At 31.6% G+C, this 142,934-nt stretch overlaps 14 protein-coding genes, 2 long non-coding RNA genes and 1 pseudogene across 18 annotated transcripts; 7 read left to right on the forward strand and 10 right to left on the reverse strand.

Annotated features, from left to right (window-relative positions):
• Positions 1–4,469: 4,469 nt before the first annotated feature.
• Positions 4,470–11,846, reverse strand: LOC114408876 (myb-like protein I). Its single transcript, XM_028372073.1, has 3 exons — positions 11,491–11,846; positions 6,008–8,968; positions 4,470–4,792 (listed from the first exon to the last, which is right to left on the reverse strand). The coding sequence occupies exons 2-3, from the start codon at positions 7,147–7,149 to the stop codon at positions 4,744–4,746; spliced, it is 1,191 nt and encodes a 396-aa protein (XP_028227874.1). The 5' UTR covers positions 7,150–8,968; positions 11,491–11,846; the 3' UTR covers positions 4,470–4,743.
• A 12,347-nt stretch (positions 11,847–24,193) lies between these two features.
• LOC114408877 (uncharacterized acetyltransferase At3g50280-like) lies at positions 24,194–25,914 on the forward strand. Its single transcript, XM_028372074.1, has one exon. It carries the CDS (start codon positions 24,346–24,348, stop codon positions 25,726–25,728), a length of 1,383 nt encoding a protein of 460 aa, XP_028227875.1. The 5' UTR covers positions 24,194–24,345; the 3' UTR covers positions 25,729–25,914.
• A 3,581-nt stretch (positions 25,915–29,495) lies between these two features.
• Positions 29,496–31,866, reverse strand: LOC114408878 (F-box only protein 13-like). Its single transcript, XM_028372075.1, has 2 exons — positions 31,580–31,866; positions 29,496–30,990 (listed from the first exon to the last, which is right to left on the reverse strand). Exon 2 carries the CDS (start codon positions 30,977–30,979, stop codon positions 29,738–29,740), a length of 1,242 nt encoding a protein of 413 aa, XP_028227876.1. The 5' UTR covers positions 30,980–30,990; positions 31,580–31,866; the 3' UTR covers positions 29,496–29,737.
• A 3,676-nt stretch (positions 31,867–35,542) lies between these two features.
• On the reverse strand, positions 35,543–41,254 carry LOC114408879 (ubiquitin carboxyl-terminal hydrolase 18-like). Its single transcript, XM_028372077.1, has 11 exons — positions 40,561–41,254; positions 40,194–40,422; positions 39,625–39,713; positions 39,454–39,539; positions 39,208–39,370; positions 38,943–39,066; positions 38,485–38,642; positions 37,840–37,924; positions 37,349–37,561; positions 37,174–37,235; positions 35,543–36,524 (listed from the first exon to the last, which is right to left on the reverse strand). Exons 1-11 carry the CDS (start codon positions 40,797–40,799, stop codon positions 35,744–35,746), a joined length of 2,229 nt encoding a protein of 742 aa, XP_028227878.1. The 5' UTR covers positions 40,800–41,254; the 3' UTR covers positions 35,543–35,743.
• A 3,840-nt stretch (positions 41,255–45,094) lies between these two features.
• On the forward strand, positions 45,095–45,502 carry LOC114408326. The gene has a single exon (XM_028371350.1). It carries the CDS (start codon positions 45,095–45,097, stop codon positions 45,500–45,502), a length of 408 nt encoding a protein of 135 aa, XP_028227151.1.
• Positions 45,503–54,022: 8,520 nt separating this feature from the next.
• Positions 54,023–60,450, forward strand: LOC114408880 (histidine kinase 5-like). Of its 2 annotated transcripts, none has more exons than XM_028372079.1 (13): positions 54,023–54,422; positions 55,100–55,910; positions 56,082–56,138; positions 56,333–56,560; positions 56,717–56,810; positions 56,904–57,110; positions 57,302–57,432; positions 57,563–57,612; positions 57,816–58,180; positions 58,344–58,444; positions 58,518–59,231; positions 59,341–59,508; positions 60,150–60,450. In XM_028372079.1, exons 2-13 carry the CDS (start codon positions 55,188–55,190, stop codon positions 60,279–60,281), a joined length of 2,970 nt encoding a protein of 989 aa, XP_028227880.1. In that variant the 5' UTR covers positions 54,023–54,422; positions 55,100–55,187; the 3' UTR covers positions 60,282–60,450. The 2 variants fall into 2 exon arrangements, with proteins under 2 accessions (XP_028227880.1, XP_028227879.1); XM_028372078.1 differs by having other exon boundaries at positions 54,024–54,422; positions 58,341–58,444; positions 60,150–60,449.
• Positions 60,451–62,085: 1,635 nt separating this feature from the next.
• On the reverse strand, positions 62,086–63,989 carry LOC114408881 (ankyrin repeat-containing protein BDA1-like). Its single transcript, XM_028372080.1, has 2 exons — positions 63,314–63,989; positions 62,086–62,883 (listed from the first exon to the last, which is right to left on the reverse strand). The coding sequence occupies exons 1-2, from the start codon at positions 63,908–63,910 to the stop codon at positions 62,113–62,115; spliced, it is 1,368 nt and encodes a 455-aa protein (XP_028227881.1). The 5' UTR covers positions 63,911–63,989; the 3' UTR covers positions 62,086–62,112.
• Positions 63,990–64,846: 857 nt separating this feature from the next.
• On the reverse strand, positions 64,847–71,248 carry LOC114408882 (uncharacterized protein At1g32220, chloroplastic-like). The gene is made up of 10 exons (XM_028372081.1): positions 71,032–71,248; positions 70,496–70,613; positions 70,321–70,409; positions 70,100–70,155; positions 69,946–70,001; positions 69,291–69,384; positions 67,120–67,199; positions 66,221–66,263; positions 65,870–65,961; positions 64,847–65,378 (listed from the first exon to the last, which is right to left on the reverse strand). Exons 1-10 carry the CDS (start codon positions 71,085–71,087, stop codon positions 65,199–65,201), a joined length of 864 nt encoding a protein of 287 aa, XP_028227882.1. The 5' UTR covers positions 71,088–71,248; the 3' UTR covers positions 64,847–65,198.
• A 4,881-nt stretch (positions 71,249–76,129) lies between these two features.
• Positions 76,130–76,732, reverse strand: LOC114408076. Its single transcript, XR_003665802.1, has 2 exons — positions 76,585–76,732; positions 76,130–76,387 (listed from the first exon to the last, which is right to left on the reverse strand). It is a non-coding gene; the product is annotated as an uncharacterized LOC114408076 (long non-coding RNA).
• A 5,331-nt stretch (positions 76,733–82,063) lies between these two features.
• Positions 82,064–82,897, forward strand: LOC114408883 (protein GLUTAMINE DUMPER 5-like). The gene has a single exon (XM_028372082.1). The coding sequence runs from the start codon at positions 82,153–82,155 to the stop codon at positions 82,648–82,650; it is 498 nt and encodes a 165-aa protein (XP_028227883.1). The 5' UTR covers positions 82,064–82,152; the 3' UTR covers positions 82,651–82,897.
• A 6,746-nt stretch (positions 82,898–89,643) lies between these two features.
• Positions 89,644–91,049, forward strand: LOC114408884 (zinc finger protein CONSTANS-LIKE 4-like). Its single transcript, XM_028372083.1, has 2 exons — positions 89,644–90,339; positions 90,449–91,049. Exons 1-2 carry the CDS (start codon positions 89,716–89,718, stop codon positions 90,752–90,754), a joined length of 930 nt encoding a protein of 309 aa, XP_028227884.1. The 5' UTR covers positions 89,644–89,715; the 3' UTR covers positions 90,755–91,049.
• Positions 91,050–100,305: 9,256 nt separating this feature from the next.
• On the reverse strand, positions 100,306–105,053 carry LOC114408885 (probable protein phosphatase 2C 59). 2 transcript variants are annotated; one of them, XM_028372084.1, is made up of 9 exons: positions 104,900–105,053; positions 104,460–104,687; positions 103,929–104,056; positions 103,020–103,118; positions 102,755–102,913; positions 101,882–101,968; positions 101,694–101,785; positions 101,080–101,154; positions 100,306–100,869 (listed from the first exon to the last, which is right to left on the reverse strand). In XM_028372084.1, the coding sequence occupies exons 2-9, from the start codon at positions 104,540–104,542 to the stop codon at positions 100,654–100,656; spliced, it is 939 nt and encodes a 312-aa protein (XP_028227885.1). In that variant the 5' UTR covers positions 104,543–104,687; positions 104,900–105,053; the 3' UTR covers positions 100,306–100,653. The 2 variants fall into 2 exon arrangements, with proteins under 2 accessions (XP_028227885.1, XP_028227886.1); XM_028372085.1 differs by lacking the exon at positions 104,900–105,053 and adding an exon at positions 104,863–104,881.
• Positions 105,054–108,494: 3,441 nt separating this feature from the next.
• Positions 108,495–116,819, reverse strand: LOC114408887 (uncharacterized protein slr1919-like). Its single transcript, XM_028372086.1, has 14 exons — positions 116,492–116,819; positions 116,274–116,364; positions 115,930–116,176; positions 115,182–115,223; positions 114,502–114,573; positions 114,231–114,366; positions 113,921–114,078; positions 113,648–113,732; positions 112,499–112,662; positions 112,117–112,278; positions 110,851–111,000; positions 110,093–110,353; positions 109,115–109,387; positions 108,495–108,914 (listed from the first exon to the last, which is right to left on the reverse strand). The coding sequence occupies exons 1-14, from the start codon at positions 116,550–116,552 to the stop codon at positions 108,687–108,689; spliced, it is 2,130 nt and encodes a 709-aa protein (XP_028227887.1). The 5' UTR covers positions 116,553–116,819; the 3' UTR covers positions 108,495–108,686.
• Positions 116,820–119,494: 2,675 nt separating this feature from the next.
• LOC114408888 lies at positions 119,495–120,113 on the forward strand. Its single transcript, XR_003665950.1, has 2 exons — positions 119,495–119,717; positions 119,812–120,113. It is a non-coding gene; the product is annotated as an uncharacterized LOC114408888 (long non-coding RNA).
• Positions 120,114–130,052: 9,939 nt separating this feature from the next.
• On the forward strand, positions 130,053–132,216 carry LOC114408889 (protein ENHANCED DISEASE RESISTANCE 2-like). The gene is made up of 2 exons (XM_028372088.1): positions 130,053–131,625; positions 131,721–132,216. The coding sequence occupies exon 1, from the start codon at positions 130,163–130,165 to the stop codon at positions 131,012–131,014; it is 852 nt and encodes a 283-aa protein (XP_028227889.1). The 5' UTR covers positions 130,053–130,162; the 3' UTR covers positions 131,015–131,625; positions 131,721–132,216.
• Positions 132,217–133,157: 941 nt separating this feature from the next.
• LOC114408327 lies at positions 133,158–137,029 on the reverse strand (annotated as a pseudogene).
• Positions 137,030–138,143: 1,114 nt separating this feature from the next.
• On the reverse strand, positions 138,144–140,575 carry LOC114408891 (peroxidase 18-like). The gene is made up of 3 exons (XM_028372090.1): positions 140,208–140,575; positions 139,490–139,794; positions 138,144–138,626 (listed from the first exon to the last, which is right to left on the reverse strand). The coding sequence occupies exons 2-3, from the start codon at positions 139,500–139,502 to the stop codon at positions 138,310–138,312; spliced, it is 330 nt and encodes a 109-aa protein (XP_028227891.1). The 5' UTR covers positions 139,503–139,794; positions 140,208–140,575; the 3' UTR covers positions 138,144–138,309.
• Between the last annotated feature and the right edge of the window lie 2,359 nt (positions 140,576–142,934).

The following is a 142,934-nucleotide window of genomic DNA, read 5'->3' on the forward strand; positions in this document are numbered from 1 at the left end:
AATGAACCAACCCGATAGTACCATTTGTCATTTCTGTCAAAAATGGGAAAGGAGTATGAAGGCAATCCCCTCATTCTCTCATTCTCAGGGTTCTCTCTTCTCCTTTCTTCTCCCCTTCCTCTCTTCTCTTATTCTTTCTTCCTTCTTCTGTCTTCTTTGTTTTTTTTTTCCTTTCGTGATGTTGTTTCGTTCCATACTATCTTGCCGATGGGCATGGCCGCCCGCAAGTTTCCTGTAGATTGAATCACGCTTTTTCATTTGTTATTGTGTTTTGGTTTAGTTTTTGTTCACACGTTCCGTAGTCACCTACGATTGTCCTTTCGTCTTGTTTTGGTTGCGCCACCATGCCTCCATCACCGTCGTGTCACCACCGCCCCTATGGCGGTCTCGAATCGCCGGCCAGTGGCGTCGGGGGAAGGCGCACCACCCTTCGTGGTGGTTCCCCATGTCTCGCGCCGTTTTGGGATTTACGTCATCTAGGATTGTTTCAACCCCGATGCCTAAATGCAGGTTGGGTCAGGTCGCCCTGATACGTTCCAACCCAACCCTAAAAAAAACAACCATTGCGGCTTACACCTCCTTTTTAATACATGTACCTTTTTTCGTTTTGGGCCTAGCCCATTTTTCTGCGGTCTTTAATATGACAGAAAGGCTATTCACAACACATTTTTTCATGCATGCACTATTTTGTTTTGGGCCTAACCCATTTTTGCGAAGTCTGAAATAAAATGTACAATTACTATATACACCAACTTTTTCCACATATACACCATTTTCATTTTGGGCCTAACCCATTTTTTTGTGAAGTCTGAAATAAAATAAAATTTATGGTTACACTCCTTTATTTATATGTGCACTCCTACCACTTAGGATGATGACTAGGCCCGTCATGTCAGCACTCAGTCAGTGTTGACAAAGTTCAAGTCAACCATTTGACTTTAAAAAAAGGAAGATAAAATAAATTATAAATAATAGTGGATAGTTATTTATTCTATTTTATTTCTTTATAGTCTCTATCGTTTATTTTATTCTTCAATGTGTTTTTTTAATCATTATCTAGCTAGTTAGTTTAATTAATAATGCATTGTAAATATCTCATTATTCATTTTATTTTCCCTCATGTTTTAATTTCACATCCTTGATTACTAAGTGTACTCCCCACTTCTATTTTATCCCTTTCCATTTTCATTCTATTTATCTGATTTCGTAGCACTCTGTAAAATATTTTTTTATTTTTGCAAATCCGCATTAACATTCTTTAATACTCATTTATGTTTCGTGCACTCCATTCTGGGTGTATGACTTGCTTGGTGATATTTTAATAACGTGTGAGTAAATTTTGTGAATGACATGCTAGGTCTCCGACTTGTTTAAGTTCATAAAGTTTACTACAAAACTAAAGTCTTTTCCAAAAGGTAACATTCTCAAATAAATGATCACTCAAATATCTTTTTTTATGCACTTCATGTTGGGTCTCTGACTTGCTTGACAGTGTTTCGATAAAGTGTCATTAAATCTTGTGAATATCATGTTAAGTTTGCGACTTACTTGATTTTATAAAGTTTACCACAAAACCCAAAATCTTTCAAAATAAAATAAAATAAAATCAACTCAATACACAAACGTTTTTTCTACAAAGAACTACATAAGTTTGATTTCCTTATTGCACCTGAGGATACATAGAAGCGAGGGCAAATCCCTTGTCAACCCCAAAAAAAATAATCTAAAAATAGAATAAAATCTATTTTGTTTCTAAAAATAAAATTTTGATTTCCCTTTCTAAATAAAAAAATAATATAACAAAATATAATTCATGTTTTCTAGGGAAGATAAATAACTAAAAGTCATTTTATTTTTAGCACACTTGATTAAAGGTTATTATCTTCATGACGGATGCGTGGAGTACTAACACCTTCCCCGTATGTAAATGACTCCCGAATTATTTTTCTCAAATCGTAGATCATTCTTTATCTTTTTTTAATTTTTTCGATTTTTTTTTTAAATAAACGTTGACGGTGATTCCCAAGTTTTTTATTTTTTGGAAAACAAAAAAAAATATCCGAAGTCACTGTTGTTTCTTTTAAAGGGGTACCAATTAGTTTTATGTGATTTTCACACAATTTAAACTTCATACTTCATGAGTTCATCAATTCAACAATGGCGAACATCACTTCTAATCACTAAGAAAAAGAATAATTGCATTTCAACCAGAAATCATAATCCGATTATTAGAACCCAGTGCTATTTCTCTTAAAGCCTAAATGTTTCCAATTAGTTGCATTTGATTTTTACATGATTTAGACTTCTTATTTTATACAGTATCAGATAAGTACATCAATTCAAAAGTGACAGATACATGAACCAAAAAACATAACATTGGCGAGTATCGCTTCTCCGTTTTTGGAGGCGCTTCTGCTAAGTCCTGGGAAGGTGTACTTGGGAATATCACATTGTCATAAGTTTTGTAAAAATATTCTCATGAATAATTGATTTCCAAAAATATAAAACACACATGTTTATGTTATTTCTTATTTTCATATAAGAGATGGTATTTGCATTCTGATGAGAATGAAAGTTATTTTCTACAATAATTAGTCATCGCTACTTTTTTCTTCACATTTCTTATTTCACTTTTATTAAAAAAAATAATTAAATAATTTTTTTTCTAAAATTTCTAATGACAAGCAAACATGTTAATGAAAATAATATTGTCAAATCTTAACATTCCTAGGAATATAATTTCTGAAAATACAATTTTATAACTTGAAACAAACACCTCTTTTAAGTTTTAGGTAATTCAATACATTGATAACAAAAATTCTGTTGTAAAGGAATTAAAATTTTCTATCAGGATGGTGAAAAAATTGTTGTGAACATAAGGTAGTATTTATTCTTACATTCAAATTTCTTCAAAATGAATTGGATCACTATGCTTAGTTTTTAGTTATCAATCCACCTCCATATCTTGAACATATACGTTCACGTAACCACTGTCGGGTGACAGATTATTTGTGTTTCTGTTTAACTGTTTCCAATGTTATTAAGCATCAGAGAATTATAACAAATGAGATATGTGTAAGATAGCTAAATCAATTATTTTATCTTGTAATTTGGTTTATATCAAAGTAATTTGGTTTAGCATGCTGCTTTCTACAATGTCAATATGAATCTTTAATATGATGATCTAGTTCTAAAGAACTAAAACTGTTCCTTTCTTATCTTTTTATTGATTGAAGAAGAAAAATAAACTGATATTACGTGCATTATTTGTAAAAGAAGATGGTACATATATAGACACATGGCCAAACTAATATAGCAGTCATAACATATCATATCACTATTAACAGAAAAGCTAACTGAACACTAATGTGTAACTTGTCTCACTAATATTAATTATTCCCACCTTCGTACTTCATTGTTTCAGTATGAGAAACAATACAAATCGTGGTCATATATATGTTGATGTAAAAGGCATCCTTGTTCCAACTCAGCCTTGGTTGTTACACACGTGACTTTTAGTAATATTTTTTTGTTTTAGTCAAAATATTGTTAATTTTTTTTTGTTATTTAAAAAATATTGTTAACTATGAATAAATATTATTAATATATTTTCACAATACTTTATATAGTCTATGTCGTTAAAAATTGTAATAATTAATGAATCAATTATATAATTAAGAATTTTTCTTTTCTTTTCTTAGAAGTATTTTTTATTACTAAGTTTTAGATAATTTAATATGTTGATAACAAAAAATGTTATAAAAGGAATTAAAATACAAGTACCATTTTATGTTTTTAATACCAATTGAACAATTTAATTTAACTTTTTGTCTCCTATATATCATTTCCAACATCTTTAATTTTAACTTGACTTTGATTTTTTTTTTAAAAATAAATTATCAATAATTATTTATTATAAATCTAAAATATAATTTAATGTTAAATATTTATTTATGACAAATTATACATTTTAGTTGTATAAAAGATTTATTTGTTACAATGCACAAGCTAATTTTAAAATATTATTATAATGAGGATTGCTAATATACTTCACCCTTTTTTTAGTATTAATACTGACCACAAAATAATATTATATTTTTATTGTACATTCATATTTACAAAAATAAGTGAAGATGTCGGGTTTAAGAAACTTTTTTAATGACTTAAAATTTGAATTTTTAATTGTATAGACAGCTCAAAGATTAAATATGATGTGAACCGAGGTCATAAACTCCTTTGGAAAGCCTGTTTTTGTACAGCATTGTCTCGGTTGCTTTTGCCTTACTTTAGCTTTTCCTTTGTGTTATTTTCTTTACTTCCTTTTCGTTTGCTTTTGAAGATGGAGAAGACTTGTCCTAGTAGGGTAATAAAGCAAGTCTTACAATGACTAAAGAGATCTACCACGTCCACCGTTGTGTTCTTTTTTTTTTTTTTTTACTTTTTCTTCACTCGTAATTTAAAAAAGAGAATTACACATTGATATTGTTCAATATCTCAACATGCATTGTGATAACAGGAGCAATGGGAGCAAAAAATGTAGATCACTCATTGATGGTGCTTGCCTCTACTGATATTTTGCAAGCCCTTATTTATTATTCAAAAATAGATAAAAGCAGTGAAAAGGGGAGGGGGGTACTAAAATGATTACAATGATAGTGCCCGATAACCCCAATTACCGAAATAAATATAAAAATGGGAGCAGCACAGGATTGACTTAACGAAAACTATCTATCCTTGTAGTTGTCACGCTAACCAATCGTCATCCATACTTTCAATATCTCCAATATCCAAACTGTGTAGTAGCATAGTCAAGAAAAAAAGAAAAATGATTAGTATGAAGCATATATAGATTGGAATAATTGGATAGTCCAAGACCAAAAAGTCATTCACTATTTGGATGTACGCCGCCACAATTCATATAAGAATAATATATATATATATAGAGCATATCGTATGAAAAGAAGATAAATGAGAGAATTATATAACTAAAACATAGACAGTTAAAATTTAATATAATGTGATTATTTAAAAAATATGACTTTTTAAAATTAAATTTTAATCCTTCGTATAAGATGTTTCCTCTCATAAGATGTTTCCTATACCGATAAGCTATTATGGGTTAGTCAAACTAATACAACGTTTACAAGGAAAGCCCATAACTCGTCTAACATAATAGATAAATTCTTAGGAACGCCAGTTTATGATAAACACTAATAATATATGCACTGACACTATAACATGGTCCATGATGTGCATCAAGAATCCACTGGACCAAGCCTCACAAATTGACTGTTCCACTAGGCCTACAAGAAGCCCACAGAGAAGGAAGCATAATAACTTGACAGCGTTCACATGACCAAGAACAATTCATACACCAACACAAAACAGAAGATTGCCTTTACAGGTTTTACATAGGGCTGTAAAGCCCTCCAACTCTCCAAGCTACTCGAGTTTGGCTAAAGAAAGAACTATTTCAAAACAATCAATATCAGACTCGAACATGAATAGACTGACCAAAAAAAAACTACCAGGAATTTTGGCTCCAAAATGGTGCTCCATAAACACGTTTAGCAACTTCAACTTGAAGGATATTTGCTGTTTAATCATATTCCAGTTGAACTCAATCTAAAGTTCAGGCTGAGCCGACTAGATCACATCACAGTCTAAGTATCACTAGGTATTAGGATACTTAATGACTCCGTCAGATCCAAAAGAAGAAAGAGCAAAATGAAGTTATGTACAAAATTATCCTACCAAGAATTAAAATAACAGTAATAACTCATAAAAAAATAACAGCAAAATAGATCTTCTAATTCTGTAGGAGGAGAAAAGATTGAATCTTTGTGAGTAAAAAAAGTGAAACCTAATTAATTTCCCCCATTGTTTAAAAAACACACTCCAACAAACTGCAGATTGCCCAGTTCCTTTTCCTTAATAAGAGATACAACAAAAGTACTTCATAAACAAAATTCATTATAAAAAATATAGAAACTTATGTTCAACTTACCAAGGCAAGGAAGACTCTTGAAAATAATCCACCGAGCACTGCTCTAAGCAGCTATCGTTCGCATTCAACCAAGCTGGAAACTCCAGAAGCTGGTCAAAATTATTGTATGCAACATCTACAGTGTTGGCTTCAGGTGCCCTATGTTCCATGTTTTTCAAGTACTTGAACCAACAAGCTGATTTGACCAAATTCATGGTGTCATTCCATTCCATTTGATATTGCTCTCCTAATGATCTGATCTCTGCCATACCCTCATCGTCCATGGCTGTGTGTAAGCCTCCAGTGACCTGGGTTGCGGCATTGGATTCAATAGTATCCACCAATGAAGAAAGCCCCTCTCCCTGTGATATTCCAACAGAAGGAAGCTCCAGTGGAGCAGAAGATGAGGTTGCAGATGAGTAGGGGGAGGAGGAGGAGGATGAGTTATTGAGGTGAAGGGTAGCATCTAAGTTGTTGAAATCTTGTAAATTGAGATTCAATCCCAAAGTCTGATTTGGAAGTACGAAATTGGGGTTTTCAGCCATAAGGGGAGGTGGAGTAATTTGGGAAGCAGCAGGCCAGGTGTAAGAATTTGGAACCAAAGGAGGACGTTGGGATAAGCATGAATGGGATAAATCATCCATGTCCATGTAACTAGAAAAATTGGTTGTGCATGCTGGATAAATTCTAGGATTTCTCCTAGACTTAAATTTTCCATCTTGGTTAAAACTTGGGAACTGGGATGGCTGGAGTGATACTGATGGCCTTTGCTGCTGTTCTTGGGCTTGTTGCTGTTGCTGCTTCTGTTCACTTGCTTCTTTCATAGCTGCTCTGTGAAATTTCAAGGCAGTGACAATCTCCCTCCGAGCCTCAGCCATATTCAAAAGCCTTTCCTGATAAGGCCTACTGGTGTGGAGTCTCCTTCTAACTTGTTTTTTTTGTTGTTGGGGTTGTGAGGACTGCTGTGCCTGACGAGCATCTGCAACTTTGCCATGTTTTGTTGAATTTTGACCATGGGAAACACCACCGTTCACAACACAATTTTGGTCTTTTGGGTTCATGAAGTGTTTTGTTCTAGAGGTGGTTAGTTGTTTCACTAGGCCACGAATGCAAGCACCAGAGAGAGGAGGTTCTTCAAGCTTACTGAGCCTATCTAATTCCATTCCTTTTTTTTTAGCTTCTTACTTTAAAGAGGATAGACCTCATCTATGGGTGGCTAGGTATCAACTTCCCTCTAAAAAGATTTCAGAAAGGTGATAAGTTGGTGGAATCAAATGGGTCTTCTCCTACAATTCTGAGGGACAAAGTACACAATGCAGAGGCAGATAGTGATCCGAAGGAAGTCTTGGTCCTCCTGGATGGCCTCATGAGCGTTATAAATAGTTGGGGACAGCCTAGGGCCTTTAAAATATTTTGGACTTTAGTCTACAAAGAAATATTGGACTTTTCCTTGTTCAGGCAAACTACGTTTGTTACCAATTTATTACCTGCTTTAAATAAATTTTAAATGAATTTGTCTGTGTGTTGGTTTCACCATGCCATATCCTCAACAACAACACTAACTTGCTTCACTTCCGTGAATAGCTACATAGCTTTTTTCTTCTACACCACAAGGTCTTTCTAATAGCTTTCTATAGCATATCAACATAACAAATTGAGTTTTCACATTCCACTAGAAGATATGTTGGAAAAATTGTATAGTACAAAGAAAAATTACAGCACGAGAAAGACATAAACAGAGATATAAGAACCATAACCACAGAATATAACAATGTATATGGACAAATAAAGGCTCTTAAAAATGTAAGCCTTCCTTTTAACAAGATACACTAAAGAATAACATGATATTAACGTAGTTTTAGCTTCATTAATCTCAGAAACTATTGAAACATATCATGAAAAACTTTCAAAATAGATAGACACTAACATTTTCTAAAATCTTAAAATAAAACAAAACAATGTAAAAATGGAGATTCCTTATGCAACTTTTATTTTGAAAATATACATAGGGGGCATCTCAAATAAAAACCCTTTTTATTGTGAAAAATGAAAATTATAAGTTTGAGTCATATAACCATACATAAATGGTCAAGGTGAAAAGTTGGTAATCACATAACCACTTGAAAAAGTCATGTGCTTTTTTTCTTTTAATCTTTATCATTCAAATATTATCTAGTCTATATTTGTATTTCTCATTTCTCATAATAAGATTTCTTATTTGTTACATTCCTCCTTGTGTGTTTAAGCAGGACAACTTAAATATTAATTACTAATTACATAAGGTACTGATATCCTTTAAAAGAAACACAAGTAATGGCGAAACCTTCCCCAAAATATATGAGAGCCTATTTTTGAAAGAGCCTTGCACAAAAATCATGAGTTAGAAGCAATAATTGTGTTACATTAGCGAATCAACAATGTGTTGATGATAGTAATCTTATTGAGCATCATTGTCCAAACTCCAAATGAAAGCTTGGGCTGTATTAGCTTCAAACATAAATCAAGGTTCCAAACTCTTAGTGATTCATGGCAAGATGAGTTAATATTGTAAAAGGAAAAATGATTTTAATTCATTTCTCTCTATATAATGTCCTATGGAGAAGGTTTGATTGGTTTTCATCCCTATCTTTCCATTCATAAAGAAAGTGAAACTTCTAAGAAAGCTCAAACTTTTTGTGTAAATTTTTTTGGAGAAAAATTGACTGAGTTAGGACAAAATAGATATATTTTTAAAAAAACCAACTCTTTTAAATGCTTATGTTAGTAAGTAAAATTCTTTTCAACCACAATTTACTTTGTACTAAAATTTAGCATATTTGAAATAATAAGATGGTAGGGTTCAGATCTGCTACTATAAAATATGCAATATTTAGTATAGTAAATGATTTATTGACAACACAAATTTTGTAATACAAACCTTAACATGCCAAATTCAGCTTCCTTGCAGTTCTACTTTATTGAACAAAATACTGCACATTTTTACTGCAAAAAAGACAAATTCAATGTGGATAGTTGCATGCTATGTAACTGTGGCCAATAGATCCTTTATAGCATCAAATATTACATGCTTCTAAAACCAAGATCAACCCTCTCTCGACTACTTGATCATAAAGACTCTAATACCATATTCAAGATCAACCTTATAAAAAGCTGAAATGGTTAGGTGAAGAATCATGAACAAATTTATGATTTATATCTAACATATGGTATTTGTAGTAAGAATTAGAAATATCATACCTATGCAGAAAAGAAAATTATATAAATGAACTAGCATGGAAGAAGTTGGATTTGTGAATTATTTTGCAATAGTTATAGGCATGAATTATTCAATGTGACAATGTGTACCCTAAAACATATGCCAAGGAATATGAGAGAGATCTTCAGTACATGCCACAAGTGAACCACACAAGTGAACATGAGATCACACCCAACCCAAAGAAACTTTAAGACATTAGATTTGTGGGTCCTTCTTATATGTAAGAAGATCAACTTGCTCATTTCTACTCAATGTGGGACTTTTTCTCAATACTTTTCACTTCAACAATATATCCCTTAAGTGAGAGTCCCTTCCACATGATTGCTCCTTCCTAAGGAAAAGTTTCATAAACACAAGGGACATCTCCATCAACAGACCACAAGAAAACCACACAATTGAATTTGACACCACATCTAACCCAAAACCTTAAGACATTAGGTTTGTGGTTCTCTCTCTCTCACTCTCACTTACAAGTTTCCCAGCATGCCTATTACTAGCTAATGTGAAACTTCTTCAGTCACACTTGTTATTCCAAAAAAATATCCACTCTCATAATCAAACAATACAATCCTACCAAAAAACTTTTCAACCCAATTTAACTTTAGTAAGAATCATTATAGACATAATAAAATTTAATCATCAATCTAATTATTGTGACATTCCCATCTACATTAATATAAAAGTTTAAAAAAAATGAAAAATATAAAATACAGTTAAGAGTAATCAAATTATTGCGTCCAATACGGATAGATGTTTGACGTATTCAGTTACTGTCTTAAAGCTACCATTTTTCATGAAGACTGAAATGGAAGAGGATAGGCAAAGGCAGAGGGGTACTTATGGCATTGAACAATTATTGGTATTTTGGTACCTTGTCTGCAACTGCAAGTATTATGGGACCAAACTTCTAAAACGTCAGCAAGAGCCTAAGCAGAACAAGTGAAAAATCTTCATTACTGTTATAACTTTGCCTTATATTTTCTACATATTGCATGGCAGAAGGAGAGAAAGTCCAAATTTTCTGTTTAAACAAGTTGAATACCATCTGTTTATTCAGGGAACAGAGTACTTGGACAAACGCATAGTTTATTAAAGACAAAAACACTCCATCCCCATTTCCCTCCTCCTTTCAACTGTATCTATGTGTACTCTTCTAGCTAAGGTCAGCCTTTTCCTAGTAAGAATTTTCAGTTTCATTATTTTACCTAAAAATGACAGTGGCTTCTATATTTTTTCATTGTATCATTAGGCTAGTCAAAACGGATGTGAACAACCCACTTAAAAGGAAAAAATGAATAATTTTCATTGTTGATGAAAAAAAATCAACTGTAAAATAGTAAATATTATGTGTACATACATAACAAATCATGCATGTGTTAGAATATTAACTGTTAATTTCTTTTTTATCAAATAAGATTACTCACTTTCAAGTAGGTAAATCCGACCAATAAAACCCTAGGTAAGGAGAAATTAGTAGATTTCCTGGTTAATCTCCATATGATACATAATTGAGTTTTTTAATCTGGGAGAATAAGTTAATAAAACCCAGTTATGTGTCCAAGACTATGATAACCCCAACCCAACCATATAATAATTCCTCCTAGGTAAGAGTTATAGCTTGCTACATCTGTTAGTAGTATTAGTACATACTAAGCCTAAGCACCTAAATGCATTTATCAAATTGGGATACTTGCCAAGGAGGTCTAGCTCAATTGGTTGAGCAAAGGTGTGTGAATTGTTATAAATCCCCTGACACTCTCTTCGATTCCCGCAGTAAAAAAAATTGGGATACTTGATTTTTAAACATTCTTATTCCGGTCCAGCACCATGTAAGTGAACTTATGCTACACTAGACACTAACCACACTCCCGGATTAATAGTAAAAACCCGTAATTGGTCCAGAGTGGAGGCAGACACCTGAGAGACTAGTTGAAAATGCTATTGTCCTAAATAATAATGCAATGCAACTTCTGAACTCCGTCACAAGGAGGGGGCATGACATTTCACATAAAGACAATCATCATACAATACAAGTTGCAACAACTTCAACGGTACCATACAAACCATCCCACACGATAACCTTCATATATAAAATAATAATCACTTGCTGATGTAGGAAATTGTTATTTAGCTAAAATAAAAGTTACCAATCCTAACACTCGCTATATTATTAGAATAAAACATGAAATAGGTTTAAACGAATATAAAAGTGAAAATGGAAATGAGAAAGGGATAAGAGAAACATTACAGGCCTGTTCTGAGATTTGGATAACAGCAAAAAAAAAAGAAAAAAGGATGGCTGTGGGTTCGTGTGCTCTTGTTTTTTCAGTTGTGATCAGAGATAAAACCAAAGGAAAGGAAAGGAAAGGCAAGTAGGCAAGTTCAGCCAATCCCAGCACACACAGGTGCAGAGTAGATAGATAAAAAAGCCTTTTTTCACGAATCATACGCTCCCACTTTCCTTCTTCTCTCTTAACCTTCGATTCCATTCACATTTAATTTCACCTTCAGCACATCACCGCACGGCACTCCCCTCCAATCCTGCTATTTCCCCTTCGCCCCAACCCTCTTTTTATGTCAAAAAAGCATCTTTACTATTCTGATTTTTATTTGTTGCCCATAAAACAGTGCTATGCAAGCACTTATCTAGGCCCGTTTAGTGGTTCACATAAATTAATCTAGAATATTAGTTGATGAAAAATTAGCAAGCTTTTTTTATTTATTTTACTCTTTATAAAAAAATCATTGGTTTTTATTAAAATGAATCACTTTAAATTTTAGAGATATGAAAAAAAATTTACAAAAATCAAACTTAAAAAACATATTCATTTTGTAGGGAGCAAAAATATATTAAAATATAAATAAATAGTTTATTTAGTCACTAAACAAAACTATCCATTCATGGAAAATTTAATCCCTACATTTTTTTTAAATGGCCTATGTGGTGAATTGATTTGTTAGTATGTAGTATAGTTTTATGACCAGATATAAAATGCCATACTAAATATGAACAACTTTTTTAAAAAATGTTTTTTTAAAATCGTAAAATAATTTTTTTTAAAAATGGACTCTATGGTATGTTTTAAAAAATATAGAGAAAAAGCATAAATAACGGTATTTTTATTTGAATGGAGAAAAATGAAAAAAAAAAATCAATTTCATTTATCATTTTCTTTCTATTATGGCAAACACGGTCTTAATCTTCATTGTATTTAACACAAAAATTTAATCTATTAATTTTTTAAAAGAATTTTATTTTGTCTGAAAATCATCGGTTATACCTAAAAAAAAATTCTTAAATTAGACAATCCTATTTAGAGTTTCTCATAATAAGCAACCTTATTTAAAAGGTTAAATTATTATTTTTCAAAAAAATTATTTAATGAATGGAATTTGATCTTTTTATTTTAAAATATTCAATTACATCATTTATTTGTTAAAATAACTTTAATTTAATCTCACTTTTTTCGTAAACTCCTAATATTTTAAAAGAGAGAACAAATTTAATTTTAAAAATGAGATTAAGTTGAATCTATCCTTAAAAAATAAGATATTTAATTAAAACTTGTGAAAATAAAATATTCTAATTAAAAATTTAAAATATCAAATTGAATCTAACAAGAGAGATAGAAAAAAGTAATTTAATCTATTTTAATAATTATAGTATTGTACTAGGAGAAATATCAAGGGCGCTGGCTGATTCAGGGGTCATCCCGTGAGACCAAGTGCAGGTGGTGACGGAATTGATGTGATGTGATGATTCAAAATTGAATATTTAATTTTTTTAATGAGATATTTAAAGTTTTTTATTTGTTATTTAATTAATCTGTTTTGATTAGATTGCTCAATTTTAAGATAAAATTATACTTTTAATTGTGATTTTATATTCTAAGTTGTGATAAAATTTTAGATCATAATTAAAAGATTTAAGTGTTGAATTAATTATATCAATAATTTTTTATTTCTTTTTATTTTGATTTTACTGAAAATGATGCCACTGGTCATGCCACGTTGTCTACGGCTCCATACTCCAATCGGATTGAAGTTGCCACGTGGGAACGTCAGGAAAGGAATCACCACTCACCACAGGCCATGTCTTGAACTCTCATGTAGATACATACACTGAAATTAAACTATGGCATGTATTGATTTTTTATTTATTTATTGAATTGATGCACAATTTTAAAAAAAATCTTATTATTATTAATGGTAATAACTTATATAATATTATTAATAGTATGACGAAAATTTGCTTTAAGTTTACGAAATTTATATACAATATACTAATAATAAAAAAATACCAAAAAATCAGTCTGATAAAAGCTAAAAAAATGAATTACTAATACTTTTTACCGACCTACATTCGTAAAGTAAGTTGGGGTTGGTTTTCATGGAAAGAGAAATAAAAGGAGGGGAGGAAGAAAGATGAAGAAAATAAGGGGAGAGAAAAGGGGGAGAAGAGAAGAGAAATAAAAAAAAAAATAAAAAATGAACAAGAGTCAAGAGGAGGGGCGCCTACGATGATAATGCGTGACAAAAGTACATTTATAGTTTAACAACTGTCAGAAAAAATTCTTGCAGTTTTACATCGACCATTTCCATGGCCAATTTTGTTGTAGTGTCAAATAATCTAAAACTATCATAACTACATGGCAACTAATGGCAAGATACGCAAGTGTTTGAGGCAACAAGGGTTCAATGTATCATACTACAGCTCTAAGCATTTGGTCCTTTTTAATATTGTATATCTCCATGAGTTTATGTAATAAGATTAAAATGATGCAGCAAAAGTCAATGTCACTACAGGGAGTGTGTTCACACAAATTATTACTCTCATGCTACTTCATGTTATCCAAGAAAGACGCTTAAACTCTACAACCTCAAAACTCTGATTTTTATTTAGGGTAATAAGAATTAGTTGATGTAAGAGAATTTAAAAGAATTTCAAAAACCGCATAATAAAAGAAAAAAAAAGTTACATTATATTTCGTGCTGTTTCAACTTGGTCTAACAAACATGTCATTGTATCATATATGATATAACAAATTTTAAAGAATTGTGTACAACATTTTTTGACAGAAAAATGCAACTTTGTAATTTAATGAATAATATTGCATGGCATAATTCCTTCCACAATTTTATTTAAAGCACAGTTGGATATTAAATAGGTACATCCTCAAATCCAACATCATATTGCAAGGGGAAAATTCCTCCCCTAAATCTAATTCTTGTTCATCAAGGCATCAAGCTCCATAAATTTGATACAAACAATAGAGACTTGACATGGAAAAAAAATAACGTAAAAATAAAAAAAACGGTTAATTTAATAACACAAACAACTTAAATGTAAAAAATAAAAAAGAATCAATTTAAAGTTTTTAAATAATTAGAAAATATATTTTAAATGATAAATTATATGATTTAAAAAGTTAAAATATGATATAAAAAAAAACTGATCACGAAGAACGAAGACATGCAAAATATAAACTAAAGAACTCCTGAAAGTATATGGCCGCTGTTCTTAACCCTAATGAGGTAAGAAAAAGATGATGGGAGGGCAAAAATGAAAGGTCCCTTGAACTTGAACTCTGAAATAAAAAAGTGGTCTCCACTTGGGTTGGAGAAGGAGTAAATATACCAATTACTATAATTAATGGTGGTGTGATTATGTGATAGCTAGCAAGATTTAATAGTCATTTATGAATTGGAATGCAGAGGCACACACCATTTGTCTCCCTCAATTAACCGCCCAAATTGTTGGGTCACTTTCAACTATAAGTAGGCATGGTGGTGGGACCACTTATATGTGTTTTGTTTTAATCTGCAGCCACCTTTCCTTCTTCCAGCAGTATCCTCCTGCCGTGCAATGCCATTTGCTTTCATAATAATGATAATAATAAAAGGGAGTGGAGTCTCATTAGAGGAATGGTGTGAGAACAAGGTTCATTGACATTGATAGAGAGGTGTGACTGGGAGCTAAGTACCAAGTTGAAGGATCCTTTTCATATTTTTACACCAGTAATGATATACAAACATTATATATATTCTATTACTAAATGTAGAATAAGTATATTGGATGTCGATCTTTTCCTTCTTAGGCGATGGTTTTCAAATTAAATGGCAAGTTGCAACCGATCAAACTCTAGAAAAAACGATCTTTATGTGAAATATAAGCATTAAAGGTACTTTTGCATTCTTGATAGCTATTGATTTGATTTTTGATACCCCATCCTCTTCACATAAGGATATATATGATCGATAAGAACAACATATATATAGATGAGATGCAATGCAGCGCCGACTTTTTTTTTCCCTCGATATGTATTCTCCGTTATGGTTCTATGTACCAACAAATAATCTAAAAGAAAAACCTTGTGCACAGTTCATTTACGTCACAGTTATATTGTGGAGGCCAAAAGGTTGATAATTTGTGAAAGGAAAATGTCTTTTTAACAATAAAAACCAACAACAAAATATTGTATCTTTTGCCAAGAGGATGATAATTGACTTACGGTTCAGTTATTAGCATTTTGGTTTTTAACTAAACTGTTACACATTTTCAGATATCACTTATACAATAAATTGCCATGTATCATTTATGTATATACCAGCATATGTTACATAGACAGGTAGTATGTTACATAAACACGGGTATTAAGTTTAATTAACAAAATATTTTTTAACAGTAATTAAGACTAAAGTGATAAATAAATTATATTTTTAGGAATTTTTTTTAAATTTAATACTTTCAGATACCTAAATTATAATGAATTGTATTTTTAGGAATCAAAATGTTTGTTTATCTTTTTATAAATATACAATTTTTCCTCTTATATTCTATCCAATAAAACAAGGGGAAAAACTTATACTTTCCTTCCTTTTTTACTTTTTCTCATACCAAAACAACTAAAAAAGTTATTTCATTTTTTATTGTCTTTATTTACTTTCTCTTTCTTTCTTTTTTCTTTATTTTTTTTTTTTACTTTTCTTAATCAACCAAACATAGTGTTAAAGTCTAGAAATTTGTTAAAAACTTTTTTTTACATTGAAACGAGTACTCTTTTATCATATTATCATCTCTAATTAATACCCAAATCATTTATTTATATTAATTTAGGGTGTGTTTGGTTTGTATTTTTATTTTTTATTTTCATTTTCTGAAAATTGTTTTTATTTTTAAAAGATTAATTAGAATTCTGAAAACATATTTGATTTGACTTCTTGTTTTCTATTTTCAAAAAATAAAAACATTGAAAATACGTTTTCAAAAGGAAATGTATTTTTAGATTTACTTAAAATTATATTCCTTACCACCGCATTTTCATTTTAGTTAATATGAAGTTCCTGATTTCAACATAAAACACTAAAAACGATATTTTATTGTTTTTAGTTTTTGGTTCGTTTGGAAAAATATTTTCACTGAAAATGAAAACAGAAATCCAACCAAACACATTTCAGTCATCATTTTCTATTTTCAGTGAAAATAAAAACAGAAAACAACCAAACCAAACACTTCCTTAATTGTTTCGCTTTCGTTCATTAGTATGGAATTTATTATTTAATAGATAATAATAAGTTGTCTTCATATTAAAAAATGTTAACTTAAATTTTTAACGTTGATTTTTAGCATCTATAAATAATATTTTTTTTATCGTGAATAAAAAGTATTTATATTTTTAGATATATTTTATTACCATCTTATTACATCTTATTAATGTAATTAATATCTATTTATTTTGCTGATAACTAATTTATGACAGAAAAACTAATTGATCAAGGTAAAGTTTTCCAACCAATTATATATATATATATATATATATATATATATATATATATATATAAGATTTAAACTCAAGTTAATTTGTTTTAAAAAATCAAACATAATTTCATTCAAATCAGTGATATGTTAATATATTTTCAAATATTTAATTTAATGATTTTTTTCTAATAACAAATGGTTAAAGACATAATTTTTCTAATTTAGCATTAATTATTCTTTTGTCAATTTTATCTTCACTTTTCACCTAATTTTTTTTTATTAATTTATACATTTATTAAAATGCATAAAATTACACTCTTTTAAGATTTCTAAATATGTTTCTATATGATTTCCAATAAAAACTTTTATTTTTAAATTTCTTAACCAATGTTCTTAATAAGACCCTATTACAAAAGAAGAAATGAAAAAAAATACTACTGTAATAAGCATTCATTTAGTAAGTAAGACCCTATTATTGAAAGTAAAAATTATTGTACAGTACTTTTTTAACTAAAATTTATTAGCACCGTGAAAATAGAATATTTTTATAACTATTTAGTTAGCACCGTGAAAATTTATTGTACAGTACTTTTTAAATTAAAATTTAATTAAAAAGGAGTCTTTTTTTATTTCTACTACGTATACACTAAGACATTTTAGTAATTAAAAAGGAGTAGTACATAAATTTTGTTAAATTCTTGGAAATGATAATAATAATAATTAATGCACATGGGAAATACAAAGTTCATGCATTACACGAGAAAAGCGCATCACGCGTAAGTGACTAGATCGAAAGTTGCACTTAATTAATATAGTAGCCTAGGAAATAAATCTATTAAGAGACTATATGTATATGGATGGCATGCACAACCTTTAAACTAGTCCTACGTTCTCTTGGATAGCAAATTTTTTCGTTCTCTTAATTTGTATACTTATACTATTTCTTCCATATTTTCACGTCCCCTTTTAAATTTTCTTCCATGAAACCTTCCGCTAAGAAACTTGCCGACATGTTTGTTCAATTAATTCAAGTGAAGGAAGGTGCTATTGAACCAACGGACGGGGTCCTTAACATGCAACAATGTTTCCGATCACGAGGATGAGGATAAGCCGTTGTTCATCCCTGCTTCTGAGTCTAACCAGACCTTTCCTATTGTTATCACTAATCAGGGTACCTAGCTTGGAAAGGGAAGTTGCTGAATTCATGGAGAAACGTACAAGTGTTCCTTCTAATGAGGCTGAGAACCTGGTGCTCGCAAACCCTAGCCTCTGGTTATGAAGAAACATCTGAAGTCAAATATGACCATCATTGGGATCATCAGGGTTTTCAAAAGAGCTCCGAGAGGGCTCCTGAAAGACCCTGCTGATGATGGATCAGCAGGGAGCTTATTAGCTGGTCTTGGAATTAACGAGACACTACCGAGGGATACATTTTATAAACCGGAGATGAAGTTACTATGTTTATGATTGCAATTTCAGGGTTAAGAGATTTAACGTGGACTCACATGGCATAGTTTCCTGTGTAAAGTTGAATGAAGGTTCTTTAATTCCAAAAGGATGTTTTGTTTGCTGGGATTCTTCTCCATTTGATTAACGCAGGTATATTAATTGAATCTGAACCAGCAACGAATAATAATATTGTTGCAACCCAACCGATGAGAAGTCAGCTTTGGTTAGGCCAAATGATGGTAGGCTGTACTGAAAAGACTCACTAGGGTTGTCCTAAGAGTGGCACTACAAGCTTATCGTCAGGTTTTGGAGAGCCTCTCACGTATTGAATCTTTTTCAAACAGATAATGAGTTTAAGAATTTTGTTGTGAGTGTTTTCAGTGTATGTACTATTGATAAATTGGCTAGGATCGGGCAGACTATGGGTTGTGTCGTGACGAGGTTGCTGCTTTGTTGGGAGATGAATCAGCTAGCAAGGAAAACAAGGTGGGGGGTGTTCTGAGGGCCCTCAGAATGCTCTTTAAGCGGTGAGTGGTGAAGCCACGACAAGGAGTTGCTTGAGAATGGTTTAGGATGGGCAGCGTGGAAGTTGCACCTTGCTTTTGCAAACCATAATGCTAGTGGTGTTATGGATTTTCTCAAAGTGTGGTTAGAGTCTCCTTTCATATATCAAATTGGTCGTTTTTTTCTTACCCGTATTGTGTGATGATGGGTAGTTCGCCAAGGTTCAACATGTATGGAAATGAATTTGGAATGGGGAAAGGGGTGGCGGTTAGAAGTGGTTATGCCAACAAATTTGATGGGAAAGTGAAATCATACTCGGGCCATAAAGGAGGTGGAAGCATTGATTTGGAATTGTGCCTTTCTCCTGATACAATGAGCGCATTGGAATCAGATGAGGAGTTCATGAGTGCAGTTTGCTAATTTCCCCTGTACTCGACAGTGTTAAACTTGAACACCAACTAGGCAATAAATATTGAAACTTAAACTGAATTATGTATTTATATATTATTACTGATCTTGACATCTTGTAAATAAATTAAAAGGGTTTAAGTGGAGAATCGATACTTACCAATGATGGTAAGACTACTAACCGCAAGAAATCATTACTATTACTATAACGTAAAATGCATCCATCGTGTTCACTTTCCTCCCACTCTTAATCTTCTAATGAATGTTCAAGAGATCATTACAATTTACAAACATCTCTGTCTAGTAATACATGATCACTAGCTTGTATGAACAGGAGGGAGTTCGCAGGAGTTTCAACTTATATGGACATTTTTGTCATTGAAAGATCAATTAATTTGTACATAATTACATATGATAAATAACTTCAAATGTTTAAATCCTTGTTTTGTTTTGATAAAATAACGCCATCAAAGACTCTCACTATTTTAGGCACTTCCTTGTTTGGTTTTGATAAATCTCATGTTTGTATCTTATCAAACAGTTCAAGGGAAGAAAATAGGTATAACACATATAAGGAAGATGTTGATGTTTTGATTTCACCAAACTTTTCTCGCATGCAACATAAAGATCATTCATTTATTTTGCACTCCAGTTAACATCAACCTTCAAGAGCACTCACACCCTAATTCTTTAAATAGTAAGAGTTTATGTTTTGCAGTTAAACTTCAATCCCTTTAATAATTTACATATTTCTTCACTTGTTTCTTTGAAGTGAGATAAATATAATATCTCTATCAATATTTTTTGAGTCTAAAGATTTTTTCTGCAGTGGAGTAGAATACCATCCTCCCTAAGTTTTTATGTAAGAAAAATACAATTTTTTTTTCCGCATGATCAAAAGATTGCAATTGAATGTAACACGACTCATTAAAAAGATTCTAATACATTACATTATAAGGCATAGGTATGTTTTTTATCCTTTAAAATGTGATATTTTTAAAATTAATTTCTATTTTTTTAAAATTAGAAAATTATGTATTTTTATTCTCTATTATATGTATAAAGTTAAAATAATAAAATCAAATAAAAAAATTCACTTTTTAAAGGATAAAAAACATATTTAAATATAAGAAAAATTTATATTGATATAGCATTTGCAACGTGATGTGGGACAATACGAAACTATAGTATCAGTCAAAAGCTGTGACTCAAATTATGTTTCATTTTTTTATTTCTCTAATTAAGAAACATTATATGTTTAGAAAAAAAAATAAAAAAGATTATATGTCTATAAGATCGAAAAAAGTTTAAGTTGTTGTATAGATTGTATAGTTAATAAAAGTACTACATCCTAAATTATAGTTCAGTCAAAAACTTATTTTTTATTACATTTATTCAAATCATGATTTAGAGATTTCCTACTGAAGTCTAAACTTGTTAGAAGTAGAAATAGAGGGTGTCACTACTTACTAAAGTGAGATTTTTTTTTTATTTTATTTTACCGATATGTGTTTTTTTAATGGAAGAGAATAAACAACAGAATTTTTCAGATTCGTGTATGTGAAATTTTTGGCAGTCTATTGAGGCGGCTGCAGGACTGACTTTATGACATAATAGTTAAATTAAATAGAAGAACAGTGTATCTTAAAAAAAAAAAAAAAGATAGAAGAACAGTGATTGTACCCCACCGATACTTTCCATGTAATATGATGGAGAAATGCCATAATAAATTTATAACTTTGATGGCGCTATACTTTGTGATGACAAATCAGACAATGTTGGCATACCTAATGTATCATTTAATATTTATTACTTTTATTGACATCTTAGCAAGAAGAGTATACCACTCAGTTTTGAGTTTGAATGGTTAAAAAATAAATATTAAAAAGTCATAAAAACTTTCAAGAAGTTAATAATATTTAATGTATTCAAAATTTTTGAACAAATAATTTATCTACCGTTGAATAACAAATTTAACTATTTATTTATTTTTTAAAAAAGATAAGTTTTAAACTATTTTTCCCACTAAAACGTGTGTATTTTCATTTTATGAGATTTTTTTAAGTTCTTTTTTTGCTGATTTTTTTGAAGTTCTTACACAAAAGATATCGTTACTCAATTTTTAATAAATAACTAATAGAAAATATTATATTTTCTTTAATTTATCTTCATCAAAACGAAGACCCCTTTTAATTATTTAATTAGCGAAATCCAAACTATAAAGAAGGAAGACGCTAAAAGACGATTGAACACTCGACGAATTTGCTATTTTCAAATAAGTTTTTTTTTCTCATTTTAAATGTTTTAATAATTTAATTAAAATGAATTTATTATATAATTATTCAATTAAAGATTAATACATAGGCTAGAATTATTAATTTTTTATAATTATTTTAAAAACCATATTTAGAATAGTTTTTAATGTGTATAAAAACTTTTATTTTAATGAATACAAGTCTATAATTTTATTATCTAAATGTAAAAAAGTTATAATACATAAAATACTGCGTGTATACATATATTTTTTTTTTCAAATGTGTATTTTAAAAATACATTTCACGATTAAAAAGATACCTTTACTCTGCTCCACCTTAATGTTAACGTCACATTTTCCAAGAATTTACTACTGAATCTCAAAATGATAAACTAAACTCAATAAGAAACATTAGTAGCTCTTCCAAAAAAAAAAAAAACAATATTAGTAGTATTGCACAATCTGGATAACTTTTTTTTTGGGTATAATTTGGATAACTTTTTTTATGCATATAATTATAAAAGAGTATTTTGATCGATCACTAAGATTTTAAAATTCTTCCAAAAAATCTAGTAGCACTCATAAGAGTCATATCTCCTCCCAACAATAATTCTTTCATACCTTTTATGAGGCCTATAGTTGTAACTTTTAATATTATTTAACATAAAGCTGATCAAAACAATTTTATTAAAAAATAACTCCTTGAAAGCGTGTCTTTAATGTGAAAGCAAAATATTCTAAATTATATTCATTTTTTGGTGTTATTCTAATGGGCAGAGTTTAGTAGCAAATCTCCAAAACGCATTTGCTTTCTTCTCCTTCGAAATTATATTTTAAATATGACTTTAAAGATAATTATTATAAAAATATATCATAATTTATGATAACAGATCGACAATGTTCATACGTACGTAATGTATCATTTAATATTTCTTACCTCTATTAACATCTTACCAAGAAGATTAGATCAATCAGTTTTGAGTTTGAATGAATAAAATATAAATATTTCCTGTCAATATATCATTTTTTATATATGACAGAAATTCCATAAAAAAAATTCAAGAAGTTAATAATATTGAATGTATTCAAAATTCTTGAACAAATGAACAAATAACTAATCTACCGTCGTGTAACAAATTTAACTATTTTTTTTGAAAGAGATAAGTTTTAAAACTATTTTTTCTCATTTAAACATGCGTATTTTCATTTTATGACGTCTATTTTTTGAAGTTCTTTTTTTGCTGAAATTTTTTGAAGCTCTTACAATGAAAGATATCATTACTCAATTCTTATTAATTACTCTAACTAAAACAGCTAGTAATAGAAAATATTATATTCTCTTTAATTTATCTTCATTAAAACGAAGACCGATTTTAATTATTTAATTAGCGAAACCCAAACTATAAAGAAGGGAGATGCTAAAAGACGGGTGTGCGTTTGAACACTCGACGAATTTGCTATTTTCAATTACGTTTTCTTTTCTCATTTAAAAATGTTTTAATAATTTAATTAAAATGAATTTATTGTATAATTATTCAATCATATATTAATATATATGGCAGAATTATCAATTTTTTAATAATTATTTTAAAATCATATTTAGAATATTTTTTAATGTGTATAAAACTTTTTTTTTCTTGACAAAACAAAGCAATATATACAATCAGGGAGTAAAAGAGTCATACAAAGCGGGTACCAGAAGTACCCAAATACACACAACATAGTAACCATCATACTCGCCAAATAGCTCTGTTGCAAATATAACACGGGTTGTAGCCATAGAAACTTTACCCAGAGGCAACAAAAGCAATCTATAATCAACAAAAAATAACTCACCCCAGTATAAGACTCATTATCAATGTACCATATGTACTATATATGTAGCCAGTATGTATACTAGAATCCCTTGTACCCCAAAAAAACTATACAATATGCATAAAACTTGAACTTTATTTTAATGGATACAAGTTTAGTTTTGTTATCTAAATGCAAAAAAATTATAATACATATGATATTACATATATATATATATATATTAGTTTTTCATATGTGTATTTTAAAAATACATTTCAAGATTAAAAAGATACCTTTACTCTGCTCCACCTTAATGTTAATCAACGTCACATTTTCCAAGAGTTTACTAGTAAATCTCAAAATAATAAACTAAACTCAATAAGAAACATAAGTAGTTCTTAAAAAAAAAAACATTAGTAGTATTATATAATCTGGATAAATTTTATGAGGCCTATAATTGTAACTTTTAATATTATTTAACATAAAAGCACCCTCGATCATTAAAAAATAACTCCTTAAAAAGCACGATTTAAAATGTGAAAGCAAAATATTCTAAATTATATTCTTTATTTGGTGTGATTCTAAATTATATTGTAATGGGCAGAGTTTTGTAGCAAACTCAAAAACGCATTTGCTTTCTCCTCCCCCGGTCATTCTCTAATACCTTTCCGGTTTCCGCTATTTTAATAAGTACAAGTTTCCAAGTAAATCTCGAAAAGGCGTTTGCTTTTTTCTATTTAAGAGTTTCCGCTATTTTAATAAGTACAAGTTTCCAAGTAAATCTCGAAAAGGCGTTTGCTTTTTTCTATTTAAGAGTTTGCATATGTACATCCATACTATTTATTTGGTTCAGAGTTCCCAAAGAAAATTAATAATACTACATCTCTAAGCAGTCTGCAACACAAATCTAAATTGTCTGTGCCCCTATTTGCCTCATGACTACTACCCCTGTCGTTCAACGCATTTCAGAATGCTTCGTCAAACCACATGGTTTAACCCAAGTGTCAAACCAAATATGTCATTTAACACAATGGGATATTGTTATGTTGTCTAAGCACTATATCCAGAAGGGTCTACTCTTCAAGAAACCCACACCTCTTGTTGATCAACATGATTTCATAGAGAATCTCTTGGAGAAGCTCAAACACTCTCTTTCTCTCACTCTCTCCCATTTTTATCCTTTGGCTGGTCGCCTTGTCACCCAAAAATCCCAAGACCCTCCTTCTTATGCTGTTTCTGTTGATTCCAAAAACAGTGATGGAGCCAGATTCATCTATGCAACTCTGGATATGACCATATCTGACATCCTCTCTCCCGTTGACGTCCCACTCGTTGTTCAGTCATTGTTTGACCACCACAAAGCAGTCAACCATGATGGTCACACCATGCCCCTTTTGTCCATCCAAGTCACCGAAATAGTTGATGGTGTTTTCTTAGGTTGTTCCATGAATCACGCTGTCGGTGATGGCACCTCTTATTGGAATTTCTTCAATACATGGTCTCAGATCTTTCAAGCTCATGCTAAAGGGCACGACACTGATGTTCCCATTTCACACCAACCTATTCTCAGCCGCTGGTTTCCGAATGATTGTGCTCCACCAATAAATCTTCCTTTCAAACATCATGACGAGTTTATCAGCAGAATTGAAGCACCCTTGATGAGGGAGAGAGTCTTCCACTTCTCAGCAGAGTCTATTGCAAGACTGAAAGCAAAGGCCAACATGGAATCCGATACCACAAAAATCTCTTCATTCCAGTCACTATCAGCACTTGTTTGGAGATGCATAACTCGTGCATGTTCCCTACCTTATGAGCAAAGAACAAGTTGCAGGTTAACCGCAAACAATCGAACAAGAATGGAACCACCTTTGCCTCAGCAATACTTTGGAAACTCAGTAAGTAGGTTGAATGCACAAACAACAGTAGGGGAATTACTTGAGAACAATCTAGGATGGGCTGCATGGAAGTTGCACCTGGCTGTTACAAACCATAACGACAAAGTGGTTCTGCAATCACTCAAAAAGTGGTTACAGTGTCCTTTAATCTATCAAATTGGTCAGCCCATGGATCCGTACGATGTGTTGATAAGTAGCTCACCCAGGTTCAACATGTATGGAAATGAGTTTGGAATGGGGAAAGCTGTAGCAGTGAGAAGTGGTTATGCCAACAAATTTCATGGGAAAGTGACATCATACCCAGGTCGTGAAGGAGGGGGAAGCATCGATTTGGAAGTGGGCCTTTTGCCACATATAATGAGCGCTCTGGAATCTGATGAGGAGTTTATGAAGGTTGTTTCGGTTTCCAATCCCTTATGCTAGTTTGCTATTGTTCCCAGTGTTAGTAAAATAAAAATCATCTATTTTTAATATTGTAAGTGTTAGAGAATTTAGAATTAATGTTGTATGGTACAAATATGCAAGCATTTGATGCAGTAAGATTAAAGTAATGAAAATGATAGAATATGGGTTTGATGTATGGTATATCTTCAAGCATTTGATTCTTCAACATGGTGTATATCTAAGCTTTTATGCATAAAATAATGCAACTAGTTCCAAAGAGTACGACCATAAAACGTAAAGAGCAACACACATCACTACCATGTCAATGTCAATGTCATGATAGACATTGCTATCCAAGCGGGCTGGGTTTAGTTTGTTTGTTGGCCTTTGAAGGTTGCTTAATCATACTGCTTAACATGTTATGTATTCAGTTCATGATGTGTAGCCATTGTTTGCTATCAATCTATTACAATAGCCTTAGCTTGTGTTTGATAAGCCTATTATGGAGCTTATAAGCTCCTTTAATTTACTTATAAGCTACTTTGAATGATTTAATAAATAATTTTTAACATTTGTAATCGGGACAAATTTACTAACAATTAATTTATTGGGTTTAAGATATTTTTGTTAGCAATTTTTGGTCATATATATATCACATAATTAAATGAGTTAGGATCATTATATAATAGAGTGGTTTAATCAATATAAAAGTATGGCTAAGGACATATATGTCATGAAAGATTAATTGTGTAGATAACATCAGTAATATTATAATTTGTTGAGGGGCCAAATTATAATCATCAAATTTGGGATAATGATCCCCATTTGTAAGAGGAACGCTTAGTCTTCTAATCAATATTTCATCATCATTCCATTACGGTTAATCCAGGTACACTTTCACAATTAATTTTTATCATGATTTTGAGTATGGAAACAGAAAGGGGTTCTATTCATCTTTGTACAGTAATTTCTCTCTCTCTACATGAATGAATGGAAAACATGTGATAAAGATTGATGATTGCGTGTCATAATGAAATTAGATTGATTGATTGAATCTCATCATTTAGAATTGAATTCCAACAATTTTAATCTAAGACTAAGGAGACTAAGACAGTAGGGAAAAGATTGCATCTCATTTAAACACAATCGTTTGACAACAATGGGCAATTGAAAGGTTCCTTTTCTCATCTTCCTGTTCTTTCATATCTTTTTGTTGTTAGAGAAAGTTTGTTCTTGATTTTTTTTTTACAAAAAAATGTTCTTTGAATTCTTAATTTTTTTGGCCAACTAGTTCTCCAACTTTTGTAAATTGCGGTAGATTTTGGACAAAATCTGAACGCTTGAATTGAAGAATTGTGAATTTTAACATGATATAAGTTCTAGTATAGGATATGCCTTATCCTTATTGAAAAAAATAATATTTAGATTTAATTTTAATGTCTGAATTTTGAGAGCAGCCATAAACTTAAAGTGATCAATGAGTTAAGAGAGTTGTTATTGGTCCCAACACCATTGTTATAACGTTATTGTCCCCCTACCAAGTGGTTGTAACTTTTTCTTTTTCAAAAATGTCATTTTTCATGTAATCACATTTCCTTTGTGTATTCATTTTAACTTTAAAAGTCCAATGTAAACATGATTTTTCATACAAAATCTGAAAGAGAATCATGATTTTGCTTCAAATTTTATATGTGAAATCACGTTTTCATTGTGTATTTGTTTCAACTTTAAAAAAAATTGTGATTTTGTTGTATATTTCAACAAAGGTGAAGGGGGGAAGAGAGAGGGTGTGGTGATTTTGTATTGAGGGGTAAAACGGTATTTTCCATGGAATTTAAAGTTAATAGGGATCGATAGCAATTCTTGTAGGGGCAAATAGCAACTCCAATGACTTAAGTAGACCATTGACAAAATTGTGGGTTTTAGCCTTTTAGGGACATTGAGCTGAATGGAAGCCAGCTAAGCCCTTTCACAAAATGCCACAAATATTAAAAACAGCATACAAATACAGTGTCATTAAGTATTTGGCAAATGTGCACAAGGGGCAAGGGAAGAAAAACTGTCCGATTTGGGCGCTGTTACAAATACAATTATTAGAAGTTTAGCACCACCAAATGTTTATTTAAGTTTAAAGTAAATTTAAAGATTTTTTAAAATAAATAATTTATTAAGGTTATTATGATTTTACATAAAAGTTATCTAAATTTTTTGAGATTCGAAATAATTTATTAAACTATCTTCATCAATTTTATTTAACATTTTGTCAACAGGTAAAAGATTAATGACAAAGAGAATAACACATATTGGTGAATAAAATAAGAAAGACGAATAAATATTTTTTTATAAAAAGAGAGAAAATTATCATATTATGATGATGATTTTTGAAAAAATATTTAACTCTTTTAATGTTTTTTTTAAAAGGCAAAACATTTTATTAAACAGAAGAAATAGAATGAACACAAGAAGTGACCACCTAAAAAGTATTAACAAGAATCGGTACAACTGTAAAAGCAGCACCCCCAACCCAAAATAAACAACTTTCAGAAATTAGCAAAATTGAACCCGTCTGCACTAAATATATCAACCACTTAAAAAACTGAACAAGAAACATTCACTTGGATCTTCATGATGACATAATGACGGACAATCATTCCCCAACATCCAGCAAAAAGAAACCTTCATCTACTATATCAAACACGACACATGATGCAAATATTAATGGATCGATATTACTTATAAAAATTTGCTATTTTAAAAATAATACTATCAAGTATCAACAACTAAGCAACGTAGAGGAAATAACCATTGATAATTTTTATATATTATTCCTCTGTTTTAGGCACCATCTATTAAAAGATACCTGAGTGGATTGAATAAGTTAATGCATTCGTAGTACTATTTGCTTTGGGGATCAACGACCGATGACCCTTTCGGCTCAATGGTCGATAACCTGTCATGGTTTTATTCATGCATCAATGATTTAAGAAAAGAGGATTTTTATAAATTATTATTGACCTCAATTCCAAATATGAGAGTTTTTGACATACTAAATAATGAATAATACATTACTCTGATCATGTGGGCAGATTTGAAGCAGAAAATTTTCTTATGTCAAATAGATCTCAATCCGTTTTAATATTAGTTTTTTTTAAAATAAAAATTCATACATATTGTAAACCTCGTAATAATCAACAAAATTCTCCACTGTTCCTCGAATTCCACTGTTGTTCTCATCTCATGTTTTTATTGCCACCACCAATCCTTTTATGTTTTTATGAGGCTTCAATGTGTATTAGTGATGTGCAGGTCACTAACAAAGAACCCGAACCACCAATGAAGTCCATGATTGAGAATGAACTTCCACCATTTTTAACTTGAGTTGATTTGGAAATCATTACGCTCAATGAAGGAAGATACAATGGTAAAAAAACCTTAAGGATTCATAATGCAGGAAAGTAAAGTTTTGGGTCCGGTGCGAATGGCATAACTTCTTCCAATATAGTCATAAACTGTTGAAGCACATTGCATGGTATTTAACACAGGTAATCTTTTGTTTATTTTTTTCCAACAGATTTTAGTCACCGTATGAAATTTGGTTCCGTCTGGTTGCAACTACACTTTTTCTTTATCATTTTGAATCAACTCATAAAGTTCCAAATAAATGTATGCCACATATAGAGGAATACATAAAAGAGAAGCAAGCTTGCTTAGAGAACTAGCTGTTTTCCCATGTGAAGCAGGTACCCGTCAACTTCGTTCACTAACACATGCTTCACATCAGAGGTAAGGCCAACAGAAATGAAAAGTATCATAAACATGGTTATGCTGTGAAAGTAACATCACTGAAAACAATATACACCTAAATAATCAATGAAAATAAATATCTCAGTTAGCAATCAATCACATTGTTAGTTTCCATCTCTTCCACTAGCTAGCTATTTCGCTTTAACAATTAAAGTACAACTACAACTACAACTGATAGGAAAATTTGTGCTAAGGGAACTATAAAAGGATGGTAAATATCATCAAAGTCAAGGCCATTTTGTTGTCACACTGAAGCCTCAATCCGAGGCTCAAATGAAAGGGCAGACATAAAGTCTATGACTTCTCCATTTATGCAACATTTTGGAAATTCAACCCACTTGTTGGTCTCCAAATCACACACAACATAAGTGCATAGCTCAGGGGAGTTCAAGCATATGAAGATTTGGTTACCAGCACCAACACAGTTAATATCTGCCTTCTTCCCATACCACTCATGAGAATTTGCTGCAGGCATTGCTGCAATCTGATGCCACCCTCTACTAGCTTCATCATATTTCCACACCCTAAGAGTTGCAATTTCTAAGAATTCTGATAACAAAACAACCAGCATCTCCCCATTGCATTCCACAACATCAATGGAATACTCACTAAAAACAGGCAACAACCTGGGGTACTCAAAGAAGCACTTGCATGTCAAATTGCAAGCTACTACATTCCCTGAGGAGCTAAGAAAATAGACAATCTCTTGACCATCTTTGTTAGTAATAACAGATGAAAATTGCTTAGAGGGGCTTCTCTGCATGTTGCTCGCCACAACAAATCCAGCCTTGCTGAGGAAGTACACAACATTGTCATCAGTGGAATCATATTCAATGGAATTGTCTTCAGTCTTTCTCCTCAATGCTGTCTCACCCTCCCAACAGTTAGAACCTGAATTGTAGACTTTAAACAAGAGATTTGGAAGTTCACCAAAGACTAGCACAATTTTGAAGGAGAGTTGGTCTTTGGAACTTGTGCTCATCACAATGGCATTGAGTGGTTGGTTTTGTGAGGCAAATTGCAGTGGAGGGAGTTTTCTACAAGAACCTGTCACGGGGTTGGTTACAATGAAGTTTCCTGATGATTTACGGTAGCAAATCAAACCCCCGGATGCCGCAACTGGCACGCAATCTTGGTTAGATTCTTCTTGCAGAAGAGGGGGGTGATTTAGCCTCTTCCAAGTGCTTTCAGCAGAGTCAAGGATAACAGATTGGTTAAGGTTGGGAGCAACCATTAAAAACCAAGGATCCCTTGAGGGAATGTGAGAGCAGGCAAGCTTGAAACTGGCAGAAGCAGCTACTGATTTCCATCTTTTGCACACAGAATTCAGGCGAAAGAATGTGGAAGTTGGAAGCCATGAAAGTATCCTTTCAAAGAGATCTTCATTAAGGTCATCAAGAGAAAAGGTGTTGAAGAGTACACGTTCTCCATTTTCTGGTGATTTTCTCTTCAAGTTTACACTTACATGCTGATCATTACATTCCATTGTTGAACAATCTGTGGAGAAACACAAAGAAATCAGATGTTACCAAGCAATCAGCTTTTTTTCCATTTCCAAAGCCTACGGTACTAAATTACTAATCTCAGAAGCCAAAACAAAGGGAATGAAGATTTCCAAATCGAACCATATATATATATATATATATATATATATATATATATATATATATATATATATATATATATAAAATAAAAAAAGTGGCCTTGAATAAGTAATAATCTAAAAGGAATCTACTAGGCCAAAAATCAAGAACATCACGACCCTTTTGCTCCCCAAGCTCCTCCCTCCCCCACTCTAATGACAGTAATTTCAACATAACGATTGTTCAGCCTTGCTAGCAAAAATTGCAACTCTGCCGTGCTAGGAAAGAGTTATATAAATGTATGAGCCCATTAAAAAGAAACCTTTAAGTTTGAAAACACCCCTTCAATCAGTCAAATACCCTCCTTCACAGTGTTCTTTGAACTTAAAACAAAAAAACAATCATGCACCTTCACACCGGGACTAGAAGTAAATGGCAGTCAATAGGGCACACACATATTAAAAGGATGAACATAAGCAAGCAAGAAAGAAATAAAAGGGTACCTTGTATTGTAGAACTGAAAGTGTAGAGAGTACTGTGGATAGGAAAACAAGAGCGTGGCAGTGTTGCAGAATCAAGAGATAGAGATAGAGATGGGGTTGGGTTGGGTTGGGTTGGATTGGATTGGATTGGATTGGAGGGTGTTTTGAATTGATATTAAGATGGGAGATGGGGGAATTGAAAAAGGTCAAGGCAGCTGAAACAGTAGGAAGCTTCGTTCGTTGGAGTTGGATGGTTGACACTTAACACCACACCACACAACACAAACTCACACACGGGTCTCCTTAGTGTCAAATCTCTTGTGTTCTATTCTATGTAACTACGTGTATATATAATATATCAAATCGTTGACAAAATTTAGACGCATTTTCTTCTGTATTTATAATGTTATTTTTAACTTAGAATTGAAGTTTTTCTTTGGAAACTTTTGCAGTAAATTTACACCATTTTCAATCTAAATAATGTAGTATTATTAGATGTTAAAAGTTCATTATCAATTCATTCCATTAATATTATCTAATAGAACATAATATTAGTTGATTTTAAATAAATAAAAACAAAAATGTCACAATTAACTTGTAAATTTTAACATCTTCTCTTATATAAATTATTGAAGTAAAACTCTATACTTAATTAGAGAATAAAACCAAAAACACATCATCTTAAGAGATTTTTTCTATAATCAAAACATAAATATAGTATTGTAAGTACTACCAGTAGTGTAATTTTCCAATCAAAATTAAAAATTTACTTTATTGTGTGTTTGAACAACAGTTTATAATGCACATATCCTTTATTTTCAAGTAAAATTCTCAAATTGATGCAGAAGCCAGTATTGATAGGTTCAAAAATTGACCTCGCATATTCTTGAAAATCATTTCCAAACATGTTATTAATAATTCACATAATTCTTGAACAAATTAAAATGAGAAATTTTATTAAAAATCATGAGAGCACATTTTAAAATTATAGAAGAATACATTTTTACATATTCTAATAAAAACTTGTTTTATTTTCTAAATCATTGTGCTAAAAGAAATCATAAGTGGTTGTTGTACTTTTATAACTTCCTATAATAGTTTATGGTATTATGGTACATGAATATCAGTATAGTAGCAATTGAGAAGGGAAGTGGTTGACTAATGACTATACTCTCCAAGGAATCTAATTAGGCCTTGGATTCGGGGGGGTTAGAAAATGGAAACAGTGAGTAGAGAGCACACATGACATGACACAGACACAAACAAAAAACTGCTGGCACATGTAAACACTTTAATCGTCGCCACACACAGGGTGTGAGGCAGTGCCTAAAAGAAAGAGAAAGGGAGAGTAAACGAAAATTGTCAAAGGGGAAAGGGGAAGAGAGGGTGGTGGGTTTTGTTTTGTATGTGTGATTGGTTTGGTTTTTTGGCTCCCAAAGCAAAGCAAAAAAGCAAGTGGCAACCCTCTATTTCCGGTTCCTTTGGCTCCTCGTTAAGCGAATCTTTGTCTTCTTTTGCCTCTCATCGGACGGACCCTACTATGCTACTACAACTACTACAAGTCAATGCTCTTTGTCCAATGTAACCAGTTTCCATTATATTACATTAGTGGGGTGAAAAATATTGAAATACTATAATAAAAGCCGTTAATTGAGATCTTTTGCACCTCCTCGTGTGCTTTCATGCTCACACGCCCAAAGCCAGCAATGCACTTGTCTCGATTCCTCACATGATGCAACCTCATTTGTCTATTGCCCCTTTCTTTTTTCACCCCAATCAACATTCCAATAAAAAAAAATACAAAATCAATCACATCATTAGAAACAATATTAATATGTTAAAGTTAAAATTAAATCCTTTAAATAATATTTAAATTTGATCCTTAGAGAAAATAGTTTTTAATTAAATTTTATTTACTTTCTTACTAACTCCAAATTATTCAGATCATTTCTCCCTTAAGTTTTAATGAATCTAGAGTAACATTATACAAATAAGTCTTGTTGACATTAGTCTTTTTTTACATATAAATTGTCACTTTTAAAATCGGTGGGGTTGCCGTTTCTTTCGGTTCGTTTTATATGGTTGTAAAATACTCTTACTTAATGCTGTGCAAAATGAAAAAATAGTTACCATCAAGGACATTGCTATTATGGTAATAAGCTTTAACTTATTGATATTATGGTAATAAATAGAAATAAAAGCCTTCTCAGAATCAGAAACACGTTTCAGTTATTAGTCTCTTTCAATATCTTACAGAATTTATGTTACTTGTCTTTTTCGAAGTAAACTGAAATAACAGTGCATTGTCTTTCCGTCTTTTTCTTTTTGCAAATTATCTTTTGATGTAGAAAGATAGACTTTTATAGAAATTAATCAGGTATTCGTCATTTTCATCCGGAAGAGCTGGTAATAATCCATAAATGTCAAATATTTTATTAATTAATTAATGTATTTTTATATAATTCAAACGTAGTATATTATACTCTCTTAAAAAACATAGTATATTATAAATGAAACAGGGTAATATATATAAATTATAAAATAAAATAAAAACATCATCAGTATTTTTTTATAAAATTTGTTTTTTTGTGAAACAATGTTAATACTGATAATATGGATCATCCATACAGTGGACATATAAGAAGTGTTAGGAGTTTTTAGCAAGACCATTGGAACTGCAATTTCATGATGTGCATAGAGAAGGAAATGATAGTGTATGATGAACCACCTGGTGTCATAGGAGCTTCTTTGTGAAGATTTTGTAGGAGCTTCTTTTCTTCATTATAGTTTAATGTAATTGGCCCCGGCTTCCTTGCTAGCAAAAAAACAAATAATTTATGTCTTTGTAAGTTAATCCCTTCTCTTATAGAAATAAGTCAAATTACTCTGACAAACTATTTTTCTTTTATTTCAAAATTTATATTCCACACTCTTAAAAAGAAATAATTTTACCTTGAATTTGTTTTAAATTTAATATGAACAAAAATTTTAGAGCTGGTTTTTCTCTCTTTGTAATTCTCAGTATAATTAACAAGTAGTTTAAATAAAAATGAGTGAAAAATAAAATGAGAATAACCGTGTTTGGTTCAAGAGAAATAAGAAAGAAAGAAATAAATCAAAATATAATAAAAATAACTAGTGATTCTTATACATTTTTATTTCTCTTCTCTCTCATTCTTTCTATCAAACACTTTCACTTTTTTTTTTATTTCTTTCCTCTCCGTCTTATTTTTCTTTACCAGACAAAGGCTGAGTCATTATTTTTCAAACTTGATAAAATCTTTTAGTATATTTTTTGTGTGGAGAATATGTAATATTGTCATCATTTAACACATGTTTGTATGTTTTAAAAAATAAAAATATTGATTATGATCATTGTTTCCCTTTACACTAAAAACTATTTTTATTTATTTGAATCTCAACTTTAATTACAGTTATTTTTTATATTAATTACTTTTTATCAGAAATACAGTCACTTATATTTTTAATTTATTTTTCTAATTTTTTAATTCATAAATCTAAACTACCTATATTTTTATTGTTATTTATTTAAATGATTACAATTTTATTATGATTGTATTCTTTACTTTCTCTAACATTTTCAAATTGTACCTAGATTAGAAAATATTCATACATTCCTTAAAAAAAATGCAATATACGATAATTGCTAGCGGCACTGAAAACTAGAGAGAAAGAAAGCATGCTCTTAGGACAATATTCATAATTACTGTTAAAGGGTTTGCTTACATTAAATTAAACTCAAATATAAAATATTTCATCTATCAAAAAAGAAGATATTTGTAAAATTAAAAAATATAATGTAAATGTGCCTCAAGTCTAAAAAAAATCAATTCACTTTTAAAATTTAACAACTAAGTTTTTTGACAACTATTACCAATTGCCATTTTTTGGGGAGGACACGTGTTAAGAATTAGATTAGGGCCGCAAATTGCAAATAGAGGTTAAAGGGTAACATTGCGAAAATTTTGCTTGACTTGAGAGAAATCAAGAGTAAGGAGTTATATTCTCAATGATAAAATGAGATAATCCACGTAAAAATGATACAATAAGATCCAAGATTCCAGCAAATAATGAAACCCCAGACAAAAATCTCCCACCTCACCACTTTCTTCTCGATGATGGGATAATCAAATTGATATGAACAAATGACAAAAACAGCTGCACCTAAATTATTAACTTATTCCCTGATATTTCTACTCTCTTAACTCCATTTCCTTTGTCAACTTCAGCATTTTCAGAAGCCAATCTCTCCTTCAATTGATGCATTTTAGCTGAGGGTGTTTCAGTGGAAAAACAACCATCACCATCTTCCACTGGGACATCATCATATTTATTTGCACTGGCATATCCATTGCTATAATTTGCAAAGCCATTTGAAGTTACCTTGCATTTAACCACATCTTTATGGTCTGAATCTGAATCTTTCCTTGTGTTTCGATAATCCACTGAAACAGAAGAATCCTTATCAACACTAGAAAAGCCATCAGGCAAACATGAAGAAGGGCTTGACTTAGCCATATCACTATCATCTTGCTCTTCCATGCAGACTGAAATCTCTTCTAAAGAAGAAGAGCATGTCTTTGATCCGTTGGAATCTATATCCCCCGAATCTTTGACAGCTTCAGAATCATGCATATAAGATGATTCAACACCATTACAGAAAGACTCATTAGCAACATCAATAATGTCCACATCCTTGAACTGCTCTCTTTTAACTTCAGAGTTCATTTCGGTCAAAGACACATTTTCACAGCAAGAAACCTTCAACTCTAGACTACTGTCAAATGGAAAAGCCTCGCATCCTCCACTGTAAGTCTCAGTTTTCATATCTGAGAGGCATTCAGCTTGTTCAGTCGGGCCAGGAGGCACCTCCGATTTGATTGTTTGAACTTCTGCTGTCTCTGACGATTCAATACTTTGAAGTCCTGATGGTCGAGCATTAACCCTGTCCAGGAACAAATCAAGTAACATGGCTATTACCTCCATTAGAGAGTATTTGGCACAAACTATTGTGCACAAAAGCTAAATGTATTTGCCCTTGCTTTGACTATCGAAACCATTCTTTATCAGACCTCAGACAAAGATGGTATAAATAATCTCACAAGGAACTGGGCTATGGAACTACTTTAAACAAGCTTCCAAGATTGAAGACAGAAATCATGTAAGCAAAGAAAATGTCCAATCTTGTAAAACTAAACACACATGGGAAAGCAAAAGTATACACACAATCTCAAATCATGTAAGCAAACAAGTTAAAACAGAATGCATCACCAAAGCATAGCGGACAGGATTCCCATGTGAAATGTAATACAAGCAATAAGCCTAAGACAGATTGCACTGAAAAATTAAGCCTAATTCTAATCAAAAGAGAACTTAATTAAACCTAAAATGCTAAATGTCAAACAAAATAAGCATCCAAAACAGATATTATTATATTGAAAGAAAATTTAAATGACAGAAATCAGGCTAGCCTAAGTTCAAAGGGTATCTCATCATTTAGGCCCCCCCATGAAAGATAGGAGAGCACATATATTCTGGAATAATAATGTCTGAGTGAGAGCAGTCGCCTGTTTAACTCATGATTACAAGAATACCTGCTATACAACAGCATGTATGCACCCTGAGAAAGAACCTCTTCTAATTCCACACTCGAGACCTGAGAAATATAATTCAACCCAAATAAGAATACTTAAACTTCAAGTACACCAGAGAGTTAAGTAAACAAAAAAGAAAGGGTTCAAAGCTGCATGGAGACACAATGAAACTTACCTTCCAATCATCAATTCTATACCAGTTTCCACAGAAATCTTTGATGTAGCAGATGTAATGACCAAAAAATGAAGCATTCAGCATATCAATATGTACTACGACAGCATATAGCTTATAAATATCAGATCCATCTCCAACTTCACTCATGTAAGGACTAAGATCTAAAGTCTCAGGGAAAGTTACTCTCTTGTTAAGCTTTCCAAACCTCCCACTCTGCATGTTCACAATGCCCCAGAAAAATCATGAGAAAAGTTGACAAATTCAAAAAACATTCAAGTAGTATTCAATCCTTTATAAGTACTAGCAGGAAAAAGAAATAATGTAATCGTACAGTATGGTGCATAGTCATGGTAAACTAACACCCATACAATTTACACTCGAGGCACATTTCAAGAAGGCAAAATTAGAACAAATCATAAGAACTGATATTTATATTACTTAAAACATCTCTCAACAACTTGGCAAGATCATCCAGATCAAATTACTCAGACCTGAAATCTTTTCAAGGCAATTGTGAGAATATTTGGAGCTTGTTTCACTGTGAGACGTTTCCATGCCTTGACATAACCCTTGCACCTGCAAACAGCATAACTTAGTTAAGACAGAACCTGCCTGACACAAAAGCACATTATCAAATGCAAATATTTGAATTCTATATTTCATGACATAGCAACTTTTTACCATACAAGTTCCCTATATATAAATCACTTTCCAAATTTAGTGCCTTGGTCACAGAACACACACACATCAAAATGAAGATAAATAAATAACTAAGACACCTTTAAATAGGAAATAAATTGACTAAGAATTCTGGTATAAACAGGACAAAAGCAGCTGTTCAATTAATTTTAAAAGTATTTTTCAGTTAAGAAACACTAAGGTTATTTAAAGAATGAATTAGTAAGAGAAATTGTGTGTTAGGCTACACATTAGTTCTGTTATTTATTGATTGGTTTACAATCAATTAGACCATAATCTCAGCAGACCAAAAACTATTCTCTAGCCTAATAATCGATAACGGGTAATTATAATTTAATGAACACAAATATGGATGGTTGACTATATATTCTAACATTCATGTTAGTGTTAATAATTTATTTACAATAATTTTTACATATTTTTCCAAGAAAACTTACCCATCACATTTATACATATTATCCCCATGAAGCCACTCCTTGGCAGTAAATTGGTCTAGACATTCCTCCAAGGAAGCAGCATCTCCATGAATTTCAACAGTCAAGTCCATCATATTTTCATATTGATTTGAATTCTTCTCACATTCGGTGCAAATCACCTATTTTTTTTGAGGAGGAAAAAGAAGAACATGACAGATGGCAGTATCAGCAAGAATCACTATATTGCTATAATAATTCTAAACTATTATTCTTAGGGCCTCTTAGGATGGACTAACTTCTTCGGCTCATGAGATTGGAAGAGTAAACGCAGAAAGCATCATCTAATCATTTCATGCTGAGTTGCCAACAATACCATTTTGTCACTATGTTTCATTATTATGCACAAAATGGCAACAGACTAAAAAGGTGTCCATACTCAAACCAGAGAACTTCAATTATAGTCTGATTAGTCATCTAACCTCAGATTGAAGGTGGCCACCAAAAATGTGTTGGATAAGGGTTGTTTCCTGATTCCTAGGGGGGACAACTTTTTCTCCACCAAATTCATCAAGGCAAACAGATTGCATAGCATCAATGGAAAACCTGCAACAGCAATAAAATATTGGAGGGAGAAGAAACCTTTAGTGTCATACCAAATTAATTATAAGATAGACACCATTCCAAATAGTCGATGCAAATTTCACTATAGAAAGTCAAATAACATTGCTTCAACAACAAAGAAACCTCATGAACTCATGAGCATCCTCTTGTCTTCCATAACCCAGTGTGCCACTGATATTGGGCAAACGAGAGAGAATATTCATCGGAGAAAACGCCTGAGAACTTAGCCTTACTTTTTCAACATGGGTTTCAAATTCGCACAGAAAGCACCAATCATTATGGCAGCCTGAAAAGGCATATCTAACCAAGGTAAGTACAAGGAATAACCAAGGTCCACCAAGAATGAAAAGGTCTAATTTGTGACATTACATTCTCTGTGGTGACCCTTCTCCAATAGAAAGGCAATAAGTGGCCTTGTGAATGAGAGACATTGGAGAACCACATTCGCAAAGCAGCTGCACAAATTTGCAATGTAAGTTAAATTCCGCCAGAACCCTCTCATTGCAATCTATCAATGGTAGCATGCAATAAAAGGCAAACCTGTTTCCACAATTTAAGAGTCCACAAGGAGGAAATCCTGGTTTGTCCCAGTTAAACAATTTGACAAATTCGTCATAAGGAAAGAGAACCTGGAAAACCAAAAACAAACTATTTGGGCACAAAAGGCACTAAAATATATAAAGATTCAACTTGGTAGGGAATGTATCATGTAATTTTACCAATATATTCATAATTTTTTTTTAAAAAAAAAAGAGAGAGAGAAAAACTTTGGTGTTGTTAGTCTACTGTTTTGAATAACAGTTTTCTATTTTCTAAAATACAACAACAAACAGCCATCTCCTAAGCACTTGAACAAAGTACTTTAAAGATAACAGAAGAGAATGAGCAAACATCTCCTAGTTGTTTCAGTATTTTGGTTTCTAAAATACTTGGTTTGGAAACAATTTTTACAACTTAGTAATCAAAGAGGCCCTTACACGGAGATATAAGGTCGGTGTAGTGGTGAAGAGAGAAGGGAAGGGGGGAGAGGTTGTGGATTCGGATTCCCCCTTGAACAAAAACTAACAATACTAATAACTAACATTAGCCAATAAAAAACAGGCCCTTACACTTTTAGGCTGCTTGATAGTCCTGGATGTTCCACGACCGCATTCAGGAATGAGGGCAATTGAAGAAGTACATGTACTCCTATTCACAACAGCAGAAGAAGCCTTGAAAACTCGATTAGTGACTTCAGTTTGAGCCAAATTCATCATCACACTGGTGCTGCTGCCCTGAAACTCCTTGCATCTCACCTTATGCTCGGATTTCCAGTGCATCTGCTGGCATGCTTGTGAACTGAAAAACCAACCCAAAGTGTAAATTCTCCTTTCCATTCAGCTAAAAGAAACACAAACACACTGAACAAAAAACAAACAACACCATCAAATAAAAAAACTCGACAACAAAAACCAAAACAAACAAACATGGACGAACCAGTATCGAACGGATTTGCATCGCGAACACTTCTTGTTGGCGGGGTTGCGACAAACGGCGCAGAGAGAATGGTCCATGAGAAGGCCAGGAATAGCGTGAGCGTGGAAAGTGGCGTCAAGGTCGAAGTACTTGGAGGCGGTGTTCTTGAGAAGCGCGTGCAGTCCAATCGCCAAGACGAACGCGTAGAATACGAATTGGAGGATCCATTTGAGATCGGACACTCCTCCCGAGAGAAGCATCTACGAATACGATTATCCTTTCCGCGCTGATCCCACGCCTTTTCATTTTCATCTCTCCATAATAACCGAAAATCGATTAGGGCTTTCTGATTCTGCCTTCCTTCCTTCCTTCTTGTTAGAGTTAGTGATGTGTACTACGTTTAGTTTCCGTTGTTCTCTTCTTGTTCTTTAGTTTTCTAATTCTGAAACAGAACAAGTGGGAGGGATTAAGGAGAAGCGGTTTCTTTTTCTTTTTTTTGATGTAAATAAGGTTGGATTGGAGCATTTCACTTGTTTCTTGAGAGAGAAAGTTGAGTTAAGCAACCTCAATTTTTTCTTGGCCTTTTTATGTCGTTGTGAGTGACGTGCTCTGCCGTTTTCTGTTTTGTTTTGCCTGCTCTTTCAATCTTGCTTTTTCATTTTCCCTTTCTCGAAGCACAAGCAATTATTCGTTGCACATGGACGGTGCTTTCTGTTTGTTTGGATTAGTGCGTGTTTGGGTAGTACTCAATTTTAAAGGATATTCCACGTTTCAACATAAGCTTTCAATTATAGCTTTTACGTCTTTTAGCTTCTTAAGGTGATAATCTATGTTAGGAATGTGTTTCCAAGTACACTGTACGAATATTGTAATGTTGCAATATGTTTTACTAATTAACATTTAATTATATAACTTTTTAAATTAAGGAATTAGTTTTTAGAACATATTACTAATTACTTATTTTTTACATTGTAATTTGTAATCATCAATGTTAGTAAAATTTAAATATAGTACTGTGGTATTAATTTTATAATTTTCTTTTTTACAATCACAAGTCTCCTATGCCGAAAACATTTTTGATCGAATCAGATAAAAATATTATAGATGAAAAAAAAAACCTTAAATATTTTCAATATATTTAATTAAGGCGAAATAATTTCACATCAATTAATTCACATGTTATAATAAATATTTTAAATATTATATTTATAATAATTTTTAATTAATTCACAATACAAGGTATCAATATTAAACATTTAAAAAATAATGTATAACAAATTATTAGGTTTATATTTTAAATAATTTAATACATTTTTTAATGTAACAATTGGATTGATAAAATCTAACATTTATTAAATATTATTGAATTATTTTGTCAACATTTAATCATAAGTTATTATAGATGATAAATTTATTTCTTTTTATAATAATTATTTTAAAACTCATAATACCAATATTTTTAATCGATTGACTATGTAAGACTATTATACAGTACCCATATATAATTATTAAACTCTTTTATTTATATGAAAACTTCTCACATATTATGAGAATAAAAATAAAATAAAATATAATAAATTATTTTCTTAAAAATAAATAATACTATTCAAAAATTATTTTCATATTCTAATGTCCACACACCGGTAATGGAATTACCTTTTTGTGGATATAAATTTGATCCTTAAATTAATATTTATTAGTGAAGGATATGTAATTACCTTTTAACTACTCAAATGAGCCTTGAGGTTATACCGTGGTCTTGATGAGCCTTTCCAAATTCTAACTCACATAAACTCTTTATATATAAATATATAAAATAATGCAGTACTACTAGAAAAAATTAAACTTGTAAATAAATATGAAAACCATCACATTTTTTAATTCACGTTACTAAGGAAAAAATTTGTTGTCCTTAATGATAAGAGAGATGGGAGGAAAGGAAGATACTCCAAGTTCCAACTCCAAAGATTTGGTGTATGGAATCCACTAAACGTGAGTTTCCAAGGTTCCCTTGTGATTATGAATCTATTGCGAAGTCATCATTCACTCGTCTTTTCAAATCCTCATGTCATATAATGATACATCACCATCCATATTTTTAAACATCTAATCATTGTCATTTTTTTATCTCTCTTCTCTTATCATATGACATATTACATATATTTATTCATTTTTTTTTCTCATTTGGTTGTCATATAGCATATTGGATATTCATAAATAAATGAGATTATTTTCCATTTGTTTATTGTTTAGGTCGTCGTTGTGGTCTTTTCATAATTTTTTGGGCGTGAAGTTCTATAATTAATCAATTAAAGTGGTTTTTTTTCATAATTTTTTTCTTTTTTTATAATTGGGTGGGAGATGTTATCTCTCTAGAAAGGTTAGTCACCCAGTATTTTTTTTAATCTTTTTACTGATGCTTCTATTTACTATCCTTATGTTATTAGAGGAGCTTTCCCAGAGATTAGAAACCACAAGATGGATCGATTTTTGTAGAAAATTACAAATGAAGAAATCAGAAAAGCTTTCTTCTCTATGGGGAATTACAAAGCTCCTGGTGTGGATGGTTTCCAGTAAGTTTTCTATAAAAGACAGTGAGATGTGGTGGGGGTTTTCTTTTGTGACCTTTTTTGGAGTATTTTTGAAGACCCCGCTAAAAAATTAAATCCCTTAATGCTAACCTTATTTCACTCATCTCAAAGGTGGAATCTGTGGTAAACATGAAGCAGTTCGGGTTGATAAGTCTATGCAATGTATCTTACAAAACTGTGACAAAGATTTTATCTGCTAGACTTAGAAGGGTAATGAAGGAGCTTATTGATCCTTGTCAGTGCAGCTTTATCCCTAATAGGCAAAGCAGTGACAACACTATCATTGCACAAGAAGTGATCCATTCTATGAAGAATAAAAAGGGGCAACAAAGTTGGATGGCAATTAAAATAGATTTGGAAAAGGCCTATGACAAAATTAAATGGTGTTTTGTTATAGACACCCTGAAGGATATTGGCTTCTCGGACATCTTTGTTAACTTGGTAAGATTTTGTATTTCTACTCCCTCTTTTTCAGGTGCTTTGGAATGGTGAAGCCCTTGAAATGTTTCTCCCTCTAGAGGTATCCGACAAGGGGATTTCATTTCTCCTTACCTCTTTGTTTTATGCATTGAAAGACTTTTCCATTTAATCAATTATGAGGTGGAGCAGGGTCTATGGAAACCAATCCAACTATCAAGAAGTGGTCCGAAGATCTCTCACCTTTCTTTTGCATATGACCTCCTCCTATTTGCAGAAGCATCTTTGGATTAGGCAGAAGGTTTGAGCAACACCCTGTATATTTTCTGTAGAAGCTCAGGTCAAAAAGTGAGTGTGGATAAGACCAGAATATTTTTTTCTAAGAGTACTAGAGATCGAATTGCCAATAAGCTTGGTTATCAAAGGATGACGGATCTTGATTAGTACTTAGGTGTTCCCCTCCACCATGACAGAGTCTCAAAGCAAAACTACCAATTCTTGCTTGACAAAGTTAACAAAAGATTGAGTAATTGGAAAGCTTCCCAGTTATCCTTAGCAGGTAGAGTCACTTTCACCAAAGTTGTGATCTAAGCTTTACCTAATTATGTAATGCAGACTACCCTCCTCCCTGCTACAGCGTGTGAAGAGATTGACAAAAAAGTGTCGTGGTTTTGTGTGGGGCCATACTACAACCTCTACAAAAGTTCATTGGCACAATTGGGACTTAATATGTATCCCTAAATATAAAGGAGGTTTTGAGCTTTAGAAAGCATTTGTAATGAATCAAGCTATGTTGATGAAGGTTAGCTGGAATATGTGTACGAGACCCAACAATTTATGGGTCAGAATGATGCCTTCAAAGTATAAATGTGAGGATGACGTACTCCCTGTTATTGACCAGCATAGACAAGGGACAAATTTATGGCAAGGGATTGTAAAGAATTGGGAACATTTTAAGCCAAACTTAATTTGGAGGATTGGCAATGGTAGGCAAGTTCGGTTTCGGGAAGATTATTGGGTCCCAGGGGTTAGAAATCTCAAACATCATTGGATTATTCAAACCAATGTTAGGGAGAATATTCCAGTGTGCTTCTTTGTTAATGCAAATGATGACTGGAACTTGGATCGAATGACTAAAGAGATTCCTTTGAATATTGTTCAAATTATTAAGAGTTTGAGGCCCCCCTAGAGCTCAGCACACCATGATTATGTGGAGTGGGATAAGGTTGTTGATGGCAAGTTCTCAACGCTTTTTAAAGGAGTGTGGCATTGGGATGGGCCTGATCTCATAAAGTTCCATCTCTGGAAGATCTGTCAAGAAATTCTCCCTACAAATGCATTGAGAGTGCATCAGCATATGGCAATGGATGATAAGTGTCCCGTGTGTAATCTTCACCCAGAATCACTACATCATGCTCTTAGGGACTGCAAGTGGGTAAACAAAATATGGTTAGCCTTTAATGTTTTGCCTAATTCCTTGCTTTTCCAACAAGATGTGGGTAACTGGGTTGCTACAAACCTGGTTAAAACTCAGTCTGCATAATATAATGTGGAACACTGTTTTTGGTGTTATTTTGGACCGCTTATGGTGGAGGCGCAATGAATGGGTATTTCGCAATAAATTGAGGGACACTAATGCAGTGGTCATGAATGTTAAGAGCTTTCTTTGTGACTGGAATAACAACAAGAAGCTCCAGCAAAACCTTACTCCAGATTATATCAATGTCAGTATTGAGGAAGCAGAGCGGTGGAAAAGACCTTTGGAGGGATTTGCAAAAGTTAACTGTGATGGAGCACTTCATCATATAGCTGCTATAGCTTCGTGTGGTGCAGTGCTTCATAATGACGATGGTGTTTTCATGCAAGCGTACTCGAGGAGACTAGGACATTGCTCAATCTTAGAAGTTGAACTTTGGGCGATTTTTCATGGTCTAAATATGGTGGGGAACTATTAGGTAACAAACTTAATAGTTGAAACGGATAATGTGGAGGCTATTAAGTTGTTTGATAGTGGAAACTTTACGGGAAGTCAGTTTGCAGAACTGGTAGCTGAAATTGAGAAGAAGAAAGCTACTTTTCAAAAGTGCATTATGACTCATATTGTTAGAGAAGCAAATAGGTTGAGAAGAAGAAAGCTACTTTTGTATTATTTTATTTGTTGGTTTTTGGTTAGGTTTTTTTGTTGATTAATCTTATGGAGTTTTTGTTTTTTTTATTGTTATTATTTCTTGAACCTCAGTTGCTCCCAATTTAGAATTAACAAAAGAAATCACCAGCAAAGTAGGGATGAACTGATGAAATTAGAAGAAAAAAAAAAGATTTTTGCTATTATCAGAAAAAATTTAAAATGAAATAAAAAAAAACTGGTTAAATAAGTCTCCCTTTTCAGAGAACAAACCGGATACCTGAATAATAAATCACCTTTTAAATGAACAAGTCTACATTTTAAGTAAAATGTGTTGTTTAAAAAATTTATTTTTTTCTTCCCGTAAGTAACCTGTTATTGCATGTAATTTTGACTTCCTAACTGGTTGTGCATTTTCTAAGAGACTTCACCGTAGGCATCACCTCTTTTCTTTCTTTAGTTACTTTTCTTCCACTTCATTCATCGTGAGAGAAAAAAAAAAGGATGTTTTTTAATGAATACAAAGAGCATCTCATCACTTATTTGCTTTCAAGCTGAAAAGTGACTGTATTATGTTTTCAATTTTCATTTATAAACTTGTTGTAAAAATGTATATTTGTATTATTCCAGTGTAGGTGTAATTATTCTCTTTTCAATTACATATGTAAATTAAAAGAAATATACAGATAATTTTTAATTTTAAGTGGTATGGAAAACTTAATTATTTATATACGATCGAGGATTTGTTGTGATGCAGAGATGATATAGAAGAGGTAGGAAAAGAGATATCATTATTAACTTTTCATAGATTGGTGACTGCATTGCCTCTAGCTTTCAATATTATTTCATGGATTTTCCATAAATTTTAATTAATAAAATAATATTAAACTGTGTTTAAAAATATGGTGATAGTAGGTGAGTTAAATCAACCAAACCGATTGAATTTAATTTAGATTTGATTGAATTTGTTGAACTTTTTAACAAACGTGACCTAAAACAATTCAACCAAACTCAAGACCAATTAGTTCTTTAATTTTTGTTAACAAAAAGTAATATTTGTAAAAAATAAAATAGCATTTAAGAAAGCTTCAGTTTATATTATACATTTTTTAAATAAAATAAAAGTATAAGAAAAAAAAATTAAAATAAACTATGGTAATCAGATGAGTTTAGTTTACTAATTTAGAATACGTTTGAAAGAGCTAATAAAAAGCTTATTTTGAACTTATAAAAATAACATAATTTTCATAAGATTTATTTAATTTGTTTCAACAAGTTTCTTGGAGTAACTTATTAAAATAAAGCTTATTTTAGCTTATTCCAGTTGTATGATCAAATGTATAATATACTAAGTTTTTATGTGATAAAACCTATTAAATAAGCATGTAATTAAGTTATTTATCCAAACACTTATTATGAGCTTAAGAATGTACTGTTTGATACTCAATCTATTTTTTTTAAAGATATACTCAATCTAATAATAATTGAGTTACGCAACATTTTATTCAATAGGTTTAATGGTGTTTAGTATTTGAAAATGATAAATTTCGATTTTTCACATCAACTTTTAAAATATTGATTTTCCCCTATATTTTCAAAAGTACCTAAATTTCAGTCCTTGTACAAGGGAAAAGTGTTAGACTAAAGGATTGAAGTTTAGATATTTCCAAAAATATAAGGACGAAAACTATTAATTTTAAAAGTTAATTATAGGTCATGTTTAAATTAACTTCTTCGTAAACACTTATAAAAAAAAGAAATATAAAATGAAATAAGCTTCTTACTTAATAAGTTAAAATTAACTTATTATACAATTATATAAACTAATTTATAAAAAAAAATTGGTTTATTTTTTCTAAAAGTTAATTTTAATTTATACATAAATTAATTTTAACTTGTTAGAAAATCTTAACTCATTTTTTTTTCTTGTTCTACAAGTGTTTAACAAATATAACTAACCCAGTAGTTATACAAAAAGTGTAGCTATATATTAAGTGAATAGATCTGTCTCCTCCACGGCCTCACTCATTTGTTAACAGTTGCACCTACGCCTCTTTGTGACTTGTCTAATAAACTAATTGATGTATTTAAAGACAGCATTTGCAGATGCATTAGAAAAGAATAGAACATAAAATATGTGTTCTATTTACCTATTTAGTTTATAATAAAAAAATGCAATATATTTAATTTTACAAAAAAAATGAACTTAAAAAAAATAAAATATAACAATTTATTTAACTATATATTGTTATTGTTTCAAACTCTATCTAATTCGGTGAGTTTGCAAAAGAAATAGAAGACAAACATTTAAAAAATAAGTATTTTAGCTGATTTTTGCTATCCCATAATAATAAGGTGGATACTGAGGATGAATGACATAAAGATTTATCTAAGCTTCAAATGGCAGGTATTGTTTTGAAAATTCCAACAAGCTGTTATCTTCTGGGTGGACAGAAATGAAAATAATTAATAAGACAAACCTTACTCTCCAACTACTTAGATATAATTACTACCTAAATCTCTGATACGATTAGTTGTGATGATATCTAATTATTTATTGTGAGAGGAAATGATCCAATGTCTAGTTTATAATCCAAGCTAGAGGTAAGCTGTAATTATTTTTTATCCGGTCTTAAATTTTGACTGAATTAGATTCACACTCGTCTCAAATAGATTTCAACCAAGATATTTTGGCAAATGAAATTCGACATTGTTAATCATTTTGCTTCAATTTTGAAATGTAAGTTAATAATAATTAACTTTATTTTAACACGGGGATGGAAAATATTAGGAAAGGTATTTACCAGTTTTTATAGGTTTTAATAGTTTATTCAATCAAAATTAACAGCGTTTGAAGTATTGAATCTAGCCATACAAGTAATGAAAAAGAATTATTCCGAAAGAAAATAAAGAAAAATAATAATGAGGGAGAATGAAATGAATGAGAAAGGAGTGAATTCTTTTGTTCTGTTTGTTCTGGAACATCATCGTTGCATGCCTGTTTTGAGATTACAGACCATAATCAGGAAATTATTTCCTGCACTCCCATTTTCTTTCTACACCTATTCTAGAATGTAAAAAAATTACATTCCAGAATGTAAATTTTTACATTCCACAGTTACATTTGGGATTATGTGTTTCGGAAGCTTAAAAGATATGCAGGAAGTAAAATTGGAGCTGTACGAAGAAACTTCCTCAGCATCTACTATTGGACATTTTGTGAGACAAAACCTGGTATTATTGGACTTCCTGGGCCAGATGTTTTGCCATAGATAGTTTAGGCTCTTACTATTTATACCTCCAATTTTTCTAAGTAGACCCACGTTCCCCTTTCTACCTCTCAGTTACCCATTATGTCCTTTTTCTTAAAAAAGTACACCTCTTTTTGCTTTTGAGAAATGTATTTCTAGGATTACATATACATATTCCAAAAATGTATCTCCAAAATTATGATTTATAGTTATGGAGATATACTTTCAGAATAAGTATATATTTTCAATAAAATATCACTTAAGAATTAGGATAATTGATGAGAAATAAATAAAAAAATGATAAATATTTATCTTATACTCATATTTTTTAGTCTTATTTTTATCCTATCATTAATATTTTTTAAATCCTATCAAAAATCTTATTTTTATTTTCTTTATTATTTCTTAAACCTTAATTTTAAACTATCTTCACCATATATTCATTATATAATACTATGTTTTCATCATTATCATACAATATTTTTTGTTTTCTTTCATGTGACACTATATTTCAAGGTACGTTTATCACTAACTTCATATATTATATACCTTAATTACAAAACAAAGCTTTTGACAATGATTTCTTTCCTTTAACTGCGTTCATTCATTTTTTAATCTAAGCCCATGTCAACAATTTAGTGTCACATGAAGTTAGTGATGAACGTATTTTGAAACACATTGTCACATGAAGAAAAACGCAAAATATTGCATAATAATGATGAAAACACAATATTATATAATGAATATATGGTAAATATAATTTAAAATTAGGGTTAAAGAATAATAAAGATTAGATGAAAATAAAATTTTAGAAAGGATTTAAATAACATTAATGATAGGATAAAAATAAGACTAAGAAACATGGGTATAAAATAAGCATTTATCATTTTTTTTTATTTCTCGTCAACCATCTTAATTCTTAAGTGATATTTTATCGAAAAATATATATGTATTCCAGAAGTATATCTCTAGAACTATGAATCATAATTCTGGAGATACATTTCTAAAATAGGTATATGTAATTCTGGAAATATATTTCGAAAAACAAAAGGGGTGTACTTTTTTAAGAAAAAAATATAATGGATAATTGAGAGATAAAATGGGATATGGGGGTGTACTTAAAAAGCAGGGGTAGAAATAGGAAGAGCTGATGGTTTAAGTGCTTTGTGCTTAAGGACCCAAGAAAGAAATAGGAACTACTATTCTCACCTTGTATTAACACCTCGTTTTTTTAGTTTATGAATTAAAATATATTATAAAATTGTATTTCTATTTTGTAATGAATTTGCACCTTATAACAAAATTGAACACATATTTTTTGAATCAAAATACAAAATGGAATGACATTTTTATTATACATTTTGTCCAACAAAAATGTGTTATTGATGTGTTAATTTTTTACTAATAGTGATATAAATTATTTTTTAAAATGAATTAAGATACATTTTATCCTTTTTAATTGGAGTCATATCATATTTTTTTTATCATTTTCAATTAAAATTGAATTAATTACAATAAAAAATATTCTTTATAAAAGTAATTGAATTATTTATTATGCAAATTACCCTTATTAATAGTAATTGAAATAATTATGATATTAGTTTGAATTACAATTAATTCGATTATAATTAAAAAGGACAACTTATATGATCTTTAATTCTAAATTCAATTTAAAATTATTTATATTATAATTAATTCGATTATTATTAAGAAAAGATAACTTATATTATAATTAAATAATTAAAACACACACATATATTAATAAATTATATTATTTACTTCCTTGCACTAAATAATGGAATTCAGCACAAGTATATTATATACCTATATATATCCTCGTGATCTACAAGTAGTAGATTAAAGGCGTTCATATGGTAGCTACTACACTAACACTAGTCACCACTAGTGGAAGAAGCTTTCGACAAAATGCAGAATGATTCAATTTTAATGGCTGGCTTAATGTGAGATCATTCTTTGGGTTTAAAATACACCAAAACACAATCACTGCTCCTTTTCTTGTTTTTATTTATAGAAACGAACACTTTTCTCTAATGTTTACGCACAACAATGGAATTAGGGGACCATTGAGTGGATCCAATTTGTTTCCAGGTCTGAGCAAGCACAATCAGCTGTGGGAGCGAACTTTTTTCTGAATAAAGTGATTCAATATATAGGCTCTCTTTCATTTGAACTGACCTAAATTAATTATATGCATACGAAGAATATATTTGTTTTAGTAAGTGTTGTTTCATCTGAAGTAAAACAGTCACAAGAAAAAAATTTAAAATCAATCAAACTTTTTTTTATATATATAAATTATAATAAGCTTGTACGAGTATATCTTAACCTTAAGTTTGGGTCAAATTGCTTTCCCTCGCGCAGCTTGATTCCCAAAAACAAAATTAATTGGATTATTATTAAATCCAAATCATGGTTAAGTTCGTTCATGTGTATGGTCAATCTTTAGCTCCAAGTTGCAGTTATAATTGTTTTTGTACATATCGTGCCTTTTAAAACATAGGAAAAATATTGTGCCTTTTAAAGCATGGGAAAAACAGAATTAACTGAGAATGATATTAGCATTGTCCTATGTTTTGACAACGATAGACACAAGTCTGATCAATTATATGCGCTTTCATGCACAGGGTTAGGACAAAGGGAAAGTTTACTAGTTTATGCATGAAAAACCGGAGTGGTGTTTTCCACTACATATATGATATATTCATTAGGAATAATATAGTCTGTCTAAGATTCAACTTATGAAATTTGTGTTTTAAACAGCTCAGCCAAGTTTGATATGTGAAATAAATGATTTTTTTTTTAATTTGTATTTATTCTCTAGAAGTCAGCAAATAAACGGATCAGTACGCGGCTCAAATAATAATTTGGAAAAAAATATTTTTTTAAAAGTGAAAAATATGTAAAATTAGAAGAAAAATCTTCGTGGATTTGAATCCTTTCCATGCCCCTAATATCCATTAGTTTCTTCTCCAGCAAAATCTTCGTGTTAAGTTGTTATGTATAGTCTCTCGATTGGTACCAGGTAGCTAATCGTGACCATCTGCACGTTCCTATTGCAAATAAACAGTTATTTAATTGAATTTAATTTAAATATATTGATGCATTTTAATCATACACAATCATTTTATTAACTTTAATCATACTTATATTAAAAGTCAACATGATTCCAGATTAATTGACTGTAAAACTTAAACTCTTTTGAATTAAATACTTGATATAATGGAAATATAAGATTGATTTAATCATGAAGGGAGATGAGAGAGGAAAAGAAGTAATAAATTTGAATTATTTCATTAAGAAAAACTAACAACTGATATTTGTAAATAAAAAAAAAAAAAAACTGATCTAATGTTTAAGAAGGCCTCAAGACTTTCAAGTGAACCTAGCAAAAGTGGATGTAACTTGAGTTGGGGGGATATTCGGAAATTGATAAAAAAAAAAAAACACAAACTCTAATATAAAGTGATGAGTACTAATTTTTAGAATATGAGCCCAAAGCTATGTGTATATTTCGATTTTGTTTATAAGCTGTTTTAGCTACAAATTAATGCTTCCAAAGTTTGCACGACGGGTGTAGGTTTTGTTCCCGGGATTTGTGGATGATGCCTGGTCAGTTTAACAATACTTTGGCCCCATATACTTCTTCATAGAATCATTTGCCTGTCTCTATCGCATTATCTAACAGAAAACGAGCAAGTTGCTATTAAATTAGTGTTGTTAGATTGTTTGGTTTGCAATAAATTCAATTGTTGATGGCAAAATTAAGAAAAAGCCAGTCTCCAGCTTTTATTCATTTTATTTTAACTTGGAACTTAATGGGGATGACTAAAGAAATGTTTTATTTTTCATAGTATGCCAAATGCAAATAGCCATTCAGTTAAAATGAAATAAAATACAATAAAATAAATTTATCATTTCATTTTTTATTTAAATATTCTATTATAAAAATAATTTTTATTGAGGTTCTTATTAAAAATATTAGTTAACAAATTAATAATAATTTTTATTAACACTGCATTAAAACTATAATAAAAATGTAATAATAATAATAATATCTTTTCAATATTTTTTCAACCTTATCTCGTTGAGACATTGGTTAACATTTTAAATTATAAACTATATTCTATACGCATGTTATTAGTTTTTTGAAAAAAAGAGCCAAAGTGTTTTTTTTTTTTATAACAAAAGCAGCCTAAATTCCCAAACAAGAAATTCTACTAAACAAAATTCAAGCAGAGTCAACCAACAAACACAGAGACTAAGAAGTTTGACAAAAATTCTACAATCAACACTAATGTTTAAGCTGTGCTTAGCTAGTTCATTTGTCACCTGATTTGCTTTGTGATAGATATGCAAAAAGGATATACGATTGTTCTTGAGCCGACATGACTTCTAATATCTCTCACCACATTATAACAAAAATGTGTAGAAGCATCAAGCATACCCATCTAAAATTACAGCCAAAATTAGCACCCATGATAATCTCATTGGTATGATGACTAAGGCACTACTTCCTGTAGCTAAGTTTGAAAATTGTTTAGACTTGATTTGTGTTCACGGCTGAGTTTATTCCTTGGGCCTTTTTTTTTCTTTTTTCAATTTTTTTTTGTGATGATTGCTTTTGTTTTCTTACATTTTAGAAGTAATTTTAATTTAATTTATTTTGTAAAAAATAATTAATAAAAGGAAAATTTTATCTTAACCTTATAAAAAATCAAGATACACTTTTAAATTTTAATTTAAAACTTATAATAAGGATTTTAAGCAAAATTAATAGAAAGTAGAAATATATTTGACAGGACACTTCATATGTTAAAAAAAAGAATAAAAAATATATGTATAATAAAATTTATGATGATGTAATAAAAAAATAAAAAATATTGGTTTGATGTATGATTATTTTAATTAGAGGTGATGAAAAAAGTACATCCATTATGGGAAGCATCACCCACGTCACTTGGGAAATGGCGGGGAACAGCAACGGCTTCGTCTGGATTTTAAAAAACTCAGTGTCCCCATACACATCCATTTTCTCTCTCTACGGTTGAATCCATTTTTGGGGCGAGAGAAAAAGAAGAACAACATCACAAAATATTCTACTAGTATATGATTGCTTAATTAACACCTGAGACTTTGTTTTTTGCAGAGGAAAGAAAACTCTCGACCTTGAAAGGTAACATAGCATTGTTGCCTCACAAGACACAGGAAAGAAACACAACCACAATTAAGAAATCCAAACATTTCTCCATCATTTTGCACCCCCTATTGCACATACCTATCTGGAATTCCTTTTTTATCAATTTTCTTATTAAAGTTTGTTCCTTTGTACCTCACATATTTATAAACTCATGCTGTCCTCTCCATATGCTAATTACTCCTCTATCCTCTCTAGTGATCAGCTACTTTTCTTGTGATGCATTTGAATCCTCAGTGGAAGAGATTCTTCTCAGAGTTTGATTCTCCCATTTAATTTCTGAGGTGGGCTGCAAATGACCCTTCTTTTCTTTTTTGGATACAATGATGCAAATGATCTTTTAAACTTAGAGTTAGTTATTTTTATCCCTTTCATATCAATTTACTTTATCTGTCCTGGACACTGAGTTCTGTTATTCTATGTGTATTCCAATGCAGTTTGTCTGGAAAAACCATAAGTTCTTTTAAGAGAAGAAAATAACAAGGTAAAATGAATTGAATTTTTATAAATTAAAATTAATCTATGCATTCCATTTTTTTTGAAGAAGTTAGATGAAAGAACTTTTATATGAGTTAAGCATATAAGTTGATTTTAACTTACGAGATAAACTTAATTTATTGTAGCTTATGAGAGAAATTCAATTCATTTAGGATAATTTGTTTAAGCTTATTTGTTAAAATAAATGTTTATTTTAATGATATAAGCGCTTAAAAAAACAACTTTCTGTTTTTTCAATGTGTTTGTCTAAATTGCTTATGCTTAAAAAAATAATTTGAGTTATTTTAAGAAATAAATCTTCAATCTTCTTTTAAAAAAACTCTTCTTTTAAAGTTATTTTTTTAAAAGCTTAAGCAAACTCACTTTATCTTCTATCTTCTGTAAGTGCACATGGAGAAATTTATTCAACCAGCACTTTAGTACCTAACTTATGTGAGACTGATCTTCTCCTAACATATTGCAGTGCTTTGGCTTCCATCCGAATGTGCTGTTTGCAGGCTCTTATGATGCAAAAGGTCATAGTGATATATTAAACTTGGACTAGTACTTTCATGCTCCTCGAGATGGAGAATGATTGTATAAAGGACATGGACATTGAGGTCGTTCCTTCAATGTGGCCTGAAGATATTGGAATGGAGGTTGGGAAGCAATTTAACATAGAAAAGCCTGGAAGGGACCAAGACATGTTAGAGGAGGTTACAATCATAGAGGAGCCAACTATAGTTGATTTCAAGCGCCTCATGGAGCTTACAAATTTTACAGAAAAGGGCTCTTCTCAGTTGGCCTACCTAATGAAACAATGGGAGTACAAACAGGCCAATGTTGTGCGTCTCCTCAGGGAAGAACTTGACAATCTAAGCAAGCAAAGGCAGGATGTTGAGCTCAGGAAGTTGGAGATATTGGAAGAGCATCGATTCGAGGAAGAACGACATGGGGCAGATAAACGTCCAGTTTCTATATTGGATGATGTTTATGATGGTATATGGCAAGACATACCTTGCAGGAGAAGTGATGTTGTGGTTGAAAACAAGAGGAGTGAGATTGATGCTGAGTATGACACTGTCATGTGCTGGAAACAGCGAGCGTTGCATTCAGAGAAGCAGCTGGAGGCAAGTATCCAAAGAGAACAGATACTCGAAGAAAAGTTGCAAGAAAGAATAGCAAACATTGAAAGGCAGTCCTCACCTGTGGAAGAACTCTCCCAGATACTGAAGAGGGCAGATAATTTCTTGCATTTTATACTCCAAAATGCACCTATTGTTATTGGCCATCAGGTATATCACTGAGTATATTGAGTTTTTCTTGTAGAATAATCTTAGCATATTATATGACTTGAAATTGATAGTGAGATTTTGAGTACTCTTTTGACTTTTGAGTAGTAACAAGCATGTAGTTACTGCTTGCCATAGTGAGCTCTTTTAATCTGCTTGATATTTTTCTTCCAGGACAAAGAATTGCGCTATTGCTTTATCTATAATCATTTTCCAAGTTTACAAGAGGAGGTAATGATTGCTGTTGAAACTCTTGTTGCAAGCTATATGGTTAATGCTGCATCAATTTGTTTTATTCTAATTGTTTTCTATTAAAAGCTTCCGAAAACTCAGAAGAAGCTTGTTTCCTCTCTTTTAGTTCTTTTGCAAGGGATTTTTAAGCAAGCTGAAATATCTTAGCTCCTTAACTTATTCATCTTTTTCAGGACATCATCGGAAAAACCGATGTTGAAATATTCACGGGAGCTGGTGTTAAGGAAGCTCAAGAGTTTAAGAGAGAGGTTTTGGAAAAAGGATTACCTGCAAAAAGGGAAATCACTTTTGAGACAGAACTATTTGGGTCAAAGACATTTTTGATATATGTAGAACCTGTGTTTAGCAAAGCAGGGGAGACAATAGGAATAAATTACATGGGAATGGATATAACAGATCAGGTAAATGTTGTTGTCCTTTTTTTTTAACTGAGTCAAACGACGTCATGTGATTCATGTAGCTAATCTCAATTAGTTGGATAAGGTTTTGTTGTTATTGTTGTGGCCGTCGTACTTGCATTCATAAAGAGAATATCTATATTTCTTAATAAAATGCAGGTGAGAAAAAGAGAAAGGATGGCAAAGATTCGGGAAGAGATTGCTGTTCAGAAAGCCAAGGAAACAGAACTGAATAAAACCATTCACATTACAGGTTCAATCACTCAGTCAAATCTCATTTATCAAATTTACTTCAATTTGTTTTTACAGTAAGAAAGCTTATTATGTTTCCCTCCTCCTTTAATAGAGGAAACTATGCGAGCAAAACAAATGCTGGCAACAATGTCTCATGAGATAAGATCTCCATTGTCTGGGGTTGTTAGCATGGCTGAAATTCTTTCTAACACGAAACTCGATTGGGAGCAAAGACAACTCCTGGATGTCATGCTATCTTCTGGAGATTTGGTTCTTCAACTTATAAATGACATACTCGATCTTTCCAAGGTTGAGTCAGGTTGGAAATCTATCCTTGTTTTGTTTCTTACTAATGAGATATAACATGTGAATAATATAAAGAATAATGTTAATCATTTGGAGAGCAACTTGGAAGTTGCTTATGAATTATGATTAAGACAAAAAAGTTCTTTAGATTTTTCATTTTAGATGCCGATATTACACAATCTCCAAAATCCTGTTTCTATGTAGGAGTGATGAAATTGGAAGCTACAAAGTTCAGGCCAAGAGAGGTAGTCAGGCATGTACTCCAGATCGCTGCGGCCTCATTGCAAAAAATACTAACCTTAGAAGGACATGTAGCAGATGATGTGCCTATTGAGGTGGGGACTTAGTAATATTTGCATCCTATGCAGTCGCATATTTAGCATCGTTATTGTCCTTAAATACTGGAGAATGTCATCTGATTAGTGCTAACTATTTGCACTTCATCTGCTTCATGCATAACTGCAGGTCATTGGTGATGTTTTAAGAATGCGGCAAATTCTCACAAATTTAATTAGGTACTGAGCTTCACGTGATTGGCTAGTCTTATTTCCAATTAGTTTGTCACATAAATGATGCATTTTTTCATTTCCATTTATTCTTTTGAGGGAGCAGTGCTCTCTTCTGTACTTGGCTGCACATAATATATAACAGGAAAACAAAAAATTTAGAAAGAAAGTAGTTCTGTTGCTCAACATTTATTATTGCTAATATTTTGCAGCAATGCCATCAAGTTCACCCATGAAGGCAAAGTTGGAATAAATCTTTATGTTGTGTCAGAGCCTACTTTTGCAAAAGCAGAATGCATCCAAAAGATGACTTCAAGCCATTCAACTATTTCAGTGAATGGTGTAAAGGAAGAGAAATATCTCTCAAAACCTCAAAGTGACAGTGATAGAAATCTTCTTGATGGTTGTCAAAAACATGATGACCATCCCAGCCAAAACCATGCATTCCATGAAGAATGTAGATCTCCTGTCAAAAGTGAATGCTCAATGAATGGAGACACTGAGGAGCAACCTAATTCAGCTGAAACAACAGTGTGGATACGTTGTGATGTATATGACACAGGCATAGGAATACCAGGTATATACTATATAGTGAACTTCATCTTTTATTCATCACAACCCTGATCTCTATTCTTCTGTCTGTTTTAGAATTCTATTTTGCATTCACCAGTGTGATTTTTCTTACAGAAAAAAAGTACTCATCAGATGAATATTTTTTCCATGTTGTAATGCGACAGAAGATGCTATACCAACCTTGTTTAAAAGGTACATGCAAGTCAGTGCAGACCACACTCGAAAGTATGGTGGTACAGGGCTAGGACTAGCAATATGCAAACAACTGGTAAATTGAAAATCACATTTCATTTGTTTTCTTAACTAGCTAAATTGCTAATGTTTCTTTGCACTTGGAATAGGTTGAGTTGATGGGGGGTCAACTAACAGTTTCTAGCAAAGAACACTATGGTTCTACTTTCACTTTCATACTTCCATACAAGGTTTCAATCGCTTGTGATCATTCTGATGATCTGGATGAGCTCTCTGACGTGGAGAATAATGATGCTGCATCTGATGATACAATAGAGAGTTTCTTCCAATTCCAACCACGCACTTTGGGCTCTCTTTTCTCATCTAATGGATCTAGCAGGACACATAAGTTATTAACACACAAAATTGGCTACACCAGCTCACATAAGCTTGGTGGATTTTCTGAGAGTTTGTATTCATTCCCCTCCAATGATATCATGTCAAAAGGGACATGTTCAGCTGATGATGCATCTTCTGTGGTTGAGGTTCCAGAGATGTCTGAATCGGCTAGTTCATCTGGTCACAGCCAAAAAACTAAGTCAAATGGAGAAATGTCTGAAGCAAAGTCAAATGAACTACAACAAACAACATGTCAGGGTCATGGGAAGACAAACACAACTTTCCAATGCGTTACAAACAGCAGTGTATCTGAAGTAACCAAATCCACAATAATACCTAAGATCCTTCTTGTTGAAGATAACAAGATTAATGTCATGGTGACACAGTCCATGATGAAACAATTAGGCCATAGCATAGATGTTGTGAACAATGGAGTGGAAGCCGTACGTGCAGTTCAGCGTCACACTTATGACCTGATTCTGATGGTAATTTCTAGAGATCTCAGAATAGTATCTTGTGGCAATTTTGCCATACAAATCTAAGCTTGATATAAGTTTTACTATGTACTAATCATTTGCTGCTTGCACTTCGCAGGATGTCTGCATGCCAGTTATGAATGGTCTTCAGGCAACAAAACTGATTCGGACTTTTGAGGAAACAGGCAATTGGGATGCTGCAAGAAATGCTGGAATCGAGCAAAGTGTACAAGATCCAGATTGTGAATGTTCTGTACCATCTACAAAGCGGATCCCCATTGTTGCGGTACGTACTTACTACTTAGTCTCCTGTTTCCCTCTAGTGTGACTACTCTATCTAGACTAGAAGAACCCCGAACATGCATGTTAACTTCTATAAATATATCAGCAAAAGGATGGGTAGCAACACATTTTCTAGCATCCTCTTTACTGTTGGTTAGAATTTATTAACTCCAAAATCATGAGTTTGACTCATTAAATAAGAAATGTGACCAACAAAATTGTAATTTTTAATAAATTTCAGCGAATAGTAAAAAGTATGTTCAAAAGAGAGTACAAGTATCAGAGACTGTCTTGTACTTGTTTGTATTTCACTATTTCTCATTTCAGCAAATAACTTCTATGTGTAAGTTGTATATTCAAATAATTAAACAGGTATTAGACTATTATAAAATTATTTCCATCCTTTATAGTTTGTTCAGAAGCCTTGATTTTCCTGCTTGTACAATTTTTGCAAATAAGTTCCTTTGTGCTAAACTGCTAATTCAAATTCTGCTAGTAACCCAATAGCTGTTTTTGCTCAAAACTAATGCTAGCTAAACAATCTTTTGGCTGATTTCAATTTAATATTGAAATAATTTTCCTCTTCTTCAAAATTAATTTTTGAGAAGTAGATGATCATTGTCTAAATATCTCATCTTAATGCAGATGACAGCAAATGCTTTGTCAGAGAGTGCTGAAGAGTGTTTTGCAAATGGTATGGACTCGTTTGTGTCAAAACCTGTGGCATTCCAAAAACTGAAAGAATGTATTGAACAATACCTTGTAAATTTCAGCTAGTGTATAAAAGAAGACCATAAAGAATATATTAAAGCCTAGGAAAGTTTTGTAATGAATGCATAATGTTCTCCAACTTTGTTATTGCCTACCAGCTTAATTAGGTTGTATAGATCTACAATATTCTTTTCATCTCCTAAAAATTTTCTGTAGTTATGAAGGGAGTGCAGGAATCTCTTCTAATAATTATTAACTAGGTGCCTCGGATTATATAATGATTAGTTATTTGTATACTAATTACTAATATAAGAATGATATACAAAATTTAGGAGACATTTTTAAAAGTAAAAATGTTATTTTGGCCTATCATATAAATACGTAAGCTAAAAATGACAATACATATTTGATTAAGTTTATAAGAACATATAATCTTTTTATGAATATTTTTTAACTTATTTTAATAAATTTTATAGTGAAACTTATCAAACTTAATTACAACAATTTAACTTATTATCTTTAGTACTTCACGTATAAGCTAAGCTATTAAATATAACCGATAACTTAAATTTATTTAATTGACATTTATCATTAAAATAATTTATAATTTAATTTTTAAAAATTTAAAAATAAGAATTAAAAAGTATATTATTTTTTATTTTAATTTTCATAACTATTTTTTTATAATTAAACCATTTTTATATTTTACTTATATTTAAAATATTTGTGCAATACATAAAAGTTTAACATACTTTAAATTAAAGTATGTTCTATTGTACATTAATTAGAAAAATGATATTATTCTTTTTTTAGCTCCAATTTCTGCCTCTTAGCTCAAAGAATGGTATTATTCTTTATCTCTATATATTTTTCCAATAAGTATAATATCTTTTAGGCGAACACTATATTCTATTTATTTTTCTTCCTTCTCATTACCTGTCATTTAATTATGATTTTCAATTTAATTCTTAATATTTTTTTATTTTTTTATTTACACACTATATATATATATATATATATAATTATTACATTATATATTTGCTTTTTCTTTATTGTAAAATAAAGATAAAATACATACTGTATTATAAAATATACATTTTCTTGTTTTATTATTTTTAAAAATATTGTCTGAGTACTATACTGGCAAGGAAGAACAAGAAGACATAAGAAAGAAAAAAAAAATTATCTATTTACATGATACATTTTGACAGAACCCACTTAGATTCTCCTTTGTTTTATTTTGGATAGTATACCTGCATTTTCACAAGTTTCTTTATTTTATATTTGTTTATATTTGAACTTGAACTCAATTAATTAGTATAAATAAAATACTGTAATTCAATAGTTCAGAATTCTTTTATTCTTTAACTTTTTTTGTTAATAAGATTAAAGAATAAAAGATAAAAAAAAAATAGAAGCATACTACAAATCCATTTTCGAAACTTATCTTATATATCTCCTCACAAAAACTTCATTTTTTTGAAACTTTTTTAGACTAAAGGGTTCTTAAGAGCAGCTTCCCTTGCCTCAATCCCTATTAGTTAGTCGGGGACTGGTTCTTCCCTCGATATTACGCTCTCTTTTTTTTATTTCACGAGTGAATTTATCCGCTACTAGCTGTACAGGTCAAGGAAAGTGAAATTGCACCAACACTTCCAAGGGAGCTATTTTAATTGAAAAATTCCCTTAGGTCGTCACTAGGTTAAGGACGGACACTATGATTAACTTAAGTATAGTCCAAGTTGCAATCAATAATTAAAATCGAAGCTGACTCTTCCCAATGTGGTCCTTGCACATATCATTGTTAATTAACATCAATATTCATGAATAGCCAATAACATCCCCCAACTTGAATCTGTTAGAACAGTAGTAACAAAAATTTTCAATTTGGATATCATTACCATCTGTTTCCTCCTGAAAACTTGAACGTGTCTTTCTGTTTATGACCGTATCCTTTAAGTTTTTTGGCTAACCTAATGTATATCCAACTTCCCCAACAGTAAAATACTATAAATATGCATGGCATAACCACAGTGGCAGTGTTTAACCTGAGACTGGGTGATATCACCATCATGGAGAACACGTAGCACCCAGTAAAGATAGAAAGTGGGAAAGTCACTATAACGCTTATGCGCCCTCGTGGCATTAGCAAACATATCATCAAAATTGATAGATAAAAGGACAAGGTATTGAAGGACCAGAACCAGAAGAAGGTTTGCATTTTCATCACCACTTTTCCTACAATTTCTGGGGTTGCGTAGTCACGGGGATGCAATGATGCGCTAGTCTTCTTTGAGGTTGTGACCCTACTACCCTCACCTTGGTAAACTCCACCTGGGGGGCTAATTACTGCCCCGTATGTGCTTGTTACGAAGAGAATAGCAACCACCAACAAAGCATTGCGTGTGTCGATTGATATTCTCTTTCTGAGCCGAGTAACGAAGATTGCTATTCTCTCATTGAATGTGATTTTTGCTCTTAGCTCTTCTTCTAGGAGTGGAGCATTAGCTAGTGAGAAGCCACGTAAAGCTCCTCCTCTAACTAACTCATCTCTGATCTCTGCACTTTGAGCCGTAGTTTGATTAATCTCCACCATGTCCAACGCTGTTGAGTCCTCAAAATTCTTCGCATTTTTGTTTATGTTGCTGTCTATCAACAACCCAACTGCCTGTACAAAGAACATCAAAAGCACAACATTGAAATTAAACTATGGTTTTTTTGGTTCATATTAACCTATGATTAAATAAATTAACATTAGAATAAGCAAGATCTTGCATTTAAACATTGTGGACGAAAAAAAAAATATGACTAAAAAAAAAACTCACTAAAATTGGTCACTCAAATTTTTCAAAAAAAATTAATTATCAACAAAAATGAGATACGCTTTGCAACATATGATGGTAACATGAGAAAAATAAAGCTTATAGAAAGGGTCATTAAAGCTAATGTTGTAAACCCAAATGAACTCCATGATAAAGTCTTATAAAAACATTTTCTTCTTTGTTTTCCACAAGTCTTCTCTTTTGAGGCAATGAAAAAAGAAAAACGCCTTTTGTTCTTTTAAGTAAAACAAAAGAATTGAAGGATATGCCTCATGCCTGTGTGACGCCTTTGAGAACTGAAAGGTGAAGAACGGTGTTGCCTGCTTCATCTTGCCAATTTAAAACTCTTTTTTCCCGGTCCTGAGCATGTCTTTGGCAGTTTCTCTGAAGCCATCCAACCAAGACCTCCAAAGCCCGAAACTGATTATATTTCACAGCAATATGCAACGCAGTCTCACTTCGAACAGTCACATCTTCAATGGAACCAGGACAAGCCGACAAGAACTTGGCCACAAGATCAGTTCTCCCGGTTTGAGTTGCAATATGCAAAGGAGTGAGACCCTCCCTCCCTTTGACTCTAACAAGGTCTTTGTTGATGTCCACAAAGCGACACACCATTCTGTAATGCTTGTTCTGCAAAGCAAGGTGCATGGGGCTAAGGCCACACGGATTCAGCTTCCATGCAAATGAAGGCTTGAGTCTCATGATCTCAGTGGCGAAACTTGCATGGCCAGCAGCAGCTGCAACATGCAAAGGTGTATCAACAAATGGCATGAAATCTGTTTGCTCCAACACATATGGTTGCATCTGAATTAATTTGTAGAGCAAGTCTATGTCACCGACTTGCGCAGCTGAAATTAATGAGTCGTTCATGGTGATAATTTAAGCATAAAAGAAGGAAAAGAGAGGGTTGGTACGTATAGGGGAAAACTAGTGTTTTAATGGTCCTGTTATAGCAATTTGCGGTCACCCTGAACCATATATGGTCAACATGTACACCAACCACCACGATAGTTGTTCCTTGCTTTTTTATACATAATTAATTACTTATTCTCCTCAGCGTGTTTCTAAAGTTGTTTCTTTCTACTTTCTAAGGTTATCAACTTACCATTCTTTTTTCTTTCCTTTTCATTTAAATTTCTTTTCATTTTCCCGTACCTTAGTCAGCTGTCAAGGGTGAACCTTTCTTCTTCCTCGCTCCGGATGATATACAAGGAAATTGGCTGTTGACCTTTTTTGTTTTTTTGGAAGTCAATTTTCTTACAAATTAAAGTCTTTTATTTTGCTCCAGGCCTCCAGCCACACACACACACACACACACATATATATATATATATATATATGTATATACTGTCGTGTTCATAATGCCCGTCTCCAAAGACTTAGTACAGTGCCCTAATTATGCGAACGTAGAAGTTTGCTTGACTTGCAATTATCATAATTCTTACCTAGGAACAATTGAATTTAAGTTTATTAAAATTAAATATATATTTTTTTTTGCTTATGCATCTGTATGTACTTGTTCAATTCTAAGGTTAAGGTCTCCTGGAAAGAATGAGATTCAAGTCTTAATCATTTACTGATAGATTTGTTGAATCGATACTTAACAGGAAGAATTCTATTTGGAATTAGTCCAGTCTTGCTTTTTATTTGTTATTACTTTTTGGGTCCATGCTCTTCCAGTCAAATTTTATGAATCAGGAAACGCGGATCAATTTACCAATCAATTATTCCATTCCCAATCACTTTACCAAACGCAGTCTACTTTACTCAATGGACTCGGGCTAACCATAATATAATTACGACAACTTAACTCGAATGGAATTATATTATTTGCTTTGAAAATCACGTGATTTCACGAAACCATTGTTCACAATCTCTCTCCATCTTTCAAAAGAAATCAATTACACAACGAGCATTGGAACCCACCTAAGTGGTTAATTACATAAGGCGAAAGAAATCAGCCAAAAAGATTCTGATGTATTGAAGTTAAAAAATTGGAAAGGTAGATCTATGGCTACATGCTCGCACTTTCAGATTTTATTCTCTCAAGGATATGGAATGAAGAAATATTCTCAGTTTAACAATACTAAAACACAGATATTCAGAGGCAAATCGCCCCATATTAGATTTACCCAGAAAACAAAATATAGATAATTTTCTAGTTTGATTTATGCTGACTGTAACGTTGTATTCCATAAGCATCAATGATCCCCGGGGGAAAAACAGGATCAGTAGCAGCTCTAACAGCAACTTTTGCCACCGCAGTAACATTGACAGGAGGTGTCAATAGAGGCCCAACAAGTGGGATCTGGTTCAATGGTTTAGCAACTTGGAGAACCTACAAACACTCAAGTGAATTACAGTAAAAAGACATAGGAAACGACAATTTTTTTAAGCTGATATTCAGGACAAACTAATGCAACTTCAAGAATTAGACATTCAAACAAAAAACCAATAAAAGTAAAATGAGCTATATGCCATGAACGTATACCACAAAAAAACAAATACTCAAGAAAAGTCAGAACTTTGATGGCGAGGAAGACGAATTCAAACTTCAATTTCAGGACTCTTACACCCAAAACCAATCAATCAACTACTAAACAGCTTAGACAACCAAAATTGTTGAACATGAAAATTCCTAATCCCCTCTATAAACTAGTAATAAATATGAAGAATGAAAAGATGGGGAGACTTTTACAGATAAAGATATTGGCTTAGTCAGGTTATATACAAAAACTAATGTCAAGTCATCAAAGGAGCAAAGTTATTTGCACATCCTGATGGAAAAAAGTAATGTCAGTGTCATATTAGAGAATCACTTCAAATTACCATTTCCAATGGAGATCCAATTACACCAAGGGGTATCTTCATACTCCCAACACTTCGAGTACCATAAATAAATCCTGGCCTCAGAATTACTCCTGAAAAAAGCATGTAATAGTCAAATCATGTACGAGCATAATACTCCATAATTCCAAGCATCACGACTAACTTCACATTTTTCTCATTGTTAGATGAAAAATTTAACTTTCTTCTTCCCTTTTACTATAGAAACTTCTTTGCAATAGTTTGTAAAAAGAGAATAAAAAACTGGCGAGAATGAACAGTGTCACCTATTATCAACTAGCCTAGATTTAATTCAGACCTCCTCAGAAGCAATGCAAGAGACTCAATTCATACCTCCATATGGGAATCTGGTCAGGAGCTCTGTTTCAGAAGCTCTCTGCATCAATTAAGACACTATATATAAGAATTTCACGAGATTACAATAGAAAATATTTCAGCATCAAATTTACAATTTTTTTATTTCATAGAAGTAGAAGCATGTATACATGATAAAGATTGCAGCCCAAAGAGAGAGATTTCAGAATATCACAAGGACACAAACTAGTGACTGAAGAAGTTAAGTATCATTATTAGCAGTGACAAGAAGAAAACCAGCCAATCATTTAAATCAGTATGTATCTCTTTAAATGATCTGTTATATACAATGACTTGGACCCAACCCAGATTGAGGAAAGACCATGTCAGTGGCTTGTTCACTCAAAGAAAGAAAGGGATGGGTATTGCAGGAGATTGATCAGTAAGAACCATCAGGAGGTGAATCTTCCAGAATCAGGAGGCACAATCGCACATAGGACATAACAATTCTGTTAAGAGAGGAGCAAGAGAAGGAGAATCATTTAGAAAGGCTGGTTAGGAAGGCAGTCTTTATATAGGAAAATTTATTGATTTAGGGAGGTATAACCGTTTCTTTCAATTTTTAGCTAATTAGCTGGAGGCAAGAATTATATAACACATGATACTCTCCAAGGTATCTTATTCAGTACCAGTCTGTTGAAGAGAGAATTCCGGTTATAAGTTTTTCTGTTAATAGTAGACAATCAAGAAAGCAAATTGTTCTACATGGTAAACTGTAAATTTTAAAAGACTAACAAGATAAAACTATCAACAAGAGTTAATGTGCCCAAAAGATGTTAAAGTGTTGATACTTCTCCATCACATATTTCCTGGCAAAGTTCATCAACTAATGATTCATTCCTCAAAATATCCTCACAATAAAGAGTTGTACATATTACCTTTCCTTCATAATACCCCCGCAGTAAGTAATTTACTACACCAAAGTCAGCTGCAGAGATATAGACAAATCTTTTAACACCTGTGGGACCAAGGACAAATCATCCAACAGTAAGTGGCAGAGAACTCTACAGGAGGAAACGATCACTAATACATCACTGGACAACAAAATCAACTCCAGTTTGTTTTTTTTTTTTTCGAAAAAAAAATCGTGTAAACCAATTAACAGCAAAAAGTTTCCAATAATCAACTCCTTGGCTAAATATCACCCAATAATTTAGATGAGGAGACAAAATAAATTCATGTTTGAATTCATTCAACTAAACACCAGTTTCTGTCATTAGACTTGTTCCATATTTCACAAAACAACTGAAATAACATAGAAGAATAGTATCTGAATATTGCACTATTTCTTTGCCAGAGAGACAGAAATTTATAACTGAGCTCATACACATGACAAATAAGTGCTAGAGGCTTCACAAAACAGAAAACTTATAATTATATAATACAAAAAGGACAACAGTGTCTAACATATATTATCCTATTTCTAAGCCTTGTATGGCTTGACAACAGTCTTCTTCATTTGACCTGTTAAAACCAAGTATAGCAATTCCTGGATTAATTAAGTGTTAATTGCATGTATATAAAAACTAAACCTAAAGTTTTGGTCTGAATTGCTACACCAACACTTTCTAATAATAAGATGGACAATTGTGACAGCCACCCAAGAAATTTTCTTTCCCCCCACTGACAGTACCATCCATCCTTTTCCCATCAATCCTCTTTGCCACTGTTAGTTTATTTCTCATAACTTGTAGTAACTTTTTTTAATAGATTTATTGTCCTGTGTCAATCATTAGATGACAGGAGATATGTTTTAGTTCAGGACACAAAGCATTGACTCCTTTCATTACTTTTTCTCAGGGGTTCTCGAAATTATCCAAATAGAAGATTTGTGCAGTATTTGTACTTCTACGGCTGTAACTACCTCATGACTGTTTCTGGACAGGGGTGGCTAGTAATCTATCAGGGGGAAAAACACACTTATTGCTGCTGCTGCTAGCTTTTACACTGCCATAGTGACACAGGTAAGGAGATATTGAGCTGATATATTGACTCTGGTAAATAATAATCCCAAAAATTAACAAGTTTGCAGTATGAGTTTACAATTTGGCATTTCCATTTGTAAAATTTTGGGAGTATAGAATGCTTTTGGTAAGAAAATGTTTTATCATAGACACTTGTATAAATCTGTATCTTTGATTGCAATAAAGTGGATTAAACAGTTAACCCCTATATGTTTGTGGAAGACTAAATAATTATTTTAATGCAGCATACAAACATCTCCTAGACTCACATAGGGGAGAACTTGTGAATAGCAACACCACCAAGTATGAAGATATTCTGATCTCGACAAGCCTAACATTAGCACTCATATTTGTATTTTTTTTTAATCATTAAAAGGGATTTTATATTTTAGTGGATTTTTTTTTTTGGAAGGCAAACATATATATATATTATTAATAATATCAGATCAGTACCAGAAGTACTGATGAATTATACATAATTACATGACACTTAAAGTGTCGCCTCCCAACCAAAACAAACCCTCCAATAATCCCACTACAAAGGATAAAATATCCAACCCAATACAGATAGTCAATATACCCAGCCCATATCAACTAAAATAATCCACAAGGTTAGAAGACCATTGGTTGAAAGAAATACTGAAGTGTTTCTCTCTGGTCTTTAACCATGACCAATTGAGGAATAAAGCATCATCCATCACTTTAGATGGTTGAAAGTGATTGCCCTCGAAAACCAGCTGGTTTCTATGCTTCCATATAGAGTTAGTCAAAGCTACCCACCGTCCATATCGATGAGATTGATTTTGCCCTACGGCATAGCCCTCACAAAATATTTTAGTGGAAATTAAGTTGTCATTAACTGTACAACATTTTTTCCAAAAAAAACTTAAGCTTAGTCTTATCATTTGATCTATTCAACAAATCCCACCTAGTGGGATAAAGCTCGGTTGCTGTTATTGTAAGCTCAAAAAGAAAGATGAGTATGGGCATTGCCCTGCTACTCTAAGCAGTAGAACCAAAAAATAAGGATGGTAAGAATTGAAAAATTAGATTATCAAGAATAGATGTGTGAATTCCTCAATTACCTTGATCTGAAGCTGCTCTAATTGCATTGATGTTAGCAGTCCCATTAATTTTGTACATGTAAGAGTTGGAGCCAAAACCACCAACACATGAGATCTTAGAAAAGAAACACAAGTTAGCACAACAGGCCTATCATCACAAGGGGATAAATATTTACATATAATTATGTATCCTAAGCAACAAAGTTCAGACACATTAGGTCAGCTAGTGCCATGCATGCAGCATGCTTACTATGATTCTTTCAAGCCAAGTTATCTTGCAGTCAATCACAAACACTCCCTTTTTTCCCTTCCAATCTGTTAGCATCACGACTTTCAACCAAACTGTAAAATCATTCTCATCAACATTATCTAAATTCACCAGTGATAGAGGCAAGGCTCCAACCACCTTTACCTAGCTGACCCCAAGATGGGACATAAAAGTAACATATATTGCCACAGAAAACTGATCAAAGAATGGACCCTCACCAAGCAAGTTGTTTAAAATCTAAAGCAACATCTAGTAATAGCAAAAGAAACAAAAAAAAAAAAAAGTAAAAGCAACTTGGCTTTGGGTTTTCTCTTAGCTGCAAAATATTTACCGGGCATATAACAAACTAAAGGGAAACTTGCAACTAAATTTTTACCAGGCAATATAACAAGACAAGGGGAAACTTACAACAGCAGTGACCCCATTCAGAGCTTCTTTCAATGAATCAGTTGAAAGGAGATTCCCTAATTATTAGAAGACAGTTTAGATATATTAGACTATCATAATATCCCACAAAGACTTTGTCAACAAGAAAACGCCAAAAAAAAATAAAAATGCAGACCTTTATACCAAGCAACATTGGTAGCCCAGGAATCATGCAGGGATGACCTACCAGACCTGGGAGCAAAACACAGAGTGAATGACAATGCGGATACATTACAAGAAGAAAAGTGTTAAATAATAAATATGAAAAGCAGGTAACAATTAAGAGTTCCAATACATAAAGCATGATAGACAGATAGTTGTACAAATACAAAAAAAAAAAAAAAAAAAAAATCAAACCTGCTAAGACTCGCAACAGACAAATCACGGTCTAAGGCTTCTCTACAAATGTGTGATCCAACAAACCCATTCCCTCCCAACACAAGCAACTTCAATAACATTCAACACAAGTTATAGGTTAGAAAACGCATACACAAATGTTTCACATACAGTTATGTTGGTAGAAATAGAATACCTTTTCTGTTGGGAGTGGAGGCACATTTACAGTCTCTGCTTCTTCAACTTTGAATGGCCCATCAACTTTGTTAGAATCTGTGCAGAGATTTCTCCCGCTGATTGACACTACCGTGGCACTGCAACGCAAGAAAAATGGGAAAACACAATAAGTAATTTACAAATCATGAAGACAATCAACATGCAATTCAAAACACATTTGTATTGAACTTAACACTGTGAATTCCATAAATAAATAATTAAACTCATGACACACTTAGAATTTGCACCGACTACGCTCCATAGCATATCATGCGCAACATTGTTACTTTCATCAAGCTCAATTCCATTTCATTCATGTAGTTACCAAAAATCAAAACATATATATAAAAAAGTCATAATATATTTATATGAATATAAAATCAATATCAATATATTAACAACAAGTAAACGTCTCGAATTGAGTATAGAACGAAAAACGACACGATAACGGGACGGAACGTAACGGTTAAAATTAAAAAGAAAAAAGGAATAAAAGTGAGAAGAGAGAAAGCATACTTGAGCCTGGAAATGGAAGGCGTGGAATGGATCAAGCGCGAAATCACTGTCCTCATTTGATGATTCAATTGAGTTCTCTCTATTGAGCTTTCGAATTTTCTTTACGAGACGAAGCTTGTAGAGTTAGCATCGGGGAAAAAAGGAGGTGTGAGAAAGAGAGTCAAGTCACTCACTGGGAAGTGCAATGAGCGAGGGCAAAATCCTACACGTGGCACCTCTTCCCGCTGACACCTCTTCGCCCTATGTGTGGCTCTATTCCAACCTCAACCTCCCTCACCGGCCCGGTAATAATAGCATACTTTATTCTAAGAGAGCCACGTGACTTAGCCTTCGCCCAGAACACAGAATCCAACTTGGAATGGAAACCAGGCCCAACCAGGTAAGCCCAAGCCTGTTCCAACATTCTAGTGCCCTCGCAACCTTTTATTAAGCAATTACTAAACTAAATTAAACTGTTTTGAATCATAAAAAATAATTAATCTTTAAAAAATATATTTTTAAAATATATAATAATAATTAATACAAATATTATTTTAAAATTAAATAACTTATGCATGATAATGTAAAAATAATTATATTTTCATTTGATCCCAAGACTACCATACATAATATATTTATCGTGTTTTATAATAATTATATTAAAAGTGATATCAATTAATAGTTTTCAATTAATTGAAATTTTTCTTAAATCAGATTTTATATAGAATATTCACGACGAAGCCACAAATAAAGCTTAAAAGAATAATGTTGATCCTCCTCTCTCCAAACGCTAACCTTATCGTGTTGATAAGTCTAATTATATTATATGGTTCAAAATTTACAATAAGGTTCCAAGAGATTCATAGATCCTTATTTACATGCAGCATTGTTCATGGCCAGGCAATGTCAGAAGAAAACTCACTCTGATAACTTGCAGATTTGTTGCTTGAGCCAAGTTGACGCCTACAGAAATTCCAAATCAATTAATGCATACGATACGAGGTGGAATTTAGAGACTAATTCGTGCTGGAATTGACTAAAGTGAGTGCATGAGATGCCAAATTAAAGCTGTTACAAGTTGGAAATTGAACAAGCATGAATGATTGAAGAAATTATAAAATTAAGGAAGATAAAGAGGACTATGTACGTAGACGAATAATTAGATGCTGTGAAAAAGCTTTGTGCAGCTCAGCGTGCATTGTGTCTAAGAGGGAGACAACCAGAATATTGGATCCTTCAGGTGTGCCTGTTGGCGGACAGATATATATGAACATGAAACTTATAGCTGCTCATTCAGCTTGGAATTTTTCCAATTAACCTTATTTTAATTTTTGCCTTGGCTGATGCTATATATATATATATATTAGATACTTATTACACAATATACGTGTATGTGTATACGATTCATAAAGAAAAAAAAGTCTCAGGTTTAAGGATTATATATTGTGGAGTGATAAACCATTCACTAGTTAGAGAGACAAAGGGACTGTTACTTTTATAAAGTTTCTGAAAATGAAAAAGATAAAAAGTTAACTATAATTTGTTGCAGCGGCTGTTTCAGTCATCCCCAAGTATTTAATATAGTAATTCATTAAAAAATACATGGATGAACCTGAACTTGAAGTGCTAGTTACCTTATCCGTAATTATGGCGTACGTGCGAAAAATATAGTGATGATGTACGTCTCACATCCACCCAATACTTGTATTCCCTTAATTTTGCAGCGTTGCAACAGAAAATTCCTATTGCTTTTGACGCTAACTCCGGATTAAAACATAAGAAATTTCATAGTGCTATATATATCCACTTTTGACGCTGATATTAAAAATATATTCAATGTTCTAAATATCTAGGTCTAACTAATTATCATAAGAATACTGTCATTATTGAATGAGGTCACCATATAGTTATTAGATTACTACTGATCACGATCTGTTAATGATTAAGGTTGTGAATAGAAACGAAGATACTCATGACGTTTATGCCACTATAGATAAACAAACAGTTTTGGTTCAATTACAAGCCAAAGGAATGTTTTCAGAAGGTTGATCTGATCTTATCTCTCTATCTGTCATCATGCATATTGTTGGTTAAAATAAAATAAAAATGACACAACTAATTAGGGAACTAATTAAGCAAGCTGATTTCGTTTTGTACTGTGTAGCATTTCAGCATTAAAAATTCAGCATTTTTGTAACAGAGTTTTTGTACTAATTATCTTTCTCCTATTACCAGGTATCATACAAATTCAAATATCTTCAGAGTATTTGGAAATATCTAGAACCTTTTTTCATCGGACCACGTTCAATTTGGCTAGATATTGATGTAGTGGTTCTACCACTAGATATAGCTTGCTTAGTGGATTTTTCCCTTTTTCTTTTAGCTAGATAATATGGGGGCTTTCTTTTCTAGTGGTTAATGTGATAACGTCCCTTTCTAATTACGTGGACTTATGGTTAATGAGTGATTAAGAGCATAATCCAATAAAATAGCTCAAAAGAGAGAGATTTGAGGTGGATTAGCTCATAACAATGATTGAGTACATACACAAATTGAACCCATGAATCAGTACAAATAAAAGTGACTCTAAGAAATTGAAGAATCAAAGTTAGAGAGCATTCAATTTTCAACTCCGGGGGTGGGGCTATTATAGAATGGGTAAAGAATATATTTCGATTAATAAATGAAGCATCAAGGTGGACGTTACATGATGCCAATTGCCAAAGGCAAAAGTTGTTCATATTTTGTTCTCTTTATTTTTGGGCTACGTTTGCTATGTAAAAGACATTAATCAATCAAGGTAGATAGAATATGGAATCAGCTGCGTCACAAGGAGGTAAAGAATAATTGAGTCTTCTATAATAAAATCAAAATATTGAGGTTATGTGATTATATTTATATTCATATATGTTAAAAAATAAATCTTTGCTTAAACAAGTACATGTGTCAATATGCTGAAAAGACTCGACTACTGAATTCCATAATGAATTAAAGAAAGATTATGTTCTTTAGAGATAAGAAGAGGAAAATTGTCAACAGCATATTTTTGCCAGAAAAATTTTATATGCTGACATTAATCAGGGGGTAAGGAAACAAGCAACGATCCAATTGGAATAATAATAATAATAATAATAATAATAATAATAATAATAATAATAATAATAATAATATTGTAAGACATTTTATGGAAAAGACCGGTGGAAAAAGAAACATGGAAAACAAACGCGCGAGAGATTAAAAATTTTAAATTGAAAATAGAGATTTTCTAAGCTAATTAAGTATATTAAAGTAAAAAACAAATTAAAAGCTGGTTGTACGCGCAAGCAGAACATATGCTTCACGCTTCCAAATCTAAAAAGAAGTTATTTCTTTAATAAATCGGGAACTGATTAACAATATTCTGTTGATAAATAATCACTGGAATTATCTTAATTGGGAGGAACTATATGATTGTTTGTGCTAATTATAATGCAGAAATTGGAACTTCCTGTCTATTTTGGATCTAGCTAGATTCTTTTCTTTAAAAAAATTAACAATTTGATTTCACTTTTCTGATATGAAGAAGTGTATTTTAAAGGATCTGAAGTATAATTATAAGTTTATAACCCTACTGCAATATGAACAGTTGAGCTTTTGATAAATTACAAGCATATGTATAACTAATTATAAAGTTGTTATCTCTCGTTCGCGTTAATTTTCCAATCAATTAATATTCACAGCTGCATATATTTTAAAATGAAATTTCCTCAATTTTTTTAAAACACAAAAAAATACGTTTCCTTTCCTTATTTGGTATCTTTACAAAATGGACGGAAAGAAAAAATTGGTCGTGCTTTTTGCTTCTCTCCAAATTGAGAAGAAAAGGAGAGAGGTGTTTTATTATATTTAAAAGACAAGATTATCATTATTTTATATATTTTTATTAAAGATATTTAATAAATATTTTTTACTTTCACCTTCTCTCATATCAAACATTCTAAATAATCATCGTATTTTCTACTCCTTTTTTCCCTCCTCTTTTTTTTTTCATTTTCCTTCCTAAACCAAACAAACCATTAAAAATATTTCTGGTCCCCATAATTTTACAATTGTACAATTTTGATCATTGAAACAAAATTTGTTGTACATTTAATTAATATAATCCTTCTCATTTTAAGAAAGAAATAATTATTGTATCAATATTTTGTGCTTGTTCTCTAAGTAAACAAACAAAGCCAGCAGACATGCATTAACTCCTTGTACTTGCATGCATGTTCCACAAACATTTACAAGGTTGAAGAAGACGTATACCTCCTACCTAAAAATGATGCTACATGAAATGTGATGCAGGCTACCAAGACATGTTTGGTATTGGGTTATCTTTGAGATTTTTTAATCATTTATTTATAATAAATAAAACTAAATGTGTGTTTGGAAACAAAATATAATTTTAAAAATTATCTCAGTTATGTTTTTTATAAAATATACTTTTTTAAACCTCAGAATAAGATAACTTTAGTACATGTCTATGCCTATGTCCTATAAGCAAACAAGGACATTGAGGCTATTACGATACGTCCTTTGCATCCGTACGTTTGTTGTTGAGTTGGAGGATGATGAAAGTGCGAGACATATATATGGGGATATGCATCCCGGCCATTAGACATCAGCGACTTGCACTTGCTCTTCGTAAAAGCCTTCAATTAGTTTCTTTCTTTTTTTTTTTTCTCTTCCCCATTTACAACATATACAAGCATGTTTAGTTTAATGTCCCATGAATAAACATACATTTTCATGTACACTTTCTAAGAAATAAAATTACAGAATTTTTTATTCAATTGTTGTTTTGGGGAGCTCCCTAATAAATCAAACATGTACTATGTAATAATTATACTTTTTTTAATCAAGAGCCTATTTGATAGAGATGAAAGAAATAATATGAATGAAAACGAAAAGGATAAGTGAAAATAAATGAGAGAAAAAGAAAAAAAATTAAAGATGTTTTTAGTTGAAGAAAAAAATAATAAAAGAAATAGGATAATGAATTACATAATTTTTAAATTAAAATTATTTTCATCCACTCTTTTTTCTTAATTTTCTCACATAGCAAACACGGAGTTAGTAAAAAATTAGAGACTAATTCTTCCAAACTTCAATCCATTTAAGGAGTTAATTAACATCTTTCAACAACTGATGATACTCTTCATATATATTTAGATTTTGAAATGGCACCATTCATTGACAACATACTAAAGGAGTATGATTATTTGCAAACCATACCATCACTTTGATACTAAGTATACTTAGCATTGAAGAATATTCCTCCATGGTGGCACCAAGGCACAGCTCAGATAGTTGAACGGGATGAATGAAAATAGCTACAAAGTAGAGTCATGCCCTGTGACAAACAAGTGCAGGTGGCAATGGGGGTGGAGAGTGAGCATTACAAATAAGAATATGCTAATTTCTATTCGCAGATCTAAGTTGGGCAAAGACAAAATGCACACAAAATTCAAAACCATCCTTAATTAGCCCGTTTAATTTGACTCACGATGTGACATTGAAGATACCATTAACCAAAATAAATATACTTACATGTCCAATATCACGCCACCGCCACTGGACGAGAGTGAATGTGACTTCATTTTATCTATACCGTGTCTAAGAACAAAGAATAGTGGGACTCCACATACATAGACTAGACAAGATGAAAGTTTCGCACTTATATTCGATGGAGTTAAAGTAACAAACTCATTTATTTTATATTTTTGTCTGGTGATCTTTTACGGCCAAAGGGGCATACCTAGCCAAAATATGAAGGCAAAAGAAAAGAAAAAACTGACAAATATGAAATTTAGTCTAAACAAAAACAAATACAAGGGCTTACAGACATGATGGCTGCTTGTTCAATGAGTGCAGTAGTGCACAATTTGGGTCCATGGTGCCACTATGATATTATCTCTAACCCATGATTGCAATTAGGACTACAGCACCTGGGGCATTTACAAATATTCCCACTAACATTGGAGACGTACAAATTAAAGAGCAGCGGGCACAAAATTGTGCTGACCTTTTTTTTTCATATATATATAAAATAGGGTTAATTAACTTTTTTTGGTTCTGTATTACATATGGGTTTTCACTTTAAATTCTTTAAAAATATTTTGGTCGATTTTATCTTTCCTAAATTTATCTATTCAATTCTAATTTTTATCATTAACTTAGATCGAGTGATGACAAAGATATTCTTATAGATATAAAACTTCACGTGTCATGTGGATGATTATTGTTGACATAATAATTATGTGATAAATTTTTTAAAAATTATTTTTTACCCTTTTTAGTGGTTTTAAAACTATCAAAATTTTGTTTTCCCAATTTTTGTTTCAATCCCTAAAAAAAAGTTTAACTATTTTTAGTCGTTAAAAAATTGACCGTTTCTTTTGAGTTTAACGGTCTAAATTAACAGCCGAAACTAAAAACACAAAAATAGAGAAAATAGTAACCTAGAAGACCTAATAGTGTGTTGTAAGAAAATAGTATAATTTTTATTTGGATTTAAAATATCATATATTTAAATGATTTAATTAGATATCAACTTCAAAGAAATTTTAAAAGGATAGAAAATTTATACGAGATTTGTTTTCTTATAAAATGAAAGAATTTCAAATAACATTAGATTATTTTTTCCTTCCATAATCTCATGATTTGGTGTGATCTCTCTGTGTCTCTTTTGAATCTTTTATGGCATGTTTGATTGATACTAAAAAATTATCATACACGTACAATCACGATCTATTTGTCATTTCAAAAAATTATGATGAGTTTAATTCACCAGCAATTCAAACACACATTTAATCTTAGGTCCCGTGATCCTCTCTCACCTCTCTTTCTTCTTTTTTTTGGCACATCTCCCTACCTCTTCCTCTCTTGTGCATTGTTCTCTCCCAAACTTTGTCCCTATCTATTAACAAATTTACTTTTTTTTTTTCGTGATATGATACAAATTTATATTTTTATTAACAATAAAAAAACTGTTAAATTTATTTTTCCTTGTTAACGATATTTTATAATCGCATGAATAATATGTACATACTTAATGAGACATTGGTTTTAAATTTTTCTCTTTTTTGCATCAAACTTGTCCCCCCTTTTATGGAGACCATGGGAAGAACTAAATCTACCTCATGCGTATTATTGCGGTATTGTGGTTAACTTCAACAACCTATGACCAACTGAATTTCACGAGTGAAGAGTGAGAGCCGCTCTAAAGGAAAGCTTTTGAACTAGTCAGTCAACTTTGTACGATGGCAATATTTGACTTGATTTAAAAAAAAAAAAAGAACAAGATTATAAAATGACGACAAAAATAAAGAGAAAAAATATTATGAATTTAAATTTTTCATTAGTAAAATATTAATAACTGATAAAAAAATTAAGAAGAAAATAAATTCTTTCAAAAGAAAGGTGAAAATGGAAAATATAAAAATATTTATCTTTATTATATTTTTAAGGGAATTATTATCTTAAACGAACGAGTTGTCTACATGAAATTTAATTGTTTTCTTTCCTTTACATAAAACTTTTTTTTTTCTTTATCATGAGCCAGATATATAAAAGAATTTTTACTATTTGAACAGGAGAACAAACCTATGGCAGTCAGAAAAAATGTGTAAGAACTAAGGAGAAACTTTGATGCACATAGACGCAAACGCATATGCATTCACCATTGCAATTGTTACATATTTGACTTGGATATATTCTCGTGCATGTCTCATCATGTATACCCGAGCGATTGCATATCAAAACCAATGGGGAATTTGCAATGGAGCAATGTGCTATGCAGAGTGTCGAACCATCAATTGGGTGTTAATACATCACATGGGATAATTAATCCGAATATACTCCTCAAGCACATTCGTACGTGCAGCAAGAGGAAATGACAACCATTGGCACCTAGTCCTAAATTTCATCGTTACACTGAAACAAAGAGTGAATAATCAACAGTATGATGGGGGCTTTCCTGTGCTCAACAGTTCCAGCAATGGTAATATAATTGATAAAGACCCTTAAATTCATCATACAAAAAGATCAAATCAGAAATGCAAATGATGAAACTAAAGGAAAACCGCAGCAGCTTTGTTTCCACTTTGCCCACATTGCTTATTCTCTTTTATCCCTCGTTGATGATTGTGGCTACTTTCATTATACAAACGTCTCATCATACAGCACATAGTGCGCTTTCACTGTGGTGTTAGATGGCAACCCAAAAGCCAAAAAAACCCCACAATGGAAGGTGGCTCTCCTCAAATGGATAAGAGTTTCTTTTTTTCCTTCTATTTTTATGTTCGATAGAACTTGAAAAATATTACATCATCCCGCTAGAGATATGCCATTCTAGATGCATTATTTGTGGTCTAGTGGAGAAGATTAAATACTACCACGGTATCTATAAAGCAATATCATCAATTAATGTAGCTAATTATTCTCTTTAAACCCCACAATTTTAAAAATTAAAAAAAGTGCAAATCGTACTCTCCAAATGACATCATGCACCATGTCTCCATCAAACACAAACTTCTGTTGTAATGCATGTTCTCCTTCCTCCCTTTCTCTGTGTGCAAAGATAATTCCGAAGTTGCAATAACTAATAGAGCTTCAACAGAACAAGAATGTTCATCATATGATAAATACGGTACCGGACAAAAAAAAATTCCCTATCAATTAATTAGTTCATTCATACTCGTAACTCGTTAACACACAAGTTGCCAACTAGTGATTACTCGAATTTGAAATTCTTTTTCTTCCACCTCTCATCTCGTACATGTTTTATATTATTCAATTATTATTATATATGACCTTTACTTCTCTCAGTTCCCGATCTATGATTCAAGCTAAAGGTCCCCACTCTGCTGTCATGAGGAAACAACGACATTGATTCTGTGAACAGAAAGTCTACGACGACACTAAACAGAGGACGATCCTAAGATTTTGTAGCATATAATTTAGGAACCAAAGTCGACAATTTGAAGGGTTTGGTTAGTTTTCCATCAATGTGAACAGGTTAAAATATCCAAAGTAATCGGTTCGAATTAGTTATAGGTTACGGTAAGCATGGAATTTTCACAGTGGCAACGATCAATTGGTAAGGGAATTGATTGGCCTAAAGGCATAGAGGTGTCAAAGTGTAATTTTAATAAAGACTAAAATGTAATTCAAGTAGTTCAGCATATATTTAGAAAAAAATTAAGACTAAAATGTAATTTTAATCTGTTTATATTTTTTATTATTCATGATTTTGGAACCAAAGACATTTAGTCCTAATTTTAAAAGGCTGTAATTTTGGTTTCTCCGTCCAAATTAACATGTTTACTGTTAAAAATTAACGTTAATTTTGGTTTCCCCTCATTGTCTCTTGAACCTCTCCAAAAATGACTTTGCCGGAGACCAACCGGACCTCCTGCCGGAGTTCATCAAACAATCAGGCCAAAAGAAGAAGCAAAATTGGCTTTTCAAAATTTAACAACTTCCAAATTCCCAGATTCAGTTGGTTGGCTACTGATATCTTGAAAAGTTAGCGCATGCTTTGCTGCAGAAATGTTGGGTCAGAAACATCATAATGCACTCTTCTACAAACCATTGCTTCTCCCACAAATCACAAACCGCTACTCCCATCAAAATCCTTTCAATTCTTTAACGTGATTAACCACGTCGAAACAAAAACGACAAATACTTCTTCATAATGAGAGTATTGGAGGTGGAGAGAGAATATGAGATTCATGTTACATAAGTCGTTCCAAATATACCAAAAGTCTCGGGAACAAAACAAAAATAACGAATAGTAAAATTTTAATGTTAGTCAACGCGGTCAACATTTTAATTGGGATGGAGATTAAAATTTATTATTTTTTAAAATTAAAAAATCAAATATTTTAATTTTAAAATTAAGAGATCAAAATTACTATAAAGAGGGATTAAAATTATATTTTAGTCAAAAATAAACTCATAATGAACTCGGTGAGACTATTTTTTTTTTCAAAAAAAAAATGTTTTCTAAAATGAACCTTAAATTTAATTAAAAAGAAAAAATAAGATTTCATCTTAACAAATCTCACAATTTAAATTTTATAGTGAACAATAAATACTAAAATGAACCTTCATATTTAATTGAAAAGTAGTATCAAAATCATCTAAAAAATATACTTAAGTTTTCTTTAGATAAAAAATTCCCCTGTCCTTCCATTCTCAATTGCCGGGGTGAAAGAATCAGTCCCGACAGAGGGCCCCCAGTAGCATTTAAGTGCAAACTCTAAGCAAAACAGAAAACCCTCATGAACAAAACCATGTCTAGTACAAAAAAATCATTACATAATATCTCATGGCAGATTTTAGTGTACAGCAGCGCTAGATATATATATTTTCTACGGAATCGATCATAAAAAAAAATACTTCATATTTATTAGGAAAAAACAGTTAATTTTATTAAATTATCTTATTTTTAATTAAAAATATATATTTATATTTTTCATTGGAATTTGATCAAATATTTTAAAAAACTAACCTTAATAAATGAATAAATGAATGATATTTTAAAGATAATCTAGTTGAATAACACATAAATAATTAAAATTTATTTATACTTAAGAAAAAAAATTATTATTCATATTCGAGATTAAAGGAGTAAATTTGTATTATATATTTAAGATTTAAACTCAAAATTATTAGCTTAATTGAAATTGAAAACAACTAACTTAATCGAAACAAATTAGTAGCAGTTGATTCATATGTTAAGTGATATCTTTTGGAATTACATAATCGCAAACTATTATTATGTTTATTTATGATTTCAATTATAATTTTCATGTAACCATATAACTGAAAATATTTATAAGAAAAGTTAATAAAGTGTTTATGAGATGAAAATTGGTGAATAGCATAAAGAGTTTAAGATTGTAGTTCTCCTAAGACACCTGTGGCTGCTGCAACTCTTACCCTGCACGTTATATGTTGCAACAACAAAACAGGGCCAAGTCCGTGACACAAAACAGAAAGCCAATAACCCACTTTCCTTTCATTATAAATACCCCGCCACCCCACTTCTTCCCTTACAAGCTAACCTTCTTTCTCTCTTCTCTCAACACACACACACACACTAGAAACAAAATGAGAACCATCCCCACCACAACAACAACTCCAATAGCACCCGCAGCCACCACCATAAGTCCTTATTCTCAGCACTCGACGTGGCACTCTCCGGTTCCGTATCTGTTTGGAGGACTGGCTGCGATGCTCGGTCTCATAGCCTTTGCTCTCTTGATCTTAGCCTGCTCCTACTGGAAACTTTCCGGCCAGTTACTGAACGAAGAAAACGCCGAAAGGGACTTGGAAAGTGTTGCTGGTGAGAAACAGGGTGACTCTGCAAACAAGGACTCTGTTAAGGTGTACGAGGAGAAGATTCTCGTCATTATGGCCGGAGATGACAAACCCACATTCTTGGCCACCCCGAAAGCCTCCTCTGTTACTCGCTGTGTTCCCAACCATTTTGAGGAAAACCTCGAAAACCATGTGACTTCTGAGAAATTAGAGAAAAACCCTGTTCAACAACCTACGTCTCCGCAACCACAAGAAACAACGCAACAACAGAGCCTGCCACGACAATAAGTTGTCATTTGGTTTGTAAGTCTATGATTCTATCGTGGGCTAGATTTGAGAAACAGGGGAGCATCTTTCTTTGTTTCCTAGCATTCCCTCCCTCTTCTTTCTTTTCCTTGTTTGTTTGTATTCTATTGTTGTTCGGAAATTGTAAATTTAAACGAGATGAATTAGAATTTAAAAGAGCTGCCAGAGTCTTGTATTTGTTAATGCATCAGGCTGCGAATGGATCCCACAATTACAATGTTGTTTCCAATCCTACATATCATTTCGAAACTTTGCAGGGTGTGTAGTTTCCAATCAAACAATTACAATGTTTAGGTTATTTTATAAAGGAATAGAAAATAGTCTATAGACACTTGAGTGTTATTTGATATCTAGAATGAGAAAAAAAAATTATATAAATACTGAGATGATATCATGTAATAGAATAAAAAATATTAAAAATAAAAAAAATATGAATAAAGTGTATAAATATAAAAAATAATTTGCTAACATAATTTTGAATATTGTAAATGTGTATTTGAATGAATGTTTATAAGATTAACTTTGAATAAAAGTAACTTAAAAAATAATACTCGGTATAAATTTTTTAATTGATGTAAAAATGATCTAAAGTTATTTTAACTTAAAACATAAATTTCAAATTTTATTCTGACATGAAAATAAATATGTAAAAATATATTTAAAATTAATTCTACAACCATAAATCAAACTGTCAAGCGGTTGAATACACCTATAAATTATTGCACAATGGAGTTCATATTATTTAAACCAAAGATTATGCACATTTATTTTAAAATATTTTATTAAAATGAGGCTATTTTTGTCACATCACTCACAGTAATAAGTCACCTGACAACTTTAAATAAAAATGAAACATAAACATAATAAAATAAGGAAAAAATAAATGATATTATTTATTTCTTTATTTATGTTAATTTTTTGTGTTGTTTATTTATGGTACTGTTTATAAAGGTTTCAAAAAATAAAATAAAACACAAACTTAAATAAAATAAAATATAAAAATAAGTATTTGAAGTAAAAGCAAGAAGTGAAAAAATAAAAACAAAAAGAATAGGTGAATAATTTTGACCCAAGCAGGAAAGCAGCCTGTAGTTAAATTTTTCTACCTTTGATCAAAGTTTGAATCCAAAAATGCGAGAAAAAATAGTTTTGTATAATTTGTATGTAATATTATTATAATTACAAATCATCATATTTTTTTAAAATTTTTTATGATAATTATTATTATTATTATTTGATAGTCATATTGATGGTGATATCTAATTGATTGATAATTTACATTAGTGATGTGTGTATAAAAATTAAATTCAAAATACCTTCAAAAAAGAAAATTAAACTCAAAATATTTGTTCTTTCAGTTTTGTTTTTCATTTTTGCTTTGTCACCACAGTGACCGTTATCTATGACCTCTGACAAGAATATAAACGTACATTCATAGATTATCATGATCAGATTGAATGAAGTTATGCTGAAAAAATTTTAGCCCTTTGAGGGAAAATAAACTTCTTCAACCTTTATAAGACATGAACTGATCGATAAACAAATCTTTATAAGACATGTAGATATATGCCTTCTACCCACCTTCCATCTTTCACTTCTAATCGGATTGGGTGAATAAATACATCACAAAAAATGCATCCCTTCAACTTTTTGTTTTTTTATATGGAGAAAATGTACCCTTCTAAAGATAAATGGGAAAAGAAAGAAATACTGCAACAGTGCTTCTAATCCGTGGATTTGGCTAGCCTTTTCGACAACTTTTTCTTTATTTTCCATTAAAAGCATTTTGGATAAATTTTTCTAAAAGCACTTCTAGAAGAAAAAAATAAAAAAAAAATGAAATATATTTTTTTATAAGTTAAAATAATTTATTTATTAATTAATCATTAATTAATTTATGAATATCCTCTCATTTTTTAAATAAATTAGTTAATAATTAATTGATGGAAAACTTATTTCAATTTGTAAAAAAAATAATCTCTTTATTTTTTTTTCTTAAAATTATTTCTAAAGAAACTTATAAATAGGTCCTAATTGGCTAATGTTAGACTTCTTATTGGGCCGTGTTTATGCATGTAGTAATAAAGCAAGGATTAATTATAAAGATGAGATATATGGAGGATATAAACTGCGCGCTATGGGAATATGCTGGAGCATTGCACGTACTCTGGTAATATATATTAATATATATGCTGTTGCCTTATAATATAATATGGCTGGATGAAATGAAGGTAGGCGACATAGATGGCCATGGAATTATAAAAGTATGACATGACTTATAAACAACGGAAACGACGTTTTTATGCTTGAATTGTACCATAGTCACTAACAATTTTACTGAAAAGATTCGATACTATTGTCATTTGTCTCAAACTAAAGGCACGAGTCCAATCGGCTGCTAAATTTCACCTAATCAGCTTATTCGTATTTTATAGGATTAGAGCATTATAAAAATGTTTGCTTGTAACTTGGTGATGCATTCATGTTGTATAGCATTTTTGGTTAGGACAAATTACATGTTTTCTCTTCGTATAGGTTGAATTATAGTTAACTTCAATGTTTTTTTCTTTCCTTTTGGAATTTGTCAGTTTGGGTTCTTGTTTTGGTTTTAGGAGCAAGTATTAGTTTGCTTTAGAGCAAGAAAGTATGTGTCAGGAATCAATGGAAGCTTGGATGCAAGGAATTAAAATAAAATGAATAAAAGATGAACTTTTCGTGATAGGACAACAAGGTTCACGATCAACCTATAAATTTCCATCTGCTCCTGAACCAATATGCAATGCTTCTTGACACAAGACAACAAAGATCACAAGTAGTTCATGGATTCCCTGTTAACCATGAGTCAATTTACAACTTGTTCGAACACCACCAAACAACAAAATTATAAGCAACCCATAAAACAAAGTTTACTTGTGAAATGTCACCTGCGACAATTTTTTTAAATCAATTTTTATGTTTTTATTTTGTTGGGGTCTAGATTTATATTAGTCCATTGTTTGCATAAGACTTTTATGTTATGTCGATAGGAAGTGACATCTCTAGCCTTGGGGATGATCCTTCTCTTCTTTCGGATGCTCTTCTCTTATCTCTTTGATTTTGTTTTCCCTATGTTTGAGTGTTTTCTTTAGATTTTTTTTATAGACCGGGGGCTTAACCCTTGATTGGATAATGGATGTTTAATTGAATAATTTTGGTATTCTACTAAGTTCTGTTCTTGATTCTTTATTTATTGATTTTCTTCATGTGACGTAATTGATAACCATTTTTTATAACCTTGGATACTTAGGAAAGAAGGAAATAGTAAACTTAATCGTTGGAATCATGTGGAAGGAAACTTAAGCTTTAAATCACAAAAATATGTTTGATCCTCTAAAGATAAAATAAATTGGCAAAGAATGTAATGATCTAATTGAGCATAACTAACAGGAAAATAGATCGAGATCAAATGAATTGACAAAGTCAACCAATTAGAACACTTATGAATGGAAATTAATCCATTAGCAAATCAACGTGCGAACTCCAATTTAGGAAAGCTTTTTTAATTTCCGTTTAATTATTATTCCTGCATTATTGTTTCCTGTAGTCAATGGTGTAGTTAAAGGCAGTGTAGAAATTGCTTCCACGGACGTCACACAACAGAGACATCGGTGAAGGAGGAGTTGTGATCACATGTGGAGAGTCTATTATAAAAATATAAACCGTGATTAATCTAAAGGGTATTATAAATAGTGCACCATAGAGCATATGAGGTAGTGGTGCACCCTAGAAGCTGTCAGAAAATTATGGGAAGAAAGTGATACTTAAGTTTGGGTGGAATCGATGGCGTTGGATTGAGTATACTATAGATGGATTGGGAAGTAAAGAGAAAGTGGAGGAAACAAAAAATTGTGACAAAAGAAAAAGGTTCGTATGGCTTTAAGTCACTATTAGCTTTAGTCCACACTCGAGGTTCTTAGAGGTTCAACTAATTTATTATCCAAAATGACAATATAAATGGTGAGCCTATATACTTTCTGGACATTAATTGACCTAAAGTTCTGAAGCAGCTTTGCTTAAGCCCATCTCCAGGCTTTATAATTCTTAAGTTCTGTTTTAAGTTTATATTATAATAAAAAAAATATAAAAGGCTATGGGTAAGTTTTGGGGTAAAAAGAACTTTGTGATAAGTTTGTTTTTTAAATCTTTTGAACAAAGAATTCTATTATATTTTTCTTAAATAGTAATAATAATAATTGTTATTATTATTATATTTTCAAATCATTATATTTTTTTTTATACAATCTATCATTTTCTATAAAAGGTTAACATGATATATATAATTTGAAAATTGTGTGAAAATTCTGATTTTTTTTGTAACAATTATATAAGATAAAGTTAATATATTTTTTTGTTGCATGGTCTAGAAAATTAATACGACACATCATATAAAGTAACTTTTTTGCAGGTGTGTTTGTTGTTATGTTTCATTTTCAGATCCCCCACCCCTTTAAATTATATTTAACTAGCAATTATTTCAAACATTATAACTGTATTTTTTTAGTTTAAATAAAAATATAATAATTCAAATTTAAGAGAAATGAGCAAATATAGAAAAACTGAAGAAAATTAATTTCACATTGTAAATAGTCAATAAAATTTAAGGTTGAAAATAAAAGTAATCAAAATTGAGATATGAAAATTCAAAATTTTAACATAACAAATTTTAACATAAAAATTTGAAAATAATTAATAATTTATACTTTTATAAATATCAAACAAGAGGAAAATAATACAAATAAAGTTATATATAAAGAAAGACTTAAATATGTTTTAAGTCTCTTAAATACAATAGTATTTTATTTTAGTCTTTTAAATTAAAATTTATTTTTTTGAGTCCTCTAAAATTATAAAATACTTTTTTCAGTCCATCTTTCCAAGTAGATGACATATTAAATGTGTAATTTGTAGTAATTTTTTATCATCATAATTTGATTTTTAATTTAAATTTTAAAGCATGCCACAAATTAAAAAAAAAAATGCAACAATCACATTCATAAGTAACCTCGTTCTTCATACGCATTTCCTCAAACAACTCTCGTGCAAAATCTAACCTATACCACTTTGCATGCATAGCAACCTCATCCTTTGTGCTACAACAACTACATCAAGGTCCTCGGCGAGCGTCGGATTCTATGTTTCATGTCTTGCACCTTTTTTGTTTGTATAACTGTTTGATGTGAATGGCGGTGTGGGTTATTCAAGTTGGAATAACTTTCTTGATTTTTGGTCAATTACAGTGATTTATTACTGTAGAAGATTTTTAACTTCCGGCCAGTATCATATAGACTCTTTCATAGGTCCTGAAAAACTGAATAATTTATATTTTTAAATTAAAATGTTATCTTGATTGTGAATTTGGTATTTTCTGAATTTGATAACAAAAAAACAAGGCACTATTATTTTGTTTGAACGGGAATGAGGATTACAAAATGCCAATATTTTGATATGAGGAAAACTCAAGACATTTCATATTCTGCATTAGCTGCCACAATCATCTCTCTAGAATTAGTAATATGATATGTTAATACTTGTTAATTTTTGAACTATTATTTCTTTTCCACAATTTGTAGCTGCCACCCTCCTTTCCTCTTTTTCTTTTTAACATCATATCATATCGGGATTGTAAAAAGACTTCGAAATCTAAGAAAATTTAAAATCCCAACAATAAACCATCACAAATTATATAATCAATATGTACTTTGACACACTAATGTCAAATGTTAGTTGGAGAGAAGAATTAAAATAAACATTTTTCAAGTTTAAAAGACTAAAAGAAATAAATTTTAATTTGAGGGACTGAAAAATACATACCCCTAATTTAAAAAATTAAAAATATATTTAAGCTATATAAAAAATAGATGCAATAGAAAGTTTTAATGACATAAAGAGTGATATGATAATATAAAAGTTTATCATTAATTATTGATAACATGTAAACATAATTTAATTCATATTTCATAGTATTTTATTAAATTATTAAAAATATTTTTTATCAATACAACTAATTAACTTTTTAACACTAAAGTAATAAAGTGTTTGCTCTTGTGATTAATGATAAAAGGATAATTACATGTAAATAATTTAATATCACATATATTCCATTGACACATGGTATTTCCTTTATATGTATCTTATTATTGCATTATATTACCTAATAACCAATCGAAATCATGTATGTGATCAATCTAGCTATCCACATTTTTGTTTTGCTTTATGAGGCAGGGCTTAGCCGCTTGTTTCTTATTTCTTATATTTCTGGCAGCATTGGAAAAAAAAAACATATTTCTATCTCTCTTTTTTTTTCTCTTTCTCTTCTTTTATGACAAGTAACATAATGATGTCCATACATCATTTTTCACGATAAAATCATACTTTTGATATAAGAGAAAGAAAAAAAAACCAATTTATTTAACTCTAAAATGAAGATATATATTAACAGAAAGCATGTGCAACCTTAGTCTTGATTTTATCATAGGTAGGAAAGGTAAACCGTTTTTTAAACATACCCTAAAAGGTGACAGCAACTGCAACGCAAAATCAATGCACAATATGAAACCATTTTCTTTATTAGTAGATACCCCATCAAATCGGAGAGTATATTAATACGAAAACAAATAGTATATTTTTATTTTTGGTAGGTGGAAATAAATACTAGAAAATTATTTAGAGAATAAAAAGTACAAGGGAATGATAATAATATAAAGATGCCAAAAAGCTTTGGAGGAGGTGGCCCGATAATTGTGTCAGCCCCAGCCACAAGACATAAAGTGGGGTCCATTGGCATGGCACCGCACCATCCAAACTTCAAACCCAAAAGCCTCCATTACTGCACCATCGACTTGGCTAAGATTCATCCACGTGTCATCCTTCCATTGGTTCCTCTTCAGATCTCCCTGGCCCCACCAGATAGACTTGGACTTGTTTCAAGTAATCAGCCTTCTTTCTTTCATCGCTTCCACACCACACCCTATTCCCAAACAAAAACAACACATCACGGAGCCACCAACCATGGCTTCCAAGCTCTGCGACTCATGCAAATCCGCCACTGCTACCTTGTACTGCCGCCCTGACGCCGCGTTCCTCTGCGGCGCCTGCGATTCTAAGGTCCACGCCGCCAACAAGCTCGCGTCGCGCCACCCGCGCGTGGCGCTCTGCGAGGTGTGCGAGCAGGCCCCGGCGCACGTAACCTGCAAGGCTGATGCCGCCGCGCTCTGCCTTGCCTGCGACCGCGACATCCACTCCGCCAACCCCCTCGCCAGCCGCCACGAGCGCATCCCCGTCTCACCGTTCTTCGAGTCCGTACACTCCGTCAAGGCCTCCTCGCCGATCAACTTCCTAGATGACCACCGCTTCTTCTCCGACGCCGATGCTGACGTCAGCACCGAGGAGGCCGAGGCCGCCTCCTGGCTGCTTCCTAATCCGAAGACAGATCTAAATTCCTCTCAGTACTTGTTCTCCGAAACCGAGCCGGTTCCTTACATAGATCTGGATTATGCTGCCGTGGATCCTAAGGCGGAGCAGAAAAGCTCCGCCACCGCCGACGGCGTCGTTCCCGTGCAGAGCAACTTCGAGCCATTCGCCTACGGTTACAAGTACAATACCACTCTCTCACAGTCTCAGATGAGCCAGAGTGTAAGTCTTAAGAACGATCTCTCACTGTTGTTTACTTGTTTTCCTTTTTATTTTTTCGGAATCGATCAACGCTTAACCTAAATTTGTTTGTTCTTGTGATTTTTTTTAGGTATCGTCGTCGTCGATGGAGGTTGGAGTCGTGCCGGACGGGAACACAATGTCGGAGACATCGAACTGCAGCTACAGCAAGGTGCCTCCGGTGACGGTGACGGTGACGGCGCAGTTCTCGGCGGCGGATAGGGAGGCGAGAGTGTTGAGGTACAGGGAGAAGAGGAAGAACCGTAAGTTCGAGAAGACGATTCGTTACGCATCGAGAAAAGCATATGCGGAGGCGAGGCCAAGGATCAAAGGGAGGTTTGCGAAACGCACTGACCCGGACCCTCTGGCTGGATACGGCGTCGTTCCGTCGTGTTGATTTCGCTATGATGTTAATCATATATATCATTATATGAATATGAATGATGCTGTTGTTTTTGCTGTATATACACTATGCTCTTTTCTTTTTTGTTTGAATTATGCAATGTAAAGTTGCAAAAACACATTTGTGATAGATTTTGTAGTTTGTTGGATGTTTTTGGATGAATTTTGACAGCTTTTAGGGAACGATGCTAATAGCACCTCGTTTTCGGTTATGACTGCGTTCAGATCTAGCTTATGAAAGCCTGGCAATGTTGATGTTGGCATGACGTGATTAAGATATTTTTTAATCATAGATTATATTTAATCATATCTTTGATATTTGTAAACAGTATTAACCCTCACTGTAGACTGAGCTGTCCCGCGCTGTATGTTTGGTGAGTAAATATAGCAGAGGAGCGTATTTCGACTTTCGCGGCCTCATAAAGAGCATGCGTATGTTTAAGAACAAGATAAGTACATCAGTTTTTTTTTTGTAAGAATCAACAAATAAAATGTTTTTTTTGTATTGTATTAATGTTTATGAGTAATATCATCATGTAAAAAAAAAAATTTGAGTTATTTTTTATGAAGATATGTTTATACTATATATTTAAATACGCGAGTAATATTTTATGATATCATGTGATGAATTTTTTTGAGCTACTTTTTACATATTAAATTCTAAAATTATATCCAAAACATGTTTCGATATATTAGGGTTCTTTTTTAATCTGGCCACTCCAGTGATGCTTCCTTCTGTCCATTGAAACTAACTAGATACCGTATGCTTATTTATTCTTTAGTGAATCATTCAACTAACGGTCTGCAAAACAATAAATTCTTACTTTTCATTAAACGTGGCTTTGGAACATATTTTAGACTAATATGTTCTTCAAAGGTGTTCTTGAAAGCTATATTACCTATTGTCATTTTTATAGGAATCTTTTAATAAAATTGTTTATCTTATTCTTTTACTAGTAAAAAGTGTATTGAAAATAATGTGTCGGGAAATATTTGCACTTCTTACACATTTAAGTTATATTTGATTAAATATTACGGTTAATTTTTTTTATTAGCTGAAAATTTTGTTTAAATGTTTAGTAAATAATTTTAAAAAAAAATTTATGTGTAATAAAATTAGTTGAAAAATGAAAAATTAGTTTATTAAATTATAAGTATTTGACAAAACTAGTTGTATTGAGATAGTTGAAAAAGTGTAAAATGAAAGAAAAATAATAAAATCATGATTTATTTAAAAAGATAATTAAGAAATTGGATAAATATGTTGAGAATAAAAGTAAAAAAATATAAAAAAAATAGAGCTTAGAAGTTAGTTTTTTTTTTTTTAAAATATTACTCGTAGCACTTCAGAAAACGTCAAAAGCTATTGAAAAAAAGCTTGTGTACAGCAGTCAAACAAATTTTTTTAATTAGTAAAAAATTTAAAAATTAACTGAAATGTCTTGTCGAACACAACTTATTAGCTACTAGCATTTTTTGAAACGCTACTTGAAATAATATTTTTTAAAACATTAGCTTCTAGCTTTTGATATTTTTTTTTCATTTTTATCCTCAAATATAATTATCCAATTTTCTAGTTATCTTTTTTAAATAAATTATGATTTTGTTATTTTTTTTATCATTTTATACTTTTTAGCTAGTTCAATAGTTAGTTATGCGAACACTTATAATTTAATAAAATAATTTTTCAACTTTAAACTACTTTCAGTTAGTTTTGTCCAACATAACCTAATCATTGCTCTTAAAAGTCAAGAAATATACTATCCCTGTGTCCCATTATAATTGTTGCGTAAGAAAAAAATTTATTCCAAAATAATTGTCATTCTAATTTTTTAATGTAATATTAATTATCTTTTTTTCATTTATATCTCTTATAATGGTAGATAATAAAATCTATAAATATATTGATGATGATATAGGTTAATTTTATAAAATTACTATTCTCTTCCATTTTTTTCATGTGTAAAATAATCTAGAACCATAATTATCTTGGAATGAAAGGAGTACAATTTTTACCGAATAAAATGATATACTTTTTATTAAAAAATTATTTATAATCTCTAACGACTGTTGTAATAAAATTTAATAGTTGTTTTATGTAAAAATTATTAAGGAAGAATGTAAAAGGTATTTATTTGTATAAAATAAAAAGGAAAAGTTAAGAATTGATGGATAGTTATCCCACGAGTCCATCTAATTTTAATAGTCCATCTAATTTTAACAGCGTAATATGTCACCAGTTCAACTTTTTTTGTTTTGTTTTTTTAAGCTTATTTTACCACTTGTTATGTATATATACCAAAATCCTGCCCTTTATTAAGCTATATTTTAATCAAGTCTAACACTTTTCTTTCAAGTTATGCATGATAATTTATTCATTAGAATTTGTTTATTAGTGTGCATAAAAGTTGTTCATGTTAGAGAACACACCTTAAAGAGTTTTAACATTGGAGAGACCCAAAAAATCCAAGCAAGTTCTATTATGTGTTATCTAACATGATAGTGGGGGTATCACCCTTATATATGTTGTCCTTTAATAATCTCATAATCATTTCCACCTCTTATAGGGGATAGTGTATTGAGTTGTTTCACACGTATAAAAAGAGTGTCACTCTTTTGGATGCACCTTCACCAAATTTTAACAACACACACATTAATCACCACATGTCACTGTTTTTGCCTAACTAAATAACATGCGGTGGCGGATCCAAAATCCTGAGTTAGTGGGTGTAAATTATAAAAAATAAAATCAGTAGGTTCAATTATATAAATATAAATAAAATAAAATATAAAAATATAAGATTTTATTTACATATTTAGTGAATTTTAAAAAATGAGGGCTGAGTCCAACGTAGGTCCGCCACTACATGCAGTTGTACCATTTTGTTCTCTCTTGCATTCAAAATAACACGTTTCAGCACTCAAAATTTGGCACCCATAATATAAGAAACTCTTGCATTCTTATTCTCTCTTGTCCTACAACAAAATGCACACGCACACATACCTCACCACGGGTCAGACACACTATCGTGAATTCATTGACACATTTACACCAACAACCTCCTCACGTTGCGCCAAGGGCTAGGTCCCCCTGCGACACCACCAACACAAAGGATCGCTAGCTCAACTTTCATTTTCCTTTTTCTTTTTAGTTTTCATTTATTTTATTGCGGATTAAGATTAATTAGGTTAATAATTTAGTTGGGCTTGCTCCAGTAATAACGCTGAACATTTACTTGAGCTTGTGGGTCATTTAGTGGATGTGTTTAGGTCATTTTATTAGGTCTTATAGAATTCAAATTAAGCGGACTTTCGTCATTGTTAAGGTTAATCAAAGGTTTTGCTTAATTACTTTCATAAAAAAAATTGCAAAAAATGGAAAAGTAGAATATAAAAAGTGGATTTCTGATAGATTGTGTGGTGTGAGATTTTTTGGCTGATTTGATCGTGAAGTACCTTTACAGGTATCTTCACCATTACTCGTGCAAAATGGATTTGAGGAATTTAGATTGATCCCTCTCATTTCAAGACTATTCATATATGAATTTAGATTGTCGTATTAATTAGTAAAATTAGTGTAGCGTTTGAAACTCAAGAAAGTAAAGAGTTTGTGTCCAAGAAAATGAGACCATAATTATTAAACGTAAAAAGGGAAAGTTGGGCTGCATCGTGCTTTGATTTATTCCTTAAAATTTTAGATGTCTTAAAATTCAACCAAATCTCTCACTATTGGATTGCTTATTTCGAAATAAGCCTGGCATCTTCTAAATGCTACCAGAACGTTCTTCAAACTTCATGCAACTATGTTATTAATAAGAACTTTCCATTTTTTTCCTGTCACAAGAGATTCCCATAGCATTTGGTTTTTCAGGCAGAATAATAGAAAAGCCCAAGAGCCCAAAAGAATTTACTTGTTCCGAAGCAAAATGACCTTGTAAAGGACAATGCCATAATTGGAAAAGGACATGACTATTTTGTGCATGCAATTGCCATTGCATGAGGATAATAAATTGCTAGTGGTTTTGAAAGGAGAGGAGGAGAAAAGCTATAAGAATTTGCAACTTCCTAACCTTAAAAAGGAGAGTTCAAGAGAGGATTAGGAGTTAGCAAATCATGACAGAATATTGAAGAAGGGTAAAAGGAGAATGTTTAAACTAAACCAATAACATTGAGTGGTGGCGAATTCAAGAATTACAATTGTGTAAAAAGCTCAAGCGTACCATTGACTTCCTATGAGAAACAAAAGGAAAGAGGGAAAAAAAATCGGAAAGGTGAGAGAGTCAAACTGAAATTTCAGAACTAATGGTTATTAATTATGTTGAGCCTATGGGTTTGTCTGATGGGCTAGCTTTGTTATGGAATAAATCAAATGATCAATGAATGTGGAGGTTATTTTTTCTTGTTCCGTCGGCTAACTGCATTCAAGCAGGCCTATGTTTGATAATTGAACCATATATTCATTTATGGAAGTCCACATTTCAAAAATAAAAGGGTTTCTATGGGACGGAGTAGCTACTTAATTTTCAAACCGATAAGGAGATACCACAATTATTGTAACGAGAGAAATTCAGAGATATATATGTGTGAGATTGTATAATTCAAATGACTTAAAGAAATGAATTAATATTACATATATCAACAATTTTCACTAATTAAAACAAAAATCCATAGGATCCTAATTCCCGCGGTAGGAAATTTAATACATTTACTTAGTCCACTAATTATGACAGTTGGATGGACATCTTATCTCGTAAATCAAATTGAAGATATACATATAAAATTTAAACTGTATGATCCTCATCCAACTATATAAGCTACGCAGAGCAGGCGCATGGGTCATGAAAATAAAAGCTCATTTTTTATATTGACCGGCGCTTTAGCAAACAGGCTCTTGCTTATTACTAATTATACCCTCTTAATCCTATTTCTACACCCCTCTTCACTCACACTCATCCTCATTCTCACCTTCTTCTCCCTAAATCCTCCGTTTCTACATCCTCGTCACCACGCACAATAATAGCTTCTCCCTCATCACAAAGTTTGCCTCTCCCCTAGCTTGGTCGTCATTACCCTCCTCTCCGCCCTTATTGTCGGCTTTGGCACTACCTACGCTATGCCCTTCACAGTCGATCCCACACCTAAAGAAATTCAAAAAAACACAAAACAACCTCAACGTAGTGGAAAAGAGGAGCAAGAAGTAGTATTATTTCTTTTTGTTTCATGTTTTTCCCTTGTGTAATGCATCAAAAGAAATCCTAAGTCTAGATCGAAAAAGAAACAATGACGTCTCTTTCGATTTCAACCACCATCCGACCACCCACTCCCAACCATAACTCCGAACCCAAAACCAAGATGTTCTTCTCTCTCCAACCACTATCCTCCTCGACCGACCAACCTTTACAAAAGACTCTCCCTCACCCAACCCCTCCTCGAATTCGTTGGAACGAAGAAGTGACCTACGTTTAGAAACGGGGGAAAGAGGATGTAGGGAGAAGATGAAAACGAGGATGATGATGATGAGGAGGAGGATGAGTGTGAGTGAAGAGGGGGTGCAGAAACACGGCTAAAATGGTATAATTGGTAACAAAAAATTTAACGACAAGAAAAAGGTTAACTTAGCAAACAGAGAGATGTATTTAGCAAGAGCTCCGGCTCCATCCTCCAATTTTGCTATCAACACCAATTGGACCAAATTAAATTAGGGTGACCCGTATTCACCTCTACTTGTTAGCAAAATACATGCATATGTATATAACTAGTATAATTTATTAAATGGTGAAAAGTGGGTGCAACAAATCAATAGTTTGGATGAAAAAAAGAGAACAGTTCGATGGAGCGAATGAGACTAAACAAAGTAATTAATAACTTTGCAAACTCTAATCAATTTTAAAGAAACTTAATCAACCACGTGTAATAATTGACAATAATTGTAGGTCTAGCTAGCATACAAAATTGGGTATGAAATTGAAGTTTAAAATTGAAATAGGTCCTTAGATTTGTTATACGAATGTTTGGAAGTCCTTTTAGAATTGGAATCACAATTCTAATTTCCAATTTTCTAATTTCTAATCTCTACCTTTTAAATCACAACTTCTTACCTCACTATATATATGACCATTTAAAAACAATTATCCATTTTGTCTAAATTTCATTTATTTGGGACGGGAATAAAAACAATTTTTTTTTTTTTATCGATGTGAAGTTTTAGCCATTGTTTCAGCTAATTACAGAAAAATTAATCTCTTAGCTTTGATTTAATGTGCAAGTAAAACATATATACGAGCTTGAGTTTTTTTTTTCATTTGAGTTGTTTATTAAATGTTTATGCCGAACAAAAATATTTAGAAGCATGGCTTACTTAAGCACAAAGGTTATTTTAATAGGTAATTAAGTATTCAAAACGCTAAAAAGAAAAAGATTAGATAATTGTTACGCATTTTAAATAGTATGTGTTCTTAATCTTTTTCCAAAAAAGAAATGTTTTGATATTAGTTAGGAATACTTGGCTTGTATCCTAGTATTAATAAAAAAAGTCAAAGATATAAATAAATCAATTTAGATGATAATGTTAATAATTTATGCCTACTACCTAGCTTATTAAGTTGACTTAAAATTTATAATGGTTTTCCAGCTATTCAGAAAGTAATATGAAAATCATGACTTAATATAATATTCACTTTCTTGTCTAGTACATCACTTGATAAGCAAGGCATGAATACATGATACATTTTTTAGTATACATGAAAGTTGACATGCAAATTTATTCCTATTATAATTGCAAGTATTAAACCAAAAAAGGTAGAGAACTAATATATGTTCTACTCCATATAAAGCTTCGGATTGCCTTGTAATTTTGTTCATTAATTCATCCTTCAAAGCTCTCTATTAGCAAGTACTACTCTTGACTCACCTCTCCATGCATGTCTCTTTCCCCTTCCGCAACACGAAGATCAACATATTTTTTTTCTCTTTTTTTCTTGTTTGTTGCATTTTATTTTGCTTTGCATTACTTATTATCGTGGAGATGATGACAATGAAGATTACACTTTGGTTCTCTCTCGTGCGTAAGAGCATAAGTTGCTTTGTCGACGAAATGTTTTCTGAGTCCATCTCCTATCACTTCATTTCATGCATTTAAGCATATATATCCCTTTCAACTCGAAGTAAGTGACATTTTAATTCGTATTCTCTATTCGATGGAGTATGCTAATTCACACCTGAGCATATATATTCTCTTGTTGGATAGGATAACATGCGTACGTGTTATCACATGCGTACAATTTATTTTTCTTTTATTGAATGCCATATATTAAGTTCATTCTCTTTATTTCCTTATTTAACTAAATCCTAAGTCCAATCTTTAGCAATTTTTGGTGTGCAATGTTTAGCAATTTAAGAAAAGAATTTTCTTCTTAATTTGTTTCAAGTCGTTTTGTGATTCATGTTCTACGTCACGATATCCTTACAACATGCATGCTTACCATTATCTAAAGCAGCTTTATTAAAAGCAAGACAATCTATGATGCATAGACGCCATGAGTTTGACATGCACAGCACATTAACTTTCCGAACTTATGCCAGTTCAGGTGGAACTTTTTCTTTTTTTTAAACATTATAATCATCATTTTTAAAGAAAAAAAGGACATACATAAAAAAATTGATGCATGCATGATTTGTTAATGTTGGAGTGTAGGAGTTAATGAAAATTTGTAAATTCAGGCAGTCACTGATACACGTAATAGTCAGAGTTCTGCATCATCCTCCTACCAATGCTTCACGTATTCCCTCCAAGCTTTCTCTCTCTCTTTTTATTTTTTATTAATGATTAATGAGCCTTATTCTTATATATTCACAAATTAATGCTTAATTCACTTGACTCTTAGTTGCCAAAACAATCTAGAATGGTTATTATATATTACAGAGAAATCGAACAAAAATGGATCAGTCAGATGCACTCCATTGAATCTGCATGCAGCAAGTTTTGCGAAAAGAATCTTCCACAACAAACTCTTGAATGAAAATTCAAGAATATATACATATATTCGTGAACAAGTTCAGGATTCTAACTTCATTACCTCACTTTTCTTCATTATCCTCATTTCTGTTTGGAACAAAAGCATGCAGCAAAACTGTTCTTGGCAAGGAGACATGGCAACGATCATACTTTGATTGGAAATGTAGAAGTGACCGTTGTGTTAAACATTGGACGAGTTTAAGGAGGATATGCTTGACAAACAATGACATCCTGAGGAGTAGAGCTAGGTTGATGCAAATATGCTGTTATTCTCATTTATTCTTATGATATAACTCTATTTTGAATATTTTCCACTCCTACTGCTTATTATTCTCTGTTCTATCAGATTAAAATTGTAGAGTTTGAGTGGTTGAAAGGGAAAATGCACTTGTTTGAGCGATGTATTTGAAAGAGATTATTTACAATTTTATTATTTGGACTTATTTTGTAATACATAAGCATTTTTTTACTTAATTTTGTAATATAAGCATTAATTGTATAAATGTTTGAAAATTTTATTAAAATAGTTTACGATATATATGTGTATAACTTATTTTCAACTTATTTTAGTAAATTCTCCAAGTTAATTAATAAAAACAACTTACAATTTATATGAAGACAATTGAACAATATCTCTCCTTTAATTATAGAAACAACGCTTTATATGATATAAGTACTTAACATTTATTCAATAAATGTTTGTTCAATTAAAACCTTTCGTAATAATATTTTATTTTGCTTAGAGAGAGCCTACTGTAAAAGAAAACTACAACTGTGATAAAGCAAAGAATGCTTATAATCTAATAATGTTTATAATAAATAAAGTTATCGAGTTCCTTGAGCTAGCACCAAATGTTTCTTGGGGCCGAATTAATATAAATGCGTATCATGCTTCTTTCCTTCTATTCCTTGGTTTTTCATTCATTGACTTTCTATCAGCTTATGATTCAGTGTGCTTTGAAATTCCCCCATCATGATCAATAGTTTATCGTCTGCTTCAACTAAAATTTATATTTGAGTTATGCTTCGTAATAATGTTTGGTTCAGATTTCTCTAAAAAGAAAAAAAGAAAAAACAACAGAGAAAAACAAACACAGTTAATTCTTTTTTTCTCTTCTGTTTAGTTTAAGAGAAAGTGGAAAAACATAAAAAAAAAAAAAACTTCTAAATTTTTCTTTTCTTCTTTCCACTTTCAATTCAGTTTACATTTCGAAATTCTCTCCCTTCCCCCGTCACTTTATACCCAACCAAACGTAAGTGTTGGAATTTTCTTAAATGAATTCAACCATTAAACCCTTCTCGTGCCTTTCACACCTTCTCCCACTTTCTGATTCTCCCAGTCGTTGACTTGTTTCGTAAATCAGTCTTTGCCATCATAATCATTATAATTTATTTATTTTTTTGCCATGATTACATTACAAATCGTATATAATATTGTACACGACAAATGGACTCACATCTATATTTCACGTCCATCCAAATTCTAAAGTTAGTTTTAACATCACAAGCGGATAAACACAATTACACATAGCTTCAAGTGGGGGAAAAAAAATCAGTGTTCCTTATATTTATATATTACACTTAATACAAGCCACAATTCACAATAGACAAATAGTACTGAATAAACTAATAACCCTAAGGAAATTAAATGGACTAATAAAAGAACCATGTTTACATGCAGAGCAGGTGCAATGAGAACTCTGGTCACACTCCTTACATACATTTCCTAGCTAACAAATAATGAATAGTTTTATGCAAGAGGACCATAAATTCTTGCATGACGTAGTACAACACAACTACTAGATTGCTTATCAGGAACCCAACTATAAACCGATTTTTACCAAGTCTCAGCATCTTTTGGATCCACAACTCACCTATACCTATATATCACACAAACCTTCTACTGAAGGATTCTTACCCGCAGAGCTACTATTATGAGGATAAGCTACTAACTCTTTGGATCCACCTTGGTTCATCAAGAAACGAACAACAACACATGTGATATTGTCAGCACTACCTCTCTGATATGCTTCTTGCATCAGCCTCTTTGCTGCCTCCTCTGCATCCTCAATTGGCTTTATCATAGCAACAGCTTCCTGAAGAAAGCTTAAAAACTTAGGTGAGTAGGAAAAAGTAAGACTTCTTAGCAGTTGACTCTATTTGTTTTGTAACCTAAGTATTTTACAGATATATGAGTTTTCGTTTTGTTTTTATATCCTTTTTGCTCCATTTTGCTCCTACTTTTAGTGGTTATGATGAAGATGCGTTTTAGTCATCAATGAGAAGAAATGAACATCAGTACAAACCTCATTAGAGACAACATCCCATAGCCCGTCACTGGCCAGAATAAGAAACTCAAGGGAGCTGTCAACTTTTTCTTCCTGCAAAATGGCAAACATGCAACTTAAATATACAAATGAAAAAGAAAAGAAAAATAAGATTTAAGGGCACATCAATAAGAATATAGAGAAGATCAGTCAGAACAGGGGACATCACTGCTACAATTTGTTAATTGTTATACTACACATTGATCATGCGTGCCTTTGTGATTGTTTGCGCACATTGGTCTATCAGTGTTTGAAATTGTCACAACCTATGTCAGTGAAACAGTATGATGAAGCAGTGACTGCTCATTTTACAGAAAATTCAAGGTTCCAGAAACAGTGATAATCACAAACTCACGGTAGGAAGCTCAGTCTATATTGTCTATAGTATTCATTTCTCAAGTAAAATGTGCCTTTGACTCACTACTCACTTTTAATCAACATTTAAATATAAATCAGATTGCTTAATATCATCTTGTAAGCACACAATGTGAACTGTACACTTAACCATGCACCCTATATGAGCACAGGTTGAGATGAATCCATAACTATATAAGATATTCAAGAATGGACGTAACTAACCATAGTAGACATACCTGAATTTCTGGATCAGCAACAACATACTGCTTCAGGAGTCTATCACCAAATGCACGAGAAACAGCAAGAACACCTCCAACTCTCCAAGTTCCTGTATATGTAATGTTATCAACAGAGATAAACATTATATCTTTTTAGAATTAAATAAATAAAACTAAAGCTGACTATATGTTAATGATGACATTACCTGCCCACATAACAAAGCCTCCTGCTTCTTCAATCCTTTGCCTCTCATCAGTTTGGTCTGGTTTGTGATCTCGAGAAACAGCAATGGCTAGGGGAAACCACAATTGGAAGAATAATATTCAGTAAATATTAAACATAGGAAGGTTAAAACAACTACCTCATAGTAGATGCACAAGAACATGCCATGCATGCATACACCCATGCCGTTTTTATACTAGCATTACATTACATACTTAAAAACAAATGAATGCCCTTCATATTTTATCAATAATAAATTATATAAAGATAGCCATTTTACCAAAGACTCAAAAGGATAGACAAGAATTCTCAATAATGGTTTTAAAAAAAAAGGCTTAATTGTACCTTTGGTCTCCCAAGTATCACAATTGTGCAATTTTAATCTTTTAGTTTCAATTGTGCCAATTTGGTCCCACAGGTATCGCAAATGTAATTGTGCGATTTTAGTCCCTTAATTTAATAGACCAACATCCTTCTTTTAATATATATGAAATAAAATATATAAATGGAGGACTAAAATTGTACAATTGTGATAATTAGGAGACCCAATTGTCACAATTGGAACATGGGGGATTAAAATCGCACATTTGCGATGCCTGGAAGACCCAATTAGCACAATTGAAACCTTAGGAACTGAAATCACAGAATTGCAATATCTAAGGGATCAAAAGTGTAATTAAATCCTAAAAAAAGCATATCATATAAGCACATTTACACATATAAATTATACAATAAAAACTGTCAATAATCAAAATTCAATAACAACACAATTAATAATTAACAACACATGTCTAAAGATAAATAGATAGATGTATGCATGCATGCATGCATATATGTATAAAGCTTACACCCTTACCATTACCACCCCTGCATATAACAGCTCTGGAATCCCCAACATTTGCAACAAGCAAGCGGTCACCAACTAAAATAGCAGTGGAAGCAGTTGATCCTGCATCTCTGTTATGGCTATTTTCTGATTTCAGCAACTCAGTGTCAGTATGATTGTATGCATCAGCTGTGGAAAGAAAATTTTGGTAGGAAAAAAAGTTATTCTTTGGATTTAGCAAATCGGAGAACATCAGACATAAGGATCTGGAAGTGACAGGTAGGAGTCAACATACTTATTGCTGATTTGGTGTCAGAAATGAATTTTGGGTGACTGATCAAATTACTAAACAGGTTTTTCTTGACATACTCAGCAGCACGAGCACCACCATGACCTGGAAGGAGTTATAAACAAGAAACTTGCAGCTACTTCTATTTATCAAGAATAGGTTTAACCGATAGGAAATGATTCCTATAAGAATAAATTTTTATGGGGAAAAATATTTGATGGCAAACCAAAAAATAACTCTTAGCTTATAATTGTTCACATAGAGGAATAAAATGAAGGTTCTGAAGTTACAAATGAGAATACTACAAAGAGAAATTTGAGTTCAAAAGGAGGTTGAAGAATCTGGAAATTACACCCAAAGGAAGATTGTATATCATAAACCTTCAAAGAGATTTCCTTCATTGTGTGCAGAAAATAACACTACAGCCAAACAGACTAATCAAACCATCCACACAATAAGATTAACATGGGGTGAAAGGTGAGATGAGACCTCAACTGTAAAAAAATCTAAAAGTTCCTCCCCATGTATTTATGTATATTTGAGAAAACATCAACTGTAAACAAATCTAAAAGTTCCTCTCCATGTATTTTATGTATATTTGAGAAAACAGAAGCACAAAAGCTGGTAAGACTGAAAATGCAGGACAAAAATACACAAACTAGCAATCTATTATATAATATAAGTGCACAGGCACACAAGCATCTGCATATGACAGCAATAAGTTACATTGGAGACTTAGTTACTCAATATTTTAAGAAATGGAAAATCCAGAAAAGAAGCAGATTGATAATAAAAAATATATATAATACATATTAACAGGAGTAACATAGCATGAGTTCTACGTGCAATATTTTGGCATGTTTTCCAATCAGTGTACAACCTGGAGATGAAGAAGACAGGAAGGTATAAACATACCATCAAAAACTCCGAAAAGGCCAACAATTTCACCTTCAACACCATCAATTCTTGTCTCATAAAAATCTTCCATTGAAGATCTCTTGCCAGGAGAGCTAGCATACCCGTAGCTGAATTTTCCATTGTGACTATAAATACAAATCAAAACAAACTGTGTCACAATCATCTCATGCGGCCTCATTCTTTAGTTTTTGCTCACCGATATGATAACACAAGAGAAACAATCATCATATCTAGACCATACTAGTTTAACAAAGACCTAGTCAAAGAATTTTGTTGTACAATGAAATCATCACAATTCCAACACGTGTTTCATGAATCACAAATACAAAATCCATATAAATACAAGAATCACAAATAACGGAATTATGAAAATGAAAATGAATGTTACGACCAGCAAGTCTGAATAAAACTAACCAATAAATACTGGTATGTCTCAAATGCAAGAACATGAGAAAAACAAAAAACACACGAAAAGAAAAAAACAGTTCTTGATATAAAGAAAGACGGACTTTTGAGAAAGAATTTAACCTTAGACCCCCGCCGCTCACAATTGCATCATCTGCAACATGAACCTGGCTTGAAGATGACAAAACTGAATTGAGATAACCCATCTTACAACTACAATATCCTGGGTACCCAGATACTATTTCTTTGACCAAAATGAACAAACAACACCACTATTACGTATTCTTTCTTGCCAACGCTTCCAACTGATCATAACATTAGTTGGGTAATCACTCAGTTCCAACTTTTAACCTGCATAAATACAGAACACCCCAAGAAAGTTTATTAATTTCACGGGACTAAAACAGAATTTGCACAAAAAGACATAAACTTTGTACATAGATATTGCTATTGATAATACAGCTAAAGGCATAAAGATGCCGAATCCATGGTTGAACAAGATTGAATTCGGGAAGAATTATCTTACAAGAGAGAGGAGAGAGAAGAGGAGAGAGAGAGAGTACCTAAGAAAGGGAAGAGAAGAGAAATAATCTATGAGAGAGAGAGAGAGAGAGAGGGTATTGTATTCTGTTTGATTTTAGTTCAAGGAACTCACATCACACGGTTTGGTTTGTTCAACAATTTTAGATGTGCAACCATAATCAATTGCACAATTTTAGATGTTCAACAATAATAATATCATAGTCTTCTTGAAAATTAATTGTACATTTTACTTTGAATATTGGGTCAACAAGAATTAATGAGAGAAAGAAAAGTCAATTAGAAAAAAAGGGGAAATTATTTATTAATATTTTTTGGGTGATTCCTTGGAAGCTCAAAGGTTTTTTTGTTTGGTGATTGCATGAAATTAATGATTGATGGTGTACTAAGATTAGCGTTGCATACGCATCGCCCAAGGATGAGCAAAGCTTTCGGTGGGACCTAGTCAAATGCCAAAAATAAACACTGTTATCTCTCATCTACTCATCCATGTTCTGACACGTGTCACCTATGTGCTATGCATGCACAACCAAACACATGCCTTTAAGCCTGACATATGCCACATCTTAGGTAGTTGAGTTAATTTTTCATTTCTCTCTAATAAAGCAGAAAAGGTAAGATTGTTAAAAATCCAACTAATGGATCATTTCAAACACTAAATTCATTTAAAGAAAAATAAAAAAACCAATTAGATAAAAATATTTTAAAAATACTAACAACACTCTCTCTAACCCTTTTTTATAATTAAATAAAATTAATTAAAATTATTAATTCAGAAATAAAACCCATAAAAATGGATTTTTTTTATAAATTTGAGTTATTCATAAAGATTTTGCTTGAAAAAAAGTGTAAAAAAAGTATTGCTAACTTTATTCATTAAAAAAACATTTTTTAATCATAATTTGATTTAAATTTCAGTTCTTAATATAAAAATCAAACCAAACCCAACAACGTATTATAATTATTATTTTTAATTTCCACTCTTAAATCGCATTGTCAAAAATTATATCTCAATTTTGATAATGATAATATGTCAACTCATATATATTAGACATTTTTTAAACTATGTTAAATTATAAAATCATAATCCTAATAGTGCATGGCTAATTAACTATGAATGATTTATAATGTATCTTTTATTAATAAGAAGTTTAAAATTTAGTTGTTATCATGTATGATCTTTTGTAAATATTTTTTATAATTACGTAAATGTTATTTTTGAGAGTTAGTCACAACTCAATTAATAATTAAATTTTACATTTTGTCAATTCATCTCATTAGTTGTCAAATTACAAATAATTTTGAAAGTTATATAAAAATAATTTATAAAAAATAAAAAAACTGCTAAATAAATTCAAACTGAACCGCAAAAAGACTAATTTGGTTTAATTTAAATATGATATTATATTTAAACTAAATCACATGTTATTTTTATGTTTGATTCACTTAATTTTTGTCCAAAAACTTAATCAAACTCAATTGTGAACACTTCTATAAATAATTTTAGATTTTTTTCTCTCTCTCTCATATTTGTTTAGGCAATTATATTTTAGACACATTTAAAATTTATATGTGAATATTTCACTCGATGAAAATTCGTATCTTAATTCACTATGTTATAAAATACTAAATCCCTTCTATTAGATTCAATTCTTGTTATAACTTTCCTTGTTAATGTTTCCTAGATTTATGTTCTTCTTTATACCATTGAACTTGAATGAATATTGTTGTTGTTAGGATTTATATTCTCTGGCTTTGTTGTCGTTTAGTGTACGAGATTAATTTGGTGTTTGTCACTGCCTGCCTATGTACCTATTAAAAGATTTGGATTTTGATGGTTAAGAATTCTATAAGCAGAAACGTTGGAATCTTTGAGTTGAACGGATACCTTAGTAATTACTGCTTTGGCTAACTTAGTTTGACATTTTCCTACTTTGCATTTGATGATTGATAGAAAACTCGTATGTCATTAACTGCAAGTTGTTTCTTCTTCTTTAAATTTTCAAATGATTTAAGAACATGTTGGTAGCTTTATTTAAAAAACGCATGAACAAAATTGCAAGTCGGGGTGTAGGTATACATTTGTATATCATTGATAGCATTTGTACACTCTTAAAAGTTCGAGTTATTTATAACTTTAGTGCAAAAACATTATGTAGTACTTCACTCCCTATATATATATATATATACTGTAAAATTACCAAAATAGTATAACTGAATCTATTGAGAATTATCCACGGATTTATCATGAGATGAGATAAGTGACAAGCTAAAAATGTAACTTTGTATTGTTAAACATAAAAAGTACTGTCTTAAATCGTTATCAGTAAACATATCCCGTTTGACAATTTCAGAGTTTATCAAAACTCTAGAATTAAAAATAAAATAAAATAAAGGCATAGGAGTTTACAACTATTCTTAAACAAAATATCTCATTTGACATTTTCAGAATTTACCAACTTGAATTATCTTACTAGACTCTTTCAAAGCGAATTATTATTTTAAAAGAAAAAATACAAAATTTATAATTATCACTTAAAAATAATAAGCTATATTCTAATTTGTATTTTCTTACTTACGTACATATATTTTTTTATCATGATACGACTATAATTCTAGATTTTACAGTTTAAAATATCTCCTAAACGTATATGTATTTTATGCATTTTTTTTTTACGATGGCTTACTCTTTCCAATTAAGTAATGTTATTGCTAGTATTCACCAAAAAAAAAAAGCTATTGCTAGTTCTACACGTGTATTTTACTATATTTTGTTCCCAATATATTTGTCATACTCTAAATGTCCGGCATTCAATTCTCGACAAACAAAAGGGGTAAGAGGTGGGGCTTTCCAATCATCCACGTATAGTAATATATTTTAACCTTTTTTATTGGACACTTTATTACATTATAGGGTCAATCAATCCAATAAACTAATGAATTAGTGAAGTAATCGATCTAGATAACCCTCAAAATCGAACTATACAAGACCCGATCAATAACCAAATAAAAGTAATGGTTAAAATAATTAAACCTGGTATTTTTTTCCGACAGAATATAAGAAATACATATCCTTAGATTGAATGAGTATTTTTGTTATTGAAACATACTACTGTTTCAAATTCTTCCTAATTAGTATTAATACGAACTTTTATTATATTATTTCCCAAACTGTATTTTATTTAAATTAATATACGTTGTACATTAAGAATATTCAATTGATTTAACTCATTTCTCAATTATCAATTGAACTGTAACTTATTATTTATCGCATAAAATCCATAATGTATTTTTTATGCTAAGTCATAACTTTATCCAACTTTGTTTTTTATTTTACATTATTCTATAACAAAATATATCATATCATGAAATAGTAAAAAAAATTACTATCAATTTAATCATAATTCATCCCCGATCACTTTGTTTGGCAAAAACAAACTCATTTTAATATGAAAATTATAAACAGTTTATTAATACGTCATTTTTACAGTAATGAATCATAAATTTAAACAAAGGTGGTAAACGTAGCGAGCCGGTATAAAATAACCAAATTTCCGCAATTTCCCCACTTTGTTCAATGAAAAAACGAGTTGGGGAAAAAACGTCAACAACGCAAAATTACATAAAAAATTCTTGATTAACCTTTGAAAAATCTGAAAGATGTAAAAGTTGGGAAGCATGTATAACGAGTGTAGATGTAAAAAATGGAATCTTCATGCCAATGTAGAGGAAACCATTTCCCCATTTCTAAGCATCAAAAAAGCCATTCACCCATTTCTAATTCACTAGTGCAACGGCTATATTTCTACCTCAATTTGTAAATTTGTGAAGAAGTCTCGACAAATAGAGCCAACAAGCTACCTGTAATTTGTGACTAGAATGCAAAGCTAAAGCTGAAATAATGTCTAAAGCAAATTTATGAACCTCGGGCTTCCCTGCCATCCGAATAAGCATTGCTGTCCACTCCCCTGGCGCCAACTTCACCACCTCACATAAGTATTCAAAGCCTTTTCCAATCCTACTAAGGATAGCACGCTCCTGCAACGTACAAGACTCAAAAAAAACTCAGACAGAACAATAATTTATTTTTTAGATATTCGGAAAAAATTAAAACGAGGATTCTCCAAATTTTAATAAGGAAGCAAACCTCCATGGAAAGTGAGGAGCTTAGAAACTACTTATTCCCTAGAGATGTGCATACGCATATAGAATAGAATATATTTAACAAAAGAAAATACCTCAAATAGTAATGTCCTCTGGCCTTGAGGATTCTCATTTAATGCGCAATCAATCACTTCATCTTGCAGAAACACATCAGCTGCTTCTACTATATCCCGAAGAAGGAAAAGACGCACTCTAAGACCCTTGTCTGATAATATGAATAATAAAAGATCTTCAGTGGAATCAACAACAGCATGCATGTCAAATAATTTCCAAACAGAAGAACTTGAAAACTTTTCAGAACTAGGGTCTCCAGTTATCTCAGAAGCTTGTTCAGAGATTGCTGCTACCTGAAACAAGAATGACATCCATATCCATATTACCATTACATACAGTCCAAAGTTGTATAATAATTTTATCCACAAGAGTATTCAAATTTGAAGGCAGAAATGAAAAGGATCCACATTTGCATTTCTAAAAAAATTACTCGAAAGAATTACGCATTTGAACTCTAATAAAGCACATTTACTTCTAAGAAAAAACATAATTCCACCCATAAATTAATAGAGAAATGCCAGCAACTTACTCTATTTCCATTATTGGATGAAACAAAAATGGCATTAGTTAAATGATGCGTGTCTACTCCCTAATCCCTATTTAGTAAGTTCCATTCCCAGTTTAATGGGATCCACTCGTATTTCACCCATTATTAAAGAGGGTATTGGAAAGAGTGTGATGGAGTGTGCTGCTACTTGCTAGCATTTCTCAAACTAATAATGTAATTGTCCCTAGGCAGTAACTGTGAAACGATTCATATAGGGCCACAAGGTTCTAAACTTTCAAGTACCAGTGGACAAATAAAGTAGTCTATAAATTTATGTCAATGTTAAATAGCAAACAATTCTGTTTAATTGGAGACGTTATGACCCAAATGATACAGTTACCATTTGGTAACCTTGTGAATAACTTATCGGCTTATTTAAAGCAATACTGGAATGAACATATTCACATCACAATTTTGTATGGCCAGGTAGAAAAGCCAAGATAGATCATACCAAGCGTTCTAGACGATTCCACCTTATGGATCCATTGTTACGAATGAGAAGTTCCCTCAGAATTCTTCTCATATCAGGGCTTGGGTCTGCAATAAGTCTCCCAATGACAAAAGGATATGCACTCTGAATGACTTTAAAATCAGGATCCAGAGCTTTAGCTGTGCCTTCTAGTGATCCCAATGCTCTTATCACAAGAGCATAGTCTGGCGGAAGGGAGAAGTTAAATTCATACATGACATCATATAGTTGGTTCATAATTCCCTGAAATCCAAAGCAAGATTGAACTTTGAAATACAAAGTGCCATTATAACCAGTAATTGTGCTTCAGATAGGTATAAACACATATATCTTGTTGTAGAAGACATTAGCAGAAAATGAATCTATGAAATATTAACTTTAAAAAATAACTTGAAGCTTTGAAGCCCAACACCAAAACAAAAAAAAAGAATAAAACAAGCCAGAAAAAGGATGAAATGAGGATAAGATCAACTTAATCCCAAAGCATAGATTGCACCAAAGATTTATAATTTAGGCATTCCCATCTGGCAATAAGCACCAAAACAGTGCATAAATTGTGCACACTAGTGTTTCCCTCTGTAGTCACCCCCTCCCTCTAAGTGACATTTGAAAATGCTCAAAACTCTGCTTTGGGATAACTCAGGCTGATGACCAAAATATATTTTCAACACCAGTTACAGCTATTACATGGCCAAAGTTGATCCTTAAAAGTTAAAAGCAGTATAAAACACAAAGCAAACCTGAAAATCTTGAGATTCAGTGGTCCGATCAGCAAATGATGCTTGCAGCGCATCAGAAACTGAATGTATGTCAATCCCTTCAGGAATAAATCCCAAAGAAAGATAGTCATTTGCCAAGCTCAGAGAATCACGATTAACAAAGTGAACAATCTGAAAGAGAGAAAAACTTAGTACTAGACACACACAACAAAGGAAATTATGTATCTCCCCCATATATTGTAATATAATGAAGAGGAGAAACTTTAAAAGAAAAAAAAATTCAGACAATGCATGTACAGGAACATTTCATCCAAGAGAAACTGATGTCTGAATCCAATGAATGAAAGGATTTCTTATATTTCAGGATATCATATATATTAGCATCATAAAAAAAGTTCCCAGTAAATATGTAACGCATAGCATGACTCTGGAGTTAAGTCAGATCTTATGAGAGATCGTAAGAGATTTGCAAATGAAAGCAGTCAAAATCTAACACACCCTTTTGAGTTTTGACTCTTCTCCAGCAATACCAAAAATAGGAAGCTCATTCGCCAAGTTGGCATAAAGCATGCATATTAGATGTAAACCTTAAAATATAAGTGTATTACATCTTATGAAGAGAAAGAAATAATATGAGTCAAGCGCCAATTTATGTCATTGATTAGCCATTGACCCACGTATAAGAGAGAGGAAGCAAACATCAGAAAAAATGGGGTCAACAGAAGCAAAGACCTGTTGGTGTATGAGAGAAGAGAAAAAAAATGCACAAGACTGGAAATTTGATGAAAGGGAGCGGAGAAATAGTTGGGAGAGGGAAATGCCAAACAGACTGGACAGCTGCCAAGAGAAGACTGGGGGAGAGAATTGGAGAATGATAAGTTTAATGACGAGGAAAATCATATGTGGAAAGGGTTGGAACATGAGGGGGTATCTGAGAATTTAGGTAGTGAAGGTGGTGCTGGACATGGGAGGAGCAAGCACTATTGTTTATGTTCATCTTTTTCTTCCAGCTTTTTTCTAGTTTTCTCTTCTGTTGTTTTCTCTGTTTTGGCTATCATTTTTCTGCTTTATCAGAGTATATTCTCTTTGGTGTAAGGAGCTGAGCTTCATTCCTTTTGCTGAATATTATCCAGAATTTAGTTTCTGTCAGTTTAACATCTTTAATGCGATTTGAGCTTCTCAAACATATTTTTGGAATTAAGACATTGCCGTAAAATTTAGTGGAAATTAAAACTAGCCAATTTAAGTTACATCCTTTAAAATGAGTAATATCTAGACATTTCTCACCATTTGAATAAGTCCAATCCGGTAATGCCTCGGAATATCCCCCATCATTCCAAAGTCAAAATACGCAAGAGATCCATCATTTATTGCAACAAGGTTTCCTGGATGAGGATCAGCATGGAAATAACCAACCTCAAGCATTTGTCTCAAAGAGCAGTATAATCCCTACAAAGCCATAAGAAAGAGGCAATGGGGCATCAATTGACAGTGCTTAGCATCTCAAGTAATCATGCACTTAATATGTAGACAGATGATAACATAAATTAGCATTCAATACTATTACAAAAACATGAAAGCATACTAAGACACACAATGGCATAAAAGAGATATATCATACACGTAAACAGTTGAAGCTTGTGACCAACAAAACTTGTGTACTTTATACCTGGTCAATGAGTTCCCTTCGGTTCAAAGAAGCTTTATTCAAACCTGTTTCATCTGTAAGCTTAATTCCATCTATCCACTCCATAGTTAGCACAGTGGAGCATGTGTAATCCCAATATATTTTTGGAGCTTTGACGGAATTTGATTTTTTTTGCTTAACCCCACCTGCATATTTGTTGGTCTGTTCATTGCCACCTCTTGAAAAGAGTCACCAATTTAAATTGCATGCTAAAAAACTAAGCATTATTTCATCAAGTTAAGAGACAAAAATGTTTATAACTTAAGACATTACACACTGCCCTATCATTTGAGGAAATAATTATCAGCTCTCAACCAAAGTGAAATTTTATAATTCCAGGGGAAATGCCTTAAGTGACAACATACAACTGTTAAAAATAATGTAATTGTAGTAATAATGTAAATAGGATAGAATTGGTTAAGAGTAACAGTATATTCTTATGTGTAATTGAATTATCTTTGTAATTATACATAGTAACAATTTTATTTTTTAAACTTAGCCTATGATCTCATAGTCGATCCCAAGCCTAGGTCAAGGAGGAGAGTAGTTTTATGCCCTGAGTAGAGTATTCGGCCATGTCTTTGGCCACTTGTAAACTTTTTTAGTTTCAAACAATCGCTCAAAGAGTTGAGATTTGGGGAAGTTACACAAATAACACTTATTTGTGATAATCAGCCAGCATTTGCATACATATAGCCTCAAATCTGATATTCCATGAGTAGACCAAACATATTGAGATAGAATGTTTATTTTATTAGATAGAATGTTTATCCAGGGACATCACCATTAGCATTGTCAATTCAAACGATCAACTGGCAGATGTTTTCACCAAGGCATTCAGAGTTCCTTGGATTAGTTGTATATCTAGCAAGCAACTTGATGGGGAGTATATTTCTTGTAATTATGTTTAATTATCCTTGTACTTACAACACTTAAATATGTGTACTGCTGTGTAATAACACATAGTATTCATCATATGTCTCTCATTTTCTCTCTCTTAATATCATTAGATCAAAGCATTGAGCATTATCCAAAATTTGAATTCGGGATTAACAAACATGGTTGAATTATGGACATGCCACGTCAAAGAAAATAGCAACTAAACGATTTTGGTGCAGATGTTGAACTTACTTGCAGACCAACAGTAAAGAGAAGCAAAGCGCTCAGCATTTTTGCCCTCTAGGACATAATCAATTTCATCAAACATGTGCCTGACCTGTTGCATTAATCTACAATGACTAACACGTAAAGCAATTGTAATGTAAACTGAAATACAACAGTCCCTAATAGTCAGCTAGTATAATGATCATACACAAGTAAAATATTATATTTCTGAAAATGTTGGCTGAAAAATATGTCATACAAAGCAGACGAGAAATCTGCGCTCTGTATCAAGGAATTTACCATTTCATTTACTGCCACCAAAAGATCTTTTCGAGCCTTGGCAAACCGCTTTAATTGACCCCCAATCATATTGAATAACAAAGCATCAAGGGTCAATGAAAGTGACATACCAGGCCTCTGTACTTTTACAGCTACAAGCTCTCCAGAATGCAGGTGAGCTGCAACACTTGAAGCAACAAAAGTAAACACTTCAATCTTCCTCAAACATGTAGATATTATTCTAAAATTCCAAATTTAAGAACAAGAAACCAAGCAAATGTGAAATATTCAAATCAGAATAAAACTTAAGCTATTATTGTCGGCAACTCACCTTTATATACTTGCCCTAAGGATGCTGCTGCAATAGGTGCTGGGCTGATATCCTTAAAAATTTCATTAATAGGAACACCCAAATGGTTCTCAATAGATTTGATTGCAACATCAGTTGGAAACGGAGGTATTTGATCCTATAGCACGGAAAACAAAATTATAAGGTTTTATCAATACAATTTGACAGAAGACAAGAGCATAGCAATAGTCAATAGATGCACCTGCAGCATTTGATTACATGCACTGAAGTATAATGGAAGATGTCACTGTACCTGTAACTTGGCAAGTTCTTGGCAATATACTGTTGGTAATATGTCAGGCCGGGTGCTCAATGCCTGCCCAAGCTGTAAACATGAATGGATTAAGTCAAACATAAGAACTGTACTGATGATATATTTAATATATGTTAAATATTAATTATTGCTCCATTCAGTATATATAATGCCATAATGTCGATGCAGGAAAGAAGAAAATAAGAGAAACTTTTTTTATCTATAATTCTATATTCAATTGCTTTCACGAAAGAAAAAATGAAACCTCAAAAAATAAAAAATCTAATAACATAAAACACAAGTTACCTAGAGTAAGAGCATAAGAATTGGAAGCATGACTATTTCATTTCTATGGTAAAGGCAAAAGTGGATAAGGGAAACAATATATCTACAGTTAAAACAAATAATGGGCAAAATAAAGATTATGATCCAGGAAACGTATCAAAAGCCCTTGAAACAGTCATCAAGCTATTTCACAACAGAAACCAGAAAATTTTATTTTAGAGTAAGAGCAGAAGTTGCATGACTGTATGAGAAACAAAAAATAATGCTAACATAAAGTGCATATCTTAAACTAACCTCTGTATAGAACATTTATATAGTATAAAAAGAGTAACACAAAGAATGAATAGATGATGAAAGCAGAAACCAATAGGAAATAGCCTGTGAGAAAAACTTGCCTTAATGTAGAAAGGACCCAAGCGTATTAGAGTTTCACGAAACTGCAAAAAATTGCATATATATCACTGTTCATTCGAGCAGTTTTCCCTAACAATTATAACAAAACGAATCCACATTTTCTACTGCCGGAAGAACTGTTAATGGAAGAATTTAAGTGGTTTGGTATTTGTTATGATGCTCAAATACACAGTTCACATTTGAAAGAACTTTACATACAAAATGAGTAAAAAGACTTCTTTTATATTGCCAATCCCCTCATAGAATGAAGTTACACATGGCTACAATTTTCATTTAAAAAATTGCAACAACGGTCAAATTGATTGATATTCTTTGTTTTCAATGAAATCCATCAGGTATCAAAGGAACAAAAGGTCAGACAGTTAATGGTAAAACAAAAAATCTTTTATCTCAAAATGACCAACTATCTAATCATTAATGATATGTTTTTATCCATGTAGTTTGTGCTTTTTCAATTTTAGTCCCTTTAGGATTCCATTTTTTTTATTTTTAGTCCCTGTAAGTTCAGGCTTACCGGGACCAAAATTGAAAAAACCCTTCAACCCTCCATTCCAACCACCAAGCCAACCTTATAACTCCTGAACTTTTTTCTTCAATGACTAATTCTTTGTCAAATAAATGATAAATTAAACAAATTAACCTAACGCCCCAAACCAAAAGTAGCGTCTTCATTCCCCAAGTGTATCTGCAAAAGAATATGAAAAGCATTGACAAAAGATAATATGTTACCTTAACTGCTCGTTTTCCCATGTCTTGAACGAATAATTGCCATATCATTAGCCTTAACACATGAAATGAAATAATTGTTGCCCTGTACAAAGCCAAAAAGGGGCCAAATCGGTAGATAGCATTGAAACTCTTAGAGCTATAAGTTCCAAGAGCATGCCCGAATTTACTTTCCAGTGATTCCCTCCTCATCCTCGCATACTCAGCAGAGGGCGTTTCGCCATGCACGCTGGTGAAACCAGTTGAATATCTGCACCAGCATCCACGACGAACAAACAATAAATGAATATCATAAAACATGAAACGGACCAAAATTCGATTTCATATTAATCGGATCATCAACTCACGAATTGCGGTGCCATAAGAAAGACGAGCAACGGTAATCCAACGGCACGCATTTGCGTAAGATAATTTCAGTGAAACATTCGTGATGTAAATCTGCAAGAAGAAGAAAAAAAATATCACTGCAATAGTAGTACAATAAACTAAGCGCCATTCAATTCTAAAGTTAAATTGAATAGAAATGGGAAAATTTGTAGGGTGTAGTGATCAGAGGAAACAGTACGTGCGGACTTGAGAATGGCAGCGCGATGACGGAAGAGAGCGGCGGAGGCATTCCTCGTCATTGATATGTAGGGCAAGCAAGTTCAGTGGAAAGCATGGGAAAACGGTGAACACCAATTGTTTGAGAAAATGCATAGCTGCTGCGACCAATAAGTCATGGGTTTGATTCGATGTGTAGCAGCAGCGGTGAGTGAGTGACTTTCTTGCGAAGCTGAATGCAGAGGAAAGTGCCACGTCTGGTGTTAAGTACGCAAGGCACTTGACAGTTGGCACCGAACCACCTCTTGGGATTGGATTAACCCTTTACGACCTGGGCAGTTTGTTCGTTTTCACTTTCATCAATGATACAAATATATATATTACCATATCATAAATCATATAATTCTTTTTTCTTTCCCTCCAAGTATATTAAAGCCTAATAATATTCATAAAACATTTTCCTTTCACCTTTCATGGCCCTAATGCCAAATGGAACCCTCTGCAAGTGCCTATTGAATAAATTCCTTCTTTACACCTTAGTTTATTTTTTTATAACTAGTTCATATTTACTTTTTAATTAAAAAAATTATGATCATTTTATCACTAAAATTTGAACCCTTAATCACTTAGTTAAAAAATATAAATTATTATCATTTATGTCAATTGTTGTTGGTTTAATAAATAACATAATATGAGCTCACTTTCTAAATTTGTTTAAGTTTTAATATTTATACACTGATAATATATAATATAACATAATTTTATATTATCATTTAATTTTAAATTATCATTTGAATTGTTTTAAAATAATTTTTAAAAATTAATAAATTTATCATATATAATAAGTTATGATTGGATAATTATTTAAAAATTTTTACTATCAATATATAACTATTTTTCTCAATTTTTTATATTATAATTTAAGTATAGATTGTTACTTACAGTAAACTTGTCACTTTTATAATTATTTAAAATATTATGTTAAAAATCATTTTCTGAATTAAATTTGTACACTGACAATGTATATGTTCTAATGGAAAAATAAAGTAGTATTAGAATTTAAGATATAAAAACTTCTAAATTTATAAAAAAAAATAAAAATAAGAGTTTGAAACTTGAATAAAGAAAATAATGATTTACAATTGCAATTTTTTTAATAGTAAGAAGGGTGTTTTTTTCCATAAACTTTTTTCAATACACCCTTTCTTATTTATTATAAATTTTGCAGTTTCACTAGTTTGGAATCAAATATAATTAATAAAAAAATTCATATATCTAGTAACATTTACATATAATATAATCAAGTGATTGGACATAAGTGATCAATATACTAAAATTAAAATTAAATAATTTGGATATTATTCGGATTTATTATTGACAGAAATAATTTTTATTTAGTCTTTACTTACTTCTTAATCAAATTTTAGATTAGTCAATCTCTCTTTCTCTTGATGAACTTGAAGATTAAAGACAAACAAAATATAAAATGAGTTTGTGTCTAATTCAATAACAAAAATTAACTTATGAAGATTATTTCTAATTTATATATTTTACGTTGACACTATTTATTACCAATGTAAAAATTAATTTTTTCCTAATACATCTCTTAAGCTCAATACTTTTAGATTTAATATGTAAATGACCCATTTAATACATCTAAAATAAGTCCTAATATCATCTTAAATTTATTCTTAAAATTAATTGACTTAAGTCAACTTGTTTAATAAATATATAAGTTACATCAACAAGAATTGAGATTCTACATGTGAAGCTTTACAAAGATGGATTATAACCTACTAGAAAATAAATAAATATAGTATAAATTGAAAATTAGAACAAAATTCTTTTCTAAGATGAAGGAACTAAATTTATCTATTTTGAAAAGACGGCATCTACACTGGTCCAAGAGGTACCATTTTTTTAAGCCATTAGATCAATCTCGTGCCTACATTATTACAATACACCATCAACACCTTACAATTTCTCAATCATCCTCTTTCACTTTCCTGTCCACACTTTCGCTAACGCCGACAGACACGTCGCTGCTGAACCTGCAACAGGTAAACCCTTGCCGGCGACACTTTATCACACAAGCAATTTAGAATCATGATTCCAACAATATCACACACATGAAACCTAACACCTCAAAATTCACCACCAATCTAAACCTTGCAATTGCAACAAAGACACATAAATCAGTTGCATCAAACAAAGCAATCCCGATCGGTTTGGACGCAATTACATTCATGTGAAACCTAGCGAGTGAAAGCATAAAGAACGAACAAGACTAGATGAGGAGTGCAAAGGGGATAATAATCACAAGCAGAACGACAACGACGTAAATGTGTATTCGTAGGCGAGGGTTCTGATCAAGATCTGCGTGGAATTGATGAGCTCGAGCATGAGAAGTCGCATCCAGCAACGGAGCCGACGCCGGAGAGGAGCTTGCCGACACAAAGGGTGGTGCGGTTGACATGCGCAAAGACTTGTTCGACAGCGGCAGGTAGTGGAGGAAGAGGTGATGCGAGAGAGGCCAATGGCTGCTTGAGAGCAAGGGCGACGAGGTTCTTGGCGGTGTGGCAGACGCCGTATCAGAGTTGAGGCGAGGATTCACTATCACGTCTAAGGTCGTGATGCGGTGACTCAACGGGATGGGGCTGCTGGGGAGAGTGAGGAGTTTGGCGACGCAACTATGGGTTGCCGGTGGCAGTGAAAGTGTGGACGTGAGAGGAAAAAAAGAGGGTTGAGAAATTATATGGTATTGATGGCCTACTGTCATAAGGTAGACACAAAATTAATCCAATGGTGCACCATCAACCACCTATAAAGTTGGTCAGGTGGCCCACGTTAGATGTAATTTTTTATTTATTTATAAAAATAAAAAATAACATTAAAAAAGATTTATAATAACTCACTTAATTTTATTTAATTAACTAAATTAAATCCGTTGAAAACATAAATAATTTTGAAATTGATGAATTAAAATTATAATATACGGCATATATGTAACATCAAATCCCTAGTTATTAGTATATCATTGTAGTTCTGAGGGGTTCATTTGGGGTTATGTTGGAAAAGAAGGGAAAGGGTAAACACTATTTGGTGCAATCCTCACTGTTTCGCTTCTTTGCGTTTTGGAATTTCAGTGTGGAATGGCGCGCGAACAACACACGCCGACGCGACCGTGGATCCAGGATGCAGTGCCTTTGTTAGTGGTTCTTCTAATAGCAGCTCATGTCCTAGCTATGGTGATTTTTCTCTCAACTCATCCCTCTCAATTTCAAAGAACAAAATCCCTTATCTCTATGTCTAACCACTCTATGTTCATTCGATTCACTGCAGATATATTGGATTTATAGATTAGCCACCCAGAAACAGGTGCAGCATAGGAGAAAGACTCACTGAAGGAGGAGAAGGTTCATTGGTGAACCCTAATTTACCTCCTACGAAATATTTAGCAGCTATAAAATGTCCTTAATCTTGGTTTTATAGGCCTTGTTTGATAACGATCAAAGCATTTACAATTTTAATTAGTGCAAATGGATTCAATTCATACGCATAGCGTTGGTTAATCACATGATTTTTTGTGGTCTCTTTTAGAGCTTGCTTTGAATTTAGTAAGTGTATTGGTTTTTTTATTTTTATTTTCCGTTCCTGTGTGAGGTATACCTCTGCGTTTTGATATCTCAGAAACAAATAAATTAACAAAAAATAGTATTTTTTTTTTTACTGAGTAAATTACTCTTTGACGAAGATTAGTTTTTTTTTTTTTAATCTACCAAATGGTTAACTAAAATGATTTCCTGTAATTGTTATTTCTTGCTCGGCCTCTTCATAATTTTACAGCACCTATAGGGATAGTGCGAGCATGTTGGGAGCAGTGAAATGATTATCTGGTTCCATATTCAGCAGCTGATCCTTTGTTTTTTTTTTTTTTTTGCATGAATGTGTATTGTTTAATGATAGGAAGCATGCGTGATGGAATGGGAAATCCCAGACTATAGGCAGGGCATAGTACCATAGTTATACCATTAGATGGATATGAACATGTTTGAAATAAGGTTCAATGTTGTTTATAAAACTTGCAACTATAGCTGAGTGTGACTCGAGTAATGTTTTGGGTATGCTAAACATTTTTCTGATAAAAGAGGAAAAATATATTGGAGAGATTAATGAAAGAGTAGATTTGTTGAGGATGGACATTGTCTATCTTTCTCTTGTTAAAGTATTGAAGGTTCCTTACTTGCTTTATTCCCTGTAATTTGTGTGCACCCTGAATTTTAAGCATTTGATTTTCGCGAGTGTTTCAATTCGAGTACTGTTAGAGGTTGTACGCCTCCATGTGATTCCAAAGGTAATGAAAAGTATTTTGATTTGGTTTCTTTAATGTGAGAATGAGTACTTCAATTCTCTAGAGTGCTTAATCTTCGCTTACTTTAGAGGAACCAAATCCCTCAAAATAATTAACGTTGAATACAGTCAAGCTAAGTTTTGAAGTTACAGATTTCGTTAGAGAAATGTTTCCTCAAAATATCTAGGCGCTTAACCCTCACCTCATTCATTTTTGTGGCATTCGCAATCTACAGTACAGCGTTTTCAGTTTTCAAGGAACCTACTTTCGAAAGGAAGCCAAAATCAAAACGCAACTAGTTCCAGTAAAAGGAGCTGTTATTGGATATGTTATTGCCCAACATGCACATGTTGAATGTATTTTCAACTCCATGTATTTGGCTTGCATCTTATTTTGTGTATATTATAGTCGGTCACATTCGTGCAATAGGCAAATATAGCAAAGTATAGCATCATTCAGATGCAATCAGATGATGGATAATTGAAAATGGATCTTGCCATTAAAGTCTAAGTCTAGTGGCTAAGTTACAATCCACGTTACTATTGTCAAAGATTTCTTAGATAGTTTTTAAGTGTCCTTATATATAAGATTGTATTGTAAGGGAATATGAGAAAACGATTTCTTTATGGTATAATTGTCCCTTATAATCTTGGGTGTCGTAAAAGTACATTATATTTTTTTATAGAAATGTTTTTCATACATTTTCTTTCTAACCTTCATTGAAATTTATTGAAATTCATTAATTTTAGAGAGTTTTACTTCTCATTTAATGATTTTTTTTTCTAATTTAAATACAGGAGCCACCAAAAAAATAATGTTTTTGATAACTGTGAAATATGAGCTAATTTGATAGTCAATTTTGACTAATAAATGAGTGTAATTTCTTTACTTTATCATTGTTTTTAAGGAAATAATAAAGAAATTAACATCTTTGTAATTTTTTATTAGCAGAGAATTCAAAAAAAGAAGATTTCAAGTGTTTTAGAGGAAAATTTGATGTAAAAAGGGAAAAAAAAGACCTTGAAGAAAAGTTGAAAGAATTGGGCAGTTCGTTTAGTGCACAGTGCAGGCTTGGCCCGCACTGTAGGCTTAGCGTGCACTGCAGGCTTAGTGCGCACTATAAGCTTAGCGTGCACTGCAAGTTTAGTGCGTAGAAAGCCTACAACGAAGCCCAAATCTGCGCTTAGTGCGAATTTAACGAGAAAATTAAGCTACCTGGAGCCAGGAAGCAGAAATGAAAGACACACCGAATCTTAGAGCTTTCTAGTGAAAAAATCCAAAGTCTGAGTTTGTCCCTTAGGGGAAACCTCTCTTTTCTTAGTCATTTCCTATTTTTCTTACTACTAGTCATCCAACCCCTTCTTATATTAGTCTCTCAAGTGTAAAGTCTCTCATGGCTATGAGAGGCTAAACCCCCTTTGTTGGAGTCTAGTAGTAAATGCCCTTGTAATGTAATTCTTCTTATCTATTAATGCAATTTCAAATTCTATTGTCTCTTTTTTACTTTTCATCTCTGTTGTGTGGTTTGACCATCCATGCATCTGTTTTTAAGAATTATACATTGAGAAATGGTAATGTCTAAAGAACCGGGAAAGGGCATCTCAATATTGCATTACTAAGTAAGGATATAGTGGCTTTGTTGTGCCTCTGCATACATCTTCATACTTAATGTTGTTTATGGTTCAATCTTTGCAAAGAGATTTGTGAAAGAGAATACATAAATTAAGTTCTTCATTGCGAGGGAGCATATTAGTAGGTGTGGGTGAAAATTGGGAAAACAGTTCATAGAGAAAAACATTAATATTACATCAAGGGTAGATAGACATGTTAGGCCTCAACATTTGTTGGACAAATGACATCAGTTATCTTAAGAATGAGGGGTTGAATTAAGATGCAAAAACTATTCCCCAATTAAAATTTCACTCTCTCTTTTTGGATTAACAATGCACTCTTAATATGAATTACTCAAAAGACAATTCAAAATAAACTTCTTTAAAGAAAAAGATAAATAACAATAAATAAAAAAAGTTTAAGGGAAGAGAGAAATACAAACTTGATTTATACTGGTGCGGCCACTTCTCGTGCCTACATCCGGTCCTCAAACAACTCACTTGAGATTTTTCACTCTCTTTGTAAAACTTCTTTTACAAAGTCTAAACCACACAAGGATAACCCTTCCCTTGTGTTCAAGAATCCTTACAACTTAAGAGACCATCGGTCTCTTAAACAATTTCCTTTGAATAAGAAGAAGAAGAAGTTTCTCTCTTTAAGAGAAAAATATTATAATTGAAGATTAATCAAGATTTCTTATTGAATTGCAAGTGTTAGACCAAGGAATCCTTTTTGAGATGATAAGACATTTCAGTTCAGAAAAATTCTGTAAGCAATTTCGTAACCCAAGTTATCTATATAGGCCTTTGATGACCATTCAAAAATCTCTTGAACAGATGTGACTCTTGGGAGTTATTTTTGAAAATTCCTTATTGGTAATCGATTACCAAAATAGTGTAATCAATTACAGAGTTATTTTTCTGAAGAGTTGTAACTCTTCACATTTGGAATTTGAATTTTAACTCTAGTAATCGATTACATACACTTTATAATCGATTACAGACTTTAAAATTTAAATTCAAATTTCTAAAGTCTGTTTTAAAACATTCAAAACTTCTGGTAATCGATTACAAGCCTTGTGTAATCGATTACAAGCTTTCAAAAATATTAAAAACATTTTAAAACATTCTAGTAAGCATTTTGGCCACTAGTAATCGATTACAGTTACTGGTAATCGATTACCAGAGAGTAAATATCTCTTTTAAAAGCTTTGGAGAAAAACCTTTGGCCATAACTTATGCATCATCAATTTGGAAACTTCTTTTTAAGACTCTAAAGACTAACTTCATCATTTATCTTGGATTTCTTGGAGTCTTGATTTGGATCAAACTTGAGAAACGCGTTTCTTTAGCATCATCAAAACATCATGATATCTTTGCTTCTAAAACATTATCACATCTTGACTTTATCTTTTCATTTAAATTATTGTTTATTTTTCTTGTTATCTTTTTCTTTTCCCTTTTACCCTTAATTTTCACACTTATAAATCATTTTCTCTTCTACTTCTTCTTTTTACAAATTGAGTATTTAAAGCAAGTACAAACAAAATTCTTTGTGAACTTGATACTCAGTATTTTAATCTTTATTATTTGTGATAAAATTGATACACTTATTAATCTGTTAACAATTTTTAATTAATTTCGATCAATTATAAATAGAGTGTCGGAGAGAGATTGTAAGAGGGAGTGCCCTTAGCCATACTCTATTTTGGATTTTGTAGATTTGAAGAATATAGACTAAGTTGTATGTGATACCTTCAGAGTTTGGCTTGAGCTCGTGATTGTAGACTATTAATAAAATTTAATTGATTTAAAGTGAGCATGTATAAATTACTAAATATGTAATTTCAATTGTTGAAGAAAAATTTAATGGTTAGTATTTTAACGCAACCATAATTTATTATGTAGAGCACATAATATTAAATATTAATCTCTCATGAATATTATGTCATCTTTCATGAATACTATGTCATCTTGATCTGGAGTCTCTTATTTCTTTTCTCTATGTATGGTAAGAATATAATAAATATGTGAGAAATATGGTGAATAAAAATAGGAAAGATAACCAATAGGTGCGGGATTGTTTCCTGTAGAGTCCCGAGTTTGACATTTAGAAATATAGTTACGTTAAATAGTGAGAGGAAAATTTTTGTTACTTATAATAGTGCTATCATATTCAAATAAAATTGTCTGAAATAAGTAAAAAAATATAATAAAAATAAATGTGTTTGATTTAAAAGTAATAAAGGATAAATATAAAAAAATAAATAAATGAATAAAAATATGTAAGAAATAAAGTATAAATAATCAATAAATCTCACATCCTTTTATTTATCTCTTCTGTGATTTCTCTTTAACCAAACATACATATATATTTTTGCAGCCATTGCTTTACTCTCTATTCTCTATCTTATTTCCCTTTCGCTGGAAAAAGGGTTAGAGATTTTGTTTTGGTAAAATTAGTTTTTATGTAACTAATTACTCAGTTTCACGTTAACCTAAGGATACAGAATAAAAAAAAAAAAACTCCATTAAAAAAATCACGCGTTGTGGTTGATAAAATAATCACTTAATAACTTAATTGTATTTCTGAGAGTATTACATTCAGTATTTATATTTGAGACATATTCCTCTATATCTACAAGTTTCATCCAAATTAAGCATGATGGGTTGATACAGCTAAACAATTTTAGAGATGTTTATTCCCTCAACTTAAATGTTTTTTTTTTGTAAATTTCTAACTATATTATAAGTTAAACCAAAAAAAATTTATCCTTTACTGTATACTTTTTTAAAAAACATGCATAATAAATTATGCTTAAATTTAATATTGATAAAGTTTTTTAATTTTGTTTCAGAATCATGTTTAAATCATTTTTTTTATAAAAATAAAATGTTTAACCCATTATATTTTTCTTAAACCCAATATTTATATATGTGTGCGGAAAAACAATTTGAAGAAATATGTACGTTTTTAGAAATAATTTGATATGTAAGATATTTTAAAAAATGTTAGAAAGGCCATGATGAACGATGGTTGCATGAAAAAAGAAAACAAAAAGAAGCATAGACAAAGAAACTTTCCGTAATGACGTCATGCTTAGCTGGTTGGTTTGTCCATGGGACATGGGAGAGTCAAGGGTGGATGGCGGCACGAGTGAAGTGCCACGTGGTCTAAAATATTCTGATCAACGGTTAGGCTTGTTGCTTTCAATATTTTAGACATTAGATCTTGTTATTAAGATATTAGTTAAAAAAAATTAAAAATATTGTAAAATTTATAAAAAAAAATTAAAAATATCATGAATAATATAATTTTTTAATTCTTAATAAAAATATTTTTGTTTTAAGTTTCTTAATAAATACTCTTGTTTATGCTTAACATTTGTCTTACATATTTTAGATGTTTTATTTATGTACTCTCCATCCTCTATCCTTTATCCTTTATCCTTTCTCTTCATACGTGTCGCTGTCTTAGTGAGTCACACAATTGAAATTCTCCCATTCAATTTAAATTACTTTGCTATGAGATACTATCCATGGACTTATCATGAAACTACAACATTCAGTGGGTGTTTGTTTTGAAAGATGGAAATAATTTGTGAAGATAAAAATGAGTTAAGGTTATTTGTTACAGACATATAGGTGAGAAATAAATTTGAAATTTCTATTTGTATTATTTTTTATTTATTTTTACTCTTATCTTTATCTTTCTTATCATTTCTTTTTTTTTTTCCATTCAAATATATATGCTTTTTATTTTATTTCTCACCTATTTCTACTCTTTTATTTTATTTCTATCTATTCTATTTCTTTTGTCTATACCAAACACAGCCTTAGAATGAAAAATAAAAATGCTTGTCATTTAGGATGTGTTTGATATTGAGGAATGGAAAAAGATGAAAAAGAATGAAAGTATTGGGGATGAAAAGGAAAGGAAGAGAGGAAAAAGAGAATATTAAGTTAGATTATTAGGTTGATATGAAAGATGGTGGAAAAGAGATTAAAGATTTAAATTAAAGTAATTTGGTAAATAAGGAAAAGAAAAAAAAAATAAATGAAAGAAGTAATTTTTGTAAAAAAAAAACAATAACAAAGTGACTTATAGTGTAATGCATGCTCCAATTAATTAAGTACGATAGATTAAATTACAGTGGTGTAATCTTGATAATTATTATATCATTTTTATAATTTAATATAAAATGTGATTTTTATTAATTCAACTGTTAAATTATATTTATATATATCAAAATCATTTGTATCAAATTTTGTTTAAATTAAACAACTACAATAAAAAGGTAATCAAATTATTTATATTTTAATATATTTTTAAAATATTTATATTATGTCAATTTTAATTATAACAAATGATTTTAAATTAATATGAAATTTTATATATATTATTTATGTGAAAGAAACTTTTATTCCAATAATAAATTTTAAGAAAATATTACACAATTCAAAGTTATAAAATGATAAAATAATTATTAAAGTTACATACATAATTTAATCTTCTTTTGACTACTGAGATATCATAAAACTTTTATTATTCAAGGCAAAAGTCAAATTTATCAAAGGTTATAACCTTTTTTTTTAGGTTCAACTTGTTAGTTTGATGAATTTGCCTAAGGAGTCAATTTAAGCATGATATATATATTACTATTTTTTTTTCAATTTTTAGCTAATTATACTAAATAAACATTAAAATATTTTTATTTTGCCCATATTTCAAAATATTAATATATTTTTCACTAAGTGGAGATACACGATAAGTATAAAAATTCAATTAATCATTCAATTGTAATGTCATCAATTAACTATTAGAATTTGGAAAGATAATTCAAATTTATAAAAAAATGTGATGCTAACAAAAAAAAATTATATGTAAAAAATAATGCATGAATAATTATTATAGAAAAAAAAACAAATACTGAATTGCTGAATGTTCGTATTTGCCATTAGATAACGTAGACTTCCACAACTGAACGAACGGACGAACCTGGTGCATGAATGAGAATCTAACTGCTTTATCATTAGTTTAAGTTAGCTTGTGACTTGGAAGTATATATATATATTATCACATTAATATTTTTTAAAAATTGGTATAACCAGAAAAAAATATAGAAAAACCCATAGTTAGACACATTTTTAACAACTAATAAAACAAAAAAAAATCAGATTATGAAGTAAATGTAAATTTGATATTCTTTCTGTTTTTTTTTTAACTTTCTTCTTTTTTTTTGCAAAATTGCATTGAAAATTAAAATATATCTATGATATATTGTAATTCTAATTTAGAAAATATAATTTGAATTTCAAAATAATTATCCGTTTATGCATCTTAGGCACTTCATAAAATCAAATTTCTTTGAAAAACTTGACTTACATAAACATTAATAAATAACATCAATATTATATATTAAGGAAATAATTTTAAAGAATTTTTTATTTTAATTTACTGTCCTTATAATTCCTTTATTTAAATCATGTGTTTGTTTTAATAATTTAAATTAAATAATTCTTTTATTATATTATTTGTGTACGTGATTAGGCTTTTTTTTATCATAAAAAAGAATTATTAATAATATTTTTGACACATTTTAATATTGGTTAAAATTTATTATAAAAAAATTGTTGGCTTTATTTTTTTTATTTAAGACGTTCTAGTCATAATCTATATCTTTATCTTTAAAAAAAACCTATATCTTTAATTTAGCAAAAAAATCAGAAAGAAGATTATAAAAAACTGAAAGAATATCAAATTTAATTTTATTTGATAATCTTATTTTTTATTTATTATATTTTATTAGTTATAAAATTCTTATTAATTGTGTTAAAAATGATGTGTTAGATCTGTGTCATACGTAGTGTAAGAGTTTCTCAAATTTTATAGAGGAAAAAAGATAGTTTGAAATATGTAGGAATAAGATGCGACCAGAATCCACGTGCAAAGGAGCAAAAGAATGAAATAATTAATAATGTGAATTATGTATATTGCTGATCGCTGCACCAAATTAGTAATGCTTTGTGGAGTAATATTTTTTTAGGGAAATCATGGAGTCTTTTTTTTTTTTTACAAAAGGCGTCAAGTGGATTATAACATAACTTTAATAACCTGATCAATGATTAAACCAAAAAGAATAAAGGCAAAAAAAAAAAACAATGAACAAAAACTCAATTTTCAAAAATTGAAAAGAACAATTTTAGATTCCGATTAAATAAGGTTTGAAAAAAAAAAGTTAATATAAACCATTTAAAAATTAATTAAAGTTAAGATTTTAATGTAAAAGCAAATTTAATTTATAAAACCTCAATGCAAAATGAGATTTAATTTTTTAAAATATATAAACTATTTGTTAAATTACAATGAAGTTGCTTTCTACAAGAAAAAATGCATAATAGAAAAGATAGTCACATTTAATAATGAGAACTTAAATTTATAATATAGGAACTGTTTTTTTACACGGAGAAAGGCAAAATAAAAAAACACATTAAACCAGTAAAGTCCAACACATTTGAGTTTTGTAAGTATATTATCATTTATTTCATTATTAAGATGGAAAAAATTTTGTTTAGAGAAACAAAATCAACTTTAATGATGTCTAAATCTCGAAACAAATTAATTTTTTATTATTAGTCACAGGATGTCTGCGATACAAGAAAAATAACACATTAAAATAATACTTTAAAAACATTAATATATTTATTAAATATTTCATATCCATTCTTTGATTTTCAGTAACAAATTTCTCAAATATTTGCACAATTTTATAAGAAAAGAAAAGTCAAACTCTCTCATAAAAAAAGTAAAAAGAAAATGCAGAAATAATTAATAATAGTAATTCTATGAATGATGCCAACAATATATACTACATACATTGAAAATCACTTAATATATACCCAAAAAATGGAAACCCACTTGGATCAGTAAAGACACCCACCAACAAATAAAGAAAAGTTTAGTTAATAGGGTGACAAATTATAGCAGGGAAAGATGAAAAATCTAAAAAATATAAAAAATTAGTTATGTTGATTATTTTATTATTAGGATTTAATATTTAATGATTAATTTAATAATAAAGTATAGTTTTTGAAGATTAATTTAATATTAAATTATAAAATGTACACATTAATTTTTCATTAAATTACATGCATAATTAATTTGTTATATTTTTTTACATATTCAGATATTAAATTTAAAATTATGATTTTTCAAACATGAATTTATTAGAGCCTCTTAATTTTAAGGATAAATTTGGTTATTTATAATAAAAAATTAGAAAAAAAAGGATGAAACCCTTCTATTCATGATTTTAAATTTAATAGTAATTAAGACACTATTAACAGAGAATATTTATTAAAAATAGATTAAAAAAAACTATGGTAAGAATATTATATTTATGATGTTTTTAATTCTGCTTAATACGTATACCTAATATGAATTTCTTTTCAGAAGTTGAAAACGTCACTTGTATAATCAGCGTGATAGTGGTGATAGTCGAAAGAAGGAAAAAGCATTGCGTTTATTCCGTGTAGCCTTTCTCGTAGATTCCAGGAAAAGCGAGGCTATTTTCGGTATTTCCGCATTTTCTTCTTAAACAACAAATAAAAGGAGCAAGCAACACTAGCATTAATTGTGTTCTGTTCAGTGTAACTAAACACAAACCCCAAAAACCAAAATCACAACTCCCAAAGCAAAAACCCAAATCCCAAATGATAGTAGTAACATGAGATGACAGACGACCGCGTGCATCCAATCCCAAACCTAGCTATGTCTCCGGCCACCGCCCACTGGACCTCTGACGCCATCCACGGCGGACCCCTCCGTCGTGTCGACCTCGACTCCGGCACCAACGGCTGGGCCTCCCCTCCCGGTGACCTCTTCCTCCTCCGCTCCCCCAATTATTTCACCAAACGCCAGAAATCACCCGCCGGCGACTACCTCCTCTCCCCCTCCGGTATGGACTGGCTCAAATCCCAATCCAAACTCGACAACGTCCTCTCCCGGCCCGACAACCGCATGGCCCAGGCCCTCCGCCAGGCCCAGGCCCAAGGCAAATCCCTCAAAAGCTTCATCTTCGCAGTCAACCTTCAAGTCCCTGGAAAAGAACATCACAGCGCGGTCTTCTACTTCTCAACCGACGAACCGATAACCTCCGGTTCGCTCCTCTCCCGGTTCATCGAGGGCGACGACGCGTTCCGAAACCAGCGGTTCAAGCTCGTGAACCGGATCGTGAAGGGTCCATGGATCGTGAAAAAGGCTGTGGGGAATTACAGCGCTTGCTTATTGGGAAAGGCGCTGACGTGCAACTATCACAGAGGACCAAACTACTTCGAGATTGACGTGGACATTGGGAGCAGCGCCATCGCCAACGCTATCCTGCGCCTCGCGCTGGGGTATGTTACCAGCGTCACCATCGATATGGGGTTTGTTGTGGAGGCGCAGAGCGAGGAGGAGCTGCCGGAGAGGCTCATCGGAGCGGTTAGGGTTTGCCAGATGGAGATGTCCGCCGCCACCGTCGTCGATGCCCCCAACGCGCCGCGCGGTAACAAGGTCAATCACCTAAGCGGTAACGACGAGTAACTAATTGAAAAATAATAACAATGAGTTTTTTTTTTGTTTTACATAAAAATTACTATTTAGATTACTTAATTTGATTTCACCAACTGCTTGGTCCTCGTTCTTGGTGTAATTTTAGGCTTTTTTTTTTCGGGGAGTAATAAATATTCACTCAATTCGGTCCATTGGAATTATTGTTATTATTTTTTGTTTTGTGTGAGTTTTTTTTACCCTCCCCGTACATCAAGAGAGAAAAAGATGACGACTAATTTAGAATTTAACAAGAAGATAAACTCAAAAACTACTAAAATAATTTAATTTTAACTTTAACGTAGTAATCATGTTTTGTTTGTGTTTAGAAAATTGGAAGTGGGGAAGGGCTAAGAAGGTTGTTGGCATTATTAGTGCATTGTGATTGTGCACGTTGGTGTTTATGACATTTATTTAGAGGATAGGTTTGGTCGGTGAATCTTTTGGGTTGGTGGGCATCTAGGCTAGTGAAGAAATGTGGTGGATGTGAATGGAACCGCACATGGTGTGGAAAAGTTGCATTAAACGCAACACTCTATTGCTTTCAAGGGTTGAAATGAAAACCGCAACGCATGTTGGACATTCTCTAGTGGACAAAGATGCTGGTAAGATATACTCTCTTTTATTAGTTAAGTTTTACTGAAAAAGACTAATATTTTGTGAGACTCACTGTTATTTGTTGTGCTCTTTAATTGAATAGAAAAAGAAATTTGATTGAAGAAAATTGTGGTTCTGTATTGACCAATAAATACTACAATGGAGCGGGCGATTTGGTTTTATTATGATTCATAACTCCTCCGAAGTCCAAATCATTGATAAACAAAGGTTGTTAATTTTGAGAATCAAACCGCAAATAGAACGTACCTTTTGCGTCGTTTTAAGATACTTCTATTCTATTGGACGGTAACATTGAGAGATGCTCTACGATTATGGGACAGCTATGATGATGATTAATATTTTATTCTTCCTCCACTGTCTTCTTGTTCTGAATATAGGCTTTATTAGAGCTTTTGGTTTTTAATCTCAAGAGCCGGATGTGAAGTTCTGTCACAGAATAGTACTAATAATTAATATAAAAATGTGTTAGGTTAACAGTCTCGTTTGGTTATAGCTTTAATCAGGATTATCTTGCGTGTGCCATTCATTCATTTTTTGTATTTTTCCTATTTAATACTACTATGTATGATCAAGATCAATAATGACCGTTTGTCTCTTTATCTGCCGTTTTTCAGTGCCTAAGATGTTTTCTTTTTCTTTTTGGTCACTGTCCAAAATGTTTCCAAATAAGCTATTCTGTGAATAAGGTGAAGCCCCTGGCCCCTGCAATTGACTTAGTTTAAGGGCTCAAAACGTTGTAGAAAAATGAAGACTACATGGTTAAAAAAGAAAAAAAAAATAGTATACGAGTTTAAGTTATTTCGGAGTAGAAAAGTATTTTTTATTTCAATTTCAACGTAGGTTGAAATCAACATGTCCTTAGAGTAAAATTTCATTTTCTCGGAACTTTTTTTAACTGGCAAGCTATATCCAAGAGTCATACCTGGTTGCGTAGCACATGGTTAGACTTAGCCAATCTGATTCTATTTTAATCACTTCTTATTTATTTATTATTTCCCAAGAACAACAATTGGTATTTGAATATCAACGTAATCAAATTCAAAGCAAGTTGTTACCTCAGGATGAGGAAAAGCGACACTGGAAAAACAATCCAGTTGGGCGCCCAATATCTTAACGCCGATTTTTCTGAAACTTCAAAACAGCTATTCAATTACACTTGCTCTTCTTAGAGGAAAAAAAAAAGTAGAGTAACACTATTTCTCCCGAATAAATTCTCCAATATTTTTCAATTACTTGAAAAAATAAATAAAAAATAACAACTTAATATATTCTTGTAAACTTGAAACCAATCAATAATACTATCCTCTTAATTGCCTCGGGTTCAGGACTTTGGGTTAAATATCTTCTATGCTCTAACTATATTTCACATATGTCATGTGTATGCTTGGCAAACCGGTTATCTGCCATCTAATTGTTCTTTTCCTCCGTTTGCTACTTGCTCAAATTCACCATTTTAACATGCCAATTATATTTTACAACAGTATACTTTTTTTTTTTTTTTACTTTTTCTGATGGCTATTTGGACAATATGTACACAGTTTATTTTTGATGCATAACTTCTTTACAAACAAATAATTCTTTAACATAATTTGCCGGCGAACGGGTATTATAATATATAATGCGGTAGTATGATGGAAATGTGATGTGTACAATGAAATGATGCTAATAATTCACTCACTCATTCATAGGAACGACCTCTTCCATGAAATCAATCACTTGTTCGGTTTCAATTCCCTTGGCCTCATATTCCTCCTCTTCATCACTAGCTTCTGTCTCTTTAGCTTCTCTTGTTCATGCAATCTCTTCCATTCTTCTTTAACATCCTCCTCTTGTTTCTATCCTGCTCCCTTAACAGCATTGAAACATCTTGGTCCTCTGCCTCATACTTCTTGCTATACTTCTTCAAGTTCTTACTCATCTCCTCCTCTTTCTCAGGACTCAGTGGTGACGGTGGCCTTGGCCGCCACAAAAACTGTCATTAGAAGCCGAAGGAGAATATGTCATTCCTGAATATACACAATCTCAGAGAAAAAAAATTATCACATGACATAAATAGAACAACTACCAGAACTAGCATATTGAAAATGGTCATTTTTAGACCTCACCAATGATTTACCAATACATAAAATCGTAAAAAGTAAGTAAAAACTATTCAATTCAAACATAGCATGCACCATGGAGAAAGGTTAGTATACCTATTCCCTTCTTAAAACAGAAGTCTCAGTTGTTCCAATTGTTTAACAAGTTACTGAATATGACCCTACAATTGCATTGCATGCATGTCATTAACATGTAATTTAAAAACATAGTCAGACAGCTTAGAGCCAAAGTTGATGGAGGAAGTACCTGAAAGAAATTATCCTTTAAAAACATATATTGAACCCATTTTCCATTTCATGAACTGAAGTCACCCAAGTTGCAGAGAAAGATTGAACAATAAATCTCAAAAAATTATCAAGTAGTTCATAGTTCTGATTAATCTCTACGACAAGTACTCAAATTTTTTAATTTAAAATACAAAATTAATAACATTCGACTACATATCATGTGAAGATCTGCATGTCATTTACCTTCCGGTAGGATCCCATTCAACACTGGTCGCCATAAAATGCTCGGCCATGGCCATAGTTTCAAGCTCATCCACATTATAAAATTCAAGTTGTCCATTTAAGCCTTTCAACCCTGCAAGTACTACAAAGCAACCAACATGTGACCAAAAAAAGGAATTTGCTTGCTTGCCCTTGAGAGTAGTGAGCTTTGACACTCAAGTAAAAACTGGCACCATCACCATGAATCACTGCAAACCTATGTCCCTTTGGCTCTCAGGCAAATGCAATGGTCTTGCCATTTTTATTCTCAAGCTCCAACACTTTTATGGGCATGTCTCGCTCTTTTATACGAAAAAGCTCAAAGCCCGTATATGTGCTTTTCTTGGTTTTTGTATATCGATCAACCTTAACAGCAAGGTACTCTCCATTGCTTTGCCAGTGCATCTTGTAATCACTAACACTAAAAAGATTCTTCTGTCTGAGTTCCTCTTTACTGGGGATCTGAACCAAACTCACCTGTAATACATAATATATATATATATATATATAAAACAGTGCTCCAACATTGCATAAATTAATAAAATGCACTTACACTAGCAGGTTGGTTTTCACCACACAAATCAGGAACAAAAAGTGAAAGGATTGGATCAGTTGGTGACCAGCTGAAATCCATTACACTCTCAAACTTTCAGGACTTCTTGTCAATGAGAGAAAATGTCTTTGTCTCATATACAGAGATCATGTTTTTACCGAGTCTAGCAAAGTATTTGTCACCATTTCCTCCACCCCATCTGAAAAAACAATAATAACATCCCTCCACTAAGCCAATAACACATGAGCAAAATCATAAGAAAATAATTGTTGTAATTGATTGATTAAATTAACCATCATCATTATCTAGGCCAGAGAAAAATCAAAGAAAAACCTGAAAATGGGCCATGAAACTCCTCCTGTGACACCTCCAGTAGCAAAATCATCAGCACTTCCATTGAAATTTCTCATTATTTTCCCAGTTCTCACGTCAAAAATATTTAGCACAACCCTCTAAAGAGTAAACTGAATTCAGAAATAATGCCAAAGAATCAATGGGAAAAAAGTTAATCTGAAGAAGTGAATGGTTACATTTGCATCTCCAGTATTACTTGGTTCATGGCTACTATAAGTTACCAAATATTTCTCACCGGGTGAAAAATCAATAAATTTAACCTGCAGTCGATATATCTCCAACACTAAGTAATGAGAACCTAGAGCATATCAAACAATGCATGACCAAAAATTAAGCTGGGGATGAGCATAACGCATTATAGGATTGAATGCCGTGGCAGCTCCCCAAACCTTTACTCCTTGCCTATGTACCGTGGCCAAGTATGTCCCCAGTGGAGACCATAGTACAAAACTTTCATTCCAAAGCAGCACATGTAAACACATTAAACACCAAGCGATGAAGCATGCAAAATATATATGATGGGGAAATTATTAACGAAATATGGGAGGACAAAAGGTTTCACTCACGACATGAAGTTATAAACCAGGTCAGGTTTCAAATGTCTTTCATCATCACATAACCTCAGTATCAGAACCAGCATGAATCACAAATTGGTCTCGGGCTTTTGGGTCAGTCATCCAATATTGAAGATTTTCCTGTCACAGTTCCAATTGCAAAGTTGAGAGAAATATGTACTTGTCATACATTCTTAATCGGAGAACACTGCATGAAATATTATGGTCAATTCTAAACCACGTAGTATAGCATATAAAATGAGTAAGGAAAGCAGAATGGAAAACACTACAGAGAAAAGAGAAAAAAAGATTTTGTTTCTTGATTAAACTGTTATAACTATTGATAATCGATTAAACGCAATACCACAGGTTTATACGGATTGGTTTCAGGTGGAGTGATTGGAGTCCACTCAAGAACCTGTCAAAGTCATTTAACATATTCACATAACAGATATGAGAGCGATCCAACCTGTATCCACGAGTCTTCTCTTTAGCAAGCCCAGCTTCCTACAATGACACACAAATGAGTCATGGAGTTAAAAAAAGACATTTCATCTTGCAGAAATAATTTTCATTAGTAACTCAGTAAGTATTATTATTAGTCACATTAATAGTTAGTGACCTGAGGTGTATTATACTCAATAAAGCAATAACCCAAGGTTTTGTCAGTGACATGACTAACAGGCATCCAAAAGCCATCTTCCCTTATAGTAAGGCCAATCTGACAGTAGATTTTTCTGATTACACCTTCGAGCTTCTCAAACTTGTATGGAGGAACAACTATGATGTGGCCAAACCCAATATCAAATTTCAAATTGTCCTCTTGTACATCATTCTCATCGCTGCCATTTCTAATCTAAAAAAGGTTGAATAATATTAGGATGAATAAATCATCAATTTGATATTTTTGAAGTATTACTGTCTTTCTAAATTGTTTTTTAGAGTAAGAAAACTTATTTAAGTAGTAGTACTATTGCGATAACGTTATTAAGTAGTACTAATACAAATCATGTTAAATAGCCTTTTAAAATCACCAAAAAATATTAAATAGTAGTTTTATAAATCATATTAAATAGCCTTTAAATAATAAAAAATATTTTAAATTAATTCCTAAATTTTACTATAAACAAATCAATTTAGGAAACATCCTATACTTTAGGCATTATTTGAACAATTTTATAATTTTAAAACTATTTAAGAGAGAAAACAATAGTTGGAGGACAAAATTCATATTTAACCCATAGTATTTATAATTCCGAGGCATATATTTGTTGACCGTGTTAGGAATAATAGTACTCCCAGTCCCAGCCGGGCAGCACTTGCTTGCCTCAATCTCTTTCATCACACTAACATCCACTCACAAAATTGCTCTCTCTTTTTATCTTTCAAATACAGTATTATTTATTTTTGAACCCCTAACCTACTTTCAGTATCAATATTTATAGCCATTTCTCATTTCTGACCTGTCACTAGTCTCTGATTCAATTGCTTAGCTGTTTTTTTTACAACAGTATCTTGGAGTGCAAGTTTGAAAAATGGTGATGAAGGTGCAGAGGAGACCAACCCAAGACTTGACAATTTTGCCGAGAAAGTAGACTCTTTTTTTTTTCTCTCATTTATTTTAACTTTAACGTATTTCTTTTTTTTTTTTTGTTCTTCTTTTTGTTTTTGTCTGAACGTTTGTAAATTGGACTTAGACCGAACATTATTTGTGTGAAGTGAGTTCAAGTAGCCTAATTTATTTCAATTAGATTTTGTCTGATGGGCTCAAAGGAGCCCAATTTGGTTTTTCTTCACTTGAGAATTCTGATTAAAATAAAATATAAACAAAACTGAGTGTTTACAAGCTTCTATTGAAGACACTGCCTCTGTTAATAATTTAAGCCAGCAATTGGTTACTTAGGAGACTATAAATAACACTGTTATGTGTATCTTCATCTCCGAATTATCATTTTACTCCATTCAATTAGAATTGAGTTGTTCTTTCTCTCTGTTGTTCTTCATTGTCATGGATTCTTCTCATACTTAGAATTTATGCAAGAAGGATAGTTTAGGGGATGAAAAATATTATGACATTATTAGTACACTAATAAATATAACATATTTAAATTTAAATAAAATTAACAATGTGTATTATGTGTTGGAACTTTTTGACTTAATGCATCCAAGTTGAACATGCTAGGTTTCCACAATAATTTCTCCCCACTACAAACGGCGATGCTTCCACCTTTGTATAATGCACCATGCAGTAGTGAAGGGGAACTCGTTGTGACCTTTCCTCCAAATCCAATTATAATGTTACAATATTAAAGTTCAATTAGGATTCTACTGTCTGAAACCCTCTTTAAAAAGAAAGTTAATAAACTACAATTAGTATGTCATAACATGTTAATTTTAGTCAAACTAGACCGTTTCTGAAAAACAGATCAGAGGACAACAAAGAATGGAGAAAGAAGTAGAACATGACAAATAAAATAATTTAGAAACACTATTGTTAGGATTACACCATTTTTTTTTTCCTTGTGCATTAGTTGATGCAAAAGATATTCGAATTTCACCCTCATCACCACTTTTTACTCCAACACTAGTGAGCTTCAAGAAAGACTGACCCCAATTTTTTTTTTAGAAAAGCTCTTGATCATTTGCAAAATCCTCCACCAACTTCCTTGTGCTACCATTGCTAATCAAAACAGAATCTGATTGGAATAGCCCTTTGTGGGCCAGAAGATTTTGGTAGTACATGTTGTCAAAGACCTTTGAAGTTTCAGGATCATTGTTCACTGTTACAGATGGTTGGACACCAGCTGGACACTGTTTCATTAGCTCATTAGCATAGTCACTGTATAGGGTTTTGTCAATGAGCCTAAGATTTCCCTTTGAATCTTCTTGAAAACGATCCCTGAATGAGCTGCAATGTGCTGTTCCAATGGTATGAGCTCCTGAAAAGCTTAAATATCACTAAATAAGTATGTAGCACTAGCGTGATATCAAAGCAAACAATGTGAAAGGTTAATATAGTAATGGTTGACAATGAATTACCTTATAAGATACTAATGCCAATGCCAAACACCCTGGCTTGAATATATTCAAAATATTTAAATAAACAACAACACATATTCAAAATATTTAAATAAACAACAACACATTATCGTATTTAAATAAATATAACATACACAACTTAATAATTTTCAGAATCATTAGACTCAATTCTTTGATTCTCCTAATATGGATTTTAGATTCTTCAAAGGATTTAATTCGTATTTCATACCATAACGTCTTATTCTCTTTCCATAATAATTTCATCCTCATCTCATATGAAAGTATCTATCATATAATTCAAAATTATCAATTTATGATATCAATAATACGTCATTCACAATCATACTTAAATAAACACACAATGTAATCACTCAAGCACAAAACACAGACATACTTGTGAGAAAATATCACAAAGTAACATCAATTCACATAACATGTATATATTACTCGTGCTCTAACTTTTCCCTTAGTACTATCATGTATCCTAACTTACAATTATTATATTACAAAATTTAGGTCTATGACATCCAGATTCTTGTCCTTAACTAGCACCGTGATTTTAAAAGGTAAGACTCCAATATACGTAATCATAATAGGAGGTCCCTTTAACAATTTAAAGGAATAGATACTACTGGAATTTTTTTTTCTTTATATTTTAAAACACATGTATCCCATATCTCTCTTTTCCTTGAACTCCTCCATCAAGTTCATCTCTTGTTAGGTCTGACATTTGAAGCAACTGAAACCATCCCATCTCTCCTACCTGTAGGAATCATAGTCCTTGGTTCACCAGCCTGTTCTCAAGTGCCCTTCAAGTTAATAACCGTACCAAAAGAGGTGTCTTGCCAATATGCCATTGAACAATGTCAGCCATGCAATGAGGTAGAACTTACTATTTCAACAGCATCTCCAGCAGCTAGAGCTATTATGTCTGCACAAGAAACAGTTCTAGGGCAGAATTTCTCTAGGATCCTTTTTGCTGAATCTATAACTGAAAATCCTCCGACAGACCTATTTCCTGGATCACTTTGTTCTGTATTGTTCCCTTGTAGCATCAAAGAAACATCCCTGCATATAATAAAGTGATCCATTTCATCAAGGAAATTCACTGCAAGCTACAATTGTAAATGCATGCAAACTCCTCGGTTATCTTAACTTCAATCACTTTTTGAGTTTTCCATTATACAATTGGTTTTATCTGTAAGGAAACTCACTGTAAGCAACAATCGTAAATGCATGCAACCTCTTTGGTCATCTTCACTTCAATCACATTTGAATTTTCCATTACACAATTGGTTTTGTATTTGGTGAATGTTTAATTAGGAGACAAATCCCTCAGGAAAAAGGTTATAATAAAACAAATTAAACAGAAAATGTGATCTCCCAAAAAGGGGGCATCATAAAATATTGGTGGCTGAATTTAGTACTTTACAATTAGAATAAGAAGAAAAGCACATTTGCTGAAACAGTTGAACACTAACCACCACAAAGCAATCATGGAAAACCAAGCGAAGGACCTTTCCAGGAATAGTAGTATCAGTAGAAGAGGATGAGCTGACTATGTTTCTTATGATAGACTCTTGTGATGGACATGCAGCTGCATAGAAGTTAAAAGAGAGGCTACCCTTTACAAGGGCAACAAAAGAAAACATAAAAAGAGAAGAAACTGCTATGGAAAGAGTTCCTGTTTTTGTCTCCATAGAACCAACTTTTTTAGTGGTTTTGGGACAGTGTTTTCAGTGTGCCTAGTCTTCCTTCCACTTGATAATGATACATACATATCATAAAAGGTAGAGTAGAAGTAACCAGGAAATTGTACATATAACTACATTTATGTGGTTGGGTGAAGTCAGTAGGTAGATAGAAGGTTTGGTTATGCAGTTCCCCCTTACCAATTACTAGATGACTTCTCTCATCAAGCATTTAAAGATGCTTCCAGGTAACTCTTAATTGTTATACTAAGAAAAGGTGCTAAAATTAGTGAAATGCTAAACAAGTGTTTTGGTACTCTCATTGCCCCTGATCAACTTCAAAGGCACTTTGTATTTGATTAAACACTTTGTCAACTAGTAGTATATGAATAAAGAAGCTCCTGATGGGTCAACCCCGGGGAAATTTAATTTAACCAACTAGTACTACTTGGTTAATGAATAAAGAAAAAAATAAATCAGATTAGCCATACTATAGTTTACAGAACCTTGTCGTATCCTTCACTTTTCCTTCTTTCCTCGTCTAAGTTTGACAAAAAAAGTTGGGCTAGAAATACAATTTTTTATTAAGTTATTTTTTATTGGTTAAAATTTATTAAAAATATAAAATTAAATTAGAAAAAAGATTCAATGTGAGCTAAAAATACTGTAATTTTCACTAAATTTCATTCAATAAAAAAGAGTACCTTTTAGGTTAAATTGTAATTTTGGTCCCCCTATAATTTCACATCTTCAATTTTGGGTTTCATATTTTTAAATCAAGACATTTAGTTTTCTCATTTTTTAAAATAAACAATTTTAGTTATTTCCTCAGTTGATCATTCAAAATCAAATGTTGACTTTCATATGACATATTAGTGCTTACTATGTAAATTGTTGATATTATGCTTGTGTGATAAGAGATTAAATAAAACAAAAAATAAAAAAGACCTTGGTATAAGTTAAACTCATGACCTTTTATTTAAAAACAAAGAAATAAGTCACTAAGAAACTTGTTTTGTTTAGTTAATGTTATAATCATTATTTTGCATGTATCATTACTTTGGAGTTATTAATTTTTTTAATTATAAAAATTTATAAATTTAAAAAGTATTTAATATTTAATTTTAAATTTAATTATTTTTATTATATAATTTAATTTTAATATAAATTAATAAATTATTATATATGAAGTTTGGTTCTTATTTTATTATAATTTTAAAAAATACATAAACTGATGTATAGATTATTTACAAATTTATCTTATTCAATTTATACAAATTACGTAAATTTAAAATAATATTTAAATAATATAAAAATAAAAACAAATTATTAAATTTTATAATTAAAATAAAAATTTGGTTTTTTAATATATAAAAATAAATTTACATTATTTTTATAAATAATTTACATATTAATTTATGTAATTTTCTTGATTTATATAATTGTTGTTTAAAAAAATAAATTTACTAAATAATTTTTTATAATTAAAACAAAATTATTAACATGTAAGTTTTCTAAAAAATTAAATATTAAAATTTTATCAAATTATATAATTAGAATAAAAATAAATTTACGTAATTTGTATAATTTACATATTAATTAATGTAATTATCAATTATAGTGATTTATATAATTAGAGTACAAATTATTTATATTTTAAAATCAATTTATATATTAATTTATGAAATTTAATTATAATTTGATAAAATAAAAATATGTAAACTATTTAAAATAAAAATATATAAATGATATGAAGCAAAATTAAAAAGATTTATTTGTTAAATATTTTTTTAATCTATAAATTTTTATAACTAAAAAAAGATAATAATTGTTAACTAATGATACATATAAAATAATATTTGTAAATTAATTAAATAAAACAAATGTCTTACTAATTTATTATTTTATATTTGAATAAAAGGTGATAATAAAAATAGGAAGATGAAAATTATAAAAGGATGAAAACTATACTTTGGTCAATCTTTTAAACAGTATGTCAACAACTGTTTCTAAAATTTCTCATATGAGAATGTTAATCGTTTGCTCACACTCTCTTATATTTATTTATAGGTTTTTTTTTTAATAAATACAGTTTCTCTCTCCTACTTTCTCCATTTTAACTTATGCGTCCTTTGACAGTAGTTTTTATTTTATTTTATTATTATTTAAAAAATAAAAAGAAAATGCTAACAAATATTTTCTAAGTAATCATTAAAATTTAAGAATGAAAGATTTTTGTATAAAATGTTACCGATAGTATTTGTTATAATATAACTGAAATTCTTTAGTTATTACACAATTATACTCAAATTATTTGAATGATGATGTTTTGGTGGAAGAAAAATCATTTTATCCCGATATTTAGTTAGTGTTAGTATGTGTTAGTTCTACGTCCATGATCCATCAAAAACAGGGTTAGTTATGATTTTTCTTAAGATGTTTATGACCTTTGAAGACATGTAATCTGAAACGACGTGAGTACTCATTGGCTGTGAGCGTGTGGCGTGTATGCTGCAT

The sequence above is a fragment of the Glycine soja genome, chromosome 4, assembly GCF_004193775.1.
Source record: "Glycine soja cultivar W05 chromosome 4, ASM419377v2, whole genome shotgun sequence".
Lineage (NCBI taxonomy): Eukaryota > Viridiplantae > Streptophyta > Magnoliopsida > Fabales > Fabaceae > Glycine > Glycine soja.

Bases quoted from the DNA above. Each gene is read 5' to 3' on its own strand.
- LOC114408876 (XM_028372073.1), bottom strand. From the start codon at position 7,149: ATGGAATTAGATAGGCTCAGTAAGCTTGAAGAACCTCCTCTCTCTGGT. The intron at 4,793-6,007 runs GTAAGTTGAACA...GCTACTACACAG, and splicing joins CAAGAGTCTTCCTTGCCTTG to TTTGGATATTGGAGATATTG.
- LOC114408885 (XM_028372084.1), bottom strand. From the start codon at position 104,542: ATGGGTTATCTCAATTCAGTTTTGTCATCTTCAAGCCAGGTTCATGTT. The intron at 103,119-103,928 runs GTATGTTTATAC...AACTCCTTCCAG, and splicing joins CCTTTTCGGAGTTTTTGATG to GTCATGGTGGTGCTCGTGCT. The intron at 101,786-101,881 runs GTAATGTCATCA...TTACATATACAG, and splicing joins AGGCTTTGTTATGTGGGCAG to GAACTTGGAGAGTTGGAGGT.
- LOC114408883 (XM_028372082.1), top strand. From the start codon at position 82,153: ATGAGAACCATCCCCACCACAACAACAACTCCAATAGCACCCGCAGCC.
- LOC114408889 (XM_028372088.1), top strand. From the start codon at position 130,163: ATGACAGACGACCGCGTGCATCCAATCCCAAACCTAGCTATGTCTCCG.
- LOC114408880 (XM_028372078.1), top strand. From the start codon at position 55,188: ATGCTCCTCGAGATGGAGAATGATTGTATAAAGGACATGGACATTGAG. The intron at 56,561-56,716 runs GTAAATGTTGTT...AATAAAATGCAG, and splicing joins GAATGGATATAACAGATCAG to GTGAGAAAAAGAGAAAGGAT. The intron at 56,811-56,903 runs GTTCAATCACTC...CTCCTTTAATAG, and splicing joins TAAAACCATTCACATTACAG to AGGAAACTATGCGAGCAAAA.
- LOC114408878 (XM_028372075.1), bottom strand. From the start codon at position 30,979: ATGGAATGTAATGATCAGCATGTAAGTGTAAACTTGAAGAGAAAATCA.
- LOC114408882 (XM_028372081.1), bottom strand. From the start codon at position 71,087: ATGAGGACAGTGATTTCGCGCTTGATCCATTCCACGCCTTCCATTTCC. The intron at 70,614-71,031 runs GTATGCTTTCTC...CTTGCGTTGCAG, and splicing joins CCTTCCATTTCCAGGCTCAA to TGCCACGGTAGTGTCAATCA. The intron at 65,962-66,220 runs GTATGAATTGAG...TGCTTTTTTCAG, and splicing joins GACCAGATTCCCATATGGAG to GAGTAATTCTGAGGCCAGGA.
- LOC114408884 (XM_028372083.1), top strand. From the start codon at position 89,716: ATGGCTTCCAAGCTCTGCGACTCATGCAAATCCGCCACTGCTACCTTG. The intron at 90,340-90,448 runs GTAAGTCTTAAG...GATTTTTTTTAG, and splicing joins AGTCTCAGATGAGCCAGAGT to GTATCGTCGTCGTCGATGGA.
- LOC114408326 (XM_028371350.1), top strand. From the start codon at position 45,095: ATGTGGAACACTGTTTTTGGTGTTATTTTGGACCGCTTATGGTGGAGG.
- LOC114408881 (XM_028372080.1), bottom strand. From the start codon at position 63,910: ATGAACGACTCATTAATTTCAGCTGCGCAAGTCGGTGACATAGACTTG. The intron at 62,884-63,313 runs GCATGAGGCATA...TTCTTTGTACAG, and splicing joins TTCTCAAAGGCGTCACACAG to GCAGTTGGGTTGTTGATAGA.
- LOC114408887 (XM_028372086.1), bottom strand. From the start codon at position 116,552: ATGACGAGGAATGCCTCCGCCGCTCTCTTCCGTCATCGCGCTGCCATT. The intron at 114,079-114,230 runs GTGAGTTGCCGA...CAAGTGTTGCAG, and splicing joins CTTAGGGCAAGTATATAAAG to CTCACCTGCATTCTGGAGAG. The intron at 112,663-113,647 runs GTAAGTTCAACA...ACAAATATGCAG, and splicing joins TCTTTACTGTTGGTCTGCAA to GTGGGGTTAAGCAAAAAAAA.
- LOC114408877 (XM_028372074.1), top strand. From the start codon at position 24,346: ATGACTACTACCCCTGTCGTTCAACGCATTTCAGAATGCTTCGTCAAA.
- LOC114408879 (XM_028372077.1), bottom strand. From the start codon at position 40,799: ATGCTTCTCTCGGGAGGAGTGTCCGATCTCAAATGGATCCTCCAATTC. The intron at 37,925-38,484 runs GTAAGTTTTCTT...TGCTGTTTGCAG, and splicing joins AATATGTATAAATGTGATGG to GTGCAAGGGTTATGTCAAGG. The intron at 36,525-37,173 runs GTATTCTTGTAA...GTTCCTGGACAG, and splicing joins TACATGCTGTTGTATAGCAG to GGTTAATGCTCGACCATCAG.